General features: G+C 42.0%; 5 protein-coding genes and 1 non-coding gene across 11 annotated transcripts; 2 read left to right on the top strand and 4 right to left on the bottom strand.

The window, feature by feature from the left end:
* Positions 1–37046: 37046 nt before the first annotated feature.
* glis3 (GLIS family zinc finger 3) lies at positions 37047–55846 on the top strand. 3 transcript variants are annotated; one of them, XM_030435318.1, is made up of 11 exons: positions 37049–37359; positions 38113–38541; positions 39896–40073; positions 40160–41240; positions 48856–49017; positions 49125–49235; positions 51271–51412; positions 51566–51638; positions 54290–54453; positions 55009–55119; positions 55480–55846. In XM_030435318.1, exons 2-11 carry the CDS (start codon positions 38199–38201, stop codon positions 55575–55577), a joined length of 2463 nt encoding a protein of 820 aa, XP_030291178.1. In that variant the 5' UTR covers positions 37049–37359; positions 38113–38198; the 3' UTR covers positions 55578–55846. The 3 variants fall into 3 exon arrangements, with proteins under 3 accessions (XP_030291180.1, XP_030291178.1, XP_030291179.1); XM_030435319.1 differs by having other exon boundaries at positions 37050–37359; positions 39899–40073; XM_030435320.1 differs by lacking the exon at positions 55480–55846 and having other exon boundaries at positions 37047–37359; positions 54315–54453; positions 55009–55116.
* A 5219-nt stretch (positions 55847–61065) lies between these two features.
* Positions 61066–81005, top strand: rfx3 (regulatory factor X, 3 (influences HLA class II expression)). Of its 2 annotated transcripts, none has more exons than XM_030435322.1 (17): positions 61066–61303; positions 66027–66139; positions 66247–66335; positions 67526–67784; positions 69531–69605; positions 69895–70076; positions 70306–70425; positions 70518–70642; positions 70722–70837; positions 71630–71745; positions 71939–72090; positions 72177–72274; positions 73066–73215; positions 73342–73550; positions 73649–73802; positions 74484–74526; positions 75065–81005. In XM_030435322.1, the coding sequence occupies exons 2-17, from the start codon at positions 66032–66034 to the stop codon at positions 75343–75345; spliced, it is 2277 nt and encodes a 758-aa protein (XP_030291182.1). In that variant the 5' UTR covers positions 61066–61303; positions 66027–66031; the 3' UTR covers positions 75346–81005. The 2 variants fall into 2 exon arrangements, with proteins under 2 accessions (XP_030291182.1, XP_030291181.1); XM_030435321.1 differs by having other exon boundaries at positions 61070–61303; positions 71936–72090.
* A 77-nt stretch (positions 81006–81082) lies between these two features.
* On the bottom strand, positions 81083–89355 carry smad4a (SMAD family member 4a). 2 transcript variants are annotated; one of them, XM_030435324.1, is made up of 11 exons: positions 89142–89355; positions 87545–87900; positions 87259–87433; positions 87022–87051; positions 86729–86932; positions 86100–86207; positions 84814–84864; positions 84537–84720; positions 84264–84432; positions 83942–84080; positions 81083–83223 (listed from the first exon to the last, which is right to left on the bottom strand). In XM_030435324.1, exons 2-11 carry the CDS (start codon positions 87782–87784, stop codon positions 83012–83014), a joined length of 1512 nt encoding a protein of 503 aa, XP_030291184.1. In that variant the 5' UTR covers positions 87785–87900; positions 89142–89355; the 3' UTR covers positions 81083–83011. The 2 variants fall into 2 exon arrangements, with proteins under 2 accessions (XP_030291184.1, XP_030291183.1); XM_030435323.1 differs by lacking the exon at positions 89142–89355 and adding an exon at positions 88786–89135.
* A 1497-nt stretch (positions 89356–90852) lies between these two features.
* On the bottom strand, positions 90853–96677 carry bmp10l (bone morphogenetic protein 10, like). The gene is made up of 2 exons (XM_030435083.1): positions 96179–96677; positions 90853–95827 (listed from the first exon to the last, which is right to left on the bottom strand). Exons 1-2 carry the CDS (start codon positions 96495–96497, stop codon positions 94767–94769), a joined length of 1380 nt encoding a protein of 459 aa, XP_030290943.1. The 5' UTR covers positions 96498–96677; the 3' UTR covers positions 90853–94766.
* On the bottom strand, positions 91174–91265 carry trnar-ucu (transfer RNA arginine (anticodon UCU)). Its single transcript is given in 2 exon segments — positions 91174–91209; positions 91229–91265. It is a non-coding gene; the product is annotated as a tRNA-Arg (tRNA).
* A 2606-nt stretch (positions 96678–99283) lies between the features above and the next one.
* arvcfa (ARVCF delta catenin family member a) lies at positions 99284–118741 on the bottom strand. Of its 2 annotated transcripts, XM_030436814.1 has the most exons (16): positions 118347–118740; positions 113996–114175; positions 111706–112310; positions 108409–108887; positions 108138–108321; positions 107909–108026; positions 107388–107556; positions 106580–106597; positions 106355–106426; positions 105302–105429; positions 103580–103730; positions 103316–103508; positions 102898–103009; positions 102338–102425; positions 100457–100533; positions 99284–100247 (listed from the first exon to the last, which is right to left on the bottom strand). In XM_030436814.1, exons 1-16 carry the CDS (start codon positions 118365–118367, stop codon positions 100155–100157), a joined length of 2688 nt encoding a protein of 895 aa, XP_030292674.1. In that variant the 5' UTR covers positions 118368–118740; the 3' UTR covers positions 99284–100154. The 2 variants fall into 2 exon arrangements, with proteins under 2 accessions (XP_030292674.1, XP_030292675.1); XM_030436815.1 differs by lacking the exon at positions 106355–106426 and having other exon boundaries at positions 118347–118741.
* Between the last annotated feature and the right edge of the window lie 7803 nt (positions 118742–126544).

The following is a 126544-nucleotide window of genomic DNA, read 5'->3' on the forward strand; positions in this document are numbered from 1 at the left end:
TTAATTCGTCAGTGACGGCAGTTGTGAAATAATGCTGCCTGGCAACTGACTCTGCCTTCTGTCTTTATACATTCTGGCGTCACGTCTAAGCACTCAAAATAACAACACATTAAACAGGCCTTGGATTTTGCAGTCAGCTGACTGTAATAACAATCAACTAACAGGCCAAAACATTAACATCTACTCAGCCTGTTTGTCGGTCTATAACCAGTGCTGTTTTCCTCCAAATAACCACCACTTTTCTTTCCCCCCCCCTCACTAACTTTAACGATCCGTCTGTCTCATTCACTCTCATTGCCCCGTGCCCTCTCACCACCATCTCCCATTCACTAAGACATCGCGGGTCCAGGCTCAGGGGCGTCCTCTTTGTCATTGGCAGTAGTGACCTCCACGTCCTCCCCCTGGCACAGGGTCAATTATTCACTGCGCGGGAACTACACCTGTGTCCCTCGTGAATCTCCCCGACAACCAGCCGCCAGAAAAAAATGAGTCTATTACCATGGCGGTGCCAGGTGATGGATTTCATGTTCGCTAGCGGAGTGCAGGTAAAAAACCTGGGGAAGCCACTGAAGGTGACCTTCACAGCTAAGGCATCTTTACCGGCCGTGCGTGCAGGCATACGGACTCCCATGAGGAAGTATCAAAGGGGCGAGCGGAGCGTTGGTTTCCATGTCAGACTTGTTTGTTTGTTGTGGGTAATTGTTGTGTGTGCTGTAAACCTGAGCGACCTTGAGCTGTGAATTTCACCATAAGACGTTCCCTGGTGGGCTATAATGTCTGTGTAATATCTATTGGACCAGTAAAAACATTGTTCCCTAGCTTTTTGCATGAGACACACTTGAACTGTGACACAATAAAAACTCACAGATTCTTTGTATTTACCAGTCCGTACTGTATGAATGATTTCTCCTCCTTCTCAGCATCTGTCACACTGACACGATAAAAAAAAAAACTTTACAATCGTCATAAACGGCTATTGTGAGCAGTTAAGATTTATTTTTAAAAGCTGGGGGTCTGCGCGCTGTGAAGTATCATCACCTTTCACAACACATTCCCAGTGCCCACTAGTGAGGTGGCATCTGCAGTGCTCAAGGCAGGATGGCAGCCGTGCAGGACAGCACCAGAGCAAGCTGTTAGGCCTGCTGTCTGCTAATCCATTCCAGTGTGGCAGCACAGTCTGTGAACCCCATGCGAGCAGCACTTCAGGTCAACAGATATGGTCGATACATGTGGTCAGAACATGTGGTCAGGACAACGGTCGTATTGGACCGTGACTAACTGACTCTGTCTGCGATAGGCTTGGTTTGGTGCGTGAACCTCTTTTTCTTTGATTGTGTTTGTGGGCCGCCCTCCCCGCTGTATATCCCGGTGTGTATGTTTGAGGCTGTATATCCCTTTTGTCTTTGTGCACTAACGCGTGCTCACGCGGCACAGATTGCCAGGCAACTTGGCTGCCCGCGTAGGAGACAGGTGAGACATGTAGCGGGGGACAGGCAGGTTTTTGGAGCAGCCTCACCTCTCTGTAACTTTGGACTGTTGATGTGTCGCTCTTAGTACCAGCGTGTGTCAGCTGTCCTCAGCATGCAGAGGCACTGGAGTGTACAGCTCCAGTCTGCTGCTCCTCGGCCTCACTCGTTTCCCAGTCGCTCCCGGGCCCGCCAACCAGGCTAGACATGGCACAAGACAGAGGACGAGCGCCGCACGACTCAGGCTTGGTCACCCGCCTATTGCTTTTTGTTCAAAAACTAAAGCTGTGCTTGCTGTTGCTCAAAAAATGACCTATTTACTGTAGATGATATCACCTTTTTCCCTTATTAACATCAGCGAGTCTTATTTAGAAATTATTTTATATTTACGTGGTTTTAATGTTCGGGTCAAAACACAACAATCATTCCTTGAAGTTTGGGACCAACTGCGGAAATGAGACCACCAAGTTATGGCGGGGTTAAGAAACACAACTGTGAAACATTTATAGTATGCTTAGTGTTTTATGGGAGGTTTTATTGCCCATCTGCCGTGGGCACAGTTGTAAGTGCCTGAATTAACTGAAACTCTTATTGAAATCTAAATTAATTGCTCAGTTTATATATTTGAATTATTTACACCTCTTTTGTATTTAATTGTTCATAAGATTAAACACAATAACTTTCCAAAAGAAATGCATACACTCTTAGATATAAATGTACTGGAACTACAGAACCATATAGGGTTCCTCGTATTATCCTCATAGGAGAACCCTTTTTGGTTCCCAGAGCATTTTATAAAGTTTCAAAGGGGAGCCCTTAAGGAGGTTGTTCTACCTAGTAATCAACATTAAGGGTTATACCAAGCACCATTTGTAGAGGCTCCACCCATAACCCCTCTGTAAAAAGTGCTACAGATGCACATCATATAATCTCTCTCACACACGTGGAAAACACACACTGCATACGTTTTATACATGTTGATAACGTATTACAAAACCTTTTCATCCTCTTATCTTGCCACAGCTAATGATGCCTAATTTGAGCACGTGACTGTTGACTAATGGTCGTGTCCGTTAATGAGACGATAAGCATACACAGCATCCCTCGGTGTATGCCATCAATCAAGTAGACCAAGGTCATGTGACTTTATTTTGAAAAACTGAGACACGGGTTGTGCAGGAAAGAGGAAACACTGTTGTTTTACTGCACAATAATCCAGTGAGGAGCTTTCTCTGTGGAGGGAGCTTGATGTACATTCATACAACTGCCGGTGGTGCAGCAGTTCGAGACGCATTATAGAGTAATGGGTAAAATAGCTCCTCCTGAAGGCACAAAGATGAATTATGAATCTACATCAAAAAAGACAAAGCGTGTGTCCACACAAAGCCACAACCGCACACCCACTGTCGAGCTCAAACAGCTGTGTGCCCATTCATTTGGTGCCAAGTGTGAGAGCATATTCTGGTGAACTGATCCTTTAACAACATAAATATTGCTCTTGTCCAATCTGGCAGCGATGCAAGATTCCAATCCTGTGTTTTTTAATGCCGGTGGCTGGCGAGGAGGGGGGGACTACCCTTTTATTTACATTTGAATCGCAGATTTGGCCCTTAAGCCTCGTCCCCTGGGCTCTGATAATGAACTTATGTGTTACGACATTTAAACAGGCAGGCCTGGACAGCCTCTCATAACTCAGAAAGGTTATTCTCTGGCAGCGGATATAGATAAATGTCAGCGACGTAGCTGAGGCTTTGCTGAAACAGAGCAGACATGATGCTCGCCGCTGATATTTACACAGCGGAGCCAAATCTGAAGGATGGGTGAAGACATGGACTGCTGACAAAATCGGTTCCCACAATAATTCTTGTCCGGCGACTGAGTTTTGAAATAATCCCCTCATCTGTCTATCAAGATTATCTGACAGTATCTCGTGAAATCCAGCTTTATTTGGCGTACACAATAACCTTATTGTTAAAGGGGAATTATGTAGGTTTGGAGACGAAATTCAAATTCAGAATTGTAATATTTACGATATTAATTAGGTAGTAAAATCAGAAATATATATTTTTTTCCAAAACCAAATGACAAGCGCAGAGGAAAAATAAGGTCTCCAGAACACTGTTTAAAGCTAGAAAGGTGGCAGGGTCCGCCACATATAAACAAAGTAAAACAGAATGACATTGTGTTGTCCTTTAAGGTCAGTTTGTTTCTTCATGAAAACAAGACTTTTTTTAATTTAGTCTGTTTAGGCATAAAGAAAATAAGTCAATGAAGATATTTCTCTTCTGATTGAAATCTACATAGTGCAGCTTTAATATTGCAAACAAAACAAAAGAACAGATGAATTAGCTTTTACACTCATCCATTTCTTTTCCCCCCTTTTAACCGAGTCGTGGTGACAGGGATCGGAGACCAAAACTCACCCCAGTCCGGCGTCATTAATCCAGGGAGAACCTGAGGCATGTCTCCGCGAGAGGTTACCCCCAGAACTGAAATGAGGGATGAGAGGAGCGGAGAAAAAAAAGAAGAGGGGGAGAACAGAAGAAGGCCAATTTGTGCGTTAGCCTCAGCAGCAGGGCAGGCAGGCACTTAATTCTGTGGAAGCGCATCATTATATGCACCATTTACCAGATGCCCATTTAACATGCAATAATTAGATCACTCAGTTTGGGGAGAGGGAAAAAAAAAGCAGAGATGTGGGCTACTTAAATAGGGTCCCTTGCCATAACATTAGCAGCCCCCCCACAGGGTCACCTGTCAAAACAGGTTGAGAGATTAGTTCTTTGGAGTGTCAAGGAGAAAAATGTATAGCCCCGGTCTACTTTTGTTTTGATCCTTTGTTCTTTGTTCTACTGTTCTCGACTGAAATGAAACACGCGGAAAAATAAAGCAGCATTTGTACAGTAAAGTACATATTCTTACATATTTGCCCCCAAAAATGCAGGAAACACTTCTAAAGAATAATCAATAATGACTGGATTCCCTTTATGTTGAATTATTGTGATCAAAGTCACAGGAAGTGCAAATTTTACCATGACAGATTTTAAAGGATTTCTGAAAGTAAGATTTTCAGTCCATCTCTATGACTCAAACAAACCCCATAATTGGATTTTCTAATATTTCCTCCAAACAGCCACCTCTCTCTACTCTTTGTCTTGATATTGATACCGATCATCACATTTTGCCTCACTTCTAAAGCTATTTCATCGGACCATGTACCTTTCCCTCGATAAATTACTTTTACATAAGTACAGCGGTCGGCTTTCATGGTGCAAATCTGACAAAGTCCCTCTCCTTGAACTCTGTGTCTTCTATTTGGGTTGTGTTAATCAAGCCCATCCATTTCAGATGCGGAATCATTTCATTTCCCTCCAAAGCATCTTCAGTTCACCACACACAGTATATTCTGTGTGCAGGGTTGCAAATAACAAACCAGAGACAGAGAGAGAGAAAGAGAGAGTGTGACACCAGGTGAACCCGGTGGCTCTTGTGTGATGGGCCAAAACCTGTGCGCTCCGTCAGCCACTGAGATGTCGAATCCTCTGCTTTCACCGGCGCTGTTATGGAGATGTTAATGGGGTAATTTATGTGAAGAAATAAAGTGAAATAGGTCATCATCAGTTTTTTAGCCCCAGCGTGTGTGAAACAGTATGCTCCCTTTTCAGCTGAGGGCAGCCAAGGGGACCTGGTACATCCCCCTGGCCGAGGAGAGCGAGTGGTACCTGAGGAGTTAAATGGCCTGAGGAGGACACGGTCCACCATGCTTGTATTCTTTGAAGCTCTATAGAACAGCCTATTACAATGGCAGGGGAGAGGGTGTGCTCCGTTTATGGCCTGGAAATGTGTGGAGTGCAGCTGTAGTCATGCGCTGACATCCGAGGTGAACTGTGGTTTATATATATATATGTATAAAAAAGGCGTAGTAAATATTCAAATGACACTGATGTGCATCAGAGAGCTTTGCGATGAACAAAATGAGATGTTGAAAAGAATCACCCAACCTAAACTTTTTTCCATTTAAAGCCTCTTTATCATTTTTTTTTTTTACATTCTCCAGGTTCAGAGTACAACCCTGAAAATAATCATAATACTGATACTTTTACTTAAGTAGCACTTTTCAAAAATGGTGACAAAGCAATTTACATACAATTAAAGGGTAACTCTGCCAATTTCTGTTTCCAGGTTTTGGCGAGTACTACTGCATATGTGAAAAAGAAGTATGAGGGCTTTTGGGGCTGATAGATGTCCTACAGTGATGTCAGTCGGTGGCATTGTGGGTATTTTCTTTGCAAATCAGTCCATTGGTCCAGCATTGCGCTCCTATAACACTGTTAAATGACAAAAAGATATCACCTTTTCATTCCATCCATTCTTCCTCTTTTTCTACATTACCCACAATACAACTGAATGACATCACTGGAGGCAATTCATCAGATTACATGCAGCTTCTTCTGGAGCCACAAAAGGCTTTATGCTACTTTTTTCCCCCCCATTTGTAATCTGCAAGAGCTGTAAACAGTGAACACATGTGGACTTACCCTTTAAAAACATAATAACCAACTGCTATTAAAAATTTACGATAAAATGCAATAACACAGACAGTGAAATCAACGAATGTATACTGTATGATATTATTTTGATAGGAAAATGTGATTTGGTTATTTGCATTATGATCATTAAGAAATGCTTCTCATCACTGATGCTAAAAATCATGGACAGCTTGGGTACTAAAATCGACCAAGGTCCATCTAAGAACCCCCCAAAGCTCGATCAGTCTAAGTGACAGTTAGTCAACTCTTCTTCACTCAGAAATTAACAGTGTTTTGTGAGTAATGCATCCATTGTCATCTAAACTGTCAGTGTCAGCCAGAGATGATATACCCATTTAATAATAGAAAGAGCTTTTATATGGCTGTGTCCCTGGGATTGGCAGACTTTGATTGGCTTGCGAGACCATTTCGCTTAGCAGATAAAATGAAACTACCTTCAACATAATTTATAGATGCAATTTTGTAGGACAGTCCTGAGCTCATATTTGATATGACAATTTGAAGGTGGATGAGTGCGTGTGTGTGTGTGTGTGCATGCACGTGTCCACATGTAAAATTGTAATAAATATAGAAATTAGATTTTAAGACGGACGTAATTTATGCAATTTTTGAAAGTCTTGCGTGATCTGTTAGAAAGAATTTGAAACTGAGCAGGTTGAACCTCATATGACCTTTCTGAAGACAGATAATAATACTTTCATATCACACCAGTAGTTATACACAGTTAAACTTTGCCAGTGCCACAGTTAGGCCCAATCCAAATACACCCCTCGCCCCTACCCCTCCATTTTGTGTGTTCACGTCCAGGAGTAGGGTATCCTAATTCTTGATAGGATTGAGGGTTAAGGTGAAGGGTTTGGACTACTTGGTCCTCGAAACAGAGAGTTTTGAAAAGCACCCTTCAAACCTATGGTGAGAACTCTGTTGTTTCAATATATCATGGTCCTTTTCTTTTAACATGAATCAAACAATTGCTTCCATTTTGATGATGTCTCAGTAACTAGCTAATTTTATTGCATTCTGACGTATTTCAATGTTGTGGTCCCTCCCTCTGATGGTTCATAAAGCCCTTAAATTTGACTACAGTCCAGCAGCAAAGTTGCTGCGCTTGTTAATCAGGTTACAAATGTCGGTGCGGAAAGCTCTGCTAACATTCGCATTAGCATTAGCCAGAAGTTGTCAATGAATTGTGAGCGTCCATGCTTTTTTAGCTTCATCAAATAATGATACCAGGATTACCACAGTAACCCAAGTAGAAATCACCACAGCTGAAGATGCCATATTGAAAATACCTAGTTGCCAATTAGCTTGGTAGAGTGGGCGTCCCACTTACAGAAGCTTTGTCCTCGCTGCAACAGCCCCAGGTTCAAGCCCTATGCTGCGTGTCACTCCCCCTCTCTCGGATCCGTAGCCGTATGAAGGCAAAAACTTTTTTTTTTAATCAGCCATCACTGACTACTACTGAAGACATGTGCAGGTCTTAAAGGGGTTGTCCCATTTCATAAGCTGTGATTTCAACCACTAACCCTTTTAAATCTGCTCTGAGCAGAGGGTAGGAGTACAATTTGGAAATGGGATTGGGTGATAGTGTCTCCTATTAGCCTCCCACTGTGTCAGTCAACAGAGATCACTCCTTATGGTTAACTATCAGCAGAAACCTTCCACAAGACCCAGATCCCTGTATTGCCAAAGACGCTACTCACAGATTACACCATGTAAGTAGCAGATTTCAGAGCAATTACGAAGAAAAAGGGGGGAGAAGACAAACTATCATGATGTCATACTGTCAGATGACAATGTCACATAGTAGCGTCACATCACTGTGGGCCGGTAATGAAAATATAAGCTAATGCAGCTCTGTCTGCAGGTGGCGGCGAAGCCCCCGGGCAACGACTGACACTTCTTATGTGATCCATTAAAGTTCAGGAGGAGCCTGCATGGGCCTCAAATCAAGGAGGAGGAAATTGACCAAAACATCTGTGAGGCAGAGGCATTCATCATCCAAAGATAAAAACGTGTTCTCTCAATATGGCTGTAACATTTTACAGCCGCACAGAGGGGCGGCTTCGGTGTCGACAAAGTCTGCTTCACTGCAACAACCAGCAGGACTGAGCAGTGATTAGCATGGGACCTCTCTGGAATGCCTCCCATTTTTACAATAAGGTCACGATATTATCAGATTCTGCACTTTTTTGAGGGACACTTTTAGTACTGACATGCAGAGTCTGTGCAGAGGGTCTATTATGTGAGCTTTATTGGCAAATAACATGAATTTTACACTAACATGCCGCTCTGGAATGTCATGTGACAGTGTGGTGTGTGTGCGTGCTTCTCTTTAGAGACTCTACCCTCCGGACCAAAGGGTCCTATTACTTAAATGAGCTCCATTAGTGTCTCTGTGGGGACCGCCGCGTCGACCAAACTCACAAACCTGCTCCCAGACTCAAAAAACAGCTTTTGTTATGCCACCCCTCCATTGCCCTCCAGTTTCTTACTGATTTACATACAAATTGATCTTGAGGTAAATCAGATGTCACTTTTCTCCGGGTCACGAAGAACACGCTGAGATAATGAAATCAGGGTCCGCTGAGTGCTACACTTGCACAGGCTACCAGATGGGTCTCTGCCTTAATGCAATGCCTCAGCCTGCATGTGTGTGAACGGCTGGGTGCGCACACATGTTGGCATGAATGCGCGTCGGTGCGCGTGTGTTTGCGTATGTAAAAATGAGTTAACATCTTCTATTTATTTTGCCAATAAAAAAGTAAATGTGTGTGCTCATGTGTGATCATTCATTTGACAGCTCTGTATAGGGTACATGCTCCCCCTGTGACTTTGGGGATTGCTTGGTTTTACTCGGTGAATAAATTTCCGCGGTTGCAACTTGAGAGAAAAATACAAAAATTGTCAACACTGTGGTTTGCAGTGATTATGTCTACTATAAATTTATATCAAACCACCGTTCAAAGGTCTTTATCTCAGACCAATTAATCATCTCCGAATGGATTCCTCCAGGCTTCCCCACTCAGAAGAATAAATGACACACAGTTCGGTTTTGAAGAAGGAGGGACCAGAAAAGGTGACAATTAGAAGGACAAGAACCCGATGGACCATCACATCCCATTAATGCTGTCTGGGAATAAATTAAAGAGAACAGCAGAATGTGCCATGTTTCTGTCATGGGACAGACTGACTTTGGGGAGAGAGTAGGTGTGACTTGGTAGGTGATGATAAAAGGAAAAGACTGAACGCATAAAATTACTTTCAGCGCAGTATTCTACGGATAGGTACGGAAGCAGATTAATGCCACACCTGCACATTTTATTAATGCCGTTATCTGGAGATCATGAGTTAATTACTTTGTTATCTTGATGATAATGAAGCTCTTGTTCTCGTGATAATGGGTTAATTTATCTCATTATCGCTTGTGAGCAAACCAAAATTAAGTTTTACTAACTTCTTGTCAGAATATTTCCCATAAAGACTTGATAAAAGTGTGTTTATGAGTAATAGTTGTAAGGGATATGCTCTGCAATGGTCAACTTACAGCAGATGTTTTACTATCCAGTAGGCTACAAGCTATTATCACTAGCATAGGGGAACTGGAAAAGAAACTATTCACATTGGTGGGTGTTTGAACAGTATAATAAAGTATGTATATAAGTAATACTGAAGTATAGTCAGTAATGAGTACTCCTTGGTTGACATTTTTTGATTGTGATAATGGATTGATCATCTCATGATCTGCTAACCCCCCAATTTATCATCTTTTCCTAAATTGATTAGATATATCTTTTATGTTACTTGTTTTGTTTGTTTTCCATTTTTGAGAGATAGTATTATTTTATGTAAATTATAGCTTTATAATTATATCTATAGAATTGCCATACTGGCTGTTTATGTGAGATACAAACTATTGCTGTACTCTCTAATTTTCCTTTTTGTTTGTCACTAAGATCCTCTCATTACCTGGAGATTATCTGGAGTTCAGGAAATAACTAACTGGTCATCCTTTATTTTAATTATTAACACAAACATGGCTGTTTTTGGCTTCCCAACATAAGAACAGCCAGTGTTTTAGCACATTAATAATAAATTACTTATGCAATATCAATTTCCTGTGGCATACGCATGTTTTGTTGATAGATTAACCTTCCAGGCAGCCTTTGGCATCAATCAATTTCTTAAAAGTAGGAAAATTAAGTTGCTGAAACTCATTTGAATGTGATAATCCGCAATGTGCTTTTTGTTTTTTTTAATAAACTGAGAAATGCAAATGAAAGATCATTATGACCAGTCGGTCACGATGTGTCATTGTTCCTGTGTTTATTCATTAATAAATGTGTATCAAACTTATAAAAACCTCTTCAGAGGCCCTTCATTGATAAGTTTTAGTCATTCTGAGTTACCATAGCTCATAAATACAATGCTGTTCAGCAGCTGGTTCTGAGAAACTAGAGCTCGCAGGAATGTGAATTAAAGCAAACTTTGTAAACCAATGCATGAAGACGCTAAGATAATCGAGCTTTGAGGGAAAACAAAACTAGAAATTAAGTTCATTGGAGTTCATGGATTTAGCTATCTCGAGCAAGTTTCAAGCCTTTGATTTTCATTCTGAAATGCATAAAAAGCATGAATAGCTGCCTCAAGGGCAGGGAACAGATCTAAAACACGGGGGTATGCCTCGGAAAATGTTTGGAAGTTTTATAAAGCATAAGTAAATACAGGAAATTGATTAAAAAGCACACGTTTGTTGTATAGTTCTGTCATCTGTTCTTATATTGTTTACATGAATGTGTCCTTCAGAAAAAAAGTAGCAACCTGCGGCTGACAGTCAAAGGAGGATTTAAAATAAATGCAGGGGGCTCTGCAGACCCTCCATGTTGTAATTCCTCTACTTCAAATCATAAATGCGATGAGAAGAAAGAGAGGAATGATGTGAGGCCCGCAAGTCATCAGTCAGACTGACAGGCTTGAAATGGAACAATACCATAGTCTCCTCCCCTCCTGGGCTGCAGACTGGTTTAGTATTTGTTAAATAACTCTTGTATTCATGAGATTGCTTCCCAAGCACTGCCTCTAAAAGCCGTCCCGTGGCAATCAAAGGGGGACATGAAAAATTGCCATTAATGTGTTCACTTTAGACCCAAACACAGGACCATTACACGTGAAGTTATGAGTAAAATAAATACAGACACATGTAGTGTGATTAATGTACACAGTTGAATATTTAATGGGTGAGGTACTAATGGCAGCATCTTATATTTTATAGTGACTAAGGTAAAAAATTTACCGTGTTTCACGTGTGCTCTTACTGGCTCCTTTAAACGATACATTTTGCTATCGGATGAACAACTTTTGAACGAGTCGGTATATCTTCCTCCTTCATAATACTGTCATCAGAGGATAAGAGAGCTCGTAATGTGGCAGTAGTTTATTTTACTCTCAGTGGGCAGCGGGGCCAGTTTATCTGGACAGTTTCGGTTCTATGAGGATAATAAATCAAAAGGAACAATAACAAAAATGACCAGAGACCTCTCAGGGACCGGGCTGCACCAGTACGGGTGATAAAGGTGGGGCCGGATGAGCTCTGAGCCAATGGCAGTGCGGCCTTGGCATAATAAATTTAACACAAATTGCCTGCTTTAATTGGGTTCATGATCTGTGGACTGGAGTGTCAGGAGCCTCTAGTAAAAAGGGCTGACAAATGGGACGCACAGATTTCCAGCACCATTTAATACAGTTATAAAGACTGAGGGGGGAAAAATAGTGGAGATGTCTGCAGACAGAGTTGGAGTGAGTGCCAGGCTCAGTGTCACCTGAATGGACTTAAAGGGGGCACTCTGGCTAAAACAAAACTGCGGACCAGGACCATATAAGTCATGTAAAAAAAGCAACATATTCTGAGTAACTGTTCTGTCCATGTGCATGTTGTTGTGGTGTCAATAATGCAATCTTTACTTCCTTTTCTGTGAACATGAAGCCCCTGTTATTCTCATGAACACATTGGCTGTTTTTACACGCTGTTAAAGTGTATGTGTTCTGATTAACTATACACAACAAGTGACTATAGATCTCGGTGAGAGACCAGCCCCGCAATCAATGCCTGCGATGTTAAGCAGCCATGTGATTTACCTTGATCTCTGCGACGAGTAGCTGTGAGCAATGTGCAGGTGTGTAGCCCACGAGTGTGCATAACAAGATGTATTTCCAGTTTCTGTGCGACGAACATTTCTTATGATGCACACTTGAGTACTTTATTGACTCTGGTGGATTGCAGTTTGAGTTTTCATCAATCGTAATGTGTATGTAAGATTTAGTTTCATTTGGGGTTTGGGTTGCAGATTGTAACCAACTGAACAAACCTGGTCTCACCCTGCGACGGGTCCTCTGTAGAGCCGTCCTTTGTGGGGCTACTGTAGAAATGTGGCGGTGTAACGTGGCAGACTCCATGGAAGAGGACCTGCTCCCTCCGCAGATTTAGAGGTCTCTTTCTAAGGTGACGACAACACAACGATGATGATTTTCAAGCGATTAGGCACAATGGAAAACTAAACACGGACATGCTAATGCTTTACAAGAAGGGGCTGAGTTGTAACAAGGGTACCAATCAGGAACAAAGGAGAAACTAACTGCTAGTAAAGCAATAGCAGCTGATGATTAGTTAATGATTAGATAATGATTGAGGAACAAAATAAGGAATGACAGCGAAGAAAACTTGTTAAAATAATTGTTCTGATTAAATACCTTATGTGATGATCTGTGAACATGTCCAAACTCGGATAACGAATGTTCACACACTTTGAAACCTTTGGGCTGGATGTAGATTATATTTATAAAGAAGGTCACCATCTTAGCCTTGACGAGTGCCCGCCGATGAAAAAGTCCTACGTCTTGGCTTAAATGAGAGCGCTCTGACATTCACGGAGATGAAAGAGGACTGAAAGCATTTCTGAAAAGAGTCAGAGTGTCTGGACTGGCTAGCAGGGAAATAATCAGAGACACAATGACACGCAACATCTGGAGTCATGTGGGAAACAGCATGTACTCCTACGCTCAGAAGCAGCGGGATCAGCGAGCGCCAGACTGACTCACAAACCAGAGAAGACACCAGCAGCCAGCACATGCAGCCAGTTACAAACAGCTGGCTGTGCAGAAAAGGTCAGCCACATCACATATAGAAGTTATGACAAAAACGTATAGAAGTCAGAATAACTTGTCTTTGCGACTGAATTAGGAATGTGAGCATCACGTTATACAGTATGTTCCACCTCAATAAATGGTACCAGTCTATCAGACTAATGATATATTCACCATTTATTGTATTTTACACCTCTTATTGCTGATTTTGTTTCTTGCTTTAGACACATTTTATTTCTTACCTAACGTTCTTAGTTAGTTCTTAGAGTTAGTTGTTGTAGTAACAGCTGATCACCTACATGTTGCGTACTAGATTGGACTTTCACCACCACACCAGTCCATTCACCTCCATTGTGTCGGGGTTGTGGCAAAAAATCTCATGTAAGAAATTTTTGCATGATCTGCCTTCTGATTTTTAAGGTAAAATTCAAATCAGTTATGGATTTAAACTTTGTATTTCAGCACTGATGGCTGTGCCATTGTTGGACTATGGAGTCTGGATTTGTAAAGCTCAGGAGATCACTTGCTTTATGATGAAGAAGATGAAACGATGAGGTTAAATGGTATCAAGTGTGCTATGAGTGCTTTTAAATGTAGCTCACTAAAGCCACATGGTCAAATTTTAGTAGTATATTGAGATGTTAGTATTAGTAACTTAATTCACAGGAATATGGCAGGAGTGTGCTGTGACAGACTGTTCTTTAAATCTGTTCTTTATGTTTATCTTCAGCTGGATGTCACAACACTGTGCTTCTGCTCTGCTTAGGTTAAGGCACAGCAAACACTTTATGACACCGCCAGGGTTATATGAGAAACAAATGTTTCGGTGAACTGTTCTGGAATCAGTAGAACAGAATAAACATCATTTTTTTAGCCTGAGTGATAAAGCAAATCGTTTCAAAGCTTAGCTCTTTTTCCAGAAACTGCTCAGTAATTTAATTAAACACACTAATGGAGAACAGACTGCGTGATAATTGTTTGGTTTGTTGTTATTTTTCACTTCCCAGCGACATTAAGTCTAGTTTTTGAAGCCAGTCAGACTTCCACATCCTGACGGTTGTGCAGAGACTCTTGTCTACAACTGTCACTACATAAACACTCGGTCTGGCACTCCCACAAAGACAGACTCACACACGGGGGGGAACGCAACCAGCAGTGCCCCTTTGCCCCCGAGGACCAGCTCAATGTCAGTTTTACTCATCCGCACACACATACACACCTGCACGCAGACAAACACACACAGCCCGGACGGGTGTCCTGAAGGCGAAGACGGCTGCGATACAGAGATCCCTGTCCGCTGATATCTGCCTCCGATAACTATGTGTGAAGGTCATTTGTCCCCTGCTTTGGGGAGACTCTCCATAAATCACTGTGGAATTGGCATGATGGGTATTCAGGGAGGCAGCTTCTGCCTTCCGGTCTTTCCCCTCACCCATCTTCTCTGTGTTGCCTGTAACCCAAGCAGATGTGTACAATAAATAATGACGCATCTGGACAATTTCATCCATTTCAGCACACGTGGCCATCGTCCTACCTGAGGTCTTCATTTTTTTTCTGCCTTCCAGTATCTTGACATTTCAGTGTATTGAGCTACATCAGTCTACATGGACAGCACCCACTGATCCAGGGATGGTTTGAAAAAGGCTCAAACAAGCTCTCAAATCCAAGCCTTATGAAAATGTTTAAGACTGAGTGATTGACCTATTACCAGTGACCAAATGTTATACAGTTTTTTATATAGCTGAGGCACATTTCAAGGTAACATGATGATTTTAAACATTTCATTCTTATTTTCTGGTGCCATTTATAACAACTGATGCCATTCATTTTTCAGTAGTGCAGATGAGAGTTGTACTGTGTATAGCGAATAAGCCTATTTTCCAAAATGTCAAGGTTATTCCTTTAACATCTGGGGCCAGATGCTCAGTGGATTAACATAGTGGCCACTGCTCACACTTTAGGTTAGAAAACACATATTTTACAGTCCATCTCTGTTTGTCAAATGTAACATCAGCTATCTCTGGTGACTCATTAGATATTAGACTTATTTGTGTCCCTGCATGGGTCTTAAAGAGTAAATTGATTGGCCTGGCAAGGACACCACAGCCGAAGATCAGATATTCTATGTAAAAAACACTATGAATCTAATTTGACAGCACGTACAAGGAGGATCTTTAATTGTATTGTGTAAAGTGAAATATCACACTAACTGGTGTTATGGGATCCAACTGAGCAGACAAAGGTTAAGATATTCAAACTTTTCGAATGTTGCTGCTACACCACTGCTTTGATTTTGGCACAGCACAGAGGGGCTGATGCACTTTGACAATGTGCCGATGTTAAAATGTATGGTGCAAGCAAAGATTCGATCCTATTTGCCTGAAACAATGAGGCATCTTCCAAATAAATTCATCAACGGCAAAAATCTATGCACTGAATCAGTCCTTTATTTAACCTCTGCATCGAGAAGCTGTTGCCTTGTTTCACACACAGCACAAAGACATGCCAAAGGCATGCAATCAGGCTAAACAAAAATCATTTTTTCACATTCACATGCAGATGGCAGCTGTTCTGTGTGTGTGTTGTGCATGCATTTATTTGTGTGTATTTGTGTGTGCAAGCCGCGTGTGCATAAGTGTGTGTGTATGTGTGTGTGTGTGTGTGTGTGTATAGGGCGTACTTTTGTGAGCGGCAGGTTCGGCCCCCGAGGCGATGACAAAGCGATCAAACTCTATGTGTCACATATAAATTGCTTTGACCTTTTTTTTCCTCTCAGACTCATGGCTCGATGGCAACAAGGGACATTTTACCCAACTGGAAAGAGTGCTCAAGTCTGCAAAACATGAGGAAATGGCAAGCGAGGAAATTAACGGTGGTAAGTGTTTGTCCTCTACGGGGTCAAAACACACCACTTTGTTCCCTTGTGTTTATGCTTTGCCAATTTCCCAAAAGGCATCTAAAAAAGCCCGAGCATTCATTTCAACACTTTGTGTTCCGAAAGAAAATTGAATTTAGGTATGATAACAGACGGTGTGATTGTGGAAACAAAAGGTATCTCTTTTCCACAAATTCTTGCTTTAACAAGCAGACGGGTCAGCGGCGTTAATTCAGGTGCGACGGTGCTGCCTACTCATGTAGCATTTACCATTACACCTCTTAACCCCATTAAGCAGAGTGGCCATTTTGTTTTGGAGCTCTCAGTTGTCACACTCTTGACCACTTTAATACATTTCAATTCTTGATGGCTGCATAAGTAGACTTCACAAATGAACCTGTTGTCTGCGGTGGCCATCTGGCCAGAAGTCATGTATATAAATGGACCTCTAGACACTTGACTTCTGTAGCCATCGGCCGTGATTACTCTCTTGGCCTAATACAATATTCATGCATTAGAGGAGGCATGCATTACTTTCTTTCTCCTCCTCATGCTGCCGTCGGTAATTGAAATTTCTGAAGTGCGGCATGTTTAATAATGGAATTAATTTCCCATGCAAAGTGTATATGATTGACCATGCACAGGGAGCAGAGGGAGCAGGCTCCATTTTCCAAAGAGGGGGAGAAAATAGCAGGCTGTTGGCTACATTGTTAGATTTATGAATTCATGATAAAAAAAATAATGATAATAGCATTATTGAGATGATTTAGCATTTTAATTACATTCCATTTAATGTATGTTACATTTAATTTTCTTTGCTGCTGCAATGACAATAAATGTTTTCTGCAATTAGACCAGATGGATCTTTCGTGATGATAAAATATCATTTTTTTTGGGGGGGGGGCAATCAATAAACAGCTAAAGACACCAATGTGATCATTTTACAACAGGGGATATATTCACAGCCATGAATTTTGGGAGGAGAAAAATGAAAGAAAAATTGAAAAAGAGGAAGAAAGTGAGTGGAGGGGAAAAGGCAGAGAGAAGCCCTTTAAAGTAAACGCAGAAGATGTGGGAGGGAGACTGAGCCCCTTCTGAAGGCTAATGATCAAGCTGGTTTGACCTCTCAAGCAGTTAATGTGGAACAGACTGTTCCTGGCAAGCCAAGTCCAAATGACAGGCCATCACAGGCAAAGAACAAAGGAGTAGCTCTCACAAGAACACCCATTCATCGCTCCACGGCCGCGTTTCATGAAGGCAGAGAAATAAAAGGAAGTGCATGTCCAGCTTCAAAAGCTTATTTCTGATGCAGACAGGAAGTGTGTCCCATGCTGATTTGTTTTCAAGACTCTTCGCATAGCTCTGTCTCTCGACCCCATTTTATGATTACAAACCACTTGTCCTATAACTCTGTCCCCACTGTTTCAGAGCTTTTTTTTTTTTTTTGCAAGATGAATACAAGAAAGGAAAATACAAAGAGAGATCTTGATAGAATGGAAACCTATGCGCAAAAAAAAGAAAAAACAGATAACGTTGAGCACAAATACTGTGCAGAGGAAATCTAAATCAATGCCATCTCTAATGCCCATACAAGAAAAAAAGGCTCATCAGTTAATTTGTGAAGAAAGCATCGGACAAAAACACAATTAATTTTGTTGCTTCTCAGTTGACAGCAGGGGGGAGCGAGGTTAGCAGGGGAGGGGAGGGGTAAGTGCAACGAGAGTGTGATGAAAACAGTGGGCTCAGCACAATAATATAGTATGTCCCAGCCAAGACATATTAGGTTAATGAAATGTTCACAGGCTGTAATTGTTGTAATGAGTGGACAGATTGTGGAGAAAGGACGAGGGAGATGCTGAAGCAAGCAAGGACTGCAGAGAGCAGACGAACATCGCACACGTTACTGTGATCTAAGGTGGACATATTTTAAAAACCAGGGAAAATAGTGCAGAATTGTACAAATCCTGTGGAGAACATTTTCAGTGTGTACATAAAGAGGCTCTATGTAACGATTTGCATGTATTAATCACTATTTCACTGGCGGATTGTAATCTGACGTAAAACACGAGACCTTCCCCATCTCTCTCGGTTGCCTATGCAAGCCTCTGGACGATGTGTATAAAGACATAATATGTAGAAATTCTGCATTAAAATGTAAAAGAATGACTCTCTGTCATATACTTTGCCAAGTTATTACAACAACCCAAATGTTTCCGACAATGTTCACAAGTTCACTAAAGGTAACAACGCATTATATTTGGTCGCTTGTCGGGATAGTAGAGTCGGCAAATAAACCTCCATGGATCACTGCTGCAGTCGGGTTAATAAACAGGAGTGAATAATAATAAACCTTTTGGGCGGGCGCAACAGCGGCTAACGCTAGTTTAGAAATAGAGTCTGCTAGCATAAATCAACGACCAGCTCCCAGCGCAAACCAGAAGTTCCGCAGAGCCCCTTTAAAGGGAATTTCAAACATGAACCTCGCCTAAATTGACAGCGGTGATGTAGGATTTTGCAGCGCATGTCACGCAATAAAGCTCAAAGCAGGGATTTTTCGAAAGATCCACTAATCTGCATCAGGATTGGCTCTGTTTATGAAATAGCAAACTGCATTAGCAGGAAGAAGCTACAGTCTTGTAATTGCCAACACATAACCTCAATCTTTCAAACTATAAAAGGATGCCACCCTCACATTCGCTGACGATTCCGCAGTCGGAAATGAACACAGATCAAGAACAACACTAACAGATCATAAAATGCGAGGATGCGGCGAAGAACACAAGTAATTCAAGATGGGAATGAGTGGGTGGTGAGAGAGAGAGAGAGAGAGAGAGAGAGAGAGAGAGAGAGAGAGAGAGAGAAAGGAATAAAGTGAACATGAGATGAACACAGAGAAAAGGTGAGAACGCATCAGACAATGACAAGCACAGGAGGGAGAGGGAGTTACACAGAGACATTTAGGGGAGAACTGAGTCGAATTCAAATACCCAATGATTACATCTCTTAGAGTGTCAAGTACATTTCCATTTAAAGTGCTTGCTTAAACACCCATGAAGAGGTGTTCTCCGGCTGCTATGCACACGGTAATGACTAGGGAGTCTCCTAAGACCCTCAAGCCTGCAATTGTCACTTTCTTCCTCCTCGTGTCGCCTCATCCGCCTGGGCTTTAAAACAATATATTGAGTCTGTAACAGACCCGCAACCAAGGGCCTGATGCCCCCCCTGGACGCTGTCCCACCTCAAAAGGTACCGGGTGTAGAATTTGAACATTTTTAACCGCACAAGTGCACCCTCTACCTGAGGACACAGAGCTGGTTGGAAACGTTGCTCGTCTGCTTTCGGTTCAGACGATGGAATTCGTTGAAAACATGGTTGATGAGCATGTCTGACATAGGAAGACTGCTGGTTAAGCAGTAGTTAGCTGATACTTTAGAGAAGAATCACCATGTCATCGGGCTGGCACTAGCATACATTCGCCACCCTGAGCCAACGGTCAACTTTTAATTTGTAAAGAGAAGATGTCATAGTTTGAGTTTTTGGTTTTGTTATTTCCTGTTTTATTTTGAAATTCTGTCCTCATGTGTCATGTGTTTACTTTTCATTTCCTCCATTATACCTGTTTTCCCACCCTCCTCACACGTTATAGTAACCATCACCCCATGTGTATTTCAGTCCTTGCCACTTCCACTTCTCTTTGTCAGTTCTACTGTTTTGCCCTCATTGTCCTGTGTCCTCCTGTCCCATCCCCACGTTGTACCCGTTGGTTTCTGACTTTTGGATTTCTTGACTTATTTCTGACTTGTACCTTTTGCTTTTTGGTTTGTACATTGCATTGCTATTGTTTCTTCAAATTCTCCCATTTTGTTATCTGCCTTCTGTTGCTACATTTTGGATTTTCGATTGGATATCTGCTTTCTCTAAATGAAATGGAAGTCAGTGGCTTGTGGTGCTCAAAACACTTAAAAAAAAACATTTAAAAAAAGCTCAACAGAATTCATCATCCGGTTACTCAAGATAGTCCACAGACCTTGGTGTGGGCTGTTTCACATAGGAATTATTCTATTTCTACTGAACCCACCAGCAGTATCACTGAGGAAGGACGTGTAAGGCTACTCATGGACGAGAGGCTCGTGCTAGATCAGCTACAACACGCGTGTCCTAACGCATGAGCAGTAATGTGAGCTGGGCTTTGTTAGCTTAATTAGCATCGTGACACAGCAATCTCCAAGACATATCACATTGTAATGCAATGATTTAATTTCATTGGCCTGTGGTGCGAGCCGGGTGAGACTTGAAACTTGAAAACATGAAATCAGAGGGATGATTTCTTAATCCCGAGCCACGATCACAGCGACATTCCTGCTGACGGCACTCAGCGTTGCTAATCCTGTCACTCAGTCCCCACAGGTCCGCGTATTAAAATGCAGCGCTGATGTTTGCCTTTGTGGAAAGCCTTTATTATTAAAGTGCCCTCACCTGCTAACACATTACAGCCCGTAAACAACATGAATGATGTGCTGAGCGCCGCAGCCTAACACACATTTATTAAATTACACTTTTCAGCCACACATCAGCTTTCTCCTTTGATTCATTCCCTTTAATGAGTTTGCTGATGTAGACTGGCATGCTGTAATGAAAAGGTAAAGACAAGCAAGCAGGAGAGCCATAAATAAGTCTCCGAGCATGAGGAATAATGACAGGAGTTTAATGTCCAATTAGATTAAAAGGCTCTCTGACACAAAAGCAGGATGCTGAGTGCACTGCTCAATGAGCCTGTGAGCGACATTGATTAACGCTAAACGGATCTATTACTCTCGTCCGTGGTACTGATCAACAGCTCTACCTGCCACTTCTCTAACACTATAAATGTGTGTGTGTGTGTGTGTGTGTGTGTGTGTGTGCGTGCACCTATACCTATGCATGCAAATCTGTCCACCTATCTCGTGGGTTGTAGATTAACATAGCTGGCAACTGATGTCCAAAAAAAGACGTGTATTTCTTAAAGGCATCATGATGGCGTTCTCTGTTTCCTCTTGTTTTTCTTATTAATGCATTTGTGTAAACAAAGGACAAACTAACCCAAGCAAGTTTGGCAATCATCTCTGATATATGAGTTTCATAAAGCACAGGTGGAGTTCTGACTAAGACCTGATAGCGCACCACCTTATTGGCTTCAGCATGGGGGGGAAAAGCATGATAGCGGGATGGGATGTCCGTCCATCATCATATTTGTTTTCAGACACTTGTCAAAGGCTTCAGCGTGCATCTTCCATTTGAGCTGAACATTAGATGTGCGTTGCGGAGGTGTCTAAATCTGCTTTGCTGCAGGGGGAGGAAGATACCTTGTAGTTGTGGCTCCTCATTATTCTGCTGACAGAGCTTTGGGGATCTTTTCTCTGTTGAGGAGAGATAGACGGGATGATGAGAGATGTCCTCCTGTGGAGGAGTGTGTCAACACCTTTGACATATAACACAGCCTACATTAACTTTCACAGTTCACAGGATCTGGTGTGCAGAACCAAGATCAAAGAGGGAATATTATGTACCAGACTATATTGTATATGTATAATGTGTAGTTTCCTTTGAAACTTGAGGTCTGAGGTTCCTCTCTGGGATCTGTACAGTATTTATTATAGGCCAGAATCCATGTGTGGCTCATTAATAACACACATGAAAAGAATGTTAACTGCCTGCTGTCAGACTTTTTAATGCAAATGTGCTCTAAATCTTTAAAGAATGACATAATCACCATTGTTCCTCGGCTCCTTTTTCTAAAACATACAGTGTGTGTCATGTCTCATTTCCACAATTCATGCATTGAGGGAATATGTTTTTCCCCCCAGCCTCCTATTACACTAAACAGCAAGAAGGAAAGACTGCATCTTGCTTCTGCTAATGTGACAAACTGAACTGGGACAGCGCAAAATTACAGGGAATAACATCCAGTAGCTGTTAGTACAGTCTCGCCGCCCCAGCCAAGACAGTAAAAACTGTTTGGGGAAACCTCACTTCCTTAAAAATGAAAAGTCTTTGCAGCCTTCTCCTAAACAGCGGAAGTAGACAGGGACTTGTTTTAAAACATTTTAAAGCAACAGTCAAAGAAAAACATAGAATTAAAATTTGTCAGACATAATCCAGGTGTATGGAAGTCCTGAGCTCCTAAATTAATTTGCAAAACTGTAACACGGTCTAGCTTGTGCACCCACTTCAGACAGGTTGCATGCTTTCAGCTTTAAAAAGGGGGAACTCTGGCACCGTGCATTACTTTTATTTTGTCCATTAAATGGCAGCTGAGCAGTTCCAACGTGGGCTCCAATGCCATCGCAGCCCACAGTAGCTTTATAAGCCAGCCTGGAACTCAAGGGTGTCTCTTTGGGGAACTGAAGCCATAATGATAAACCCAACCTTGAATGTCTTCTAAATATTTTATCCACTCTTCACTGAAGCTAAAGAGGGACTTCTCACAAATATTAACTGGAGTTTACAGTTGCCAACAGCGCTGAATGTGTATATGTGATTTAAAAAAAAAAAACATAATATCTATTTTGATTTGATGGAAACTTGCCTGCGTGGTGGGTTGGTGTGAAAGGTAAGGTGAGTTATTCTTGGGAGCATATTCCACACTTAAGATATTGTAATGCCCAAGATTTATATGCTTATAAATATCCTGTGAATTCAAAAAAGGAGGAAACTTTATTAAGGATCAAAAAGACACATTTGCAGAAGTCAAGGCTCAGTGATCTATATAATTATTCAGTCGTGGTCCTGGGATGACTAGAAGTTTTCATTAAAATGACAGAATGTCTGATATGAAGTCAGCGCTGAGATGTGTTTTGCTGCACACTGGGTGTAACCTGTGGCGGTCAAGAAACACTGACCTCAGACTCCCTGACAGGCTTCTTCTGCGGTATAAATGGAAACTGCCTCATCAGTGATTTTCGACAGGGGAAAGAAGGCACAGACCTGAGCAGGGATGGAGCCAGTACGGGCGCATTCCTGCATGCAATTATACACTTTATAGGCCACTTGTCATTTTATGCATGGCGCACTGGTGTTTCTCATGGCAAGTAACATAATTATCAGGCAAGAAAAAATGTGTTTTAAGTGTCATGAGAACATTCTGCGTAATAGCTTTAAATAGGATCAAAATTGCAAAGAATATTCATGGCGCACGCAGCCTGCATTCAAATTCAGACCGTGTAGATTCATTTAGACGGTTGCCTGTATTATTGCTTAATTACAGCATGCCAGTCACATAATGTTTTGATTACATACTTACATCTGAAATTGCAGCTGCTACATTTTCAGACTCAACAGAAGCCCGCAGGCATATCCGCATCAAATCACTCTGAAAAAAAAAGAAAAAATGATGTGCAAAATGTATTGTGGCTTGTGGTTTACAGCATAAAATGTTGATCACATTCTTCTCCGATATGTGAGGAAGCGGTCTAGTTTTATCACTCGGAAAAACTGTCTGAAGACTGTCAGCTACTGTTTAGCAAATAGAAATCATTTTTCATGATATCCATCTTTGTTTTGTTAAGTTTTGCATTCGTCATCAGATGTGCACGGTGTCTGTTTCTTGGTACCCAGGAGATGGCCCGGCGAGAGCGATTGTCTAAAATGTCCCGAAAGTGACTTTGGCCGAAGAGATTTCTCTCTTTTTAGGAGTTTTCCAGGGTCACAGACACTAAACTGCTTTTGCTTTGTTCACTCACGTGTGAGTTTTGAAGTAAGGTTGAGTATTTTGAGTTCTGTACTTTTGATGCTCTAGGTTTAAAGCTAGGGTCTACAATCCTGGAGAGCTAGCAAAGGAGCTAGCAAGATTTTAAAGTGGCACCTCCTCTAAGTTCCACCCCCCCCCCTCCCCATCCCGTCAGTGCTCCGTCCAAAGCCACTCCCCACCAACTTAAACGCGCATCTGGCAGTGGGACTCAGCAGGGAGAAAGAGATGCCGGAGCAAGACGCAGCAATCCAGCTGAATTTAGCGCGGAGCAGACAGGAAGTCAAGCGCCAAAATAACAAACTACATCCGGTTACTATTCAAAATAAAACACTCCATGTTGACACCAGCACATATCGTGAGGCCAGCTGTCTACCGTACTGTGCCATGGCGGACTGCCGGAAGGCGGAGCAAAACCGTATCCAGTGTAAATTGGGCCGACTCATTAGCCAATTTAATGGCTAAAAACAACACACAAAGAAGCTAACATTAGCATTGGGCAAATACGAGCTACAAACGTAGCCAAGTTGGCAAACCTCACATATTTCATGAAAATAACAAATCCCCCTGAAACAAAACAAATAATTACCTGTCCAACAGAAAGAGAGCAACCTCTGCATCACTTTTCAAGCCCTTCACATGCCCCAGTTGTCTCCATCGCTCAAACGCCACACAGATGTTGACTCGGTACGACTTCTTTCTTTATCCAGAGCCTTTGTCGTCGCAGCCTTTTCTGCCTCAGGCTTTCTTTTCCTTGCCTTTTTAGTGGGGTGAGCTGTTACAAGTAACGCTGGCTGCATTTTCTCTGCCACTGTAACCAAATGAACGTCTTCTCCTGCAACTCCGTACTTCTGCAGAGGAGTGTGCTGAATATTTCCGGCATCAGTGAAACGTAACGTGTGCACGCGTGGAGGAGGGAGGGACAGAACGAGACATGAAGGCATCTGACCAATCTGTGCTATCTGGGCCGGATGGCACGGATTGGTCAGCTTTTTTTCAGTCCTACAGCTGCCACAGAGGTCCGATTATTTTCGTTCCTTTTCCTGAATACATAATGTATTGACTTCTCCTTCGATCTCCCCTACCCATAACTACATTCATTCCTGACCTCTCCCCCCGATCCCCCCCTCCTTCCACTCTCCTCACTCATCAGCCCCCCCACTGCTCTACAATCCATCCCCCCACCTCTTAACTATTGTTGTACCTGTTTCTGTCTGTTTGTCTGTATCAGCATTATCTACTCCATGCCCACCATTGCTTTTGTCTCCCTGTCATGCTTTGTCTTTTGTTATCCTTGTTTGCTACTTGGTGTATTATCTGTGTCTACTACATGTGTGTCTGTGTATTACAAGTGTCTGCTAAATCTCTGTAAGCGACTTTGGGTCCTTGAAAAGCGCTATACAAATTAAATGAATAATTATTATTATTATTACTCTCAGGATAGCAGGATCACTTCACCCAGTAAAACAAAATGTGTTTCTGAACAACATTACAGACCCTAGCTTTAAGGCACTCTGCCAATCTAACAATCTAATGTATGGACCATCATCCTTTGAAGTTGTGATTTGTGATTTGGTAAGCTAAAGATAGTCAGGTAAGCTTTTGAATATGTCCCTTATCTGTCCTTTGAGCGATACCACAGCAGTACTGCTGCCAACGTTCTCTTTAGCAATGGCTATTTTTACTTGCATACATTATAAGTTACTGCAATAGGCTCTCTAACCACCAGGGAGCATATGAGCTGGGATTTTTTCATTGCTGTCACTGTTTGTTTTGTTTTGAGACGTGTTGATTTTTAATCTCAACTCTAATTCAACCAGAAGTTAACTTTATAGTAATTCTAGTAATTACATTACATTCTTATCTCCTCATATCCATTTGCATATAACACTTCGGAAAATATTACCATGTAACAACTCAGAAAATATCAGGCGCTCTTAGTGCCACCATTTTGACTGTAGCCACTAGCCCTCATGCTCGGTTCACTGTCTGTAACTATATTTTCAACAGGGCAGCTTCAGATATTTTCCTACTCCTCCGCACTTCCTTCTCTGACTTCTCAGTATTTTTGATCCTTTAATTTCAGCTCCGCTTAATATCTTGCATCACAATTATAAAACTTGGGGGGGGGGGGGCAGTTTGACAATAGTATCAGAGGGTCTCTTTTGCAAAATATGTTCTTCTAAAAAGAGTTGTTTATTGTTTTTATATTGTGCTTCATTTCCTAATTAGAGGCTTTATTGGTAATAAAATGTGCCTCGTCATTCGTTATCATGAAGGGGTATTAAAACGACTGACGACCTCATAGCAGGAGGTGTGGTGGTGGTTAGGGGGCCAGTGCAAGATGTTTCATAGGGATCCAGAATGTTCAGAAACGGCTGTCTGTAGCAAGAACTCTGTCAGTACCTTGACTCTGCCAAGGTTATTCGCTGTCAGCTCTTCTGTTTATGATCTCAGTTTCCATCTTTTGTATGCACATTGCACACACATGGACGCATTTTTCCCAGCGACCTGTTCTACGTTGGATGTTTTGATTATGCCTAGACAGAGATTACATTTTCTGTAGGTTTTCAAAGAGCCAAGGAATGCTAACTGTGTATTTGAATGATAGTGAGTATTATTCTAGTTCCTCCTTGTTCCATTAATTCATTTCACCTCGGAAAAAAAAGCCACTGCTGATTTTCTGAGTCCTTGATTTGCAATGTTGTGCTTCTCACCTTGTGGGGTCTAAATATTGAGCAATGCAAAAAAAAAAAAGAGAGAAAAAGATCCTGGTTGATTCTGCCCATGGAGTGCAAAAATAGTGCAGAAGTAGCACTGTTCCAGCAGAAAACCCATGAAGCTATATTTTTCCAGGTAAGTTTGAATCAGTTTGCCTTGTGCCTCACCTAGCTTAAATTATTTCTTTGCTGTGAATAAACTCACACACCCACATGTTCCTATATCTAGATCTTCCCTTCTTCCCCTTCATGGCATTAAAATTCCATATCACCAAGACAACTCCACTGCACAGTTCATGTGCACAGCAGATTCATATTTCACTTTTTTTTTTTTTTTTTTTACTTCAGTGACAGGCTAATCAATGTTGGAAAGGACAGTTACTATTCACAGCCTGGATCCACAAATCGTCTCATTATTTCAGCTCGTCATACTGAAGTCACAACATAATATATATATACATCTACATGTTGGCGATCTACTCCATATAAAGAAGGCATTATGTAAAGGAGAAGTAACGTCTATCAAACCCTCAGTGGGAGCAGAGAATTGGCTTTGTGGAGCAGTAAAAATCACAAGTTACATCGCTCTAATAGTAGAAAAACTTAATTAACTAGGTGAGCCTTGGGGGCTCTTGCAAAATGCCTCCCCAAGCAACAGCAGAGAGCAAGAATGACCCCCAGCTACCGCAGACCTGCTTACTGATACAGAAAATATGATTGCTTTCATATTCCGGTGAATTTTCAACATTTCCCATTTTACCTCAGGACACACAGTCGCTCAGAACACATTAAGAATAGGTGTGTTGCAGGGAAAAAGGGGCAGTGCGTGTGGGCGTTATTAGCTAAATGAATTTTAATAAATAACACTGAAACATAATGAAACATAAGACAATATGAGAGCCCTGAAATTAAATGCTTGTTGGAGTATGCAAGGAAGATAATGGGATACAGTGGTGAAACAGATGAGTTTAAGGAGGTGCGTAATACTGCATGTTCAATTTATATGTAAATCAATCCACCTAATAGAATGACCCTGACCAGGTGCCAGAGGATAGGAAAACGATCCCACCCAAAAGCATTTTTTGAATTTTTGAAATCTCATGAGCTTTTATGAGAACAGGGCGTTATCCTGGTGCTACAATAACCCATTAGCAAATGTGCTAATGAGGTGATTTATTTCATTTACACTGAGAGTACACGTTCGTGGCTTTGTCTGCATAGGATGACCATATAGAGGTGCATACCGCAGGGAGCAAGCTGCCCTCGTCACCCATGTCTGTGTCAGTATGAGCTAGATGGGTGACAAACATGCCACCGCTGCATTCCATTGTTCCACACGTCACCTTTTTTGGTCCCGCGTAGCCCGAAACAGAGATGCTACACGTCCGTCAAACTGACCCTCCTTGTTAGAGCGACAGCAGAGGATAATCAGGAGAGGACAAACGGTGTGCGGCAACCCCCTGCCACGTGACCTTTGACTGCGCACATACCGTGGACGTGGGAGCCGATCTACTGGATGTCTCTGACACGCGACAATTACTGTAAAGGTGAAAAGAAGATGGCGCACAATCAGAAAGTCCTATGCATATTCACAGTTTTTTCTTTTCAAAAAGTGGTATGTGGGCGTGTTCTGTGGGCCAAAGGCGCTATAGTCCCACTGTCTATCAGTCACTAATGGTGTGGAGCAGTGGGAGGCCAGGACACCTGCGTTTGCTGCCTGATAATGAATATGATGAAGATGGATAATACTTTACCCTGTCTGAAACCGAGCTCTCAGCTAGGGAGTGATTACTGCGGTAATTGGGATCCATGGTGGCTGCCGCTGGAGATACTCGTGATGAGGCTGTCTTGGCTAAAATGTAGATAACATTGACATTACTCATATTGGACCCCAGAGTTACAAATTCACAAATCATCACTGACAACCTGTGACCTCTTTCGAGTTTCACTCTGGATTTGTGTTGGGATTTTTATACATTAGCGAGCAGACAAAGACGTGATGTGTTTGCAGACGCCAGGTTGAGACGTGTTCGGTTCGGGTTCACAAGGTATCAACTTGGGTAGACCCCTCCCTTGTAAAGTCTAGAAGTATCCAATTCCTAAACTTGAGAAAAAGTACTGATACAATGATATAAAAGTAGTCATTCTGCAGTAAAATGTGTGAGTGTTTTAATACTATATATGATCTTTTTGATTACATTACTGCTGCATTAAAAGGTGCTGTATGCAAGAATTGTTGTTTAAAATGCATCCTAACCAGCTAGCTGGGTAACTGAGCTAATCACTTAACAGCACCTATGGTTAGCAACTACAGTTAGCAGCAGTTAGCGGTTACTCTTGTGATATGCTGCCCCCTATATGTTTGGAGTGGAGCCAGCTCTTACATATTGGACCTTTTAATGAGTTTGTTGCATTTAACTGCTGTAGATGTTTAAAGTTTAGCTAATTTGAATTACTTTATACACTGTGGTGTAGTTTAATTTCACAGCAATGCATCATATTTTATAAGACCATCATATGTTTGTGGTGTCTCTGTCCTGTGGGAACCAAATGTCCCTAAAGTGTCAATTTGTTCATCTTAGATTTGTAAGAAACTCCTTAAAAACAGATGTTTTCCTAGGTCATCAAATACTGACTTAATCTACGCTTTAGGTTAATAGGTCAGGCCATCCACCACCTAAAGTGTCAGTATTTGACCTGTTAGAAAAGTAGCAGAATGAAAAAACAATTAAAACTTTTGTTGATTTAAAGTGAAACTCTCGCCAAAAAGCAACCGAGGCTTTATTTGGGATTGAATAAGTCAAACCTTCGTGTAAAAGCATAATTACGGCGAAAGAGGCACTTTTAAGATTTACCGTAGTTTCGGTTTTGGGCACGTTAATTTTGAACGGGAGAGCTAGGGGCACGACACGCTAGCATCAAAATCGCTTTTTTTAGAACACTAGGAAGGCTCGACACAACATGAAACTTTGCTCGTAGCATCACCAGGGTCTCTACTCATGAACAAGAGCATTGAGAACATTGTTTGTGTACACAGAGTTTATGAAAAAGAAGGTTTTTGAACTACTCACGTTGGCTGCTGAATTTCCTGCGCGTCGCCGTCATGGCAGACAAAAAGTGACGATCCCCGAGTGCGACCTGACAGGCAGGAGTGTAATGGTGAACCGCTCCTCAAGCGTGCCTGTCAGGTCGCACTCAGGGATCGACACTTTTTGTCTATGGTAAATCTTAAAAGTGCCTCTTACGTCGTAATTATGCTTTTACACGAAGGTTTGACTCATATTCAATCCCAAATAAAGCCTCAGTTGCTTTTTGGCGAGAGTTTCGCTTTAAAAGATTCAATTTCACAATGACAGAATTTGGAGGTGTGTTTTTTTTACCTGACAGTAGCAAAGTAAAAAGTAAAATATTTACCTCTGAGATGCATTAATAGTAGAAGAATAAATAAGCTGCATACAGACAGCAGTGGGAAAAGTAAATGACCTCAAATGTGTGCTTAACTCAGACACAGGGTGGCCCCCGTTGAAGCGTCGGGACCTAAGTGACTTTGACATCTTGCGTTCATCATCCCCAGCTTGTCCCAAAAACCTGGCCATGTCCTCATATGTCCCCTGCCACGCCTGTCTGAACAACCGCGCCATCTCAAACGGCATTGATATGCCAGACACAGAGAAGACACGGGGACAAAAAACACTTAACTGGAAAAGGAAACAGAGCAGGAAAGCACTGATATCACTCACTTTTCGTGGAGCCATTTGTATCAGCCGTGTCACTCCGACCACCCCTATCTCGTGCCACAGGCTTTGACATATTGATTATACCACTACATGGGCCATCTCCATACTTCATGCTGTTATTTTGAAAGACTTCAAAAAGAGATTCATGAAGACCCCAGAGTGATCATTACCAGGTGGCCTTGTCAAGGCATCACTTCTTCTCCTTCTTCTTTGCTGAGATTTTCTAGGATTCCTGAGGGACAACGGGTGTCCTCTAGGTAGTGTCCTACTGCATAGAGGGTGCCGAGACTAAAGAGGAGGGGGTGCACTTAATGACCATCTGCTCAGAGAGCAACCTTTTTAATGAAGACGGATGTTGGGACGGTCTGACCAGGGGGCTACAGGCAGGGGTCTAATGATACACCCTCCAATGTCTGGACCTTCTAGGTTGTCTGACGTGCCCTGTCAGCCCTCACCGCCACTCTGGTACCAAGAAAATCAGACAGGCCTCCCGAAGCTGTGCTACTCCTATCAAAGAAGTCACACACACACACCCCACACATGTGTTGTACCACTTAACTTCGGACATATTCACCCTGAGCCATATATGAGTCCAGTTAAACTAACACACTGACGAAATCTGAGAACTGTTACATTCGAGCATAAGGCGCATTTAAGAGCAATATGCAACACAAATAAAGAAGTTAATTCCGGTGATGGAATGTAACTAAGTACATCTACTCCAGTAGTGTAGTTAGGCACAATTTCGAGGTACTTGTACTGTCTTGGAGTATTTCCATTTTCTACTACTCTAAATTTCCACTGTTATTACCATTTGGAGGCAATTGTTGTATTTTTTACTCACTGCAATTATTTGATGACTTTAGTTACTGGTTAATTTGCACATTGCAGGCTGCATCAGAGCAAAAGCAGCGCCTTTTTAAGTGTATTTATTATTGTTAAAAAACTGATCAATTAGAAAAATGCTGAATAATTTATGAATAAACAGCTGGGCCCATAATTGGTCAACCCATGCTATGCAGTATGCACATTTGTAATTATTTGTTATTTACTTTAACTTGTACTTTAAGATACTTATTACATTTATTGCCTTTATTAAAGGAGACCTATTGTGCTTTTTTGTTTTTCTTTCCTTCTGTGTTTTACATAGAATCCTTTGCATGTAAAAGACCATGAAACTTAAAAAGCCAATGTCCACACAAACAGAAGCTCCCCTGTCCCACAGCAAATGCTGCTCCTGAAATGCCTCATCAGTAGTCCCGCCTTAAATTCCGTGACTTTGTGACATCACACTATGTCACTATATCACACATTTGCATAAGTTATGCCTAGCAGCTAGTTTGGCACCGACATGTTGACGTAGCACAGCTGCTCTGTTGTTGTTAGCGGTGCTGGGTCAGGCGTGTGTGAGCTGACCAATCAGAGCAGACTGGGTATTAAGGAGGCAGGGGGGCCTTAAAGAGACAGGAGCTAAAACAGAAAGTTTCAGACAGAGGGGGAATTCAGAGCTGCAGCACTGGACAGAATGAGAAAATGTATGTGTTTTTTGAGCATTTAAGCATGTAGTCCTATTCTAGCAGAAACCCAAAATAAAATCATGAACTTGAAAATGAGCAGAATAAGTTTCCTTTGATATCAGATATAAATTAAATCATTTTTGGTCCATATTTTCATTTTCAAGTGTGAATGAAAATGTGTCCTGAATAGTTTTCTATTAGTCTAAAAATGCGCAGTCTAAGAACCGACAAGTATTGAAACCTGTTGTAATGTCTTTAACTTCACATTATGAGTTCAAGGTTGAGGCAGTGGAGGTGTTCTACAGTGAAGCACAAGCCATAAAAGAGAAACATATCAAATAAAACAATATAAGAAAAATGTGATATGATGGCTATCCAAAGAACACTACAATATACAAATGCACAATACTATACCAGTTTAAATATACAGTGTTGGGTGATGAATATCTGTGCAAAATCTACAGTACAGCTCTTATGTGACCATGTGAAAAGGTTCCAGGTCCTGAGCATAAATGTTCAACATGTAGATAAAAGCTCTCCTCTGCGAGCATTATGCGAAGTTGGTTCATTGTTATTGCCTTATGCTTTGTCATTGAGCCTCATCATTTTATGCTTGAGCCACCCAGATTTAATTGGATTTCGGTAACTTCAATTAAATTCCCCCCTTCACTCTTGATCCACATCTTTTTGTTGTCCAAGCTTATTTTCCAGCCTTTGTGTGTTTGTATTGAAGTCCTGGGAAATGTTTTTTGTTGATTTGGCAGAGTCCTGTGATTATGCTCCAGCGCTCAGGCCTCATCATCCTAGATGTGATTCCAGAGCCGCAGCGTTAATAATATCCAAAAAGGAAAGAGGGAGCCTACAGCAGCCACATCCTCAGGCTTCACCCCTGCGAAACATGCGCTCAAATTAAAAACCAGCCCATGGCCTAACGGCGGTTTCTGAACGCGGGGGCTGTTGTGTCAGCAATCTTTTATTAGAGTCACCCTGTTCAGAAAACACAGCAGGGTAGGTGGAAAAGACAGAGCCTGCAGGTGAAGACATGGCTGCCGGTGTTCCCTGCTCTCCTCTCCCTTTTTTTTCCATCAGACATCACTTCTCTGTAAAGGTTATTAGAGAAGTCAACTAAGATTGATAGATGGAGATGGAAGACGCTCAGAAGCCCATCTCTCTCACACTCATCTTCATCTGAGTGTTGGTACTGACAGCGGAGGAGCAGAGGAGGAGGAGATGGATGGTTTCGATGGGTCTTTTCTCCCTACTGTACTTTGTGTACACTGTCACTCTAAGAGCACACTATTTATAGTCTTTTTCTTAATGTCACACACAACATTGATTTAACACTACTGGCATCAAAACAACATGAGTAGTTTTGATGTTTATGGGAAACTTTTAATGCAATCTCGGATACGGGGAGTGCAACGTTGTATTTGTCTATTAATATGCCGTGAGTAGCTGTGTGAGGTGCTGCGGGCTAATAGGAGCCAGTATAATGAGGGATGATACCAATAAATTGATACCTCCTACACTCACCACAGTCCTCTCCGCTAGCTGCCGCTAAAAGGATTGACTCAGCCTTCACTAACCTTGTGTTTGACTTGAACTGTCATTAGCAAATCAAAAGCAGATTAATTAATCACGGGTCCACCGGGGTGTGCATTACCTTAAGTGACTATTGTAATATAACTTAAAGAGAAATCACCCACAGTTTCTCTTCTTGACACCCCAAATGAATGCTTTGCCACTTCCAGGAGTGCTGATGCTGTCACCGAGAGGAGGAGGGCTGGGAATGGATTCTGTAAGTGGCTGAGAGTCTATTAGAGCATTAATTCTGCTTTACTCAAATGGTCAACATTTTTATCTCCTCTGGTCTTCTTTAAGTCTTTCTGTACGACTCTGCTGCACCCATCAGCCTGAAATCGTGTCATAAAAGGATGAGTTCACCAAAAAATTCAAACGCAGTCACCATTGGTGTGACTTTTCATAGTCCATTTAAGTCCATTTCTTTTGTCGAGCTCAGACAAGCCATTTTAGATGATGTGCACGCTAACACCTTTAGCTTAGCTCAACTGCAGTGGAGTTTTCAGCCAATATAAAGGTGTTAATAAAATTGTTTCAAAATCAATATGGGATCTTGGGGTCTCCAGAGTCTTGGCTTGAGCAAGACGAGTGGTATAGTGTATGATGTTGTAGTTTATATTTGCTTGTTTGTTTGGTTGTTTTTACTTCCGCCAAGGAAGGGATGTTTCGACTCATGTCTGATTACTTTGTTGATTGATTGGTTAGTTGGTTTGTTTAAAATATAGAGTTTAGTAGTTTGATATTGACTTAGCCTTGATTTATTAAATTGATCTGCTGGACCTATGCAGAGGGATGTGAAGTACCATTCTTGGCTGTTTTTTCCTTTTTTAAACAAGTCTCCATCTACCTCAGTTGTTTTGAAGAATGCTCCAAAGCTGTTTTACTGTGAAGCTCCAGAAATGACAGATTTTTTAATTCTTTTCGGAGAACACAGGCCTCGGACCACATGAGAACAGGGCCACTTCTCAGTTCGACCGAGAGGGTTTGTTAACTGCAAACTAGCCAACATAAGCACACACTGTACATGAAAGCACCGAGCTCCAAGTGTGTGAATTTTGTCGTTGAGAAGAAGAAGAAGAGCGAGCGGCTGCGGCTGTGTTGTTCTGCCTCGAGCTCAGACGCATTACCATCCTGTTACACTCTGACATTTGGAAACGCACCGTGACTCACTAAGTCAAAGAATGAAGAGGGGCCAAATCACAGTGAGGGCTGGTGGATCTCCGCTCAAAGCGAGCAAAGATCCCTGGAAGATGTAGAGTGTTTTATGTAATCATGTGAAGGGGCAGCAGCCTTACCTCAGGGACCTTCACAAGCATCACACTTTGTCCTCTCTTACATCTTTGCATTTCTTTTTTTTCTTTTTTCTATTTCCTGTCATTCTTTTTTTTCTGTGTCTGGAAATGCAGGGTCTTATCAACCAGTTTCCATGCAGCCCCAGTGGTGTGCTGCTAGTATCCCCTGCTGGCAGAAGTGGGAACACTTCACAAAAGAACAGACGGATGTGGAAAAGTCTTAGGTATATCGCAGTTTTTAAGGACGATAATGAAATTGTACTGAAGACATCAGATCGGGAGTGTGAAAGGGAAAAGGGTTGTCGAGGTGAACTGAGGCTGAAGAAGAAAACTACGTGATTTCAGGGCCACTGCTCAGCCCTCACATTCTGGGAGTGTAGTCATTTAATTCGAGCCCACCAGAGGTCACTACAAGTTTATAATCAACACCATCAGAACTCCCAAGTGATCAATCTCAGTCTTCAAACGACCATGATAATTCATGATCAGCAAATATCCTGTTACAAAAGTTTTAATTTGGCAAATAATCTGACGGGCGTCTTCTACAGATAACAGAGTCGGGGACAAGACTCGTCACTGAATTTAAATTTGTGGACAACACAGTAAAAAAGCCCACAAGCCAGTGAAGTCACTGAGCCTCGTGCAGCTGCGATACAGCCTTCCTGGTCAAGCAGCAGACATTGTGACTGACTGCAGATTGAATGAGCCATCAGAGTGTATTTGCACGTGTATTTTTTTCATTTAGTGGCTGGTGTCTGAGTCCGTCTCCCATGTATGTTCCCTGAGAACAGCGACCACCCCCTCCTCCGATAAACATGCCTGGTTTCCACGGCAACCTGGAGCAGGTTTTCTACAAAGCAAACACTCCAGCAGCCAGGAGAAAAGTGCCCAACAATGGGGTCTGAGCTGAGGTGGAGGGTTAGGGGAGGAGGAGGAGGAGGAGGAGGAGGAGGTGGAGGAGAAGGAGGAGGAGGAGGGTGGTGTTAGAGGGGAACCGAGCAGGTAGCAGATTCTTGCAATTTCTAATTATGAATTGGTAGGGGGAAAAAATCAATGGAATTTGTCAAAACTTCATGAGATTGGTCTGTCAGAAGCCCAAAAGACGAATGAATGAATGAATGCCTGAATTTTATCTTATTTTTTTTTAAATGTTGGTCTGGTGTATTATGCGTAATGAGTACTTGTATTCAAATTCGATTCAAGTTCGATTCTAATGGCTTTTTTTCGTCCCTTTCAGAGCAGCATTTTAAAGGTTTTTGCTGTATTACTGTGGAAGAAAAGCCTATCAACGTGTTACATTAAAGGAAACTGAACATGTTTCCATGTTTCTCAGAGCCAGGCCACTGCGAGGCAGACTGCTCATACTTATTCACTCCTGTCTTTGTCTGAGGTGACTGTGTGGACGTCTGTGTCACTGCAGCAACATGCTGAGGGTTTTTAACCATCTCACATTTATAGGCAGAACTCCTCCACCGTAGGTTTGCTTTACCGTTTATGAGCAAATGGAAAGATCTTACAAGGATGAGTGTAGATTTGGGGCCCCCTCTGCACTCCCATTTTGATATTTAGTGATTGGCCTATGCCACACAATATTCATCCTCATTGGTTAAGTTGGGTAAATATGTAAAGCTCAATTTATATTTTGGCTTTCATATGCTATTGGCTCCTCACGTGTCATTAGGAAGAGTTTAGCTTAAAGAAATGAATACATGAAATATGAAATAGTTTTTGTTTGTTTGTTTTGACATTAAATTGTCGAGCAAGTGACAACTTTTTGGTAACACTTGGACTATTAATGTACCATTAATTGATGTACCATTAATTAAGTTGCTTAAAGTTTTTTAAGCAACTGTTTATTATAAGCTGCATCTCAACTGATGTTTAGCACACCTTGTAAACAGTTCATGTCCATCTAGCACTGTGTAGTTCATCTATTAACATGATTCAAGTGGCCATTATAAAGTTGAAACCTTTAGATTGTTTCAGAAATTGTTTATAATGCGCTGTGTAGTTTTGGAGAATTCATTCAAACTCAGAATTTCAGTATTTACAACATTAATGAGGTAATAATACAAACTCAGAAATAGTTGTGGTTTTTTTTAATAACTGAATAAACAGACAAGTTCTCAGAGGAAAATAGGGTCCCCAGAACACTGTTTGAAGCTAGAAAGAGGTGGCAGGGTCTGCCACACATAAACAAAGTAAAACAGCATGAAACTGTGTTGTCCTTTGAGGTCAATTTATTTATTTATTCAGTTTGTACTACATAGTTTAATTTTAATAGCTAAATAACTTAGAAATGAAGTTTAATTAACTACGAATTTATGGTTTACCAGCTTGTTTAAAACTGTATTTCAAGTTGAAAAGACGGAGAAAAAAACATTTAGTAATACAAATAATTCGTACATGAATGTGCAACTGGTGAAAGAAAAACAAAACATCTTTAACAGCAGGCCTGCGGTCTTTCGGCTCGCAGTGACGTCGCTCACACGGAGCGGTGTCAAGGGCAAAATGTTTTTAATGGGTGAGAGAAAAGAAGTTCCTGGAGACCAGAGGAGAGAGTGAGGCGGTGCAGACGGACACACTCCTCTCAGGGCTTCACTTCTGCGCGCACAAACTCCCGGCGGAGAAACCACGGCTGCTGGTGTTACCCACAGCTACATCAACAGCCCGGAGGACCGTTCATCCTCTGTCTGACATGTCACTGTGGGGAAAGTGTTTGCGACGACGACGACAACAACAATAACAACAGCAACAGGTGAGCACGCTCGCCTTCAACAGAGAGGAAACTCTTGACAGCAAAGATCACATTTTGGGATACTTTTCACATTAATTAAAGAAAAAATACACACCAGATGTTTATATATATAGGCCTATTACATAAAAAAAAACGCACTATTTGTATCACTCAATCTGTAACTTTAAAAGTGTTTTCAGCATGTTTGATCATGCTACCACAGAACATATTAACAGTTAATATGTTCTGTAGTGGCATGATCATAAACATGCCCATACTTCCTTTAATAATAACCTTTTTTTTCTTATTAGATTGGATTAGATTGACTTCATTTATCCCACAACAGGGAAGTTCACTTCTTACAACAGCTCAAGATGCAACAAGTACGGGAATAAATAGACAGACAAAGGCACGTAAAATTAATAGAAAAAATGAGATATTTACAAAAAAACTAAGTGATTTATTCAGGTAGTGCTTGAGAGCTTGATGGCTGTGGGGATGAATTATGTTGGCTAAAATGTATTTATCGCGTCTTTGTAATCAATAATTGTATTCCAAAATCTTCCTCAGACACACTCTAACAATACATGGTTGAATTGTTTGTGGTTGAGTGTTTTCTTTTTCTTTTTTTTTCTTTTTTTGCATGTTTTAGGTACAAAGTACAATGGCAGCATTTCTGGTTTAATGTTTAAATGGGATGTGTTTAATTCCATACTCAAGCATCCCTTTATTTGGGGACCACTTGTTTTCTGTTGTTTTTGGATCCTTCACCAGGTATGAGCAGTGGATTATCACATCCTATCGAAAAAGCAGACACTTGAATCAACTTCCACAGCTTTCCTGACGAATCAGCTCCAGCCATGAGCGGGAAAGGCTGTCAGCTCCTGGTGTCCCCCTGCAGCGTGTCCCCATCGCCGAGCATGATCAGAGGACACCAGCCCCAGTCCATCAGGATACCCATGTCCTCCCCACAAAGGGCCAGTCTCAGTCCCTCCTTGGGCGTGGAGAAAGTGAAAAGAGGGGGCGCCCACTCCTTTGTCCTGCCATCCCTGAGCCTCCGCAGACAGGTGCTGACCAATGGGAAGCAGCAAAACATGCCGACTCCATCCGTACACCAACCAGCGCCTGCTCATCACCCTCCAAGCCCAGCAGTGACGCCAAATGCACAGTCAGGATTCTGCTCCTCGAACGACTTCTTCAAAGGTAAAAACAAAAGTCAAAAAAGTATCTAAACATCACGAGCAAAGTGTGTTTTTAACTTCATGTCCAGAACCGTATTGTACTGCACCGTTCAATGAATTATCCTCAGCCAAAACAGACGCCTCAAAACGCTGTCTGTTATTGATAATTAACCAAGCATAAAAACTTGTCACTAAATCTGCGGCAGAGGAGAGGTGGAAGGAGGTGAAAAGCTCATTAGTGTTTAACAGAGCAGAAAGCGTCTGTGGCCTGCTCCGGCTGACGAGGGGAATTCCACAATCGACTGTACAAGCCTTAGTTAAAGCGGACTCAGTGTGAGGCATGTGGGTTTGATTTGCGTTTGTTAAAAGGGACGTTTCAACCCCCCAAAATCTAAACATACCAAAACATTTTCCTCTTATCTGTAAATCTGCTTATCCACCCAGATCTTTATTTTTCTCAGATATCAGCTGTAGTCTGCCTTCTCTTGAATATAATGGAGGTAGGTGGCATTTGAAAGAACTTACCAGCAATATATCTTTACAGAAATCATCCCCGGTTATCTAAGCAAGTCCAGAGACCTTGTTGTGAGCAGTTTCATGTAGGAACTGCTTTCTTTCCGTATCACCGTGGCACTAATGGACGAAAGTAGGGCTGACCCGAATGCTTCGAAGCGTCAACCCATTGCCACGGTAATCAACGCCCAAATCAGAAATCAAGGCCGTTGGTGTTTTGGTTTGTCTGTTTGTTTGTTTCTTTGTTTTAATGAATTACATCAAAACTGCCCCCAAAAAACAGGATTCATTAATCATCACACTTATTATCATTTGTTACACTTAGACAAGGACGCTTTGGCTTGGTAGTTTTGCGTGTCACAGCTCTCATCTAAAGTCACTAGCACTGCGCAGAACCTAGGACGGAAACTAGGTGTCAAAAAAAGTATCTGGAAAACTCCCAACGTTCGCAAAACAGCTGAATTGTCCCGCAAAAAAGCTGAGGTTCAGATATGCCGAATAAGATTGGCACATCAAACATCTACGAGTTTGGGTAATCACAAAAAAATGCAATTGCTAGACATTTCTTTATGGCTAACGTACTGTACTATGGCTATTGGTCCTGTCATGACCAACCCTGCCGCTTCAGTAATTCTCTCTCAATCTTCAAAGTCCCGAAAAATGGTAGCCTAGATGAGAGGGTTGGCTCACTAAGCTAAGTACGCAAGGTAAGCTGGGTTATGATTTCCAGAAAGAGACACTGCTGCTCAGTTTTTCAGATGTTATTTTAATTTAGCATTTTGAGGTTTGTTGAATGTGGATAACCCGCATATCTTTTGATAAATTATGTATATTCTGTTTATTGAATTCGGGCTTGTGTCCAGCAGGTTGCTCCGTGTCTGGGCCGACCATGGAAGTATTCGGTCAGCCAGCTGCTTCCAACCTGACAGTCACCAGCAGCCCCATGTCTGTTGTCACAGGCCAACATTACCTTGCAGGGCCTGCAGCGCCACCTCCTCCATCACATCCGCACAATTTGCAGATTCCCCACACTGATACCAGGTGGGCAATATCAATAACAGCATGTGATGGTGAGCTCACTAAACCTAAAGAGTGATACTATAGTGAATAACAACAATCTGTTTCAGATCCGTACTGTCCAGAGCATCCCTGGCATCCACGACGCTAAGTCTGTTCGAAACACAGTCAGTGTTTAGTGGCAGACACGACTGGCCATATGGCTACCGTGTGCTCCCTCCGCTGGGGCCACCGCCGTGCTCCAACCAGGCCAGCGAGGGAGGCGTGCAGCTCAGCCTTCGCCCTGGCACGGCCATGTCCGGCACGACCATATCAGGTGGCACGAGCACCTCTGCCTCGCTGCCCTCATACCTCTTCGCAGGTGATGCCGGGAGCCCTAGGCAGTCTCATGCGAAGAAGAGAGCTCTTTCCATGTCGCCTTTGTCAGATGTCATGGGTACCGATTTCAACTCCATCATACGCACCTCACCTACCTCCCTTGTGGCTTATATCAACGGTTCCCAGAGCTCCCCTTCCTCCCACCCCACACTCTCGCCTGTCCAGTCTGAAGGTTACGGTCACTTCCTGGGTGTGAGAGGCAGCTGCATTCCCCAGCCACATCCCTACAGCTCTTCGCAGGCTCTGGCCCCGCAGTCAGAGTGTGGCCGTATGCAGATTCTTGAAGCGGGGGGTCTGGAGAGCCAGATGGCTAACATGGTGGTAGAGCAGCAGTGCCTACCGGAGGAAGGCGGGGCCCTGGGGAAGACTTCAGACAGCAACCTGCTGCCACATCTACAGTTACAGCCAGCGGTGTTGAGTACTATCCAAGAAATTGCCTCTCCGAAAGGGCCTCCACCGCCCTACCACTCACACCAGCACATCCACCTCGCCAGACGTCACTACAAAATAAAGCCCCACTCTCAGGACCCTCCCAGGAGCTTTTTACCCCAGGTCCCAATGCTGGAGGAAGAAGAAGGAGAGCTGGAGGACTATGGGGCCCACTGCTGCATGTGGTTGAACTGCAGTGCAGTGTATGAGCAAAAGGAGGAGCTGGTAAGGCACATAGAAAAGCTGCATGTGGACCAGCGGAAGGCTGAGGATTTCACATGCTACTGGGTGGGCTGCCCACGCAACTTCAAGCCCTTCAATGCCCGATACAAGCTTCTTATCCACATGAGGGTCCACTCAGGAGAGAAACCTAACAAGTGCACGGTAGACCATGCAGATCACAGCCACTTCTCCTTTTTCATGCAACTTACGTCTATCATACTTTACTTCTCTTCCTCTTGGAATTAAGATTCTTTCTTTTTTTGCTATCACAACACAGCAATAGCAAATAGCTTGATCAATGACCACACTTTTACTTACTTGCGAGAAGGCTGAGGTAATGTAATCAAAGCAGGTACATGATGAATTTCAGGGGATCACTGAGTTCAACACTCAGTGTTCCTTTCAATACCACAGTATCTATTTGAAGGCTTTCAAGCCTCAGGCTGCAGGGAAAAAAAGCCTTTTTTCGGGCAAATGCCTTCGTGTGCTCCGTGTTTATGGCCAAGGTTTAGATCAAAAATATGGTCTCCCTCTCCTCTTAACTTAAGCCATGGGGTAATTAGCGGAGCTCTGTGATAATTGACATGGGAGTTAACTCAATTATGTAGTTATTAAATCAGCACAAAGGATGCCTAGCACTTTAATTCTGGCATTGCACCGTGGCTCTCTAGTAGCTACTGGGCCTGTCAGCAGCAGGGGGTTTGCCAGGCCACCGTCTGACAAAACTTGGCCGTGGTCCTGGGAAGGTGATGCCCTGTCGTCTGGCTCTCTGCAGGTCTAACTCTGTGGGAAAAAGACTTGGCGTTTTCCTGATTATTGATGAACTAGTAGCTTTTATCCAAGATGGATGATCCAGTTCTTTTCAATGTCGTCTAGTTAAATGATGCCTCTTTAGTTTGGTTATTTCTTTGAATGTAATGTGAGTCTAGAATATAGAAACAGGACTAGGAGTCTTCAGTTGTACTGAGCCACAGCAGTGCATTGAGCTAAATGCTTTTGCCAGCATGCTAACAATGCTAACAATGCTTGCTTATATACAGATGCTAAAGAAGTGTAATGTCCACAATGTCCACTATCTTTTGTTAATTAGTTCGTTATCTTAGCATGCTAATTAGCACCAAACACAACAGCTAAGGCTGACGGACATGCCATTAGCTTTTCATGTCCTTGATTATAAACCTAACATCAGCTTTAGATTAAAGGCAGGGGATCACCAAGTAATTGCTATTCATCCCAAGGGGACCATGAAAGTCTCTACCCAATTTCATGGCAATCCAGTAGGGTGCATTGTCTGGGCAGCATGTCGCTTATTACCAATTGTTTTTGCCAATCCATCAAGTACAAAACTTTAGGTCTGTTTTCACCTGTTTTCAAGTTCATTCAACAACATTACATTGCAGTAAATGGGTCCAAATATAAAACCGACATCATTGAGCTGCGGAACTCTACTGCACTCGGTATTCGACTCACAGGGCTTCCCCACAACAAGGAAGGCTTCTCGGGTGGTGAGATTTGTTTATCTATTCCGACAAATCCGGCAATGATATCAAATGTTTGATGCCTCGAAATATGTGCTGGGACCCTATTTGTAATGTTGGTGAAGTTTGGTGCTGTTCTGAGCATTATTTGTGGCTTTTTGATGGCGGTTTTATATTTGGACCCATTTACTGCAATGTAATGTTGTCGTGCAGTCGTTTCTGAGGATGCTAAAACTACGTTACCTAGTGGTCTGCAAACTTTATCTCTCGAGAGGGAGTCTAACACAGTTTCACGGTGTGTTAGACCATGGATTAAACTTACACCGGAATATCCCTTTAAATCCACTGACATTTGAAAAAGTAGTAGCTGCTTTGACATGTAGTCGAGGCCTAGACTTTTGTTGTCATCTCACCTGTCATACAATTTCTTCTGTAACTCCGTGTTGATGTGTTGAAGAACAATGAACAGTAAACAAACTGTTGTTTGCAGCTATAAAATGACGGATAAAATGAAAATTCCTCTAGACTTTGACCAATCAGAAATGTGCTTTTAAAAGGGAATGTTACATGGGTAAAATAAAGTCTGCAGACATTGATTTAGACTTTAGGTCCTGCGGTGGAAAGGCTTTTAGTCGCTGGAAACGCACCTTTTTTCCTTTTAATTTCAATTAAATTCTTCAATCCATCATGTAGTAGTTTAGATATTTCCCTAAAAGCCACCAGAAATCCTGCTGGCAGTGGTACAGGAAAGGTCAGACAATCACCAAAACCAGCAGGGACTATGAATGTCTGTAGCACCTTTCATGGCAATCCATTTAGTTATTGTTAAGATATTTCAGTCCGTACCAGTGAGGTGGACCAACCAACCAACTGACAGGAAGACCAGCATTGCAATCCATAGAACAGTGCAGCATTGCAAAACAAAAAAGATGCATAGATTTTGCACCTCTCTCAGCTCCCTCCTTTGTCTTTTCTCACTCCCACTTGAGAAAATACATGAGACCCAGATGAGTAATTGACAAACGACTGGCCAAACATGCCTCATGCCGCAGCTCTCAATAAGTCAATCATTAACGGCATGCATACCTGCGGTCGACCCTTTGTACCAAAATGCTCACTTATTAGTTGAAGCTCACTCTGTTGCCATGGGGCTGCAGTCATTGGATGGGTCTGTGTTCCATGTAATCATTCAATAATGAAGAAAGTATTCATGGTCACAACCTGTTGCCAAAAACCCAATTGACACAAAGTGGCACTCGCTTGGGTTACAGTAATTATAGTGCAGGCTAATTCTGAGTAGAAAAGGCCAGAGCTGTTTTCGCTCCTGCGCTTTAATGAGATGTTTTGATTGTGCGTGGATTTTCTTCAGGTCAAGTTTGAACATTGTGTCAAGAGTGCAACCTTTTTTTTCCCCCCCCCTTCTCCTTACATGACTATTTTCATAGCATGAGTCTTTGCATATGATTACTTCTGCTCCGTGTGAGATGAAAAAGTTGAAGCAAACGCTTCATGAAAACTTGAAATCAAACAGAACAGTCTCAAAATTACTTTAATGTTCAGACAAAGCTACTTTCCCCTTCATCAGAATCGTACAATAGTCCAAGATGTAGCACCCTGTTTTTCTCCCGGAAATGATTGGCAGGTGAATAAACCGAGGCGTGACAAATAAGGTGCAAGCCGGCAGCAGAACAATGAGGTAGCTCGTGTTACACAGTGAACATATAGGGCAGGCCCAGGCTTGTACCTGTCATCTCACAGTATGTTTAATGATGACTGAATAGTGAACAGTCTGTTAGCAGATCCTTGACCCGCCAGTCTATTTGTCACTGTGATTTAAACATATGAGGTTTTGAAAGCACAGTTTGAAACCCAGACAAACACATCTCAACAGGCGATGTGAGTCAGCATGTTAATTATGATTTCTAGATTGTTTTTTTTATTATTTTTTATGTCATTCTGTGCTTTTTCCTTTTTCCTAGCTCTGGTGCTGGGGAAAGGGCTCAGCTCTTTAGGATTATTAGCTCGTACACTGCCGCTTCCGCGTTTTCTACAACGAAAATGTCGACAATGACCATTTGACTCAATTAATCACACTTGTAATAATGAGGAAGTTGTGTTTTTTATTTTTGGTTATATTTATTGAATTTAAAATACAGTTTTCGGACGATAATGAGCTATGAGTTATTGGAAAAGTTGGCCAAGATTTACTTCATCTACTTTCCCCTCTGTATGCATTATTCACGCTGCAGTGATCAATCTGTGCACTTGCATAGAGTGAAACTGAAACTTGAAATGAAACCCTACATGAGCAGCTTGTAACTAATGCCAGTCAAGGCAGGGACATTAAGACTTCAGGTTTGACGACATTTCAAGCGCCATCCTCACAATTGTTTGGAGGGAACTAACTCAGTTTTGGCACCAGGAAATGATGCTTTAGTGGCGTTACGTTTCACATTACAGTGTCTGGTAATTGCGGAGGAGAATTACAGCCACTGTGGAAAAAAAAAAGGGTTCTGACTTTTTAAATGTTTTTATCTGAAGTTATAACTCTGCATCAGTTAACAGAAACTTTTTTCTTCTGTTGCAAAAAATATAAACAGAAGAGAACCAAGCCTGGGAAATAACTGTAGTTGTTATGTGTTATTTTTATAGTGATGAATCACGATAACACATCTGCAATATGCTGCAATTATCTAGATATGGTGAATCTAAACCTTCAATTTTATGAACAGTCCATCGTACAACTATTAATAGTTACATATGCTTTTAAATCTCGGCTCTTGCATATGATTTAATTGGTTTCTGTTTTTTATCTTCCTGTAATTTACAACTCAGTGGAAAGAGGTACTGAAAAGCTAAAAATATACAGTGTTAGGAAACAGGTTGACACAAAAAAAGAGGGGAGAAATATCAGCGGTGAAGCAGGGAAGAGTGGAGTCTGACCTCAGAGTGAGACTGGGCACTGGACAGGCTCTGCTGGCACCGACTGCAGCTGTCATTGTTCAGCCAGGGCATGAGTACCTGCCAGGACCTGTCAGAAGCTGGCTGTAACACTGATCTACACTGAGGAGCCATGCTGCTTTCTTTTCAGCCCAAACGTCCCTCGCGACAAACTAAAAAGCCCTCCGTGCTTTACGAGAGCTTCATGAGACGGAGAGAGAGAGAGTTACACAGTTGCCCACCCCTGGCTAGTCCCGGAGTCTTGGCAGCTTTTTACTCTGGTTCTGAGAGACTATTTATCTCTGTCTGTGCAGTTTTTTTCTTGTTTTACTCAAGCTTAGCAGCCTGTTGTTAATTCTTTTCGGTAAACTATATTTAGGATCGGTCGAGTATGGAAATAAAAATCTCTTGCGGGAGAGCATGAAGTGTAGTAGCAACTAAATTGCCAGAGTAACTATATGTTTCTGCAGATCATGGATATGTTGAAACTTTGCATTTCTTTACGTTGCAACTTTACATATCTTTAGGTTCTGTTTTAAATATTATATTGTGACACTGCTGTGCTTATGCTGTGGTTAGGTTTAGGCACAGAAACCACATGGTTAGGGTTAGGAAACGATTAGTTTTTGGCATAAAAAGCCTGTTTTGGTCACCACGAACACAGGCTTGAACACTGGTCAGTGGCTTGCCAGCTTTCTCACCTGTAACTCCTCCACCATGCCCTACACCTCATAATATGACAGTCAGGTAATAAACATGTTATGCTAACGGGATATGACACGTATTGTAGAAATGTCAATATGGTACGTAGCCAAATACAAATTTGAAAGCATCAAAGGTTTGTATAAACATTAACTGCCAACATTTCATTCTGGCGACTGGTCTGGTAATAGAACGGAAGGACTGGAAAGAGCGCCCACATGAAGTGTGTTGGAAGAGGTTGCGAGAGAAATTTCTCATGTTGTGCTACTCTGCTGTTTTAGTTCGAAATCTACTTTAATCGTTTTGGTTGTGTTTCTTAGTGCCTGTTCAACCCTTATGCTTTCATAAAATGTCCAGAATACAACCACCATCTACATAAAATCCCCCAAATTACTGTCATTAAATAAGTGATGTGAAAAATCTTTATTTTCAAGTTCCATGCATTAATAGGATGGCCTTATTATAGTACTTAATGAATAGATGTCAGGATGCTGTGTCGTGATGAGAATGAAAGGAAAGTATTTCTAGGTGGAATGCAAACGGCTGTTATTATTAGTGAACTATTAAGCGGAAAACATTTTAATTTGGCAGTAATGACTGAGCGATGTGAGGAATCTAGTCTTAGAGGAAAACATGACAAAAATTGGACATGGTCCACGTGTTTTCACCTCAGAGGCTTAGTAATGACACTCCAACCCCCCCGGGAGCAGCAAGAAGGGAGTGTAAAGATCTGGCCTTGCAGAAGAAAATAAGCTGTGATGATTCACATATTTTCGCCATGCAGTCACTGCGGTCGCATGATACAGCAGAAAAGAGCTGTTTTCCTGGTTAGGATTGGTGTGGCATTGGTATTTTCCTGAAGCCCAAGGAGTCACGCGCAAGGCCTTGTCTTGTTTGTGTGTGTGTGTGTGTGTGTGTGTGTGTGTGTGTGTGTGTGTGTGTGTGTGTGTGTGTCAGGAGGATTAGTAGACTGTGACTTTACTTTTTTGTGTGATCAACTGCTGTCAAGGTGATGCAAGAAGAAGGATTGGAGGCACAGGCGTCAACACAGTGATGTGTGCATAAACACTGACCCCTGCTGGTGTGACACACAACCATCTGAAACCTACTACTTAGAAACACTTTCTGACATGTTAGAAGTGGCAAAGTTACTGCTGGGGTTTGAAGGAAGTGTGCATTACCATGAGTTCCCAAGGCAACCAGGTCGTTCTGCCTTTGTTCTGTTAAAGAGAGAAACTTGAACCAGAAGGTGGGCAGTTGTATTTTTCTGTATAATAAGGAAAATAGGTACAAGATAATTTAACTTTCTTGACATTTTGTGAGTTTTGAGTTTATCGATTAGACGGCAAAGGCTTAGAAAGCCGGTGAAACCAAGTAAACTCGCTGTTCACACAGATCTGTCAGCTGGAACAATATGAGACCTGAGCTATACTGTGGGACTATCACCTTATGAAGTACCAAGTATCGTGAGATAGGACAGACTGTGGCTAGCAGCTTAGCATGCCAGCTTTGATAGATATCTCTGCAACACAATATCCAGACAAATTTGACATTACGTCAAATACAACTCTTATTGCTTCCCTTTCTGTTCTGATCATTTTTGTCCATTTCTGAATTTTGAACAAACATACGGACACATTGCACCTTTAAGAACCTGTATTTGAGAAGGGAAGAGCTAAACTACCATTTTACTATTTCATCTTTGAGAGACTGCCTACAGTTGAATCTTTATTGAATATTTTGTGTAAAGGCAAAAAAAAAAAAAAAAAACGGTTTTAATTCAATCTTTCTGACCTATTTTAAGATCCCAGTATCACTGTGACAACCGCTCCTTATTTTGTAAGTGCATACAAAACATAAAAAGAGAGGGGAAATAATAGGTGAGAGCACACCATGTGTTTCTACCACGTCTGTGCCTCTGTAAATTTGGGTATCATTTAGACAATTTTGTGATTTACCGATGTCAAACTCAGGATCATTACTGCAGAAATGGTTCGAGGGGAAATAACCGATTCATTTTTGGGTATGAAATTTTCCAACTTACATGTGCACCATATTTGGGCATCCAAAAGTGTGCCGACAAGTATAAAAGCAAAGATATTTGTATTACAAATACATACTCCCAACTTAAGGCCGGCATAGTAGGAATCGGCTCATGGTTAAGAGCGTGCAAACAATACAATAAAGTCTATTCACTGCTATTAACAGCAAGGAGTTTCAAGTTGTGACTCGATATGCAACTGTCTCCTCCAGCCTCCTCTCAGGGCTTTGCTGCTTTATGGCTGCTTAGCTGTCAACCATGAAGCTACAATAGCAGTGAGCATTTAGGGCTTACTTGAGTGTCAGTTGAGTCGAAAAGAAAGTAATTTTTACATTCAAAAGGCTTTCTATACTTCCTCTCCACTCCCTCCCACGCACTGAGGTCAGCAGGCCTTTGTCCGCAGTCACTCACAGCTCATAAGCTCATAGCTCCGAGTATGTGTGCAGCATCAGATGCTTGCAGAGTTTATACCGAATCTGGAGCCAATGGCCAAAAAAAGATTGAGGATTTCTAGTTGATCTCTAGGCCTGCTTTAAATTCACGTAGTGGATATACTGCTGATCTGACAGTGATGGAATGCTCGGACTACAGTTATCGTGTGTATGTGCCGTTACAGTTCGAGGGCTGCAAGAAGGCCTTCTCTCGGCTGGAAAACCTGAAGATCCACCTGCGAAGCCACACGGGGGAGAAGCCCTACCTGTGTCAGCACCCAGGATGTCAGAAGGCCTTCAGCAACTCGAGCGACAGAGCCAAACACCAGCGAACACACCTGGAAACAGTGAGTGAGCCATGAAACAGACACATACAATTGTAGAGTTAAAGTTTATGCATGTGCGTGTGTCTTTGTGGAGTCCTGCAGCTTTTCATATGTCTGTGGTCGTACAGAAGCCATATACATGCCAGGTGCCAGGCTGCGCAAAGCGTTACACTGATCCCAGCTCCTTGAGGAAACACGTGAAGTCCCACTCTACTAAGGAGCGACAGTTGCGGAAGAAGGTATATACTACAATATTATTATTATTTTGGTGTTATACTTATATTTAGTATTTTCCTGTTTAAGAACCAACACTTCTTCTTGAGGATATTGTGCACAATTCAGTGAACAATGACTTGGAAAAGACAAAGCTTCCTGCAGGTTTTGTACTCATAAATAACTTCCACCTTGATCAAATCTCATTAGAGATGATTTCAAGTAGACAGCCTCACTTGCTAAACACTTAAAGCCATGAACGAAAAGGCTACATTATCACATTCCAGATGTCATCGCGCATTAATTTGTCCGAATTGACTGATGGGATTGAGCAGACACTCTGCGATGTGCTCTCCAGTCCTCTCTGTTCGCTCTGCACCTCACACAAAACTGAAACATTCGTGAACTTAATATCGAGGTGTGCATGTGGTCGGACAAAAATATCCAGCACGCGTGCCTGCCGGCTTCTGCAACTACTTAGGTTAGCGCTTCAGAGCAAGGTCACCCAAAAATACACATAATTATGTTGTTCGACAGATATTTTTCTTGTTTTAACCTCCTTAATTGTCCACTTAGGGGCTACTTCATTGCAAAGTTTCACATCATGCTGCTGCAGTGTTGCCTAAATTATTTTTGCAAATGTGAGACAATCGTGCCCTTTAGCTTTTTACTGAAGGTGATGTCACCATAGATACAGACATGGAAGGTGGGTAGGTACTAAAAAAAGTAACATTTTAAGTCTCCCACATGCACCACTTCTTACATCTAAAACTCAAATTACACTTGAGCGTGAATCGTGAATCAGGCAACCAGATAAACTGCAAGACAAAAGAATCACAAGACCCAACATGAGCCACAAATACAGTGTCACAATATTATCCTTTGTGTATTCTTTAACATGATGTCAAAATTTCATTTTTCAATCACGGTTATTGTCATAACCAGCAACTCGTGGCACACCAGATTGTATCCCTGCAGTTGTTTCAAATGACATGCACATGGGATTCACGGGAAATAAAGTATTGCATACTGGACAAAAGAGTCGATGCATGGTAGATTTTCACTTTTGGAAGGTTGCTGGTTCGAATCCCAGCTCCTCCTAGCTGCATGTCAAAGTGTCTTTGAGCAAGATAATGAACCCCAGTTTGTTCCTCATGAGCAGTTGGCACCTTGCATGGCAGCCTCTGCCATCAGTATATGAATGGGTGAATCTGACAAGTACTGTGAAGTAGTTTTGACAGTAGACTGGAAAAGCACTATATAAATACAAGTCCATTCACCATATAATCATAATTTTAAACGCGAACAGTAAGATGTATCACTAAGATGTGTTATTAAGACATTTATAGTGTAGCCGTCAATCACTACAACTGAAATCACTTTTAAACTAGGGTCAAAAAGAGTTAGTCATTTCAATTAGAGCTAATATAAAAGCTACTATAAAAGAGACATTTGTATATGTTTAAATCTATTAGGGAAGCTTTTATTACCTTCACCAAGAAGGTTTTGATTTCGCCTGTATCTGTGTGTTGGTTGCTCGGTTGGTTGATTTGTGAGCAGGACTACTACAAATGGAATTCTACCCAACCTGGATGGAGGACTGAATAGACCCCATTAACTTTGAATAAAAGAACAGATCCAGGAATTTTTTTTCTCACTTTCTTTAACATCGCGAGACTGTCGATTTGTTGGAAAAAAAATTGGCATATCTATTGTAGGTGGCTGGTGATGCGGATCCAAATAAAAATCCAGATTTAGCAGATTTCAGTTTTGTTGATTGCATTAGGGGGACTGTCGGGCCCTGGCGGAGGTATGCACTCTACTGAGTGCTATTCTAGTTTTGTCATCTCAAAGTAAGATCAAGGGGACCTGCCAGGGGAACCATAATTAAAAAAAAAGTCAGATTTATAAAACTTAAAGGTGTATTGAGGAATATCTGACGGATCAAAATACATTTATTTACAGCAACAAAGTAACAAGACCCACTTCTGACAGAGTACCATTACCGTTTATGCTGCTCACCACTTTTCATGTTTATGTTCCATTATGTCATTTCTCCAGATGAAATCCACGGCCGATGGGACCCAGGACACGCTGACAGACTGTTTAACCATCCACCCTCTGCAGCCGAGCCTCTCGCCTCTGGCAAGGATCGACAGCAACTTGAACTCTTCTCCTGGCGCGTCCCATGAGTCATACTCTGGTACAGTACGTCTTAGTGTTGGTTCTCTGCATGAAAATGTTCAATACGAAGACTATAGAAGATGCTCGAGCATGTACCCCCCGCAACCATATGCACATAATAGGTTTATCCGTGGTGGACAGCCCTGAAGTGTCTGTCATCCCTGTTCCTCAGCTGCCCCACAGGGACCGGACTCCTCCAACAATCCTCACCTGGCCATGATGTGCTCCTTACAGGACGATTACAGGTACAGAGGATTTCTGTGATTATTTGGAATAAAATCCACAGAGTAAATCATTCAAATATGTAACTATCCTTAAACGCATGCATTAACGTTTACATAATGTCACAGGAATGTTGTTCAAAAAAGCCTCTAAACGGTCATGTAAAATGCACAATCTGCACCCGCACAGAGAAAGAAGGCTTTTCATGTGAATCTTTTTGAGACACTGTGAAATATAACCATGTGCGGCAACATAAGAGTCAACAGTTGGAGCAGTTAGATCTGCTCGGCGAGCCAACTGGTATTTCTCTTTTCATTTTGTATTCCCATTGGCACAGTCAGAACTCAAACCATGACTGATTTAAATGCATCGCGAGCCCTTTTTTTCCTCCCTTTTGATGATCCGAGACAATTCAAATTAAACATTGGTTGTCATGGCTTTCGAGTCTATAAGCTGATAATTAGAATAATCAGTTTAAATGAAAGCACTATTGAGTCTAAAAAGGTTGTTTTTCTGGTTTTGTTTTGGGGTTTTTTTTTCTGTTTTTTGGTTTCTGGTTTGTGTGAGTGAGTGAGTGGGTGGCTGCTATACGGCTGGGCAGAGGGTTTTAGAGGTTGGGGATGGCCAGCAACACATTTCCCTGGTCGACCCATAGGAAAACATCCCTTCATCTATACACTTCAAAGCAATCTGATAAAGTATTTCTGTCGCTCTGAGCGGCCAGATGCTCGCGGCTCCTCACTGGCTGCGATTGTTCTCGTATCAGCGGTAGGCCAAAGCATTCACGGCAGGATTCTGGGCAGACAATTGGCGTGTGAAAGCAGACCTCGCCTTGCCTCATTGGTCTCAATCGCTGGAATTAATGGATGCTATAGCCACCGACAAGAGCGGCTAAGGAATTCAATAAGGGAATCATAAAATCTTAAAAAATACCATTTAAGAGAGTGGGAGAAGAGAGTCGCCGTAATTACTTTTCTCTTCAATGTTAAATTGATTGTAAAATCCCGGTTGCCGTTTTTTTTTTTCTGTACCCTTTTCTGGGATTCCTTTGATTCCCATTCAGTCCTTGTTTATTGTCGGCAAACTCTGGCTGGCAAATGTGTTTCCTGGCCAAACCTAACAGCAGGGGTGTCAGCTGCCATGGCCTCTGAACAATATTTAAATCTACTGGTATAATCATCTGTATTTACCCAATGAGTTACGTGAATCTCAAAGAAATGCCCTTGATTTTCTTAATTTTGTAACATTGAGCGACAGAGGTGCAAAAATGAAGGTCCAGTGTGTAAAGTACAGATCCTCATGTATCACAAAGTGCCTCTGCAGCTCCTTTGCTTCTCCGTATACCTTCTTATTCTCGCAGCCATGAACTCGCTAACTGAAACACTCGAGAGATGGCACATTTTTTTCAGCGTTGCGCAGAAACTGTTCAATGCCGTCCATACGCTTGAACATCCGACGTGGAATGCACCTTCATAATTATACCAGGCAGGAAATTAAAGGGTTTACAAGCTGCGCGAGAAGCCGCCGTCCTCAGGAAGTGAGAAAAGAGGAGCCCAAATAGTCAGTCTTCCTTTCCTCATTACAGCGTTGATGGAAAAAATAAAGTTTGAGCTTAATGAGACAGCCCTTCTGCGTTCTTTGAAGAGGTTGTTTCATACGTGCCGCGTTCTCGGTCTCACGCGCGTCGTTCAAGAGAGTTAAAAAGGTCGTCTCGCAGATGATGACAGTTTTATCTCGTGTGTGGCTGTTGAAGTGCGCGTCAGATTTTTCACTTAATGTGTGAAACTGTCACCTTGTCATTATCTCATGACAGATGGATTAATTAATGCTTTATTTGTCGTCTGGGCGGGTTAGCGCGGCTTTGTGCGGAACTGGGGGCAATTACGGAACAGGACAAACAGAGCTTTTTTGTTGTTGCTCTAATGACAATAATAATAACTTTATTTATGCAGCACCTTTTTAAATACGCAGTTAACAAAGCGGTTTGACAAGATAAACGCTCAACAGTCATCAAGCCACAGGAAGCCCGGACTGAGGAGGAATTAAAACAAGAAGGCAAAAAAAAAAACAAGATGTCAATATGAGTTAATGCAAATGATAAAAGCAGATAAAAAAAAAAGGCAGAATCACATAAAAGCATGACAAATAAAGAGAATGAAAGCAATAAAGGAGGATGAACCACACGAGAAGGAATTAGAAACAGATAGCTATTTAAAGTGTTATGTGATCTGTGTCATTTTTGATTTCTGCAGCATTTGACCTTATTAAGTATGATTGCATTTATGTTTGTTTTTTTTTTTTCACATATGTTGGTGTTATTGCCTATAGCTTCATACAAACGTACTTGTTATTTTAGGAAAGTACCATCATTAAATTACCTTTAGAATGTATTGCATTTTAACAGCACGTTACCCTTGCAAAAAAACACTTCCTCTTCTCCTCCACTCCTCTTTTTTTTTAATACGCAAGAACTATTTCCTAATCTTTTGACCTTTAAAAAATTCACCCAAAAGTCCCTACAGTCGTACCTGCACGGCTACCGTTTTCGACATAATTGCCGAACAAGGATGTTTCTGCATGGTCCACTGGATACAGATAATTGATAACTGTAAATGATAAACATTGTTCGTGTTCTTAATTCCACAAGCATTCACTTCAGTCTGAAATATTTCAGGTTTGTTGATCCTTCCCCTCACCAGCTCTTCCCAGGGGACCAGTGTGGGCCTCGCTCCTCCACCTGCCTCCCGCATCCTCCTCCCAACGGGCCCTCTCTGCGGAACAACGGAGATCTGAAGCACCCCAGCCGCCAGCCTCCTGATCTAGCGGATCACAATCCAGGTACTCGCAGGTTTTTATCATCAGTGTACTCCTAAGGTTTTTTTAAATAGACGCAATTACAGTTGATGGGGAGGTTTTGCTGAAAAAAGAGGTTTGTAGCGCAAGTTTCACATCTGAGGAGCCTATTAGCCAAACGTCTGGGGCAGTTTGACAATCTGTTGGAGCAGATTTTTCTCACATGCACATTAATTGTGCGAGTATATCTTTATGATGTGTAGCAGGTGGCTGCTGATTTCTTCGTGTTAGACAGAATCAGGCAGCGCCACTCCGTGTGCCTTTAAATAGACATCACCTCTTTTCCCCTCGGAGTTGACAGCCACGGCAATGCTGTCAAGGTGTTCAGAAACACACAATTTAGTTTCAACCGCTGAAGTAAAGACAGGCTTTGAAAAGACTTAAACGCGCAATTTGCTTCATCTTTCGCCGTTGTACTGAAGTGTACAGTTTGAGGAGGAAAAGCAGTAGAGTTCAATTGAGTTGTTCTAGATAATGGGTGAGAGTGACACTTTCTCTTTAACCCCATACTCTCCTCCACCCCACCTGGCGGGATCACAGCCCAGACCAGCACGAGTCACCTGATGCGAGAGGATGCCTTCAGCGATGATCCAGCCGTCAACGATCTCAGTGGTGTGGCTTCCTTACAAACAGCTCTTTCCTGCATTACAGGTAATGACAGTATAGCTCCTACCAAAGTTGTATAGGATGGGCACTATTACTAAGCCTTGAGCAGCTCTTTCAGCAGCAGACTCTTGCACCCACTGTGCAAGAAGGAGCGCTGCCGCAGATCATTCATCCCAACAGCCATCAGACAGTTAAACTCAAGCATTACCTGAACAGTCCCTTTCCACTCACTTTGTTTTGTTTTTTTGTAAATATCTCAAGTGAATTTCCCCATTGTGGGATAAATAAAGCCCATCTAATCTAATTTAACTGCCTGCGTCTGTGTATTAACGTGCATGTCTGTGTGTGTGTGTGTGTGTGTGTGTGTGTGTGTGTGTGTGTGTGCATGCGTGCGTGCATCTACAGGATTTGACGTCCGCAGCCAAGTGCAGGATGGAGGGGATTTCTTCAGTGTGGTGGACAACTGCAGCGGCCAGGTCTCCTGCGTCTACACAGAGGGATGATAACCCTCAATTACCAGTTTTATTTTTTGTTCCACTTAAATCAGAATGGCCAATCAGAGGACCGCTTTGGACGGCGCCGCAACCTGGCGACGGCTTCATCGAGCTAAATAAAGGGATGTTTGATGATAAAACAATCTAAGATGCTGCTGCCTGGCTGCGATAACGTTCAAGGAATTGACTCTTACACTCATTCTCCCTCTCTTCTACTAAACCTCTATAAATATATACTGGCATCTGCCGCAATAATAAATGTAGAGTAATGACTGAGACAACAGGATTGGAATGTTTACTTTCTTAGTTTTTATACAGCTTTGAGTAGAACATGTAGTAAGTACCTCAAGGGTGACATTTCACACAATATTCGACGCTGCAATCAAAGCGAAGTATGCAAAGGATCATTTATTAAGGTTTTTCTTAGAACATTTTCTTTGTAACTATAGTAACAGGACAGCCTTACCATTTCACTGTAATGCTCATAACTATAACCCGTCGTCTGAATATAGGGAATGTGCTATAAGTGCTCCTCTGCCTAGATCAATAGGCGGATTTGTGTCCATGAACATTGCAGTGATTTTACATTTTTGAGTTTATTTACTGCCGATTGCCGTTGACCCTTTCTGAAAGTGTTGGGGAGGGCATGGTGCTGTATGTTATTGATCTCTCAATAACTGTGGCGATTTTTAAAATGTGCTTGCAACAGGCCAACTAATACAGCGATAATAGCTGCTTTTATCTTCGCCAGTTGAGGTATTGACACGTTTAATACGGTGTGCACTTTCAGCTGCGTTACAAACGCAACCATAACACGTGATGTCTCTGTAATGTGTGATTGTTATGTAGTCCAGTGACCGTGAGGAGGAAAAATGAAAACTATTCCCAACTCAGCAGCGATCTGAAGTATTAATTGATTTGCAGGAAATTAGTTAGAAATGTGCAGAAATGTGCAAAAGCGCTGCGACGGTGTAACTTTTGCGTATATTTGGAACAGATCGAAAAAAAAAAGTAGGGCTGTCAAACGATTAATTTTTTTAATCGCAATTAATCGCATTTTGTCCATAGTTAACTCGCGAGTAATCGCAAATTAATCGCAATTTCTTTGGCACATTTTTTTCTGTTCTACATGTACCTTAATGTATTTTTTCATGTTCTGAATAATTTTAACAACATAAGAAAAGGCAAATATGCTTGCTTTATGAAAATGTTTATTGAACACTTAAAATCATTCAGGAAAATAAAAGGTTCAAGAAATATCCCCTTACCCTAAATGGGATCAAAACATGGTGATGTCAGCTTTTGGCGAGGGGGGCTGTGGGCTCTCTGCATCTGCCAAGTGTTTGGCTTGCAAATGATATTTGAGACTCGACGTGCTTCAATGGTAGCTCATTTCATGTCGACAATACGTGCAGATAACTTTTGTCCTATCGACCGAACCATCTGGCAGTGTTTTTTAGTGAATTTGCCGTTCATAAGTCCTTTCTCCATTTCCTATCACTTTCGCTTTTCAGTCCACCGTGTGTTTCCCGAACGCCAACCCTGCTTCTTCATTTCTGATTCCCTTTCTTATTCTTCTGCCACCCTCTGGATCAAGACTACAGGTGCCATCGACGGCCGTAAATCAAACAATGTGCGTTTCTTTTTCTTTTTTTAATACCGAGCGTTAATCGAGCGTTTAAAAAATTAACGGCGTTAAGAGGATGTTGCGTTAACCAGTTATTAACGCGTTAACTTTGACAGCCCTAAAAAAAGTAAACGTTTTTTTACACTTGTTTTCATTTGTGTCTCTGACGCACTGAATCAGTTCACAGTGTATCATTTTGTACCTCACAGAGCACATCACATCGATCATTCACAAAGTTACACCATTCTACAAGGAGATACAAATGGAGGCAAGAGAAGTTACATTAAGCATATTATTTTTACTGAGCAAGACCAAGGACTACTGATAAAATTACCGTTACTGGATAGCTTGTGTGGCTTTCTTTGCACGCTATAAATCACTTAGCTGTCCGAGTCGGTATCTCCTCATCGAGTCGGTATACAGGATCTCTTGCATTAAACCCACCAAGACAAAGGCACACCAGAGCAACTACTTCGCCTATAATTAACTTGATACACCCAGATTCTGAAAAGACAATAAGCTAACTTAAATCACAGAATTAATTAGCAACCACAGCTCTAGACCTGGACAAAAAGCCACAGGTCCAGCAAGCAGCGGTCTTCTCAGCAGTGTGTTTTTTTCTTGTTCCAAACTGAAAGGACAAACTGTATTACTTGAAAACAATTCTTTTAGCAAAAGAGTGTCATGTTTCAGATGGGGGTTTCAGTAGTTGCTTAGCAACAACAACAGCTTTTCCAAAAAGCATCTGTTTAGTACTGCTAACCAAAAAAAAAAAACAAGTGTTGCGCACTGGACACAGGTGGTTGGTTAAGCTTTGTGTGCAGTTGGACGCCGATTAACAACGCAGGGCTCACCTTTCCTGATTAAAAAGTTCTTCATGTTTGTTCCTAATGAGGCTGAGTGGTAAAAACAAAATGTATATTTGGAAACTGCATAGATCTACAGCAGTTGTTCTACCAATATCCACCCGCTGCTGCACAGCGAATACAAAATGCAATGTAATGTTTCAATAATTAAAGGCTCTGAAATGATCCATAACTGCTTGTCAAGTAAAAGTGAACATCCACTTTTGTTTGGTCACTCTATCAGAAAGACGAGGCTCAAGGTGGGGGATGTAACAAGAATCATTCATTTAGCTACAAACGCCCTGAGGCACTTCCTTACACTGACACCATTTTATTGTTCAGGTAGGAAGACTTATTCCTTACACACACTCCTCACAATCACCCAATCACAAACACACACACATTCACACACTGATGGCAAAGGCCTCAATTTGGGGTTAAGTGTCTTGCCCAAGGGCACTTCGACATGCAGCTGGGGTTTCTAGGGATTCAACCACCGACCTTCAAATTACTGGACAAACTGTCCTGCCTCCTGAGCCACAGCCACCCAAAGGGCCTTGTTTTCACTCTCTCATAAAAGGTGGGAAAACATTTAAAAGTCCAGTTTTCAGGTGGGTAGTATGCAATCTTCTTAGCTCTCAAACCTAAGAAACAACAACTTGTTAGGACAAAAGTGAGATCACTTACAAACTTCTGAAGATTGTGATTTCCATATTTGTGATGAGGATTTTGCATGTCTGAATTAATGCAAATGGATCGCCGCCAAATGTACGCCTTGTCAGAGGAGTGGTGAGCGCCGTCACTGTTGTCCCGCAGCACGAGGGTTTTGAGTTTGAGCCGGCTGGGGCCTTTCTGTTCCCAGTGTGCATGTTCTCGTCGTGTCCACGTGGGTTCCATCCCACAGCCTACAGACATGCAGGTTTGGTTATACTGCCTCTAGGTGTGAATCTGAGCGTGACTGGTAATTTTGTCCGTAAGTGTCGGCCCTGTGAGTGTGATGGTAAACCAGCGCTTCAATTCAATTGTGTCTGATTTTGTGAACTTAAAAAGTTGAAAGTCGAGTTTGTTGTACACCAGAGAAGTACAAATGAAAAGTTACCGGCCAGATGTTGCTGAGACAGTTAAACACAATAGCTGCAGGAGCTGCTTTTTTTGCCCTTCTTAGCAAAACCTGGTACCTGTAACCTCTGGTGTGCAAATAGGAGACGCACTGAAACACTTCTAAATCATTCCCCCTCTCTGGCTGAAGTAAAATAAACTTCACCTTCACCTCATCATCAGAATCCTACCATACAAGCAGCAAAAAATGGAACCACCTTAAAAAGAAGCACAGGCATCGGTATGAGTCATTATGTGAGTTGGCCTAATCACAGTCATGACAGAATTTGAAAAAAACAAAACAAAGAATTAGCACAATATGATCAGGGTTAGGTGATTATAAAAACTAAGGGGCCTGCAGGAAAACCACGTGCAAGTTGAGAACATGCGGACTTATACACAGACATTTTAATAAAATATTTATTAAAAAGATATTTGTATTTCAACAAACAATTGTTTTCAGTAAGAATATCTGGTGGGCCAAATTTAACCTTAACGCCAATCAACTTTGACCTGCGGGCCCTGTATTGGACGGTTTAGAGAGTAAACCTACAGTCATTGTCTTTGCACCAAAAAGGTCTTTTGGAATGTTCGATACTTTAAATACTTTGGGATATGTAAGTGTTTCACTTGATGGTTTAGCCTGTGACATATCTGAATTTGTATTTTTGTGAATGTTTTTGGTTCCCGAAAAGTAACGCGACTAATTGCATTTGACTTTTATTGCCTGTCCATGCACATGCATATTACATCCATATGTCTCAATATCCCTAACAAGTGTTACTGCAGTACAGTATTTCCATTTCATGTGACACTATACTTCCACGTCACTACATGTCAGAGTAACTTTTACAATTTTCACCACTTTCTAATCTACCAGGTAAGTATCTGAATAATTAAAGGGCTCTAAAATGATCATTAACTGCTTGTCAGTAAAAGTGAATGTCCACTTTAGTTTGGTCACTCTATCAGAAAGGCATGGCTTAAGGCTGGGAGTGAAACAACAATCAGTCATTTTGCTTCAAAAGCCCCGAGGCACTTCTTAACATAACAACTGTATTGTTCAGGTAGAAAGACTTCTTCCTTATGAGAGTTTTAACCAAAAACAATTGAGGAAAAGTGGAAATAATGGCAATAAAATGCAACGTGATGGGTGATAAAAACACAACTCAAGAATGGCACAGCTTGTACACATTTGTGGTTACAAACGCACACAAACACTGTGATATATAACAAGTTAATGAAAGGCAATCAATCAGTCAGTGTTCTTTTCAAGTGATATATATATATATATATATATATATATATATATATATATATATATATATATATATATATATATATATATATATATATATTTTTTTTTTTAACATCCAGGCCTCAGTATGGTAAACAGACTTCCATTTATATAGCATTTTTTCCATTATACTGACTTTACAGTCGTTGTCTTTGCAGCCAAAAGGACACCTGTGGAAATTACACTACTTAAATTTACTTTGGTATGTGTTAGTGTTGACTGTTGATTCTGTGACATATCTGATCTTTTTTTTTTATTTTGTGTTTTGTGAATATATTTGGTCCCCAAAAATAATCCGAATTGGTCTCTGCATTCACAAATTATAGCATTTAAATGCTCCAAGGGGTCAAAACGCCCCTTGACATTTTTTGATAATGCTTTAACTTTCACTTCACTATCATTTGAATTCAGGACTAGTTTTTTTTATACTTTCCACCTGTTTAAAAAAAAAAAAAAAGCACCAAGACTGCAACACTTCCAATCCAACATCCTATAACAGGTGAATATTTTTATTTCTTTTTCTTTAAATTTTTTTTTTTTTTTTTTTTTTTTTTTGATGCCTCCGAGTAAATCGGGTGCACCGACAATCCTTGTAACATATTCCTTAATGATCACAGATAGATCCATGTGTATTTGGGTGTGATCTTCCCTCTGTTCAGTCTGTATTAAGTGCTCTTTAATCTCCTCCCACCTGACCGCTAAGGTTGCGCGCTCCCGGTGAGTGAGTTTTATAGCAACTGTTGCCCGGTGAGGCAGCGCCATATAGTCACCGTAGTCCTGGCGACTGTAACCCACCAACAACAACCTCTCGCTCCATCATTACCACCTCCTCCACCATCCTCATCTCATCAACCAGTTCACAGCTCAGGTTTGAAATGCATCTTTTTTTTTCCTCCACCGCTTCGGCACCCGAATTCAAGTCCACGCTCGCTTCGAGGGGCTTATGTAGAGAAGGGGATATTAGCGCTGTGGTTTTTATGTTTTTGTGCGCTGCTGAGTGAAGCCTCGGTGGGTAGCTGCTGGGGTAGTTTGCTAGCGAGGGTGTTTCTTTGTGACGTGGTAGCCTTGCTTGCTAACGTTGCCTGTAGATACCCACAGCTGTGAGAGGTCCTGCTCGCTAGCACAAGCTAGCCGTGTCCTCTCACCGGGGTGCTTGGTGGCTAAAAAAAACTGAGCCGAGCTCGTTCAGTTTTGGCAGAAAACGGCTTTTCCGTGTGTGTGTTTAAACTTACAATGCTGAGTGGTAGCATCGGTCTGGGCTAGTCACCGATGCTAGCTGGTCAGCTGGAGCAGGAGCAGGTGTCTGTTGTTGCTAGGTTGCTAACCTTCTTACAATGCCTGTTGGTATCCCATATTTTGGCTAATGTGACGGTGATATTGCAAGTTTGTGCTTCGGGGGGTTCAAATCTTACTGATAAACCAGAACCACCATCGTCGATCAGCAGTGGGAAGTGCTGTGGGCTAGATATCCATACACTAACTGCTATTGACAATAGCTAAGCCATTACTTTCCCTTTTGTCTTAGGGAGCAAGATAGCTTCGCTAGCTTTGCATCTGCCCTCTTTGTGGCTTCAGATTGCTGTGATAAGCTATCTAATAACACAGGGCTAAGTTTTACAGAGGGGGAAAAAACGCCTGCCAGATAAACATAGACATATATTTATGATAATACCCATTTTATCAGCAATCATTCCGGTTTTCTGCATTGCACGTTCTGCAACTGGGCTGGCAACGTCAAGATTTAGCCATCCCTTCTGCAATACAGACACACTGCAGAATATCATCTTTAAATGACAGTTAAAAGATGATATTGTGTGTTTTTATTTTAATTATGCAACACAAAAATAATAGGAGTGAATTCACTTATGCATCTCACTGAAAATGAGTCGTTAGGAAACAGCTTAATATTGATGTTAGGCTCACTCAAATTGGGCAATAATAAGCTAAATTAAATAGAAAATATTCCATATTCACTTTCCTCACTGCAGAGTAGTACACGTGGCATTTTGTGAGATTCCTTAATCCAGAAGCAGGTTAAATTTCTAGAGACATGGTTTCTTATTGTTGCATCACAATTATCCTTGGGTCCATTGGGTCTCCTGTGCAGCTGCGACCTCTGATTCCCATTAGGTTACTGAACAGGTGTGTGTGTGTGTGTGTGTGTGTGTGTGTGTGTGTGTGTGTGTGTGTGTGTGTGTGTGTGTGTGTGTGTGTGTGTGTGTGTGTAGAGAGAGAGAGAGAGAGAGAGAGAGAGAGAAGTGGCTGGGAGGACAGGTGCACCTCTAGTCTCTTGACCATCAAGGCCAGAATCCCTGCGCGTCCACCGCAGAAAATGCATTTAGCAATAAATCAAAATTTGATTGTCTCCTCGTCGTCTCTAGTATGTCAGCCATGCATCTGTAAGTGCTAGTGTAGTAAGAGAAAGCCCAGTCACTGATATGCAGGTGACAGATCCAGTAACAATAATACTATTTTTATGCATAATTTAGGCGAAGCTCAAAATTATATTTATTGATCTGTTGGCGTATACACCCCCAAAAATATGTAATGGGAAAACACCCCTCCCCACACTGAACAGGATGCTAGGAACTGCTAGTTATCAGATCACCTTACCACTTACCTGTAGTCCGGTAGCACAGAAATAGTACCATGCCACCTGCTGCCTGGATCCTGTTACATTTCCAATCACTTAAAGAGGGGCTGATTAATTCAATTATTCAGTCATCCATTTTCATGGCTTAGCAGAATGCAGCAGGTTTGGTTTTGTGTTTGCACCGGCCTGCCAGAAATAATGTATATTGTTGATGAAAGGGGAGACTTTAAGGGCGCGCCCCCCCCCTTACCTAAAACCACATGTGGCAATCAGGATGAACAGGTGCTCAGGTCATGTCCTAAAATAAGGTTAAATGTTGAATACTTGATTTGTTTGTAAAAAAAAATTTTTGACATAACAAAGTATCCCATGTGTTGATGCAGTGTTTTGACCGCAAAAGAAACATTAGCTGTCTTCAAAAATACAAGTAACTCCCACTTTTCTTTATATATGAAAACATACACACACAGAGATGCACACACTTCACCTCCTCAATTCCGTCCTCCACCTGTTAGGTTCCTGTGTGTGCGCCTGATGATGCTTCTCTTTTGCCTTTTGAGATTTTGCGCGTAGTATAGTTTTCAACCTTCTTCACCAGCTCTTTTTCCTTTTACTTGATGCATTAGACTCCCCCCTTTTATCATACATGATCATTAGAGATGCAAATCATGGTTCTGTGTATTATCTGGTGGCTGTGTGTGCGGCTGAACCTTGCACTCTTTACTCTTTGTCGCTTGTAATCTTAGCAAGTGGAACTGAGGGGAGAAAACGCAGGGCAAAATGTTGCCCTCCTTGGTGGCTTTTGTTCCTCTGTGTCTTTGTAGGGCTTGCACTTGCTCAGTGGAGCACAGTATTTAAGTGGGCCACAAGGGAGTGCCTGAATGGTGAGGCAGGAGGTGTGTTAGAGTGTGTGTGTGTGTGTGTGTGTGTGTGTGTGCGTGCGTGCGTGTGTGTGTGTGCGTTTGTGGAGGGGGTTGGGGTGAGGCAACGAGAGTGTGTTGTGATGCATGGGCTCCTTTCCTCAGTTTAGGTGGGCTAAGTAGGGGCTGTGTACTTGAACCTTCAGATTTCTACTTTGGTATATAAGTCTATATTCTTCTCGTCACAAGCCCTTTATTTTAGATTTGGGATAAAGTAAGCTGAAGGGTACAGTTTGACTCCTTACATTTGTATTGCTATCCTGCAAACATAGGCTGTCATACTTCAGGATAAAGCAGTTGCTTGTAAAGCTGCAATGATTAATGGATTAGCTGTGGACTGTTATTGTCAATTAGTTGCAAACTATTTTGAAAACCAATTCATCAGTTAAAGTAAAAAAATATCAGATTCTTGCTTCTTGAATATCTGTAAATATATTCTGGTTTCTTTATTCCTGTATAAGATTTAACTGAATGTCTTTGGGTTGTGGACAAAACGAGACAATTGAGAGTGTCATCTAAAGAAAGAACTAATCGATTAATCGAGAAAATGATCAACAGATTAATCAACGGTGAAGATGATCATTATTTGGTACCCTAGTTCCCTGTCTGTCGTAGTATTTTAATCACCAGTAATCAGATTTGTCTTCCTTCTTTTGTTTTGTTTTTTTGATGAAGTTATTTTCATAGCTTAAAGTATCTCGCCAAAGTTGCAGAATATAAATATTTTAACTGGATATTCATGTATTTTTCCGTGAGCCAAACTGCAGCCTGTCTAGCAACAGCCTCCTGACATTGTCTGACAGTGATAGTATATACACATATCCCCTCCCCGAGGTGTTGGAAATAGTCATGAAGCAGAAGGCTTGGCGTTAATGAATCTCTGTATGTTTAAAGAAACTGCATATTCCTTCTGCTGCTTTACTATGCCTCATTCTCTCTATGCACCAGGAGACTGACTCAGCTTTGTAGTTAAACTTTGAGGTTAGTCACCCAGACACGAATGAAGTGATAGCCTTCATCCCAAGAAAAAGGCCTGTATGATAGTGAAGATAAAGGGAAGGGGCAGGCTGTCCCTAGAGAGATTCAAAGCTGTTAGGAGAGGCAGCTTAATTAACCAAGAGAGGCTTGTTCATGGAAACTGTGATGGGGAGGAGTTGGCCTTCCCCTGGAAGGAATGGGTGATGGTAGACATGCTATTATTAACTCACAAACACAGGTTCACCATCAGTGTCTCTTCACACTTCTATCCTCATCTTCAAAATAGTTTGCTTGAGCCTTGATTAGTAAATACTGCATGTGCAATAGAGCTCTTTTACAAGTAGTAAAGACACAATCTGAAAATGATTAAACTAACCAGTAACAAGTCCTGATCCAGGACTTACACCCTCCAGTAATGTCAAACCTGTAAAAGTCAGAGCAACGCGAAGCAGCATCTATTTGGAGTTTGTTAAATATTAACTTGTTTTATGGCTGTGAACATGGAGACAAGACCATGTGTCACTGATGCATGAGGCTTTCAGTACATTGAGTACCACAAGGCAGAAACAGGTGCTTGGTAGAGTTGCTCTTGAACAGCTTTAGCAGCATTGATTAGGGCGAAAGAGAAGAGAATCTGTGGTGAAACCTCCTGTTTTCTATCATGTCTAGACTAGTATCTAATTTAGGCAAATTTTATGTTCTTAGTTAACCAAAGCAAATTAGGATAATTATGGGATAAGGGTAAGGGTTAGTTTTGACATGTAATATGATAATTGTCTTTCTGTAATGTTCTAGACAGATTTTGAAGATAGTTGTTGAGCTTATTCACCAGATGTGATCAAATAAGACAGGGTGGTTAAAATGTGGTCCTTTGCCTATTGGAAGCTATAAATCTGTTTGTCAACAACAACCAGGAGATAAAAAAAGTGTTTAATCAAGTAATCAGTCTTTTGATAATACATGAGCATTGCCTCAATGATGCATTAAGATGCAGACTTGTAAAGTTGCTTGGCCGATCAGACCTGTAGGGTGAGAGTGGCTTTAAGTTTAGTGATTGTGATCATCATCTTTCCACAATAAATTTTCTCTGTCTTATTTAGGCGCCATGCAGACCCCTGAAGCAGGCGCTGACTCCACCTCCACTGTCCCTCTTCAGACCACCGTGCCTGTCCAGCCTACCGGCTCCACTCAGCAGGTGCCTGTCCAGCAACAGGTACAGCCGGCCTGTCTGTGTGTGATCGTGTCTTTAGTTCTCATCGCAATATGTTACTTAAGTCAATTTAATAATTAATTTGCAACACTTACAATTTGTTTTGCCAGGCCCAGACTGTTCAACAGGTTCAGCATGTTTACCCAGCACAGGTGCAGTATGTGGAGGAAAACAGTGGCGTCTACACCAATGGCAACATGTGAGTCAATCTGTTACCCAGTTCTGCTCTTGTACCACTCCACAAATATTAGCGCTGCCTCCCTGCAGCCTGTTCTTTCTCCTCTCGAGTCTCTTCACACCATCATTCATGTCACAAGCACATGATGTGGGTGGGAGTGCCTTAATTTTTTTTAGTGTGTGTGTGTTTGTTTTCTTTTCTGAGGGCTGTGCAGTCGTGTGTTTGATTGTGCTCAGTCACCTGAACATGACCAGAAGTAGGCCTGTCTTTTAAGTGCTGACGCTACGGCAGGGTCCCCTGGGTCTGAGGAATGGGGTTACATACCACTAACAAGCCCAAGCTGTGTTTGTCCTACTGTGATACACACACACACACTCTCATCAGTGCATGTACTGACAAAAACAGGCGCACTGTGTGTCGGCTCGGCTATTGGTGGTAACATTTAACGTAAGGGTCACCGCCACTGCTTAGAAATGCACAGTCATACATACACCAAACTAGAACCAGGCTTGTATCAAGTCCAATCAGTTTTATTTATACAGGCCAAAATCACAATCGTAACAACTGTACAGTCTTTAAACCCTTTATTCAAATAAGGAAAGCTCCAAAAAGCAAGTGTTTATAAAAAAAAAAAAAAAAAAACCCTTTTATTTCTGATACATAATAAATATGAAATATACATGAAAAATGTGGATCCAGAAAGAAGGCAGAGCAGCTTGAGTTGTTGCCAAGTGGCACCACACAGCCTCCTCTCCATCACGGCAACCTGGAAGAGGACTGGCCACACAAAGAAAATAATCAAAAAACAATCAGAATATTTACAAATTACGATGACAAAGGTACACATGTATGTAGATTGTAAAACACACCCACGGTGTGACAATCCAGATCAAGATAGTATGTGAGAGTTATAATTTACGATCACATATAATACATTTTGGATCGTCATCACTAAGTAAGTTACTGACAGTATTTATTCTGACAAAACGAATGATAAACATATGTACTTTGGAATTGTTTTCATATAGGCCTCATAGGTGTCTTGCCTAAGTAAGAAAGTATACTTGGATTAAACTTTCTTTTTAAGAAAACACAAAGTAACTACTGATAAAGTTATATAAAAATGATTCTTTTATATTATTAAATTATTTGTATTAGTTTTATTTGACATCAGTTTGAGCACTGATTGACTGCATACCTCTCTCCAACAGAAGAACTTACTCGTACTCAGAGCCGCAGCTGTACAGCCAGAACAGTGGAGGGAGCTACTTTGACACGCAGGGCAGCTCGTCACAAGTGTCCACTGTGGTGACATCTCATGGCATGAACAACAACGGAGGAGGGGGCAGCGGAGGAATGAGCATGAATCTGGCGGGGGGTCAGGTAATCAGCACCAGTCCTGGAGCGTACATCATGGACAACCCTGGACCCCACCCTGCCACCCAGACCGCGCGAGCTTCCCCAGCTACTGTAAGTGCACAGCACCCACTCATCGGGGCACCTCACCTGCCTTTGCCTGCCTGCTTTTGTGTGTTCGGTGACCATTTCACCCGTGATTGTAGTGACGTTGTAGCAGTGTTGTTGTCACAGTACTGGGATTTCTAATTTCGACACAGTACCTTGAACAATATTCATATTCGATTCCATGTTTGTAATATTTATTAAAACATTTTTATACCATAGCTTGTGTACTGTGTGTTAAGAACAGCAGCATTTAAGTTGATGTGTCTCTGGAGGAGGTTGTTTAGACACAGCTTTTAGTTTGTCTGGCACCCCTTAGCATATACTGTATGCTCTGTTTCTATCATGCTTTGCTGATCTGAAATGTCGGGCTCTGTAATATGTGTCATGGTTTCAAACTTTCTGTTTGTGCACAAACAACACACATTGTTTCACATTATGAAGAAACATGATTGTGTATGGTCTGTTTTATCTCTGGTGATGTGGTGCGTGGGCTGGGCCTGAGTCTCTCTAGTGATCTGACTACTGCCAGCAATGTTCACATTGTAACCCTTAATTTTTAGTGTTCAACCAAAGCAGTGCTTTGTCTCCATCCCTGATTTTAACTGTCTGTTATTCCCTTGCTGTGGTGGAGGGGCTAAAATCTGAGAGACGGTGTAGTAAAGGGTTTTGGGAATGTGCTTTTGGCAGCGTAATGTGATTATTTTGACAGATCATAGGACAGATATGATTCACAATCGGTGGGAATGATTCTTTTTGCATCTCATTTTAATTTTCACAAAGAACTATGATCACATCATTATAATGTGGTATTTGTTGGTGTATAGCAAATGAAGATGTTTTCTTACATTTGGAGAACAACGGTTTTTAGGCCAGGACCTCTCTGAATCTGACTCATAGTCTATCATAATGACCACTTCTGCCAGGAATGTAGCAATGCCACTTGGTGATTGACATCGGTTATGTATGGATGTGAATCATGGCGGATAGTTAAAAACCTTCAAATAATGTCTTTGCAAAAGCAAAATTATTTTTTTGTCTTCAAAATGTGTGCAAGGGCATTTTATCTCGTCCTTGTCTAACCTAGGTGACATCCTCGACAAAGGGCCTAGAAAATTAGCAGTATTCTGAGGGAATCGCGGTGGTTACACGCTCGATAATCGCAGATGTTTCTGAAGTTTTAAATGATAAGAATTGGTATTGATTAACAACTCTGATTAAATTAAACTGAAACACCATGCTAATTTGGCAAAAATATACATAAAACGTTTGGTGTTCACAAGTAACAAAAAATATGTAATTAAAGTTGTCCCCATGAGTATACACCAGCTTTTTCTGCATAACTCTTGAGGTTGCTGCGCAGGTGTTACTAAATCATCTTGGCACACTGCCCTGGTCTTTTGTTTCTCTAATGGAGTCTGGCTTTTCCTCTGCACATGATAGTTGTTCTAAGTGGATGTGTGCTGGCGGAATCTTGGAGACTTGTCTGTCTGCCAGCTATCCATGATTGATGTACTGAGTTGATCCCATTGAGCCTATGTCCCTGTTTCCTCAACTCGAAAAAGATTTTCCCGAAATAACAGACCGTCCTGCTCTTGCTTGGGTGTAGTGGTGCTTGCTTTGGGATCCTTCCTAGATTCTCTTTATTTTTTTTTTGCTAGTGGCCACTAATGTGTCAACTCTTCATTTTTCTTTCTTTTTGTTTTTATTTCCCCCCTCTTACATTTTGTCGTCCTGTGCTTCATGGTTTATCAGATTGAAATGGCGATTGAGACGCTCCAAAAATCTGAGGGTTTATCCAGTCAGAGAAGCTCGCTGCTCAACAGCCATGTAAGTTGCTTTTTTACAAATGCTTTCCCTACCTTTACCTTGACTTTTGCTTGACTCGCTCTCTTGCTGTTCCGCCTCAACCCTTTATAAATTTGAGTTTGATTTGGAGCTTGCTGTTTTCTGTTGCCAGTTTAAATTGTTACTATTTCTTTAAATTCACTGCCTGCTATAGAAATGCTTTGCGGAGTCGTGACGCTGCAGCATCAAGATTACAGTCTGAAGTCTTGGCAAACACTTTGCGTGGACCACTGTGCGACTCTCGTGTAAAACAACATGTATTCCCTTGTAGCTCCAGTGGCTGTTGGACAATTATGAGACAGCAGAGGGCGTAAGTCTACCACGATCCACCCTCTATAATCATTACCTGCGCCACTGCCAGGAGCAGAAACTGGACCCTGTAAATGCAGCCTCTTTTGGAAAACTCATCCGCTCCATCTTCATGGGACTCCGTACAAGGCGCCTTGGGACAAGGTTACCTTTTTTGTTTTATTTTTCTTACGTAAATTCTTCCATTTGGCGATTTAAGATTGAAATCAAATGGCAGTGTGCTTGCCTGTCTGTTCTTATCCCTATCCACAATCACCATCAGCCTCATTGGTTCATCTCTTCAGTCACTTTCTTGCCATCCATCTGAACTTATCTGTGAAACCAACATTGAGACTCTGAGTCGTGTGTTAACTTTTACTTTTTTGTCTGGCAGAGGGAACTCCAAATATCATTACTATGGTATCCGCGTGAAACCAGACTCCCCACTCAATAGACTCCAAGAAGACATGCAGTACATGGCCCTCAGACAGCAACCTGTTCAGCAGAAACAGAGGTAACACAGGCAGCTACACATGCATGCAGACATGCAGTGTGTGAAAAAAGTTGCAGTTTTTCTGGATACTGAGGAGAAACATTTGATTCCAGGTTCAAACCGGTGCAAAAGTTTGATTCCTGCTCTGGGGAGAATTACTCAGGTGGCGGCCAGCCTATTCCTGGTGCAGCAGAGCAGACGGTCATCGCGCAGAGCCAACACCACCAGCAGTTCCTAGGTCAGCTGCTTTTCTCTTTATTTGAAAAGTCATGTAACCTGTAACATGTGCTGAACAATGCTGAATGTCACCCCAACAGACGCATCACGGGCACTCCCTGACTTTGTGGAGTTGGACTTGGGACAGAGCAATACGGAGAACATCAGCCCAGAGGATGTGAAAGCTCTCCAGTCCCTTTACAGAGAGCACTGTGAGGTTAGATGAAGTGCTTTCTGTTCACAGCTCAATATGGTGCATACATGTAATTCACAGGAGGAACAGGGGGTCTGGTCACTAAGTAATCCCTTCGATATTGTAGAATTAATTGATGAAACATCATCAATATGACCATGCGGGCATTGTGACCGTACACTCATCTATTGATCTGCCTGGGCTAGCTGCATTTCAGTCATTGCCCGCTAAATCTATACCACTTATTTTCTATTAAGATTCTCATTCTCTCCTAGGATCAAGTTCATCTTTTCCCCCTCCTTACATATAAGGAGTGTCTATCATGACAGCAGTTTACCAGTTTAATCTTATTTAAGCTGTCTTTAATTAGAAAAGGCTAGTAAAACTGACTTAGGCTTCACAACAGTGTGTGGAAACTTTGAGAAACTTCGGAAAAGGTCATGTGTGCTTACAGCAGCAGAGATTTTTAAATGCCATCGGCTGGCATTTTGGAACAGAACTTTCTTCCTCATCTTGTGAAGTCTTCAATCACAGCTCTCTTAATGCGTGGAAACTAAAGATCGGGTCATCCTCAAGTGACGGCCAAGGCCTTACGGTCTGACAGACAGCTGTTCACCTTCTGCTCATGATTAAAGTCGGCTCACCTAAAGTACATAAAAACAAAAGCATTTCCTCACATTCCCCTAGTGGTATTTAGCCATGTAGATAATTTTGGGTTTCACTTACATGTCTGTAGACAGTTTTCAAAGGCGCTATATCTTCTTCTTCCAGTGACAACTATTCACCACTTTTGTTTCTTTTTTGCTTTTGTTCCAGGCTATCCTGGATGTGGTTGTCAACCTCCAGTTCAGTCTAATTGAGAAGTTGTGGCAGACATTCTGGCGTTATTCTCCCCCTGACTCTGTAGAGGGTGCCACTGTAACAGAAAACAGGTGAGGTCAAGCTGATGATGATATGCAATGTTTGATGTTTATCTCCAATGAAGTCTGTCAGCCTGTCGGTGAAGAGAATCATCAGCCTCCAGAACATATTTAACAATCATATATTTGAACTTTATTCATTTGAGGCTCATCTCCAAAAATTCCAAGGCATCTTTCTAAGTCTGGTTTGTTCCCTCCTCAGCAGCGTAAGTGAGATTGAAGCACGACTCCCCCGTTCGCAGCTACTGGTGCTGTGCAGAAACGAGGCTGTACTCAAATGGATGAGCACCTGTGACCATCTAATGTACCAGGCCCTTGTGGAGATCCTCATCCCTGATGTCCTGAGACCCATTCCCAGTGAGCCACAGTCACACCACCTTTCACGTTGACAATTGTTAACTCGCTGATGTTGTTTTAATCTTTTCTAAAATGTTCTTTTTCAGGTGCCTTGACTCAAGCCATTCGCAACTTTGCCAAAAGCCTGGAAGGTTGGCTCAATAATGCCATGAATGCCATTCCACAGAGAATGATCCAGACTAAGGTACACTTGCTGAATTAATGCAGAGTAAAAATGCTGAACAGTCACCTGTTACGGTTCCTAAATTATACAATTAAAGGTCCACTGTGTTGGATTTAAAGGGATCTATTGGCAGAAATGCAATATAAAATTCATAATTATGTTTTCATTTGTGTATAATCAGCTGAAGCTAAGAATCTTTTCTTTAGATTGGGCCTTTTATATTTACACTTGTATGGATTCTGTCATGTTGCACAGCCATGTTTCTACAGTAGGCCAGAGTGGACAGAAACTAAGCATTGACTCTGGTAGTGCCTTTCGCTTGTTTTGCATCTTTAGCAGCCAACATATGGGCAGGTGAGGTGAGGGGTATTCAGTTGGTTGCAATCAGCCAACCTAGCTAGGAGTTGCTAGGCCCTGTTTGGAAATGAGCAGGGTCAAGCCTTCAGTGCTGTTCTTCTCTCTTCTTCCAATTAAATACTCTCCAGTTCTGATATATCTGATGCTAGCAGCATCTATGCTAACCTCTGGAGGATCACCATTGTTTTCAAACAAACAGTCACCACTGTGTTCAGCCACTAGCACATAGCTTGAAGCTCTGTAAGATAGATTTATGTGACCACATAGTTAAGTGATCTTGCAAAATATCAGCCACTTAGGTACAACGTACAAGACAAGCAAACCTTAGAGGCCACTACATCCTACACGCTGGACCTTTAATATCTGAGAGTAGTAGTTCCTCTGCGATTAGTTTTAAAAGGCATGTATACTTACAGTAGGTAACACCTGGACATTTGTGTACACTCCTCTCACAGATTGCCGCTGTTAGTGCCTTTGCGCAAACACTGCGCAGATACACATCTCTGAACCACCTGGCTCAAGCGGCACGTGCTGTGTTGCAAAACACGTCACAGATCAACCAGATGCTGAGTGATCTCAACCGTGTTGACTTTGCCAACGTACAGGTTAGAACAGCTCTCTGTGTCTGGATATGCAGTTGCGGTGCTTTTGTTGTTCCTTCCAAAAGAATACTTTCCTAAATTCACTGTACTAGTGTGCACATAAAGTTCTTTCTCCATGTTGCTGTACAGGAGCAGGCATCATGGGTGTGTCAGTGTGAGGAGGGAGTGGTTCAGCACTTGGAGCAGGACTTCAAGGCCACACTACAGCAGCAGAGCTCTCTGGAGCAGTGGGCGGCTTGGCTGGAGAATGTGGTCACTCAGGTGCTCAAGCCCTATGAGCACCGGCCCAGCTTCCCCAGAGCAGCTCGCCAGTTTCTGCTAAAGTGGTCCTTCTACAGGTCTGCAAAGAAAAAAAAAACGCACTGAGATACACCTATGAATGTGCAGCATTGTTTTGAAAAGACAAAACACTTACAGTGTCTTCATGTCTCCACAGTTCTATGGTGATCAGGGACCTGACCCTGCGTAGTGCTGCCAGCTTCGGTTCCTTCCACCTGATTCGCCTGCTGTACGATGAGTACATGTTTTACCTAGTGGAGCATCGTGTGGCCCAAGCTACTGGAGAGACACCAATTGGTGTCATGGGGGAGGTACAACAGTGACATCCTATCTTCATAGTGTTTTATAATGCCATCATGATTCACTACAATGTATGACTGATGCACTTTGTGTCAAATGTGTAATTACCTCTGTTTGAACATTTTATATCGGTTCATAAAATTACTCCTGATAGGATGTTTTGCATTATTACAATGTTGTATCTCTTATAAACTAAAATATCAGTTCACCCAGAAGTGAAAATGTGTTCATTATCTACTCACCTTCATGCGAAAGGAAAATCGGGTAACATTTTGTAGTCCACCAAACATTTCTGGAGCTTCACAGCAAAACTGCAACTTTAACATTCTCTTAAACAACTGAAGTAAGTTGGGACATAAACGTCAAAAAAGAGACTACGTGTCAAGGGTGTAAATAATGCCTTTCTAAGTCGATGTTAAATATCGGGGCCTCTGGACACTTGGATTACGCCGGACGAGCTGTATGTAGCCATTTTTTGGTTTTGTTTGTTGTTTCCCCATCAGTTATTTAGCGGAATGCTGCAGTGCTGTTTTGCCATGAAGCTCAAGAAAAGTTTTGTGGACTACATAATTTCATCCAACACTCTATACCGGCACAAGGCTGAGTAGAGAATGACTGAATTTTTGTCAAACAAAAACTATTTGAACTCGTAATGGCCCATCTAATTATGATGTTTGCCTCTCTGCTTTCAGTTCGACAGCCTCAACACCCTCTCCCTTTCTAACATTGACAAAGGTATGTGGCAAAGAAAAGGGCAATCGCCTAAAAACTCAACCAGTAGAAAAGAGATCCTGGTGCTAATGACTGTATCAGCTTTTGAGCAAAAATGATATTTTCCAACTCAAAAGACTATTTTTATAACCAGTTAAATTCAGCGGTCATTTAGGTCAGTAGCAGTCGCTTGAATATGCGGTTAATGAGCTGAGACTGATGAGACTTTCTGTTCACCCACACAGACATTTTTGGCGTTAAGACAATACAATGTGGTTGCACACACTAGCTTACTGTGGCTTTTTTAATATTATTATTGTGATGTATTTGTGTTGCTTTTGTTACATGTTCTCTTGTTTTTGTTTAAATCCTTAATCATGGGGGAAAAAAAGGCAAAATTACACCATGATCCTCTGTAGCAGCAGTGCAGCCAACATATGTTCATAAACGAATGTTTTCAATGAAACAAGTTTTTTACTTGTTCTCCAGCTGTGTGAATCTTCCTTCATGTGATTTGAGTTTTTAATAGAGTTTTATATATGTGTTGCATTCTCCCGTCTAGATGAAACCAGCGGGATGGACAGTGACTTAGAAGACGACATGGAGGAGTCCGGGGAACCACTTGCCAAGCGAGAGAAATCTGAGCATGAGGTGATCCAGGTGATCCAGGTTGGGGCGCTAGAGGACGGGTCCCACCCTGTGGTGGGGGTCGTCCAGCCAGGCGTCCTCCACTCGCTCCCCCAGCCCCCACAAGACCACACTGAGCACATCCTAACCCCCTCTGCCGGTACTCCCACTATCCGCCACTGCAGCGCCACAGGCAACACCTATGCCTCCGTTTGAGGGTCTGAGGGCGCGGCTAACCTTGTCTGGCCTATTTTTGCTATCTCACTCTCCACATATCTTTCTCTTTGTGAGTCTAGATGTTTCCGTCTTTTTCATGCATTGTCTCTGTCTGCACTCGTGTGGACAACAGTCTCCTCTCCGGGTCTGTGTGGGGGAGTGCTGAAATGATGATACTCTGGCCGAGATGTGCTGTCCGTGTCTGACTGCTTAGATTCTGGATGTGTCGTCGTCCCATAAGTCTGTGCTCTATCACGATGCAGCAGCTGGAGGAGGACTAATTTGACCCGTTAAAAGTTTCCTGCCTAGGCATGACTTAACGCCTCTGTCTATATTGACGGTTTTGATCTTGGAGGAAAATTGAGGTCCTTTTAAAACTACTGATGTCTCAGAGCTCAAATCCATGTCACTAGTCCCCGTGGAGCAAAGTCATCGACTCAAGACCTTTGCCTATTGTAAATAGTTTTTGCTGTACTTTCAGTTGGTATTACCCAAAACTCATGGTGCTATCACTGTGTTTGGTTTTGTTTTAATCTCCACTTCTCCCGACTAATTTTAGTACAGTTTATATCAACATGCATTCCAACTGCCGATACAAGTTTGGCTGAACAAAAATATTTTGAGTATTGTATGTAGCTAAAAAACAAAGGGATGATTTTCTATGTATGACCTACATATCCTATCTGAAAAAGGATCATGGGGCGTTTTCGTCTGTTCTGTTTAAGATTATATGGTAGCCTCCCACTGATAACCGCTTATAGATTTTAGCCACAGAGAAAGGAACCCCTGAAGAAATATCTGTGCTGCTACTTGTGTGTGTGTGTATATAGAAAACGAGATTGAAAAGACCGGCTGTACAAAACCACTTCCTCAATGCTAGCTTTTCTATGCACCCCGTGCATAACGCTTGCCTTTGTTCATTTTAGATGCTCTGTAGTGTCGTGACGAGCTGTAATCTTGAACGCAACTTTTACCGGACATGTTCCCCTGTTTTTTGCAGTTTCTGTCTTAAGGAAATTTCTTCAGTTCACGAAGGACCAAAACCAAACTAACAAGAGGAAGCTGAGAGTGAGCCATCCGGGCCCACCCGAGAGCTGTTTTCTGTCCCACAGTGCCATGTTGCAGAGCAGAAGGAATGTCAGGGATTTAATGTACCTCGGCTTTATCATAGTGCCTTATCCTTTAAATGCAGCTGTCCTTGTAGTCCTGCCTGTGTGCTGTAGAGAGCCCCACAGCCCCTCTGCATTGTCCCAGCCACAGATTTTTGGCTTTTTTCTGGTGACTCGTGGCTGGATTTGGGCTGGCTCATCAGTGTTGAGACCAAGGGATGCAGGCACAGACACACACCTGTTGTTTTTCTCTCTGGATCAGCTCTACTAAGCTCACTACTTATCTGAATTGTGGTCTTTAGCCTTGCTCCTGCCCTCACTCTGCCCTCTAGAGGCCTATTCTTGCATTAGCCTTTGTTGTTGGGTGAAGTGTGTATGTGTGAACACAGGTCTGCGCTGTGTTTTTATGTGCATGTGTGTGTATATAGACCTGTTTGTCGGCGTGTGTGTGTGCGTGTGCGTGTGTGTGTGTGTGTGTGTGTGTGTGTGTGTGTGTGTGTATGTGTGTGTTGGAACACATCCATCAGTCACCCTACCTCAAACCAGTGGTGCCAGCCCTTTTGACGCGTGCAGCACAGTCACCAAACCTTATTGCACACACACCACTGTACTGCACAAATCTCAACGCGATAGAGAAAAGCTGCATTGCTTTCTCTCACCTCTGATACATTTTCACTTCAGTTTTTAGCCCATAAAAAGAAAAAATGCTTTCATCCTTTGTTCCCTGTTTGAAGATCATCTTTGTACAGTGGACCAAAAGTAGATATTTTGTGATATTCAAAGAGATATATAGATATATATATGTATAGTATATATAATGATGATACACTACATATATTTGTTGCTTTTTATGTGGTTGATCTGATTGTTTATATGTGATTGTTTCTTTTTGGGTAGCTTCTCTGTAATTAGTTCATAGACTGTGAAATGGGAAAGGCATGGGGACTAACTTTTGATTCATTAGACTACATCTATACTTGAACTGTTATAGCCTTCTATGTCATGGAGAATATTGAGATTAATCCTCTTAATAGGAACGTTTTGTTACTAAAATGATTTTGGTATTCTTATTTTATTTTTTATTTTTTTCTTTCAGGCTTGTTAAAATGGTCTGCACCATATCGCTGCAGAAATGTTTATTTATTGATATTTATTGTGTGTTTGTTTTGGTTTAGATGCTTACCCGTTACACCATAATTACAATGGGTACCGTTGATGAATCATGAATCATACCACTATAAAGCGCAGACCTACTGTACAGGAGGACCAGAAGGTTTTTTTTTTGTTGTATTATTTTTATTTTTATTTTTTTCTTTCTATGTATGAAGGTTGATTAAGGATTTTAAAAAGGGATGGCACTGTATTTGCTGTATTCACAGTCCTTTATGTTCTATGGAATCAAATTGCTGCCATGCAAAAAAAAAAGAAGAAAAAGAGATCAGTGTCAGGTAATAAAGTGAGAAGTTTGTTGTCATAACAAGACGTTTTTTTTTTTTTTATAAAGAGAAACTTTTCTTGTTATAACATACTATAACTGGTGAAACATGTTTCATGTTATCCATGATTATGAATATTGTTATAACAAAAAGGTTTCTCTGTAATGTGACACATTTGTTTTAGAAAAAAAATGTAAATTACAAGATGTCAACATTTGGTCAAATAACATGAAACATGTAATAACATTTAATTCAAATTATTTAAAAGATGCCTTTACAATTGGTCAAATACATTTTAAAGAACAATGCAATAACAATTTCTCCAACAAATAAAGAAAAAGTCCTAACATTTAGTTAAAATTAAAGAAAAAGATGTTATAACAATTGATCAAATAAAGGAAACGTCATAATTGGTCATACATTTAAAATATAATGTCATAACAATTGGTAAAATATATTTTTTTTAAATGTCATCATTGGTTATATAAATGGAAATTAGCATGCAGTTAGTCAAATAAAAATATTTTATAACAATCAGTGATGAGACATGTAGCATATCGTTTTGACAGTTTCTTATTAATTAATAAGTTTATTTCCTAATAACATCAAAATTTATTATGACTTGAAAATATCGTCATTGTTTTAACAATAAATGTTATAATGTTAAACCGATTTTTTTTTTCTTTTTCTTGCATGGCAGAAAGAGGCTTCTATAACTAGTAAAAGATTTTCCGTTAGATACTGGAAGTAGACGGAATCATTGCCGTCTGTTTTGGGCGTGCTTGTGTCAAAAACACTTAACACATAAAAATACTGCTCGTCATTTTAGCTTACTGTGTCGAGGACTCGCAGAAATGTTGTTAAATTATTTCCACGGCACTTTGGGGGGAATCTGCAGAGTTGAATTCTGGCAACCCCAAAAAACACACGTTCCTCGTTGATTAAACCGACAGTACACATCTCATGCTGTAGCCTTACCCTCATCCTTCTGGCTTGAAGTGTGTGTGGCTCACAAAAATCTAGGAACAGAGCGCACCCAAACCTGGCTCTCTTATTATGTTGTTCGAGGACACTTTTGAAAAGTCTGCGAGAAAAGGTCAATGAACTTGAAGTAGCGGGAAGTTGAAGGCCTTGAGGCCATTTTTGTTTCCATCAGTTTGTAACCTTAATGAACTCGCACGATAGATTGCTCCCTGACTCTTGGTATTGAACAGCTGAATGCAAGGAAGGGAGCAGAGAGGGGAAAGTGATGAAGAAGTCCAATAGCAAATGAATGGATACAAAAAACTCAGATTATCTCTTAGACTTTTCTCCACAGCTGCCCACGAATCTTTGCTCTCATAACAACCACCTGACTGACTCCAACACTCTTTGGAACAAACTCGTAAAAAAGTGACAAGGTTCTGTTAGATTTAAACATTTAAATCATGGTGTAAATCTGGGTAGGAATGAAGGATTTGCAGAACATCTTTTCTTTCTCTCACTGATTGATTTTGTGTGTGTGTAAACATGAATCTCAGCTCCCTTGTCATACAAATTGACTACAACATTGTAGATGTGAACTTTGTATTATTTTTGTGCCTGAAGTGCAAAATGGCTTATAAAAAGTTTTTTTTTTTTTTTTAATCTTAATTGTGTGCTTTAGGATCATAAGTGCTTTCTGGTCTTGCACGCCTACCATGTGCTGCTAGGAACTGTTGTTTTGTTGATTTCCCCCCATTTGATTTTTTTTTTTTTTTTTGTTATGTTAAACTTAGGTGCCAGACAGTGATCTATCTTTTTCTGCATCTCAAAAGCCTGCCTGGGCAACACTGGACTGATGCTAATGCTGCCAACACAATTGTACTTTTTATTTCGGTGTCTTTTAAAAATTTGAGATTGTTTTTGGTTTTTTTTGTAACAGCTGTTTGCAAAATGAGCCCGGTTCCAACCAGAAAATGAAGAAAAAAAAAAAAAAAAAGATGAAAAAAAAAAAAGACATAAGCTACTCCTTACCTTGTCATAGGAGCTGAAGCTAAGAGATGCCTCTTCACCTGGACTTAAACGGCAGCTTCACTGAACCCATAGCAGACTCCAGTGCCTTTAATTTCGCCCCGGCCAGAGCAGACGGCCTGGGTGACTATTGGGTCTCTGGTGGGCTCCAGATCGAGGCTATCAGAGCAGACATTTCATTGCACAGGTGCTGCCACTGAGAAGACACCAGGGTTGAGGAAGCATAAAGACCTGTCCTCAAGACTCGACTATTTATTATTTACTGGATGTGACGCCACACACGCAGACACTCACACACACACACACACACACACTTAGTAGTTTACACATGGTAGATTACCTGCAGACGGCTTTTTATTGTACAGAACTGGTTAATGAACAAGGAGAGTTACCGTAAGTAAAAATGCTCTCTTCTGACTTGTTTTCTTCATGATCGTGATTTCTTTTTCTTTTTTTTGTCAAATGATATTTTCTGAATGCTGTGACCCGTTTGAGATTCGTATTTGGATGTTTTCAAGTGCCATTTGACAGTCTGGTGAGTCGTGGCCATCTGTAGCACGCTCTAATGCAAGCACAAGCATTTGGCAGTGGCATTTGGGGAAGGTTTTTATTTTGATTCACCCTAGACGAAAATATGTACATATATCAAAAACTGAAAAAAAGGTATATTTATTTGTGTCCTAATTATTTGCTTTGTTCTTTTTTTGGTGAACATTTTAAGAGATATGTTGGCTAAAGTGCTTTTGTGATTTCTTTTTTTTTTTTTCTCCTCTTTTTTTTGGATGATGTATAGTATCTGATATAATATATACACAAATTTCATGTGACTTTCTTTTTGTGTGCCATTAAGTTTTCTCTTCTCAAATTGGCGAGCGAACCAATGCGTGTAGGGTGATTTGTATTGTGTATTTTACATAAAAAAACAAGGACAATTGGGGGACTTTTATATTTATAAAGACATTATCATTTAGTGTGTCGTATTGATGAATATAGAAATTATTAAAGACACATGTAGTTTGGTTTTCTGAATATTTCAGATCTCAGCTCAGGCTAGCTTCTTAGTGTTGTTTTCTTAAAATTTGTGACTCGTCTTTGCAGTAAATAAACGTTTTCTTGTTGAAAACCGGTGTCCTCTCTCGTAATCTGAACTTTCACACACAATTAACTCAAATTTCAAAATTAAGATGGTTTCCCGAAAACTACGTTAGCCAGTTAAATTTTATTTAACCATATTCATACATATAAACACCAATATCATTCAAACTCCATATGTATTCAGAATGTATGACACAGCTGTAAAGATCAAGATGAGCACGAGCTTGCATTTCCTCAAAATTGTTCTTTTCAATCATTTTTAATGATGACCACAGTGGTTCTTCACTGTAAAAGGTAGCAAAAGAGTATAAAATACTGCAACAGCTGTAGGTAAACAGAGCTCCAAATACCAAAATATCGTTTGAATAATAGTGCCGAGCACAAACTGAAATCATTAAGCTCATAACTGAAACCAGGTTTTTACAAGCGACTTAACACTGAAATGACTGCAGTCTGATAGCCGTTTCACTTTTCGTAGGGTATATTTGGCATCAATATGGCTTTAATTTCCTCTCACAGTTCATTCTTTTCTTCCTTTACTCAGCTGTTTGTCTAGAATACGTTAGGTGAAGTGTCAGGCAAGTAATACCATCCAAAATCTATCTTGAGTATCAAAACTTCCCGCCTGTAGGGTTTGAAAGGTGGTGGTTTCAGGGTCAGTGGGAATTTTTTTACGACCCACGACTCAGTATGTTGTAAACAGTCGTCACTTTGCGGAAAAATGCACCATTCAAACCTGCTGTGTTCCACACTTAAGACAGAGATTTTGGACAGCACAGTTTTTCATGGATCTCACCGAAAGTCATTAGCAAGAAAAACTTTTCAAACTTTGCTAAGAAATCTTATGGATACAACAAGTAACCACACATACCATGAAACAAGACAAAATACTTATTTTTCAAATTAATAAAGTGCTAATGGACAACATGTGGGCATCTAATCATAAGAATGACAATTACAAATAAGATTACGTAGATGTGTTATATCTTTTTTTGTTTTCGAAAGCATTTAAGAATTTCAATTAAATTTTGGGTTTGATAAAACGTTGGTAAAAAAACTTGAGCCTTGACTGGTTGTAGAATAATGCAACAGTTTCCCGGTTTCAGCTAAAATGGGCTTTTCAAATGCTCTTAACATCATTTAAAAACAACTATTCCGAAAAGGGGAGTAAAATCAAAAAACGTCAAAGAAAGACTGTCAGCATTGAAAAATATTTAAGACTACATCTTACAAAAACATGAGTGATGAATAACATGATTTTACATAAATGTTGTGATCTGTTGGGGGGAAGGGGGATTCCACTTACATGAAGCCATGTAAGCACCGGAGAACCAACGAAGGAGGGCTGGACTGGCAGTATACTCCAACTGAAATCAGATTTAGTTTGTTCCCGCAGGGTAAATAACAAGAGATACAGGGTGCCAGATTGCGCTTAGCTTGATTTGATTTGAGTCAAATAGTTTGCCCTATTATTAAATAGTCCAAAGGATTTTTTTCAGTCAGGTATGAGGGCTTTATACATCTTGAAATCCTAATTATTGAAATGTTCATACTGAAAATCTTGATGTGGTGTGCCCAAAGGCTAACTTTACATCTGCATGGACACATTCTTAAATTCATCAGTGTGTCGGTATCTTTTTATTACTTGAAATTAAAGAGACCCGCCGCTTCATTCACTTCATGCTGTTTAGCAGTTCCAGTTTCTAAACAATGTCAAAATGCTGTCCTGCTTTTTCATGCGCATCCTCTTGGCAGCATGTGAGGTACCATTCCTCCCGGGTGTGACTCACATGCTCCACCAGCTGTTTGGAAGTCACTGAACTTACAGACTCACTGCAAACTGATTGCAGCACTGGATTCATAGATCATTGCATTTAGAGTATACTGCCAGCCTTTATGTCTGTGGTCCAATACCTACTCAGCATCCCTGCCGCTGCAGTCCTCCTTTAGCACTCCAGGCCTACAGGTGAAGTGGTCTGTTAAAAGTACAGTCTGTTTTTGTTTTCACTGTTTGTACAGTTCATGTCTTTTATCTCAGTCAAGAGGTTGAGGGTCAGCTATGGGCATGGTGTGGAGAACTTCATCCAGTAGCTGTAGAGCTCGGTGTAAATGGATCTCAATCCAGCAGGGCGTCTCTTTGATGCTCTGCCGTGGGTAGTCGGGGCCCCAGCCCTTCACGAAGCTCATCCGCAGGATGCACAGCCTGCGCAGGTCATCAACCCCAATGCCTGCAGCAGCAGACAAACCTGCAGGGGAATTACAGGCAGCAATGTTTAGACTGATGTGGCACTATAAGCCAATACTTGCAGAGATATGTCAGCAAAGCTGTGGTAAAAATTGGAACACATACAGGGCAGAGACAGTTTGAGTAGAGAAAGTAGAACTGCCACATGCACATTTCTCACTATGATCAGGCCAAAGGTTTTACTGCATTTGAGCTGAAGCACACAGAGCATACAGACTGTGTGAACGACATTAGCTCTGTGGTAATTCCTTTAATTGTCTTAATCTTACACCGTCATTGTTAGGCATGCTAGTGGATGTTGAGGTTTAGTTACAGATAAAGCAAAGCAGTGGTATGGACTCACTAAGGCTATACAAATTTTGTTTTAGAGCAAATGAGAATCCTTCCACCTCAGCTGTAGTTGTTATCAGGTATTAACCAATTTTGAAGTATTCAAAACTTCTCAATGCTCTGGGTTTGTGTCTTTTAAAGATGACCACCCTTTACCCTACTAATGTTTTTAAACTAAAACGCTCTTTGTGTGCTTTCCTGTTTACGTGACACTTCTACTTGTTGAATCTTGAGCAATTCTTACATTTATTTTTGTCTGGCCAACGTTACAATATCTTATTAATCAAATCTCACAATGCCAAGAAATGTTAACCTTCTCAAACCAAAGAAAAATACTGTGCATAAAAATACACTTGTTGAGGGCTAAGTGTAGCAGTAAGAACACTCACTGATGGCGGGTGCGATGCCTCCCACAGAGCCTGGCCCGGGAATGTTCCCGGCCACTGCTGCTGCCTGTGCTGCAGCTGCTGCCTGAGCTGTCGCTGCCTGCTGCTGCATCTGCCTGTGGCACTGACGCAAGTCAAACACCTGGCAGGGGACAAGACAAACGCTCAGAAACTGATGACAAGATATGAAATTTGACTAACACTGAATACTTATATCATGAGGTTAAAGTTAACTTGACAAGGTTCGTATCAGGATGTATACATGGTCAAAAGTCCTTTGAATAACACATTGTTTCTTTGAATGACCACTGTACTGTAATCTCACCTTAATGTAAGCACTGGGGTAGATCTTGTGAACTGCGTCTCCAGGGGCACGTCCAGCCTCTCGATCCAGGTAATAACTCTGCACAAACACTGCATGATCACTCAAACAGCGCACCCAGACATCTCCTTCACCTTTACACTCCAGCTGGACGCCTTTGCCAATGTGGAGCCTGAGGATGGAAAGATGTATCACTTATCATACCTAGAGACATATTAAACGTGAAGTGATTCAATAAACTATTTGATAATTATCTAGAAGTAAGCGGAAGACTACCTGGCTCTCTCTATGTTCTCTGTCCTGTGGACATTGCTCAGCTGGCCCAAGCAGAAGCGATCCCCTCCCGATGGATCCACGTAGCCATCCACAGTCACTATCGGACATGTGGACGGCACCTTAAACGTCTCCCCGACCTGGACATCCATCTCAAAGTACGCGATAGAGCACCAGTATTCTGGAGCTGGAACAAACCAACATGCATCCTCAGGACAATCAGATTTCTCAGATTATATTACATACAAGGATTGTCTTCCATCTGCAGCAAGATACTTACCAGGGTGATTGGATATGGGGGGCTGGAACGCAATTTCATTGGTAACAGGCCCTGCGAGCACATGTGGACATTAATTTTGAGAGGGCAATTCTGGAATCACACCAGTTCTTATGATGTGACATATTATTCAGAAATGAGTACAGACCGTACAGTGATGGTGCCTAAAATAGCCTAATTTAATAAAATGTCAAGAACAAAGGATGACCTTAACACCCATGACTAGAGTCACTGATGATGCCATTGCTGTTACTTCTTTAACTTTTCTAAAATCCACTTTTACATAAGGGGAATTTTCTTAATAAGGAAATCTGCTTGGAGGTTTTATGAAAAAAAAATGCAATATATATATACTGATGTCTTTAAAAAATCAGTCTTTGTTTGAGATGCCCTTTTATCAGTGGCAAACTAACAACTACATGCCCTCCTTGACGTTAACAATAGCCCCTTTTAGATAGAAAAGGTGGCACATTTGCCGCAAGGTAAAGGCTGCAATGTGCTGCCTTGTCTAATAGGGAGGAGAAATATTCCTTCTTTTCCAAAAAGCTGCCACTTGGCCACCACTGGGGTAGGCGTAAACATGTGACGTGACGTGAAGCACGAAGTTGGGCATGAACAGGTCGAATTTGTCTTCAAAATAAGAGCTTTACATTGCACCCCATTGGAGTATAGAACTGAGTTCTTAGCGGGGGGCTTTTAATTTGAAAGTAGCGACCGTTAGTAGTTTGCTGCTACAACAACAAGCAGACAACGAGGACAGCTACAGAGACTGAGGAGACGCTAGCATCTCCCAGATCTCAGCGGCTTTCCAGTTGCTCATCTTGACATCCCTCGATGAAGTGATGGACTGACTGCTGTGATCAGCTGTTTCCTGGTTTTACAACTCCCTGGCTGTGGGTCGCACAACAGTGCACGTCATCGACACCACCGCCCATCTCACGCAATTGCCGGCACATCGACGGCTCGGATTTACATATCAATGGAGGTGGGAAAAAAAAGTACCCTCCGAGGCGGCCCCCAAGTTTACCGCCTTCTGTCTAAATCCGCGGACCTAGCCGCAAAAAGGACGGCCATTCGGCAGCTTGCTGCCCAGTATTAAAATGGCTAGTGTCCTCCTGCCAAGGCAGATAATGTGAAGCTAAATAACTAATTAACAGAGGTCATTATGCTAATAGCACATTAACGTCTCCTTCCACTTTCAAGAGGAATTAAACAGATGCACATGTATGTAAGTTGTTTGAGAAGGATATGGACTATTCTTAAAGCAGAAAGGTTTTCTGTCCACTCACAGTAATGCCCCGTGTGAGGCATGGGAGGGTGATGCTGTAGATGCCCATTCTGATGCTGAGGCACTGCAGGGGTGAAGCTGCTGTTTCTGCTCCAGTTGGAGTTTGGATCTGTAAACACAAATCGAAAACAGGTGTGTTGCCAAGTTTGTGCTACTTGAAGTTTGTGCAGTAGATCGTTGGTCTGTTGCACCAGCTATAAACAAGTTCTATCAGAGTTAGCGCAAGTCCATACTAAATGATCGGTTTAAACTCTTTTCTTTGATATTGAAGTTGTGTTGATGTTTGACAGACCACCTTTTCAAAGTGTTGTGCCATGCCAACCACTATGTTACGGAGGACTTTACACCTAGGGGTTAAATGTAACATTTAAGTTGTAACGTGTGCCTGCGTTGGAACTATATCGGCTGGTGCAACCCCTTAAAATGTTAGTAGCATGTGAACTTTGTCCTCAGTTAGAAATAATGTTCAAACTAGGCTATGTTTGATCTGAAGAATAGCTGGTGCAAAAAAGCTAAATACTAAAAACATGTAAATATATTTTTTTCTCTCGCATTCATTGATTTCTGACTGGCAAATTTTAAAAAAGCTGAGTGTATGTTCCATGATGTTGTCCTTGTGTAGTGTCTTACTTGAAGGTCCAGCACTGATGGTAGAGAAGGCAGAGGTTGAAGCTGAACTGCTGCCCTCCGATGGGGGGAGTAGAGAGGGGCTGCTGAAGGTCTCCTGTGGACCGGGTCGCGACGGCGGATGCTGAATAGTCTGCAGGTGGCTTTCGGAGCTCGAGTGAGATTGCTGGTTGTCATAGTCATACTCATCCTTTACCATAAGTGGACCTACATGGACACAACAGACACACGTAAGACTTATGGACAGCCACAAAATCTCACACAAGGAAACAGGAAGACTTTGGCACATCCTTTACCTGAAGTTGTAAGGGTCAGTCCTGATAAGTCTGTAATAACAATTCACAGAACAGATATGTTACTTAATGTAGGTATGTAGGTCTATATTCTGAAAAAGAATGAGAACATGGGCTTTACTTTGTTCAACCAGATTTGAAGAGGATACAATCATGTTAAAAATACACAAATTAATCAAGTCTAACCTAAAAACAATGAGATCTAATTAACATATTAACACATCAGTGACCCTTACTTACCAATGCCCGGAGAGACAACCCTCTCGTAGTGGTATGGGTTGACACAAACATTGTCACATTTCAAGTCAAAGGCATACTGGCAATATTTCACGTGCTTTAACTCATTCTTGTGTAGATCAGGCCACCGCCACAGTCGAGCATAGACAACATGGGGAAAACCTTTACGTCCTGCAACCTAAAGCACAGAATGGAAGATTTTATGAGACAAGTACTGTTTCTGTGGCAACTTTCTCTTTTAGTGTTACACTAATACACATTTTCTGGTGCTGCATTTCTGCCGCTATACCTGTAGACGTCCATCCAAAGTTCGCTGAATGGTCACACACTTGCTTGGATGTGCCCCGTTCGTAGTGATAGCCGTGATCAGGGAATCCAGCTCATCTTTCTTCTCCTTCAGCTTCTTGACGAGACTCTCGATGGCTCGCTTGGCAAAGCTTTCGCTCTCTCCTCCCTGTCGGTGGCACATCAGGCTGTGCACAATGCTCAGGCAGGCATCGTTACTCGTGGGAGTGTTCGTGATTGACATCTTGCTCCTTAGGTTTCAACCTTGGGGAGGCTTTCCAGTCGTGTCCTCTATGGCTTTTCCAGCACCGGTGTCAACGTTAAAGTACTGTTGATCCAAGGGTGGCCAAGATTAGCAACCTAAAGCAGAAAGGGCAGTGACTGATGACTGACAGCTCAGACTGGTGTACCAGACAAAATTTCCCTTGCATTATTTAAAGCAGCAGTATATACAACATACTCAATATACATTCATGTCGCACCAACTTCAAGTAAGGTGGAAGATGAGGAAGGATTATATATAAAGTCAATGTAATGTGCCTTTCTAAGGATGACAGCAAAATAATGCATCATCCAATAGCCAGTAGTGCTGATGAAGAAATTGCCATCCAGGCAACTTTCAAACCTTTAAAGAGATTATATATAAATATACATATAGATAGATAGATAGATAGAGATAGAGATATAGAGATCTAGATCTAGATATCTCTATCTCACTATATATATATATATATATATATATATATATATATATATATATATATATATATAGTCACCTCCTCCTCTGCAAATACAGTCACTAGTTTCTTTCATCTTAAATGCAAACCAAACCTGTATAATGCACTGAAGCCTTAAGTGGGCTCATTATATTACAGCTGGGATAAACTAAGTATTGGGTTGTTTTTTTACTACAGCGTCTTTCACAGCAAACGTAGCTAAGCTAATGTTAGCCCTGCCGGGTACCGAGGCTAATAAACACAGGTATCCTCTTAACAAAACCTCAATAAGACCGAAATCACACCGCTTAGTTATGACGACAAAATTAAAGCAAATGTTTAATTCAAGTGTTGTTGTTGAAGAGCTGAAGTTAGCTGACACTGCCCTGGCAATGTTGACTGGTTCCGTTAGCGTTAGCCATCGCTGGAGTCACCGTAAAAACCGTTAGCGCTAGTTAGCCAACGCTAATTGAGAAAACATTCCTCTTATCACCGCGTCAATCAAACACAAGCCGATTTGCGGACTTACAGTGATTTCTCAGCGCAGTCGCGTTCGTCCCAGCGATAGAAGATGAAAAGTGGGCGGCTTTAGATACCTAAATTTCGATACGCTGTCCAGCGGTTAACGATATCCTGGCTAGCTCGCTCGCTAACAGCTAATGCTAAAAAAGAAAAACATCAACTTCACGCTAGCTCGCTAACCTCTTTTCTAGGATTGTACGAACGCGTCAAGTCGCGAAATGTAATTAGCCGAACGGGCCGTCGTTTATCTGTTCGCCTTTTTAGAACTAAATCTATCTATATAAAAAAACGAAACAAACTAACAACAATACGTTTGCTGGTTAGCTGGCCAGGAAAATAAACAAAAAATTCCTCTCCACCCACCTCTGCTACAGAGCGTGCACGCGTCAAATGCGACAGGCGTGGCGCTGCTGATGGGATTTGTTAAAAGAAAATGAAAAACATCCACTGTTTACAAAAGCCCATGCCAGTCTTTCACACAGGACAAACACGTTTTAGAGTGAGTGATGTCTGTTTTGTTCTATAATGAAGCAGTTACATTAAGTTTGCGCAGGCTGTTTGTCTCACTGCGCTCTGGGCTACAGAAGCTGCACTGCACCAGATGTTCCAGTTTCCCTAAACATGAAGGCCTGTGTCCAGGTTCTTACTCCATTACATCCCAAATTAATAAAATGAGTCATGGTTTTGATGATTTGACCACCTAACGGTTATGAATATGCATCTCTAAATTGTTTTATGACACTATTTCTGATCTTCTGAGTGCCTGGTCGCCCACGAGACTTCTTTAAATCACATTAAAGGTGCACTACCAGGAAGTTTTGACCAAAAGAGAAAGATTTAGTTTCTTTTTTTTACTTGGCGGACCCTGCCATCTTCCTAGCCTCAAACAGTGATCTGGGGAGCTTATTTCCTTCTGAGAACCGCTTGTTTATTCAGACATGGAAAAAACAAACTTCCTGAGTTTGTGCTATTTCCTCATTAATGTTGTAACTATTTCAATTCTGTTTGAATTTCGTCTCCAAAACTACACAGTGTCCCTTTAACCCCAAGATGATGTTCTCAAAACACATCACCAGGTGTTCTAAAGCAGGCCTGCAGACCTCCTTCTTTTATGGTGTGATGATTTTTAAATTTTTTTATTATAATATAAAGTCTCCCCCTTGTGGCTGTAATACAGTTTGACAATACTGCAATGAAAACAGGGCTCCTTCATACTGTAGCTCCACATGACATTAACCACATGTTTATGATTTCTTTGTTGGCTCCCCATGAACAGCAATAGCTCTGTTGCTAAGGAGTGACTAACCAGGCTGCCATCACACAAACCTGCTCAATGTGTAGTGGACGTATTGGATCTTTGTATCCAGACCGTGTTAAAGTTAGATAAAGGGCATGGTACAAAATGAAAAAGAAAAAAAAAACAGCTTTTGAAAGTTGTAGTAGTGTAATGCATATTTCTTTAACATATGTAATTACTGAGCTTAACCCATCAACTATTTCTCCACCTTTAAAGATACAATAATAATCAAAATAGCAAATGTTATAAAAGCACATTTTGACCCAATGAACATAATACTCATATAGTTATCATATGTTCCAGCTACAAATCAAATGTTAGCCACACTTATTGTTTTAACAGTAAGATATAAATAAATATGAATATATATCTGTAATGTAACTCATCATTGTTGAGGAATACTGTCATATTTTTTAATTCACTGAAGCTTGGTTAACGTTCAAACAGTTAGTATGGCTGCATGCTTCTGTTATACAAAAACTAAAGCCAGTAGAGCAGAACACAGAGCACAACAACCCCCCAAAACACATAATAAATGTAGTGAAGAGTGTTCAAATTGACAAAACAGAGAGATTTTAAATAAAGAACATTTGTGGCCCATAGATACACAAAAAAAGAAATAAAAGTGCATTTACCCATATACAGGACAACATTTCTGTCTCTCCAAGCTACTTTTTCCCCACCAAAGTTCGACTGCAGCAACAATATGTTTTTGTTGTTTTTTTAAAGCAGATTAGACAAAAATGGGTCGTTATTGGTAATTAAACTTTTCCCTCCTACGGAAAAAACAGATTTATTTCAGGGCGTAAAGCAGATGCTTTTGTCCAAAGCAACTTGTATTCATATATACAATGATGGCTGCCATGCAAGGTGCCCGACCAGTTTGGGGTTCAACACCTTGCTCACTTCAACATGCCGACAAGGGGAATTGAACAAGCAACTCTTTGACAGATAGTTGCTGTTCATATGCCTGAGCCACATGTGCCCTAAATTCTGTTGGAACTTGAACTCAACATATGATTGGAATTTAACTTTCACAAGTAGCGACATAAAGTCCAGTGTGAAGTGAGTTGAAGAACCTCATACATATATAAAGCTTGACTCTGGTGGGACTCGAACCCACAACCTTTGAATCTCTTCTCCTGTGGTCAACTAGAAGTCCAACGCGCTATCCGTTGCGCCACAGAGCCCCGTTTGTCCTGTCATGGAGTGGCGTGAAACATTTGACATTATAACATGACGCGTTATCTTTATAACAACAAACATTTCACTATGACAATCTGACACATCCCACTATGACTAGAGACCTTCTGGTTATACAACACAGTGTTTATCTCCCGACCTATAGTTTGAAACGTTTCTAACTTTACGTTATTATAATGTGAAAATAACAACAGTTCTGTCTCTCCTAGCACAAGTCTATAATATAATATAATATAATATATAATGGCAATTAAGAATAAAAACAGAACAGATGACATAGTGAGTAATTAACCTACAATTACCTCCCAATTGCTTATTGCTGCCACACAAATGCAATAAAATGTAATATAATGCAAACAGTTTTCTGTTATAACAAGATTTAGTTTTTACATTTTTACAACAAGAAATTTCTGTTGTTCTAGATATATACTATTTGCCTTGTTATAATGTGAAATATTTCATTTTAGTTATCTTCATCTCATAAAATGTTTTACATTATGACAAGATATCTTACATCTAAACGTATCACATTATAGAGTCTAGCTCTGTAGAGTTCGAGCCAAATTTCCCTTTGGGGACAGAAAAGTATCTGTAGGGCTAAGAAAAGTTTCTCATTATTACGTGATCAATTTGTATTTCATAGTAACTTGAAAATATCTTGCTATAATGTGACAAACAATTAACTTTTCATGTTATAACATGAGACCGATCTGTGACTTTATGTGACTTTTTTTGGCTTTTTTATCATTTGCTATACATATACATTTTAAATATTGAGGAGAGGTTATTTTTCAAAAGAAGCTTCAGAAGAAAAGAGTAATAACATGAGTCTGGGCTTTTTAATTCAGTTGAATTGAACATAAGATTCTTCCCCCGTCCTCTGGTAATTTGTTGTAGTCCACAAACTAAAACAACATGTCAATGCGTATTGCTGTTTTTATATTCTACATTTTGAAAATGTATTCTAGGTTTGAATAAGCTCCACACAGGAAATCAATTTGTCCGCTGCCAGCCGATATCTCTGCCCTGCACACTTGGCCTCTCTAAATCTGTGTGCTGGCTGAGGATCCTATTAAGTTAGAAAGTTCCACAGTGTTATTCCATTATTGTTATCTGCTTCCGACTGTTAACAGCAGCAGCTAGGTGATGATGTGACATGTATTTTTTTTTCCATTTGTACTGCTCCTGAGGCCTTGATAAGGCCGTCAGCATGCCCGTGTCAGAAAAAGGAAGTGGGAGGGTTCAGAGGGCACCGAGCAACCTGATGGCAGGGTTGTCAATAGAGCGTGTTGGCGTTGGCGACCAGGAATCTGACACCACCTTCTCACAAATGCTGCCACTTGGAGTGGCGTCTCATCCTGAGTGACGGTCTACAAGACTCCAGGCTCTGACACCTCGTTATCACCGTGGCATGGACACGGGCAGAGAGAGGCCCGCCAGGCATGTGACGCTAGAGGGATGGGGATTAACGTTGTTAGTCGGGGAGTGCTGTGATTACCTGACAACGAGACAGGGTGCACAAGAGATCAAAAAAAAATTGCTCAGTGAATGTATTTGTTTTCAGACTGTTTTTTTTTTTTATTATTATTTATTATTTTAACAACCATAGTAAGATTAATGTTTGTGCGAGAGCCAAAAGCAGAATATGAATGGTGGGTGGTGTAAAAGAAAGATTTCACAGCAGTTGACAGAAATGTTAGGTAAGAGAAATTGTACATTTATCAAACAAGAAGCCCCCGAAGAGCTTCAAGGCAGCGTGAAAATCCTCTCCTGGTCAAAAGCCAGCGAAAATACATTTCCTGCAAGTTTGGCAAGCAAATAAGAGGGAAAATGTCACATTCTTTAAATCATTTCAGTGGCTCCGAGGGGCCACAGGGCACAGAAACAAATTATGCCGTTTTACATATCTGCGGCATGTATACTTACTCATAAACCATCTTGGCAAGACTATGAATCACTTACAGCTGATTTAAGAGGCTTTTCATAGTTGAACAAAAACATACAGCAAACTACCAGTAGTGCAAATCATCGTGTGATCTGGTGGCCTACCCCTTTTTTTAAAAGAACATGTCAGTTTGGATCAACTCAGTGTCTACATCATGAGTCATTTCTGCCGGAACAAAACGTAGACGGATCAAAGGAAGTTTGGAGAAAGTTCTGTGATGAAAAGTCAGCCGGTGAAATAACCCGAAGCACAAACCTCCCTTTTTGTCAGCTTGTGTGCTTTGAAACTTAAGGTACGCCTTTTGTCCTTACATAGATTATATCATAGATATCCAGAAGGCTGTTATTGTAACTGATATCAGTGCTCACACTTGCCCCTAAAGACAGTCATCTGAACCAGGTGGAGGAGACTTTTTCTTTTATGTTCAGACAAATCACTCTATTTTCTGCCTTTTCTCTTCTTCAGTCATCTGTGAGCCAACTGTGGTGCAGGATAGAGATGCTATATATTTGCAGAGAGGGCCTGTTACTGTCCGTTACAGTGAACTGCGCTTGTATCCGAAAACATTCTGACATACAAAAATCGGCAAATAATTATTATAAATCACAACAGACTGATTTTATAAGCTTTGTATTCTACAATAATATAATAATAGCTGATTTACAGTGGGCACAAAAAGTCTGAGACCCCAATTAAGAATCCTTCTTTTTTTCCAAATATAAATGTTTTATTGCAAATGATGAAGGCCGAGACCTAGAGTCCTGTCATCGACCTTATCTCTGGTCAATGGCCTCAAGCCCATCGAATATGTGTGGGGCCCAGCACTCTGTGACATTATAAAATACTTTGTCAATCATGAGTCATCAGGTTTCACACAAATGTATTCAACTTTTCAGTCAAATAGCTAAAGGTGCAATATGCAAGACATGACATTTATAACAGAATGCCAATAAATGACAGTTTACATTATGACATTATGGTGTTTATGTGTTCAGTCACAGAGATATGTATTGAAGCTAAGCATGCTAACCAGCTAGCCCTGTCCCGTTCTGGCCCAAAGCTCCCGTGCTAGCCGTGAAACACCACTGAAATTGCCCCGATGCTCCGAGCTAGCTGTGCAGCTAACTGAGCTAACCGGCTAAGTGTGCCTAAAGTTTGAGAATGAATTTCACAGGATGCCAATTACAACATATTGCACATTTTAGTCGGTATCATCATTTGTAGGCAACAAAATAGTTTTAAATTTGAGACAAATGCAAAAAAAATAAATGTATTTTTTCCTTGTGGTCTCAGACTTCTTGACCCGTCTGTAACTTTATACAATGAATAATTTACATCACGTAGCACAGATTTGTGTTCTTCCCTAATTTACAACTAAGTCTAAACTTTCGCACCACTGCATGAGATGTTAGATACTGTGGACAGATAGATAGATAGATAGATAGATAGATAGATAGATAGATAGATAGATAGATAGATAGATGTGAGATGATGATCATTTACGTCGCTCCTTCAGTGCACAGTCTCTATCTCTGTGTAAGGACTATCTACAGCCGCACTCCGCCACCACCATCCCCTCATACTTGTGGTTGAATGTGATCACCCCGTTATCATGATAAAGGAGTGAGATGGGCTCCAGCTTAGTGGGTACACAGCAGGCACGCGATGCCTTTTCCGGACTCCTAACACTCAGCAGTGTCTGCACGATGGCATGTTTGGTGGGCGAGACCTCAGAGGTCATGGGTGGGTTGCACACACCGTTACACTCGTACGCCTCATAGCCCAGTGGCTGGATGATCCACGAGTCCCAGCCAATGTCTTTAAAATCCACGAAGAGTGGGGTCCTCTTGCATGGCTCGCTCTTAACATTGCGACGGATTCGGGGAGGCGTGTCATAGATAAGGTTGGACTGCAGCTGCGTGAGGGACTGTTTGTCCAGCTTGTCCTGGTCGTGATTACCGCGCTCCCACAAAGCCTGTTGGCTCCGGCCCACGCTTTCAGGAAGGTCATTCTCATGTTCAATCATCTGGTTGAGCTCTTGTTTATCCAGTTTGTGGTCTCTGCTCTGATCATTTGAGAACACAATCATCACTGCGTTGTGTTTCCCCTCCAAGTTCCTGTCGATATCAATCTCAACCACCCTCCCATCCTCCTCCTCCTCCTCCTCCTCCTCCTCCTCCTCCTCCTCTGTGGCCCCTTCCTCCTCTGACCCCACACTTGCAATGTGTACCTCCAGCTTGTGAGTTGCACACCCTGACTTCAGCCAGCGTGCAACCACATGAGTCAGGTCAAATGACACCCAGCTGTTATCTTTGGCATGGATATGCTTTGTCACCAGTTCCTCCAGATCCTTCATCTCCACCACCTCCTCTTTATCCCTCCTTCTCCCTGCTTTCCCCACCTCTTTGGTCCAAACAACGCCCTCGTGTATTTTGTAGATGGTCACCTTGCAGTCGGTGCCAGCATACGGTCTCCGGTCCTTCCAGACCAGGGTGAAAAGGCGAAGCTCGGCTATTGTTATGTGCTCGTGGTGGCGCATTGAGATGTTGAACAGCAGCGGGTGTATCTGCGCACCCCTGGCTGTCAAACGGCTCGGGGACGGATCTGAAATCAAAAATATCAACAAGAGTGCCTCAGTGCATTTTGTACACTTCTGTTCCCAAAACTCAAGCTAACCTGTGTTAGATATTAGAATGTAAGCTTCTGTAATTACATGCTTGTGTTATAAAATATGGTTTTGGTTTGTTTGAATCATTACTCATTAATTGTTTCAGTTAAAGCAATCAACACCTAGTAGTTGTTAAATCATCTATTTAGAAGAATGTCAAACATAAATTCAATCATCTGAAAGCCAATCTGTTTTGTTGTTTTTTTTCAAAATGCAACACAAGGTTAAAAAATCATACGCAATATATACATTTTGCAATGTGGTGTTAAACAAAACCAAGTATGTACCTTCGTTCTTGAAGCTTCGCACAATGCTGGCCGAGGGCACAGCAGTGTGGTCGTGGGCGAAGCGGTTGTACAGCTCCAGCATGTACTCCGGTGGCTCCTCATGGGCAGCAAGAGGCCTGGGCTGGGGCCTCAGCTCCGTCAGGTTCATTGTGGACAGAAAGTGGCTCAGAAAGTCCTGTGCATCAAGTAGCGGGTTGTCACCCCTGCGGTGGTCCTCAAGAGACCTGATGGGACTGCTAAGGCTCAAACCAGTCAACGTCAGAAGTAGGACATTCGGATAGCGGATAAGCCCAAGGTTGGAGAAGACTGAAGCGGCCATGATTGAGTGGAGCAAAGGTTTAAATCCAAAGAGTATCAAATGGTGAAGATGTGATGGATCCCTTGGAGTGGACACCTGCAAACTGTTCAGCCTTTTCGAGGAAGGACTCTCCTTCGCTAAAGGACAACAGGTTGCTGTTGAGGGATTTGCCCTTGTTGATCTTGTGGTCTGGTTCTGAGGGCAGGGCTGTGCTGTCCAATGTGCTGTGCTGACATGTTTGGAGATGTCACCAAGGCCCTGCTGGGCCCTCCTCTCTCTCCCCACCGCCAGGAATTCATGACTATCCATAATTTCCTCTACGCTTTTCTGTTGACCAACCACTGACAAAACTCAGATTAACACCACTGTTGATTTACGAGCCGCTTTTGTGATAAATGTAGCGAATTTGGAAGTTTTTCACAATGAGGTCCACCAAAAGTGCAGGACAAATAAAACACGGTGATGATGTTGTGCGTTGTGCTTTCCTCTCTAATGCAGGAAATCCATTACCAATTACCAATATTGTTCCATATATGCTGTGCACTCTCCACAAGAGGCCAGTGTAGACTCAGTCTGCACAGTCTGTGCATCTGCCTCCTCGTCTTTAATCTAATTAAACCTCATTATTAGGTTGTGAGGAGGCTGATTTGAACTCATTTGCATACACTTTTGGCTAATTACTGGCTTTGTTTTGTTTTTAATAGCAGCTGTCTGAGCGCTCGCATATGCAGCGGCTGCCATCCTTTCAATGTACACCCACTTTAACAAACGCATGACAACAAATAATAAAGTAATCAAAACTAATGTCAGAGATCTATAATTATAACTTACAGTGACTTTGTGACATTTTCAGTCATAGTACACCATATGGGAAAATGTGCAGTAAATGTAATGACTCTATGTTAAGATGCAGATAAAACCCACGGCACACACATGGTTTTTCAAATGCCACCACTTACGCAAGCGAGCTCTGCAGCCCGCCAGAGGAAACGTGACTAATGCCAACACATTTCAGCCTTCTCAGTCTCTCTCAGTGTGCAGCAGCATGCAAGTTCATAAGTTCACACTTCTTCTTCTTCTTCTTCTTCTTCTTCTTCTTCTTCTGCTTCTTCTTCTTCTGCTTCTTCTGGGTAGTGCAGACATGAGGTCATGTGATTGCCTTGACAGCTTTTCTGGGCATGCATGATGTGGAAAATGCATTAAACATGTCCGTTTTGTCTATTGGGGAGAAAATGTGAATAGATGTTCAGGGGAAAAAAGGTTTCCATTTGATGCCTTCAATCGGTTGTATTCATCTCTATTATGTGGAGCTTAAAGGGGCAGTATGTAGTTTTGTACAGATGAGAAGATTTTCATTGGGTGGATTTTTTTTAACAAACTATATAAAAAAGACTTGTTTTAACTGACCTTAAAGGACAACACAACTTCATCCTGTTATACTTTCTTTATATTTGGCGGACCCTGCCACCTTTCTAGCTTCAAACAGTGTTCTGGGGACTCTCTAAAATGACACAGTGCCCATGTAATTCATGACAATCTATTGCTGAGTCACTAGATGTTTTATAGTACAGGTATAGCATATATTATGAACATGTAGACCAGAAATATTGTTTTAATCCATTTTTTCCTACTCTGTGATTAATGAAGTACATTTAGTTAAATTTGAGGGTTTTTCTCTACAGTTTTATGTCAGTTTATAATAATATAATATCATATAAAAACTGGGAATATACTGGGGGTAGACAAAAAGAAAAATTAAGAGTACTGCTGTAGAAAGATGTAATATTACATTGTTTTGCATGCAACATAACTACTTATTTGTTCAATCTGTCCGGGTTGTCTAACATATTGTTATCTCTTCGTTAATTTCAGCTTGTGACGGCTGAAAGTTGAGCGTGTTTTCCAGACTGTTCCCCCCTGAATAACTGATGACATTTCTCAATGTTTTTTTGGCCAATGCACCTGCAGTTTGGCACAGACGTGGCCTCCGTTAGGCTTGTGGCTTGAAAGCTTGCATATCATTGTACTGAGTGCCAGACCTCTTCTAAAGCTGACAAATGCTGCGAACTGGCATTCAGCCTAACATGACCCACCTGTCTAGCTGTGTCTGTAGCTGTGATTAAGCCACTTTAGAGTCCAAGTCCTTATAAAGTAGAGGTTTATCATATTTTAGCTTGTGTAGTCCATCTAGTCAACACATATTAGCCCCATCTGCAAACACATTTACATCAGACAACAACATGACTGCTTAATAGTTTTAGTTTGACCGTGACATAGAGAAATTCAGAAAAAAGATGAATATCCTCTATTCACTATCTATAAGAATATCTCTGATACACATCTGAAATTCTTATATTCTTCTTATCAATTAAAAGTTCCCCATCATTACCTAAGAAACAATCTTTGGAGTTTCACAGCAAAAAAAAAAAAGAAAGAAAGTGTTGCAGCATTCTCCCTAACAATAATAATAAACAAAGTAAAAATGGCTCCATACAACTCGATTCGCCGGATGAGCTGTACAGAATAGTAGCTTGTTGGGGGTTTCAGTTGTTTTTTATGTTTTAAATCAAGTCCCCATCTAATTAAGTTGTTTAGGAGAATGCTGCAATGCTGTTTCTTTATAAATCTCCTAAAATGTTTTGTAGACTACAAAACTTATCCCGACTTAAAGTTATTTTTGGGTGGACTGTTCCTTTAATCTAAGCCAGCTCAGAAAAAATACAAGTGAGGTGTTTGTTTAATGCAAGCTAAAAATAAAGAAGGACTAAAAATCAGTCTGTAACACAAAAACAGAATACAAGTAAAAATGAGAAATAATGCACATTGTTTATTTCCATTTGTCAGTCAACATCGCATTGCAAAAAGGACCACTGCAAAGCAGAGTTTTATTGAATGTAGGATCACTTACTGGTATTAGCTAATACACATCAATAACCTTTAATTAATAACATGGGTATTACAATAAATATTACAATATAAATACCTTCATTTGGAATATTAACAGTCCTTTGTTACACATTTACAATCCCATTTTGCCTATCGTGAAAACAAATGGAATAGAGAGGGTTCGCTAAAGACCGCACAGTCTAGTCTGATGGCAGGTTCGTCAACATTAAAACGGAATTCTAAATAATTCAGATGTTCTGATGACGAGGCCGACGACAGCCCTAATCCTAATTATCTCAAACACGGACCAAAAATATCTTTAAAATGATTTTATATCAGAATCGTCCCCAGCCCCAGAAACCACGGGGATGGACGACAACAGATCCACATGTCACCTCAGGCCTCAATAGCTCAAAGAACTAGAAGTATTATAAATGATCTTGTACTTGTGTAGCAGTAAAATTCAAACTCTATATGTCATATATTCTTTGGAGTCACGATTCTTGCATATTTAGGCTATTTCAGATGTCATACATAATCCATCGTGAGTTTCAGACAGACAGTACATCATCCTAAATGACAAAACCCATCAAATCTATTTCCAAATAACCTCCGTAATAAATACATGTAAATGTTTGGCACGTCATTTCCTGTAAACAAAGGAAACTATTTTTAGTTGAATGTGTTTTTCTCTGTCTGTACAAGAATGATTAAATGGCACGAATCCGTATTTCACCAATGGAAAAGTGTCTCTACAGGATTAAACTGGATCGACCAGCTGTGTTGTCATGTTTACACCCAGGAGTCCAGCGGTGGCGGTTTGTTATCCATGAGGCCCACCGCAGGCCTGCCAGCTCGGATGAAGTGTTTCCTCTCACTTATCGCCTAGGTCAAGAAATATGCACACCACTGGTGTTGGTTCATTTGCATGAATAAACACGTCACGAAAAAAGCAATCCTGAAATCAGACCTTACCTCATACCTGCTACTTATCCATATGATTGGTAATGAATTCTTTCTTAGGTAAATATGCAAAACAAAATTCAGTCAAGAAGTTGTTTGGATGCAATCAGCACATTCAAATGTCAGATTACCTGGAGAGCGTCTCTTTCCACAACGGGCCCTTTTCCGTCTCCAACCCTATCATTTGGCTCTAAAGTGGAATATACATCTGCAGAGGAAAATGACACTGGTATTAGCTGATGAGAATATGACAAAGGCGGAGCATGCATACACGAAGAGAGCAAAACAATGGTTGTAAATCCATTTGTAGGGAAAAACCTTAGTCAACCAGTCACGTCTGGAAATTGTGAGTTCAGTCATTTTAGAATAAAACACCTAATGAACTCCATGTTTCTTTCCTTTGGCCACAAAAAAAAAAGTAATTGTTAGGGCATCAGTTAAGTTAAAGAGGTTAAAAATAACTAGGTACATTTACTCAAGTACTGTACTTCTATTTAAAGTTACATGCACTTGAGTGGGCTATTTCCATTTTCTGCTAGTACATAATAATATGAATATTTACTCTGTACACTAAACTACAAAATGCCTTTAGTTGCTGGTTACTTGAATCAGATCAGGACACAAAAATAAAACCACCAAATAAACTTCAATATTATTTGGCCCATATGTTCAGATAAGATACAACCTGAGGGGGAAATTCACTACCGAGCGGTAGCCTCTCAAATTAACTCCACCTTTAGCCCTACAGACTGCGTTAAATTGACTGATTGATTATCACATCAATTATTAATAATTATCGATGTAATAAAATATAATACAAAAATATTAGCAAATGGGATATTCTACATTATGAGTGCTTTCACAGTTTGGCACTTTCAGTATATTTTAATGTTTATTTAAATATTATTTTAATGCAAGCATGTTAGCCAGTCAATTAGTTAACCATGTAACCGACATAGGAAAGAGGGCTAGAGCTTTCTAAAGGTTCCCTGTCATAACAAGGATAAAGAACAGGAAGTAAGAACAGGACTATGCCCTCTTTGAGTTTATGTAGGAGATTTTCCATTGCAGAAAAGTAAACTTTAACCTTTTCAATCAATAACTGTGTCACAATTTTTTGCCTAAATGTCTTTTCTTTGTCCTCTGTGTCCTTTTAGATCACCAGAGGAATGCCACTATAGCGACAGGTGGAGGTCAAATGAGGCGTTCTATTTAATGGTTTCCCTTAAAAATTCTGAAACATTTCACGTAGGGCAAAAAAAATACAATCATGCCACATCTTTGACTGCTGTCTAAAGGTCAGGTACCAACGGGGCAAAGCCACACATCTGAGAAGATAGAAAAATCAATGTTCAGCACTGAATCACTGAACATATTTATTTTATTTTATTGCAGTAAATCAATGTATTTCTGAGAGTGTACACTGCAGCCCTAACCCATGCCCACACAGGATGAGCACCTATAACCCTTTGAAGTAAAAAACATTTCCAAAGAGAAAAACATATTTATTTAGGCTGTAAAACTAGAAATAGAAATGGGCAAAAACTGTGAGTAATTCATCAAAAGTGGGTTGTATCCAATTCAAAGGGAGTTTAACTTATGTTCATAATTCATCAGCCAGCCTTTTAGAGAAAATCCCTGTGTTTAGTGGTGAAGCTAGGGGTCGCTCGTGACGTGGGAAAGTGGGTGCCCTTTTTGGAACAACATTTAAATGAAATGTGACTGGTGATGCGTGAGCCTGCCCTGCCTGTGGGAGAGACTGTTCAGGCTAATAAGCCAAGTCTGTGCACTGATAACCTTGGCAGCACATCATTGGTTTAAGGCTATGATTCAGAAGAATGTAGACCGGGACTGAAAATGCCCATATCTTTGTCCCTGACATGACGAGAACCACGGCACATTTAAAGAGCATTTTTGTATTTTTTTGCTCCCCGAGCTAGAGGACACTTCTCTCATTTAGATGAGGGTTTAATAACGTTTAGCTGACGGAATGCATGCAATGATTTGCTGACCTTGGTTTTTGTCCATGAGAGGCAAGGTGATGTCATCGCTGCCTTGCTTCCCACTCTTGGATTTTTTAGTCACTCCCGTAGTCGTTGGCTTTGAGAGACAAAAAGGATTATGTTACTGGATGACAACCAGGAATCTGATGCTGTCCTGCTGTTCTAATTTCATAAAAAGGGTGTTATATTTGTTTTGATTGGACTGATTTATTCTCAGTCTTGGACAGTAACACACCTTTTATTTTTTCCTTAAGCTTGGATGCAACTGGAGACTATAAGCTTAAATTTATTGATCCCCTTTCGGAGCTCATTGGCCACAGTTTTCTGCATTCAAATCAAGCCCGATTTCCCTGTCCCCTATTTTTCTTGTTATCTGACAAAACATGGATTTCACAGTTGTACCTATGCAGTTTTTTGGGTTTTTTTGTCTTTATCCATGTTTGACAACTGTTATTTCTGGATGTACTTCCCACATCAAAGCAAAAGATGTGTTACTCTTGAAACTCGTCATTTTGTTCATTAAGCACTGTGACTCTATGTTCTTGGCCAGCAAACAGTAACACACACACCTTAAAGTGACTCTTGTTCCAGCCTGCCTTGCTCAGAGTGTTTCTCAGGTCCTTGTAGGCCCATATTGTCTGGAGCACATGGGAAGCCGCCTTGGTCTCCCGGGCTGATTGGCTGACAACAAATCATCAGGCATTGTGGTAAACAACAGAGGATAGCTCTGAGACAGCACTGTCCCGATGATTAAAATCCAGCTCTGATTGCCCTGGGATGCGATGCTTATAATATCATGTGCGATTGCATGGAGGCAGTATCAGTATAAACAGATATCAAGCAGATGCAGCATGAAATCCGATAAAAGCAGTGCGGTTTCCTTTTATCTTTTTTGTCATCTTATTTTGACAAAAAGGACCTTTTTTTTCAGACTTTTACTTTGGCTGTCCTGTTATGATTTGATCAAATTTTGTTGCTTTTAGGCACCTTGACTTGTTGATGGCCACCAGCTTCTGCACAGCATGGCCCTGTATGAGCGCTCGGGCGTTCTCGGGGCTGTCTGTGATGATCTCATGGATGGTGTTCAGAATAGACACCACTGTATCTCCCTCAAGATTCTTTGCCGGGTGCTGCTGCCCACATGGCAGGTTACCAACAAGGTCCCTCAAAGCATAGCTCCCTGGAAGAATAAAGCAAATTAGCTCGAGTGTGCGGGCGTAGAGCCATGTGAGATGAGTTAAAAGCCTGTACCTATTAGGTCTTTGTTCCTTCGGTCCATCGCCAGGTTGCGAAGAGCAATAGCGACAGCTCGCACCACTTTGTCCACATCCGAGCGCAGCAGCTCCACCAGGATGGGCAGCCCTTTTTCTTTCCTCACCGTGGCGCGGATGTAGCTGGACCACTAAGAAAGCAAACAAGGAACAGCTGAGTTATGATTTTGAAAGTATACTTGAGATTTTGCTCCACATCTCCACCTTCACCAACACCACAAGTGCACCATGAGAATAAATTGCCAATGCAAATATACATAAAGAAAGTTCTACCTGCTCCACCGCTCTCTTGCGTGTGATGCAACTAAAATGTCAGGGTTTTAAAAGTCCTTTAATCTGATCGCTGCCTCAGCCTCGATCCTAAATTATAGTGACATTCACTGCACAGTATATCTTAGCAAAGCACATTATTTGACGGGCCCGTGGATCCACTTGGGGCACATAGCAGTAAACGTGATTTTTTGATCATGCAGGCTGCTGACAACTTTAATCAGGAGAGTCTAGTTGGATTAAGATGATCAACCCCAAACCTCCTTCCTTCAGCACAGGGGAACATTGATGCGGCACCTCAGGAATGCAGAGTCCCTCACGTAATACTGCAGACTGACTATGAGAAGGCAGATCCACCCTCAGATTGAACATATACTTGTAACGGCTGTGGCTCGGGAGGTAGATCGGGTTATCCACTGATCACAGGATTGATGGTACGATCCGAAGTGCTCTTAGTCAGCACCTTGGTATGTTGCGACAATTTGTGCTTATGCTCTGTTTCGGTTCAGGCACAAAAACCACTTGGTTAGGGTTAGAGAAGAGATCGTGTTTTGGGCTCAAATACCAGCGTTGTCTGCAAAAACATGGCAAGACATGCGCCAACTTCCTAACAAAGAAATATGTTTTCTGTCGCCACACAAGTCTGGACACTTCGGAAAAAAATTCTAGTAGTTTTTTACTTAAAAGTTCAGACGCAGTCTTGAACTGCGGTCACTGGCTTAGCAGCCTTCCTGCCTGTAACTCCACCACCATCCTCATATGACAGGTCAGCTCATAAACATGTAATGTGAATATGATATGACACGTATTGAAAAAATGTCAATATGGTACATAGCCTATGACATGCACTAATGTGAACATATCTGTGGTTTGCAAAAATGCTATTTGCTAACCTTTTTTATTCTGTGACAGTACGACAGCAGCCATGACGATGTAATATGAATACACATGAGTACTCTGTGAATGAGCCAACAAAGTGTCATTTGGACTACATCAATTTTGAAGTCTAACGCTCTGATTTCCTGCCTTACAGAGAACATTTTTACGACTCTGCGCCGACTGGAAGTGTCATGTTTACGAGTTGTCCGTCACTACGCCTTGTGAATGCGATATCTGAGGATTGCCTTGAGGAAATGGCATCAAATCAGGCACAGACGTCCGGTTGTCAAAGGTCGCTCTGATGTCAGAAACTGAGACGGTTACACCAATCTTGCAAAACTGTGGTGGCTGTAGAGATTTTTTGCGCTCCCTTGTTGAGGATGTAATAGAAACATCTACACTTACTGCCTTTTTTAACACCTGGCGCGCAGAGGCACATACTGTACAAACGAGGGGGTGATTCCTGCTAGGTTTGGAATACACTCCGCAATCACAGCCCTGCGTAAAGTTATGAGTGGGAGAAATACAACAAGCGGCTCTTCAGTCCACTCACAGCCCAGTGTCCCGCAGCGAGGTTCTGCAGAGCTCCCGCCGCCGCCTCCAGCGTGTTGTGGTTGTGACTGCAGGTGAGAAGAGAGAGGTAGAGCCTCACCACCTCCGGCTGATACAGCAGCTCCAGCCCTTTAACACGAAAGAAAAACACAGACGGAGTTGAGCGGTGGAAGAACAGCTGCATTAACACCGCTGTCTTCAGACTTTGTAATTAGCTTTAAGTCACCAAAACAGCTTGTATAAATGCAAATATGTTGTCATTGTTCCACATGTTTTTTTTTCTCTCTATGTTAGTTTAGGTCACTGGGTCAGTGTGAAAATATATAGATGAATTTAATTAAACTGTCTACGCAGGGAAATTACGATGCTGTCTGACTCCTGCAGAGGGTTTTTTTTTGTGCCATGCCAGTGGAGGCTGCTGGATGGCTGACAAGTAGTATAAAGCTGACCTGGGACCATAACATGCTTGTCATTCTGATTTGCATTCACTGGCTGGTGTGTGGGAGGCATCAGCTTAGCTCTGATCTCTGTTCTAACAGCAGCACATACAGTATTCAGCCCTACAGTAGTATTGTGACATCTCATTCCCCACAGTTTCTTTATACAAAAAAACACCCATAATGCTACACAAAAGGTATGAAATAAAGACATCTCGGTGTTCGTGGGTCATGAAGAATCCTGAGGACATTCCAGGAAATGTTCCTCCTCTGAGATTTTGCCTGACAGAAATCAGTTTCTCGGCTGTCGGGTCATTTTGTTTTAGTAATGAATTTCTCGTCAAGTGGTGCAGGTGCTGATGCGTGGCTTTGCATTTCAATTAATTAGCTCTCAGGCCATGCCAATGTCATGCGTACAAAGCAAATAACAAAGAAAAGTGATGCCGATGCTCGATTAAGGTGCTGTGTGGTGATGATGATATAAAATAGAAGCTCTTTTATCTTTGAGCTATTAAAAATAAGCCTAATGTGTATTGTTTCCCAAATGTCACACAAATGCAGTCAGTATTTGTGTTTTTATGTGAAGCTGATATCACATTTGTTTTTCAAGTGTATACCTTTCATTTGTTCTGAACGTTTCGGTAAATCCAATGTACCGTACTTTCTGTCCAAAAATCCATTTTTCCAACCTGTACATCACAGACATGTACATGCACACAAACACAAACACCACTTCTCATTATATCAGTTCACCAACAGATCATGTCAGCAAATTGAATGTGGTATCGAATCCCCAATATTAGCTGCAGGGAAAATATTTTAGCAGTAACGAGCAGACTGACCTTGATTAAACCACTCCTCTGATGGATACGGCCGAGGGTGGGGGAAGAAAGAAAGTGACAACATCAAGGGTTAGATTGTGCCGAAAAATGACATCAGGGCTTCAGAAAACACGCAGCTCCATCATGTGTTGACAGTATCAGTGTAATATAATGTTTGGCTCAGAGAGGCATATGTCAATTTTGTGCAACTAGCTGAGAGATTAGCATCGGTTTAGAGCTATAAAGCTTGAAATCACAATAAACTCTAACCCTATTGTTCTTTCATAAAGTTGTTCCTTGCAGCACAAACTGCTGCAGTCTATTAATCACTGCACATCAGCCAAAAGCTGTTTTTTTTTACAGTTTGAAAACCTTCATGCTTGTTACATCAGTTTCATGGTGTAAAAATCCCCAAAACCGATGAAACAGAGCACAAGCAAGCTCTTTTCAATTTTGGAACCTAGCAGTCACCCCCGTACAGCGAGATATATCAGCTCCTGCATGTTATGAAATATTTAGGTTCTCATTGGAATGAAAAGGGAAAAGAAATGTGAAACCAGTGCTGGAAGCCAAGACATGCTGGAATTAAATTAAAAAAATGTCCAACTGAGGAAAAATGGTCAATTTAAAGAGACACGTGTGGATTATATACTGTGAGCAAATGTAAAACCAGGATAATTGATCCTATTAATCAATAAAAATGAGGCACAATGAAGAAAAACAACAAATAAAATAGTTTTCATTGTTCTCAATCAAAAACAAACCACACTGAAGTATCTCAACCAGCTATGATTACGCCGATGTCATGTCGTTACAATGGCCGACCAACCTTTGGGTTTCTTCCCTCCAAAACAGTCGGGCTCGTTCTTCTTCTTCTGGTGCCCCACTGACCTCATCAGGTGATTGGCATGGGGCTCCTGAAACCGCTCCGCTCCTGGTATTTCTTTGTGAACATGGTAGGACAGGTTTCGCAGGATGCAAACGCAGTTCTCCACTGGCTAAATCATGGAGGAGATTCAGTCAGAGATGTTATACAAAGTGTCTCCACGGACCAATTATTTAGTCCCTTTTTCAGAATAACATGTTTTGGTGACTGTTCCTAATTAAATTCTAAGAGAGTGTTGCATACTTTGGAGATATTTATCAATGCTTTGATTAACGTTGGTGATTTGCATTAAATGCTTTTCTGTACAGACTATCAATTTATCATTTATGCAAAATCAGTGAGAGAGAGTTACAGTTCTTCACTTACGCAAACAAAAGTTTTAGTATTATTTGCTGACTTAAAGCCACTATGAATAGGATTTCAACATTTCTATAAATTCAAGTCAATGAGATGACTTTAATGACCTTATTGTCAGTGTCTTTGTTGATAACAGCTGATTGGAGGGCGTGAAGGAGCGCATCCACCAGCCCCTCGCACTCCCTCAGCCTCTGTCGAGCCTCCGCCCCGTCTGAGCTCACGTTCCTGCGGAAAACAACTTTGTTAGCAAAGCTGCGAAAACTCGGTCCACCACAAAGTGAGCTTTTAGTAGCTGTTTGTTCATTGTAGTTGTTCCATGAGAGCAGCCAGAGTTACCTCAGACATCCACTGGTGTTCTTGAAGACTGTGGTCCACTCAGCGCTCAGCAGTTTGGAGGGGTCAACAGAGTCTTTCCTCCAGCCCGAGTGTGGGATGATAATCTCATCAGTCAGTGTTTGAAGCCCGTTGTTGATGACTATCATCTTCAGTGGCTCATGTGAGGAGAGGTTCCACAGAGTGCCTGCAGGGGAAACAATATAAAAGCTGTCAAAATAAAATGAAGGACTGCAGGTAATGGCTCCAGGAAGAGTCAGTAATTGAGGAGTACCTGTGACCAACTCTTTGACCTCCATGCTGCTACACTTCCTCAGTAGTCTGACTAAAGCTTGGATGCCATCACAGTTCTTGATGGCCATTTTGTTATTGTGGTCCTTTCCGTAGGATATGTTGCGCAAAGCACCACAGGCCTTGCGGTGGACCTCAGGTTTGGGGTGGTCCAGTAATTCCACCAGCATCGGCACCCCGTTCAGCTGGCGCACCTCCTGTTTGATGCGGTCGTTCTCATAACACAGGTGCTGCAAATAGGCGGCAGCATTGGACTTGACCGGGTCCATTGGGTGGCTGAGCATCGAGATCACCTCGTGCAGGTTGGGGTCTCTCCAGCGCGGGTCTCTGCGGACGCTGTCCAGGCTGACCATGCTGCTGCGTTTGTGGGGGAACTGCAGGGTCTGAGCTCGACACATGGCCTGGAAGAAAGGGTTCAGGTTCCCCTCGAGCTGGGCCATAAAGGCGTCATCGTAGCCGCCTCTAAAGAGACACAGAAAGTCATGCATGTATGCTGGGGTCAGGAATAAAACATACACAATCACCAGTGCTGAATATTAGGATCTGGATCGTTTTCTATCATTTAAATGATCAAAATACATTAAAAATTAAAACTGACAAATGTTGGCATTAATGTATCTATTAAATGTTACATCTCCACTTTATTTTCCCACATATTTATTTACCTTTGTATGAATTCAACTATTTATTACCTTTCCAATATTATTTTTCATGTTATGTAAAAAATAATAATAATTTCTAAATGTATTTAGAAAATAAATAGGGGATACATTTTAAAATACTTTTAAAATAGAATACATTAATAAATCAAATGGAAAATTGAATGAGAATCTAAATAAGTAGTTGAATTAATTAAAATATAAATAAATATAAATGCATATTAAAGCAGAAATCTGTATTTATGTCACATTTTATACATTTACTGTATTTAAAATTTTACTTATACAATATATTTTTAAACTGTACTTTGTGTCTGTTTTTATATATGTATTTATATATTCATTTCTGATTTGGGCAGGTTCAGTCCTCAATAGAATCGATACTATCTGCAAACTGTGAAGCTACAGCCATTAGCCGATTAGCGTAGCTTAACATAAAGACTGTAAACAAAAAGTGAGCCTGGCTCCCAGAACCTCTTAATCTCACTAATAAACATGTGACATGTTGTTTGTTTATCACATATTTATAACGTGTCTTGGTTTTACAGTGCAGTACTATACCACACTATGTGTTTGTGACATCCTTGAGTCTCCTCACTGACGCAACTAGCTGTTTTTCCTCTACGTCCAGGCTTCATGCTAAGCTATGCTAACTCTCTCCTGGCTTTATCTTATATTTAACAGATGTAATTGCGGTATTGATTTTCTCATCAAACTATCAGCGAGAGAGCGAATAAGCCGAACTATTCCCTTTGTATTCAACAGGTGCAAGTGTCATTTGTGAATCTAATAAACTGGGCTCTGGTGAGTTTAACGGCATAAGTGAGTCGCTTTTATCCTTTTGTAAACAGCTCTGTCACCTATATGGGCTGAGGAAAAGCTTCTGGCAGGCAATAACAGGTGAAACCTCCTTATTTATCGACTTTTTGCGGCAGGCTGCCATTCCTGATTGATACCAGCTGCTGCTTAACTGCTGTCCATCTGTCTTTCTTTTGTCTGGGCTGACTTACAGGAACAGGATGAGGTGACTTCTAGGTGTGCAGCTACAAAGTGTAATACATTATTATTATTATTATCACAGCAGGTCCTCCTGGGATGAAATTAGCCATAGTGTAGATAGTTGAATGTTTAAATGTGTTCGTTCCTGTGGCAGTACACACACATACACGCTCCTGCTTTATCTACACTATTCTTGTTTAATTGTGATTAGACTGGTGCCAGACCTCTGAAGCTCAGATAAAAAGGCAATTCAGTTGGACTATCTGCTAAATTACCTAGAGAGAAACATTGATGTTTGGATGTTTTGCGTCACATTATGCAGCTTTTCATTCAAAGCTTTAAAGGTGCCCTGTAGTGTTTTGACCACTAGGGACACTGTGGGGCAATGGATGTGCAGATTTTGAAACACATGAAAAATATGATTTTACAAATGTTTTATGACGAAGGAAAGTCATTCAACACATTTGTTAAACCTTGAGGGTGTATAAAATGTTTTTTTTATAAAAAAAAAACACTACATATAAGAAAATCTGTTTGTTTAACAATCTAGTCAGCCCATTTTATCTGTCGAAAACCATATAAAATGGGTGTTAAGAAATTTGGTCACATTTACCTCATTTATAACATGTGTTCGAACAATGTGTTTCTGTTTTCCCGTCATGTAAACCAAACTGTTGTTCATTCGTGCTCTAAATGTCAAAGTTGTAATGATCTCTAGTGGCTGTCTCGCAGCCTTTGTTAAAGGTGAGCTCATTATCACGGAGCATATCGATATTTTAGTGACACAGACTGAGTATCATTTACCTTCCTTGTCTGATTTCCTGCAAAAAAAGTTTAATTGGATAAAAACCTTTTTACAGACTCCTCCATCCCAAACCTGCCACAGAGATTAGCACAGTCATTCATTTTTCATGAAGACACTTCAAGACAAAAAAAGCTTCAGACAAAATAATATCTTTTTTAGTGCTGCTTACTGACTGGAGTGGAGTTTAAAGATTACCTATTAACTTTTGAAATTAAAAGGGGGATCTATCTTCAGTGGTTATCAATCTCACAGCAGCAGCGATCCATGGAGCTGACCTCCAGTGTCGGGTGTTTATGTACTGTAATGTCGACTGCTGACTGCATGGGGTGGGGAAACGTACTTTTGTTACAAGAACGTGAAGTCACAGAGAGGAGAGGGGAGGAATACGGGAGAGAACCGGAGATAGGAGTGCTGAGTTCAGTGAGAGTTGACCATAATTCGAACACACAGACACACACATGCTTGGTGCGTGCTGTTGCTCGCTACTTTACGCTAAAGTAGCAAATGATCCCGCAGTCAATCCCATGATTCAGGCACAAATGTTCACGTTATGTCGAGTCGCGTTCACTGACCTCCTTCCTCACTATTTCCCGAAAGTTACAGCAACAGGTAACCAAATCAAATACAGGGTTGCTTCAAATAGGTCATTTAAAGACATTTTACTGCAGAAATCTTCACCTGATTCACTTTCTCAAGTGTGTGAGTACATGTTAGGACTGTTCTGTATTTGACCCTACATTTAGGTACCATGGAAACAACAGTTCCCTAGTCTCCCTGTGGGATCAATAAAGTTTGATCTAATGTACTGTCCTCTTACCTGGTTCTGGAGGGCTCCCTGAGGAGCTCCATGGTGGTAATTGGCCTGAACTGGTGGATTCCCCCCAGGGTCGGGTAACTGGCAGCTGAGTGGTCAGACTTCATGTCCAAAGGGTTTTCTCCCCTCTCGCTCAATCCATCCTCTTCTGTCTGGCTGCTGAGTCCTGCGGGAGCGTAGCTGTCTCTGAGGAAGGGTAAGGTGTAGTGAGCCCCGGGCTGGAAGTTCTTGGGGGGCCAGTAGCTGTGGAGGGTGGCGCGGGACAGACTTCCATACCCTGGACAGATGTCACCCCCCATGCCTCTGTAGCTGTCGGGGAGGGTGTACACTCTGCTCTGCCTGTCTAGGTTCAGTGGTTGAGGCTCACAAGGCGGCGGGAGCACTTCAGGTTGAGGTGGTGCTGTGGTTGGTGCTGTCGGTGTGACAGACTCAGGGGGTTCGGTGTTTGCTTCAGGAATAGGTGGCTCAGTAGGAGTGTTATCTTGAACCTCAGGGGTCGATGCGAGATCGGTTGTGTCTGATGCCTGGATGTTCTCCTGCTGCGTCTCTGAGGATCCTTGGATCTCACTCGGGGCCTGTTCGCTCTCTTGATCCACGGCTTTGGACTCCTACAAGGATGCACCACAGCTATTATCTCTAACAAAAGTCTAATCTGAGTCTCTGTTGGTCTTAAAAATACCATTTGTCTGAAAGGTCCCAGCTTCCCTCTGTCCAATTAAATGCCACCAAAGTGGTGAATTAACAGTCAGAGCAGGAACTATTTGGTCCTAATTTACTTGGAATAGACGGAACATGTTTCTGTAAGCCACAGTGCGTGTTTATCGCTCATCTAAACTGTGCGGTCCACCCCGGCCCATTTCTCATAGCAATGATCAATCATCATCGTTTCAGCACTTCCCTGGCTTTCCGAGCCACCAGTAAATAATGAATTCTTCTTTCCTGCCAAAGAATAATGAATTCCCCTTGTTGAAAATGAGTTAAGATTGGAGTCTGATGAAACAACTCGAGTTCCAGCCACTGTTTAGAAGCAAATTAAGTAAATTGTGGGAAATTTAATTTAGTAAATTGGTGTTGATTTTAACCCCTCCCTCCATGCGGAGGCTCAGCAAAACCTGCTATTTTAATCACAAAAACATGTAAATACGTAGTGACTCGATGAAACAGAACCTAATTGCATTAAATTCCATGGTATCGTTGCCCCAGAGGGCGATTTCCTCACTCTGCCAGTCAGCAGAACTGAAACTCAGTGTTGTAGTCCCGTCTGTAGAGGAGAACTTTACAGTGTCTTTAATGGATGATTCACACAGACATTTCAAGCACCCAAGTACCTTATATCTAGGATGTGTAAGGTCTCGTAAGAGGAACATCATTTTATGTCACTTAAAAGTCATAATGGATTTAGAACAGAGAGACTTTTCAAGAGGAGTACTATGCAGTTATTTATATGAGGATTTGTTTACATTTCTAAATCCTTCAGTTAGTCAACAAAACATATTTCTCTGTAATATCTTGTGACATCGTGAATCAACATGTAATAAAATTTAGGCACTGAATAAAATGTCGGCCTTCAATTTGTTAGTAAATAACACTGCTTACCACAACACCCTGCCTTAATTTTCATATAGTTTCATACACTGTCTCAGGGCCTATTGCATTTACTCAAGTATTGTACTGATGAGGTACTTGTACTTTACTTTTCCGCTACTGTATACTTCCTCTGCACAACATTTTAGAGGCATTACTTTTTACTCCACTATATCTATCTGATCAGTTTACTTACTAATTATTTTGCAGATTGCATGCTGGATCAGAGCCAAAGTAGCGCATTTTTGAATTAATCCATTTTAGCGGCACTCAGATAGAAACAAAAACACTGATTCCGTTAAGCAGAAGAACCGATTGCCTCAAAATTCCCAAGTGGACTAATAATTTTTGACTGTTAAAACAATTTAGATCTCACAACTTATATTTAACAGCCTACCTTACTTGTTCATTCTGAGGGTCATCATATTTACATGTATACTGTATTCATAATTCATTTTTACACTTACTTTTACTCAAATTAGATTTTTGACTATTCGTCACAATACAATAACTAAAGCCAAATTAGGCTATATCCTCATAAGTTAAAAAAGTTATGATCATTTAAAAAATGTTAAGAAAATGGTCACAAATGTTGTCGTGAGTGGCTTTTTTGTGCTCTTTTCTGCCAATCAGTCAAAAGCTCTGTTCTAACACACTGTGGGAGGTCAGGAGGTGGTGACAAAATGTGACCAAACATAAAGTCATGAACCTCTGTGTCCGTCTGCTGCGGGGTGTCGGTCTCCGTGGAGCTCTCATTGGTCGAGGTCATCACGGAGGCGATGGAGGTTGGTGTGTCGAGCTCGTCGGTGGTGCATGGGTTATCCAGAGTCGACTCTTTGGCCTCCTGGGACAGAGACAGCGGAGGAGGAGGCCCCTCTGAACTCTGCTCCTATAAACCCCACAGACAGGAATGAGTAAGGGCACTGTCACTGCTAAGCACCACTCTGGCATCATTTGTGTGTGTTATGTACATAACGTTTACATTACACAACAACACGATGGCGCACCATGTCATTAAGTCTGTCGTCGGAAAAATATAGAAGGAGCCACACTTTGGTCGATGATGAGAGCTCAACTCGTTTCCGCTCCATTATCGTATAATCTGCATAATTTGAAACATGAACGGTTGAATTCAAGCTGAAAAAGCCGAGCAGATACGCTTATTTTAAAATTAGACTGATATCTGTCTGGATTTTTTTCCTCTGTAATCTAATTGGGCTATCTACTCAGGGCGGCTCAACGCAGTTCTGCCACCGATCAGTTGTAGATGGCAAAAAATACAGAGACATATAATAAATGGATGTGAGGCCACTTTTAGCCACCAGGATTGCCGGATTCATAATATATCAGTGAGCTTATAATCGCTTTAAAGTATGTTATTCGTGAAACAAGTACAGCTTATTCCTGATGTATCAGAATCATTTGATATATGCATGCATGATTGGTCCATTAATTACTTGCTCGCTGGAGTGGTGTTTCATTTATTCTAGCTGTAATTGGCAATTCAGGCTCAATTCCCTTTTGAAATTTTGCTAGGAGCCAATTTTTAAAACGGGTAAAGTTATCGACCAACTTTTTCGGTGCACTGTCAGTCCAACCTCTTTCAGTCAGCCTCTTTTTTCCGTGAGCAGATTCACTTTGTTTTGATATGTAGAAAAACTGACAGGCGGCGTTCCTACGGGGAGGCTTGCTCTTTTACGGATCAGGAAATAAAGGAGAAGACAAAGTGACAAAAGGTAAACACGAGCAGCGTAGTGCTCGGTACTAAATCAGGACAAGGTGAGGCGGTGTGTTTGTCAGAGGTATACATGCATCCACACCAGGCGTCTTGGTTACAATTTAGTAGGTCAAGTCTGCTGGTGGGAACGTCATACATGAGACGAAACAATATCTGTTTCCCTTTTTGTATCCGTCCTTGTGAGGATGCAAGATCTTACACGTTTACTTTAAAGGTGCACTATGTCGTGTTTATTTTTTTCAAGAAATTCAAACTCCAAATGTTTATATTTATAGAATGAATAAGGTCATAATAAAAACTCATGAGTATGTATGTCCATAACTGAATAAACAAGCCATCTTTAAGGGAGAATTCAAAGCTAGAGAGGTGGCAGGGTCCGCCAAATGTAACCAATAACAGTATAAATGTGTGCAGTCCTTTTAAAGGCAGGTTGTTCAGTCATTAAAATCAATCAATGAAGTTTATTCTTCCCAAAAAACTACATCGTGCACCTTTAAATTTCATCGGATGCTGTTCATGTTTATAGCCTGCCAACAATATTTGAGACCAGACCTTTTTATACCTCTGTACAGATGCTGACATTCTGTACAGTGTGTATAAAAAGGGCTCCTTGACCACAAGTCAATGGAACTGTGTGTGAGCTTATTGCCGTTTAAAGAGGCTCTGTCTAACGATTTGTGAGTGTCAATCAAACTTTTTACTGGTCACATGTGAGCGGATTGTGACATGATGTGAAAAAATGAGACCTTCGCCGTCTCTTTGGGCCGCCTATACAAGCCTGAAGATGATTTGTTTAAGCCGTTGAAAGCTGCTCGACTGTGGATCGGGCCAGATTTTCCGAGACAGTCCGGAGGATGTGACTCAATGCTCGTCTCAGTGCTTCTGTCTGCTAACAGAGAGTGACGGTGGCTAACGTTAAGTCCGCTAACATAAACAAAAGGCCGGCTTCCAGCACAACACAGAGCCCCTTTAATTTAATTGAGTCCCAACACCTGAATCGGTTAACCCAGCTGTGCCTCTCCGACAACATCTGGACGTTTCTGCCATTCACCTTTTGTTTATTTCAAGCACAACTTAAACTCTCTTCTCTTTTCAACAAAATGGGTTTCATTAACCACAGTGGAATCAATTATTCAGCATCTTGGTCTGAGAGAGAACTGGAGGCAGTATTTGACTGTAAACACAATTTTTATGCTGATTTTCTCGCAAACTTCGCATTCGGTGTGTCCACAACAATATTTGCCTCGCCGCTCCAGCGATCTCAATCAATATCTGGTTATCTGATACATCTCTTTCAGTCTCAAAAGGCCCCTGTGATTGCAGTGGTCCTCTCAGAATCTAGGACAAGCAACCGCGCAAAACAACCCATCAAAACATTAAAGAGCGTAATTAAAAGGTCGGGCTGGTGAAAATCAATTCCTCTGCATCATTTATGGCTCCTTTTTTTTTTTTTTTAACTATCTCTTGTTCACTCTCTGAATCAATTTCCATCTCAGGAAATGTGACACAAATGCATATAATCTCCAAAAACAGCAAATGAAGCTGTGAAATCTCCCCAAACTCTCTTCTTTTTTCCGAGGCTGCGGCATTAAAACCAAACAAGTGCTGAGAACTCAACTCCACTGCATTAAATCAGGCTGCAGTGAGCAGCTGACTGAATGTGGAGGGAGCGAGAGAGAGAGAGAGAGAGGACTTGATTTTGCTTTTCAAACACCTCACCAAACACAAGAGCCCCCTCATGTGCGTGTGCGAAATGTGTCAAAAGGGACGAGGAGATGAAAGGGTCACACAGGAGAAATTGGCAGCAGGGAGACGAACACCCCTCGGGGGGACGTTGGGATGGACATTGTTAGGCAGCTTTAGAAGAATGGCCTGGCCGATAGACAGACGGGGTACTACTGTCCTCTACAGACAGCTTGATTAAGGATTTGGAGGACGATAATAGGCAGGACAGGGGCCTGTGTGCTGTCCCCCGTCTGATTCGAGCTCCAGGGAAGGCCAGGCCTCTGTGAGTCAAAGCTCATTTAAATAACTCACTGCACCATCACTAACTAAGTGTGCACACAGAGCCAAATAGGTCGAGATGACAGTTCTGAATCTGACTTAGCCCTAAAAGAGAAAAAGGAAAGGAAAAAGAAAAAGAGGTATGGTATATAGATGTTAGGTGCAGCGATGCAGGAGACAGAATGACATGATTAGCATCTTGTTCCCGTCAACTCTCAGTATTGAGGCCAGCTGCAGCCAGGGTATTATTTTGGGAGAGACAGAGTCTGATCTAATGCTGAGCGAGTTCAGATTTTGGTGACCAGCTCAAGGGCACAACAGCCACAAGCCATGGCTCAAAACTTGACACAAATCCAGCTGAGGGAGAGAGAGAGAGAGAGAGAAAAAAAAGACGATTTGAGAAATGGTCTCGGCCGCAATTAAATCAGCGCGGGAAAGTTATCAAACTTAGGAACAAATCGGCCACGGCTGGCAGTTTGTCTTTATCAAACCGCTGGATTGAAGGAGTAATGCCTCCGCTGGATAATAAAACATGACACCAGCCCACTGATGTCAGGAGACGTTAGTCACAACTTTGTCACAACTCATCTGCCCTCCACTATCTGTTGAATTGGTGATGCACATGTTGGCCACACTACATTTTGCAGGATGTGAATCAGAGAATGGGACTGAAGTGACAGACTCTGCACAAACACCATCCTCATTTATGCAAGACGTCTTTGTTTAGCCACAACTCAACCAAAGCTGCTTCCGTGAAAAGAAAAAATGAAGGTAAGGAGGTACGGATCGTCATTTTCAAAGTTTGTCTTTGGATTCTCTGGCTGTGCTCTGATCCTCAAAGAGTTAAATGCTGCATGGTCAGATTTAATGTCTCTCTGATACATCACGGCAATACACTTACCAGAGTGTGTGCAGCATTTTCCCCCTGGAGAGACAACCTCCCCTCATAATGCAATCAACGATTATCCCCCCCCCCCCCATGAGCTTGCCTATGCATCTGCACGCACGCACAGCCTCGTGCACAGACACACACACACACACACACACACTTGATGAAGACGTTCGCATCATGTCCCCCGTGCGCACAAGGAGACTGCACCGAAACAAGCGGGCGAGGAGGCAAGGAGGTGAAGCGATTGATGCCTCCTTCATTCATCATGACAGAGGCAGAATGCAGAAAGCCTGTGGAGGGCTACAGTTTCTCTGCAGGGAGGAAGGAAGGAAGGGAGGAAGGAAGGGAGGAAAAGGAGAGGAAAAAAAAACTGCAAAAAAAGAGGGAGGGTACACAGCAAATAGAGCCATTCCACCACACACTTACCTCTTTCACTTCAGCAGGCATTGCCAAATCTTTTCCCCACAAATGATGAGCGAGATGTGTCCCCCCAGTGAGACGCCTGTCTCTCTCCCTCTGCCTCTGCTGGATTTCTCTTCTTCTTTTCTTTTTTTTTTTTTTGCCTTGACTCTTCCTTTGAGCATTTGAGGCAGTTCAAACGTGAGCAGCCATCCTTCCTCCCAGCTCTCACTAACACACGTCCGCTCTTTCCCTCTCTCTCCCTCCCTCACCCTCTCTCTCTCTCTCTCTCTCTCTCTATTTCTCTTTCTCCCACAAACACACACTAGACGCACCGTGCACACATTTGCTCAACACAGACGTCCTCTCTCACACAGACACACACACACACAGACACGGGCAGGCACCGAGAGGCAGTCAACGTCATGCTCTCTCTCTCTCTCTCTCTCTCTCTCTCTCTCTCTCTCTCTCTCTCTCCCTCTCTCTCATTACTGCACTCCTCCTCTGTTCTGTGCTGCAGTTAATGTGTGCGCTATTAGCAAGGTGCTGAATCAACTGTGTGATGCTGAGCCCCGTGAATGGCTTAGGTAAGTGCGGAGCCCCTGCAATCCCCCTGTGCTCTACCCATATTTTCTGGCAGCCTTGGTGCACAGGCAGACAACACACATACATGCACATACACGCACACACACACACACACACACATACACACACACAAACCACACACACACACCATCCATTCCCCCGTGGGCTCGCAAGCAGATGCAGCTGGAGCACAGAGCAGCCCCGCACTAGTTTGGTCCTGTGTCACCCATGTGCAGCATGACAAAGGGGTGAAGGATGGGGAAGGTGCATAAACGCCGTATGCAGCACCAGGCAGAGAGACGCACACCTCAGTGGAACAAGCAGCTTTTGTCCTGCGAACTCTATCAAACAAACCAAGCCTCCTTTTCACCATCCATCAGTGTCTCGGCCATGAGTCTCTTATGCAACACCTGCTGGAGTCGTTGTGATCAGAAGAGGCACAGAAAATAAAACCGAGACAAAGGGGATGTTTAAAGCAGGCATTACATCACTTCTAAGTGAGGCTGAGATCTGCTGAAGTGGTCTGAAATAATCACAAAAACCTGCTGCTGCACATGACTAATAGAAAGCCCATGTCTCACTTGCCTGCTCGGCCCAGGACATCTCTTCCAATCCACTTTCCCTGAGACAGCAATAATCCAAGTAAAAAATGATCTGCTATCATCCACTGAGCAGTGCTCTCTATCAGCTGTCCTCCTCATTGATTTAAGAGCACCCCTCAATACCATTGATCTCAGAGCATTCAGAAAAATCCCCGTCTGCCTCTGCGGTATTTCTTTCACCTCGGTTTGTCTAAAATTTGCTAATAGAAGGCGGTTTTTCGTATTTGAAGCTAGCGGCCTTGCATTTTTTTAAAGCTGCACTGTGTGGTTTTGGGGGGTAGTTTTGCCTAAACAAACTGAATAGATAAATTCTCTTCATTTCATGACTTCATGAATTAAATATAAACAAACTGAGCTGAAAGGACATGACATAATTTCATATTGTTTTGCTTTGTTTTCTATGTGGCGGACCCTGCCACATTTCTAACTTCAAACAGTGTTCCTGGGACCTCATTTTCCTCTGAGAACAGCCTGTTTATTCAGTTATGGAAAAAAGTTCTAATATTGTAAATATTAGTTCAAATGCATTCTCCAAAACTACATACTGGCCCTTTAAGGTTTTTTTCATTTAACCCCTCAGCTCATTTTCATTAGGGATATCTATACCTCCATGATAATATCATCCGTCAGCACAGCGGTAGCAGAAATCAGTGACGAAAAACCTAAATATAATAATTATAATAATGATAATAATAATAATAATAATAATAATAGAGCTTTGAATTCTTTGTTTCAACATCAAAAGACAACCAAGGTACATTTCACCAGTAAATCGCTTTAAAGCTCCCCCAAAGTGAAGGATTAATATTTGAGACGTCTTCATTCTTTGATCACTCCTTCACGAAATCAAAGCAACATCCATGAAACAGCGTGTTTTCCCATTAAAAAAGATTTACTGACACACGAAAAAACAGATCCATTTGTTCCCAGAAAATGATTGCTGCTGTTCACCGCTCTCTCCCACTGTTCCATCTCCGCACTCGACAAGTTCCATCAAAACGAAAATACCAGCATTAAGTGTCTTAATGGTTTTGGGTCACTGACAGACACCAGAGTGGCTCCATCGCAATTCGTATCTTTTTTTTGAAACTGCTCGATGTTGCGATGGAGGATTTTTTTAAAAATGTTTCATCATCATTGAAATCAATTTTGAATACAGAATATCCAGCAGAGATACAGGAGAAACATTCATAAATCCCTCCGATGCAGACACAAAGCAGTACAAGTATTTTTTTATCTTAGAGAGACGAGGCTCTCGACAAGAAGTCTCTCCGTTTGAGCTTTTATCTGCAATACGGACTCTTTAGAAATATATTCAAAACTGCACTATCACGAGCATGTCTATCACGAATAAAAGCGTTATTGTGAGCCAGATAGCAAATGACATGGAACATTTTGAATTGGACAAGAATTAATTTTTCTAAAGAAGCACACAAGCCTCTCGTCAGAACTCCTGCTAATAAAGGTAAAGTGTGTAGGACTGAGGAGGGTCTGTTGGCAGACATGGAATATGATATCCACAATCCGGTTTATATTACTATATATTCTCCAGAAACGAAGAATCGTTGTGTTTCCATTACCTTTGAGTGAGCCCTCCATATCTGAGTCTTCTAACATGAAAATCACTGTGTTGCATCTCCATGTTTCTATAGTAACCAAGAACAGGACGAACCAAACACTGGCTCTGGTTTTGCACATTTTTAGCCGCCGCCATAGGGGAGGGTGAAACACAGGGTCTTCAGCTGGTTGCATTACGAAACCTCACCACAACTACATGCCACTTAATCCTACACACTCTTTATCAAAACAAAACAGAAGATGTTTGCTGAAGGTTTGTGTTGGAGCGGGTAAGAGGTGGCATACGGGTGCATCAGGGTGGGGTGCAAAGCCAAGACCCTCTTGGAGGAACAAACCCTCGGAGTCTCTTCAGATTCTGCTCTAATTTGGAGCCGTTCACAGACGGCGCGAGAACTCCAAAATTGCTTTTCAACTCCAAGGATTAAAATGTGGATTTATCATTAAGTATATGAAAACATTCGTCTTTCAGCACTTGGTGTTGGTTGTTATAAGCTATTCGTACAAATTAACCTCATACGTTTCTTCCATTCAGAAGTTTGGAATTGCCAGCGACAAAAGTTTGATTCGGCACAGTCAGGCGGCTAAGAGGACTATTCTTTATTTCTGAATGGACTTTTATGCTTAAAGGTTGCAGAAAGTCTTAACAAATAGATGTGAATTGAGGGGGTTTGCGAAAAGAAAGAGACGGTGATGTTTTGTATGTAGGGAACAAAACGCTGTGCAGTGGTTGAACTAGACTGATAATAGCAAGGACGGAAAGAGACAGAGAAGATTTCTCTGAGCAGCAGTTCAATAAGAATATCAAACGATCATTGGGGAAAGAAACTGGGAGCTTAGCATCAAAATCTGTGTTGATTAAAAAAGGATTAGCGCACATATGGCCTATAACAGCTGGAATTTACAGGCAAATCTCTTCTTATAACTTCACAATATCGACATATTGATATTAAGAGAGATATATTAGAATATATTAGAAGGTTAGTCTTGGGTTAGCACTACTGGAACATCAGCTGAACATACTTAGACAAGCCACAATCTAAAGGTAATCAGTCAGAACTTGCAAAAATTGCGGGAACTTGCAAAAACTGCGGTTTGATGAAAAAGAGAAAAAAAAAAGTGATTCCCCCAACACCCTGTTCTCACTATGCTACTACCTTAATGTAAATAGTCATTTCTTATTACTTCCTATGATAAGCAAGCATACTACATCACAGAAAGTGCTGGGAATATTTAAATTCTCATCTTGTTTTATTTCAGACCTTAATAAACACATGGCTCCTCCTTGAACCGGCACCTTATCGTGGTGGAGGGGTTTGAGCACCTGAATGATCCGAGGAGCTATGTTGTCCGGGGCTTAATGCCCCTGGTAGGGTCTCCCAAGGCAAACAGGTCCTAGGTGACGGGTCAGACTAAGATCGGTTCACTCGCCCCTGATGAAAGTCATACTACCAAGGACGTGCACGTCGCCCGGATCGGCGTCACCGGGGCCCCACCCTGGAGCCAGGCCCGGGGTTGGGGCTCGCAGGCGAGCGCCTGGTGGCCGGGTCTCTGCCCACGGGACCCGGCCGGGCGCAGCCCGAACGAGCAACGTGGGCCCGCCCTCCCGTGGGCTCACCACTCGCGGGAGGGTTCAGAAGGGGCCGGTGCAGAGGGATATGGGTGGCGGTCGTGGGCGGGGGCCCCGGCGGCCCGATCCCCGGATGGTGACTCTAGCCATGGGGACATGGAATGTCACCTCACTGGGGGGGAAAGAGCCTGAGCTGGTGCGGGAGGTTGAGCGGTACCGACTAGAAATGGTCGGTCTCACCTCCACGCACAGCCTGGGCTCTGGAAACCCAACTCCTTGAGAGAGGCTGGACTCTCTTCCACTCTGGAGTTGCCCGCGGTGAGAGGCGGCGAGCTGGTGTAGGCTTGCTTATAGCCCCCCAGCTCAGCCGCCATGTGTTGGAGTTCTCCCCGGTGAACGAGAGGGGCGTTTCCCTGCGCCTTCGGGTCGGGGATAGGGCTCTCACCGTTGTCTCGGCTTATGGGCCGAACAGCGGTGCAGAGTACCCGGCCTTCTTGGAGTCCCTGGGAGGGGTACTGGAGAGTGCTCCAACCGGGGACTCCGTCGTTCTCCTGGGGGACTTCAACGCCCACGTGGGCGATGACAGTGTTACCTGGAGGGGTGTGATTGGGAGGAACGGCCTCCCCGATCTGAACCCGAGTGGTGTTTTGTTACTGGACTTCTGTGCTAGTCACAGTTTGTCCATAACGAACACCATGTTCAAGCATAAGGGTGTCCATATGTGCACGTGGCACCAGGACACCCTAGGCCGGAGATCAATGATCGACTTTGTGGTCGTGTCATCTGACCTCCGGCCGTATGTCTTGGACACTCGGGTGAAGAGAGGGGCTGAGCTGTCAACTGATCACCACCTGGTGGTGAGTTGGATCCGCTGGCGGGGGAGGAAGCTGGACAGACCTGGCAGGCCCAAACGTATCGTGAGGGTCTGCTGGGAACGTTTGGCAGAACCCTCTGCCAGGGAGATCTTTAACTCCCACCTCCGGGAGAGCTTTGACCAGATCCCGAGGGAGGCTGGGGACATAGAGTCCGAATGGACCATGTTCTCCACCTCCATTGTTGACGCGGCTGTCCGGAGCTGTGGCCGTAAGGTCTCCGGTGCCTGTCGCGGCGGCAATCCCCGAACCCGGTGGTGGACCCCGGAAGTAAGGGTTGCCGTCAAGCTGAAGAAGGAGTCCTACCGGGCCTGGCTGGCCCGGGGGACTCCTGAGGCAGCTGACGGGTACCGGCAGGCCAAGCGTGCGGCAGCACGGGCAGTCTCGGAAGCAAAAACTCGGGTCTGGGAAGAGTTCGGGGAGGCCATGGAGAAGGACTACCGGTCGGCCTCGAAGAAATTCTGGCAAACCATCCGGCGCCTCAGGAGGGGGAAACAGTCCTCCACCAACACTGTTTACAGTGGAGGTGGGGAGCTGTTGACCTCGACTGGGGACATCGTCGGGCGGTGGAAGGAATGCTTCGAGGATCTCCTCAATCCCACTGACACGCCTTCCATTGAGGAAGCAGAGGCTGGGGACTCAGAGGTTGACCCATCCATCACCCAAGCCGAAGTCCATGAGGTACACCGTAAGCTCCTCGGTGGCAAAGCACCGGGGGTGGATGAGATCCGCCCTGAGTACCTCAAGTCTCTGGATGTTGTGGGGCTGTCTTGGCTGACACGTCTCTACAGCATCGCGTGGCAGTCGGGGACAGTGCCTCTGGACTGGCAGACCGGGGTGGTGGTCCCCCTATTTAAAAAGGGGGACCGGAGGGTGTGCTCCAACTATCGGGGGATCACACTCCTCAGCCTCCCCGGGAAAGTCTATTCCAGGGTACTGGAGAGGAGAATTCGGCCGATAGTCGAACCTCGGATCCAGGAGGAACAATGCGGTTTTCGTCCTGGCCGTGGAACACTGGACCAGCTCTATACCCTCCGCAGGGTGCTCGAGGGTTCATGGGAGTTTGCCCAACCAGTCCACATGTGTTTTGTGGACTTGGAGAAGGCATTCGACCGTGTCCCTTGTGGCATACTGTGGGGGGTGCTCCGGGAGTACGGGGTCGGGGGCCCTCTGTTAAGGGCCGTGTGGTCCCTGTACTGCCGGAGCAGGAGCCTGGTTCGCATTGCCGGCAGTAAGTCAGACCTGTTCCCAGTGCATGTTGGACTCCGGCAGGGCTGCCCTTTGTCACCGGTTCTGTTCATTACTTTTATGGACAGAATTTCTAGGCGCAGCCACGGGCCGGAGGGGATCTGGTTCGGGAGCCAATGGATCTCGTCTCTGCTTTTCGCGGATGACGTGGTCTTGTTGGCTCCTTCGAGCCGGGACCTCCAGCATGCCCTGGGGCGGTTTGCAGCCGAGTGCGAAGCGGCTGGGATGAGAATCAGCACCTCCAAATCCGAGGCCATGGTTCTCGACCGGAAAAAGGTGGCCTGCTCCCTCCAGGTGGGAGGAGAGTTCCTGCCTCAAGTGGAGGAGTTTAAGTATCTTGGGGTCTTGTTCACGAGTGAGGGAAGGACGGAGCGTGAGATTGACAGACGGATCGGTGCAGCGGCCGCAGTAATGCGGTCTTTGTATCGGTCTGTCGTGGTGAAGAGAGAGCTGAGCCGAAAGGCGAAGCTCTCGATTTACCAGTCAATCTACGTTCCGACCCTCACCTATGGCCATGAACTCTGGGTCATGACCGAAAGAATAAGATCCCGGATACAAGCAGCCGAAATGAGTTTCCTCCGCAGGGTGGCAGGGCGCTCCCTTAGAGATAGGGTGAAGAGCTCTGTCACCCGGGAGGAGCTCAGAGTAGAGCCGCTGCTCCTCCACATCGAGAGGAGCCAGCTGAGGTGGCTCGGGCATCTGTTTCGGATGCCCCCGGGACGCCTCCCTCGGGAGGTGTTCCTGGCATGTCCCTCCGGGAGGAGACCCCGAGGAAGACCCAGGACACGCTGGTGTGACTATGTCACTCAGCTGGCCTGGGAACGCCTTGGGGTCCTCCCGGAAGAGCTGGAGGCAGTATCCGGGGAGAGGGAAGTCTGGGTGTCCCTGCTCAGGCAGCTGCCCCCGCGACCCGGCCCCGGATAAGCGGAAGAAAATGGATGGATGGATGGATGGATAAACACATGGCTCAAACTTACAAAACATTGATGAGTCAAACAAGTTCTGTAGCTTTACAAAAGGAATATGCTACAACTTCTGTAAAAATGTATGAATAAAATATAAAAAAAAATAAAATGTGTGCTTTCTGTTTTACAGAGGTAGCGATACAAAACAGACATCTTCTATTAAAATAAGTGCTTCCAATGCACAAAGTGCAAACTCTTACTGGGTAAATTTAACTTTAACTTTAACTTTAACTTTAACTAGTTTTTGAAACTAGTATGATTTTTTTGTTGGCAAATGAGACTGATTTGTGGGCTTCATCAGGGGGTTTGCAGCTTTTGATGATGTTCAAGTCACGTAATTACGTCACTTCATAACATTCCCATGGCAACAGGGGGAAATGGCTGCTCTTGGGTGAAGTAAATGCAAAATGTTTCAACTTTCTGCTGAGATATATGTGACTTTTTTGCAACGAAAATGCAGGGATTTTGAAATCAAGCAAGCCCCGCATATTTTGAGCTGAAAGTGCGCCATATTGAAAAAACGCAGCCCCGGCATAAATATGCGGACTTTGGCTGATTATGCATATATATATATATATATATATATATATATATATATATATATATATATATATATTAGCAGCTCTCCTCACTGCTTTGCATGGGTCCATCAAAACAAAACAAAAAAGTTAATTAAACCGGATTTACTGACATTTCCTCGGGGGTGTAAATCTTTGGAAATTACTTTGACTTTATTGCACTTTATGCTGGGAAAAATATCATCTCTACAGATCTGTGAGCCAAAATTTATATTTCATTCATTACAAGC

The sequence above is a fragment of the Sparus aurata genome, chromosome 12, assembly GCF_900880675.1.
Source record: "Sparus aurata chromosome 12, fSpaAur1.1, whole genome shotgun sequence".
Classification (NCBI taxonomy): Eukaryota; Metazoa; Chordata; class Actinopteri; order Spariformes; family Sparidae; genus Sparus; species Sparus aurata.

Bases quoted from the DNA above. Each gene is read 5' to 3' on its own strand.
- bmp10l (XM_030435083.1), bottom strand. From the start codon at position 96,497: ATGGCCGCTTCAGTCTTCTCCAACCTTGGGCTTATCCGCTATCCGAAT. The intron at 95,828-96,178 runs GTACATACTTGG...TTTTGATTTCAG, and splicing joins GCGAAGCTTCAAGAACGAAG to ATCCGTCCCCGAGCCGTTTG.
- glis3 (XM_030435318.1), top strand. From the start codon at position 38,199: ATGAGCGGGAAAGGCTGTCAGCTCCTGGTGTCCCCCTGCAGCGTGTCC. The intron at 41,241-48,855 runs GTAGACCATGCA...GTGCCGTTACAG, and splicing joins AGAAACCTAACAAGTGCACG to TTCGAGGGCTGCAAGAAGGC. The intron at 54,454-55,008 runs GTACTCGCAGGT...GCGGGATCACAG, and splicing joins TCTAGCGGATCACAATCCAG to CCCAGACCAGCACGAGTCAC.
- rfx3 (XM_030435321.1), top strand. From the start codon at position 66,032: ATGCAGACCCCTGAAGCAGGCGCTGACTCCACCTCCACTGTCCCTCTT. The intron at 73,551-73,648 runs GTCTGCAAAGAA...ATGTCTCCACAG, and splicing joins CTAAAGTGGTCCTTCTACAG to TTCTATGGTGATCAGGGACC. The intron at 73,803-74,483 runs GTACAACAGTGA...CTCTGCTTTCAG, and splicing joins CAATTGGTGTCATGGGGGAG to TTCGACAGCCTCAACACCCT.
- smad4a (XM_030435324.1), bottom strand. From the start codon at position 87,784: ATGTCAATCACGAACACTCCCACGAGTAACGATGCCTGCCTGAGCATT. The intron at 86,933-87,021 runs GTAAAGGATGTG...GTGTCCATGTAG, and splicing joins ACTGACCCTTACAACTTCAG to GTCCACTTATGGTAAAGGAT. The intron at 86,208-86,728 runs GTAAGACACTAC...TTGTGTTTACAG, and splicing joins CATCAGTGCTGGACCTTCAA to ATCCAAACTCCAACTGGAGC.
- arvcfa (XM_030436814.1), bottom strand. From the start codon at position 118,367: ATGCCTGCTGAAGTGAAAGAG. The intron at 108,322-108,408 runs GTACTCCTCAAT...TTTCCCCTGCAG, and splicing joins GGTCAAAGAGTTGGTCACAG to GCACTCTGTGGAACCTCTCC. The intron at 100,534-102,337 runs GTCAGCAAATCA...TTTCCTCTGCAG, and splicing joins TCTCATGGACAAAAACCAAG to ATGTATATTCCACTTTAGAG.